This window comes from Leptosomus discolor, chromosome 11, assembly GCF_034619465.1.
Source record: "Leptosomus discolor isolate bLepDis1 chromosome 11, bLepDis1.hap2, whole genome shotgun sequence".
NCBI lineage: Eukaryota > Metazoa > Chordata > Aves > Leptosomiformes > Leptosomidae > Leptosomus > Leptosomus discolor.
The window spans coordinates 13,547,281-13,691,459 of NC_141401.1; the positions used below are offsets into that span (position 1 = coordinate 13,547,281).

Below are 144,179 nucleotides of genomic sequence, written 5' to 3' on the forward strand. Positions count from 1 at the left end.
AACACTGTCCTTCAGGAAAAACATGAATAGCCAGGCCCAGTTTTACCCCAGATAAGATATTTTTACTCCGGAATGACATCAGCTACAAACTACTTTAGATCCTTCTCTTGAAATTCTCAGTACACTGTTAGAACTTCATGGTACCTTACTGACTTTAATAAAGCCCTACACTTGGTTTAGAGACATTGGGCCTCATTAAAAGGTTGGTGCTTGTTGTGCATGATTTCTTGTTAATTATGGGGTACAGTCACAGTTCATTGTCCTTCAAAGTCGTGGGAACCTTAACTCATTTCTCTACCTAATGAAACAGAATGCTTGCTTTAGTACCCTGATGTTCTGCAGCATTTCAGTTTGTAGACTTTGTGATGGCTTTCTGTCAATCTTCAAATTCTTTCATTGTAACACCTGCTGCAGCCTTTGATCTGCCCTTAGGCTTGTGATATCCATGATAAATCTCTGCAGTGACTCAGCTTGCTACTCATTGTGACTGTTCACACAGAGCTGAAAGTGTTGTTATATAACCAACCCATGGACACTACCTGAAATCTGTTGGTTTGCTTTTGTTCTCAGTAATGAACTGGGCTTCTCAGCCATGCACAGAGAAAGAGGGCTTGGATTCTCACATTCTGAAACACATAGTACTGTCTCCTCTTCACATTTTGCTCCTCATGTTGCTGATCAAATCATCCCACACTAGCATCCTTCATATCAGCACTCAGTTCCTATCAGAGTCAAATCCCTTTGTGGTGCTTGGTGCTTCCTGTGAGATGCTGAGCCTCCACTTCTACCTGCTTGCCTGAAAATGGGAAATGCTCTGCTCCTCCTGCAACTGGATCTTTACTTGGCATCCTTTTAAAATCCACTAGACATTGTTAATTTTAATCTGACAAGATTCTTGGTAGAAACAGTAGTTAAGTAATGGCTGGGTCGTCATCTTTGTCTCTAAATTGCCTTGCAGATAACGGATCTGATTCTCCCCTGACTACAATTTCTAGTCTATTTTTTTTTCTTTTATTTTACAGGTGCCTACAAACCAAGCAAGAAGGTGCCCACTGACAAATGTTATATCCTCTGATTTTAACAAAGACAAACCTTTGGCAGAGTTCTGCTTTGAGCAGGATGTTTGATTGGTTAACCTCCTGAGATGCCTTCCCACCTGAATCACCCTATGATCCTAAGTACTTTTCCTATTACAGCCTGTTCAGACTGATTGGAGCCATAAGCATTACGTTAGTTAACTGCAGCATCACTGTATTATGCACTGTACCATCTTGTTTTTTGCAGGTCCTTGTCTTCGTATATCTTTCACAAATAAAGCAGTGGAAGAGTAAAGGTAGTTCATCATGCAATGAAAGCAATTTGAGACTCCAAGCACATCAACGTTAAGTTTCCCCACTGCAGCTCTGTCCTGAAGTACCACACTCTATTCTAGGTCTTTGGCACGGAGCAGTGATGACAGCCAGAATTTCAGCATATTTTTCCTTCCCTTCAGGAAGTACATTAGGATTTCTTTTTCTTGAAGTAGCGGAAACAGTGATCATGATCTCTTCACTTCCCTCATACAAACACTTGTAGCAGCAGAGAAACAAACATTTCTCTTATTTCCCCATCCCACACAGACATCAGTAGGAGAAGACAATTCCCCAAGAAAGATTCAGCAGTCAAGATTTCTCTGTCCAAGTATGTGGTCAACACAGCTGATATTATTCTTCTACTTTCATTAGCAAGTACTAGTCTTACAATACTTGTCCTAGCCCAATACCTGCCTCCCAAGAGCAGTCTCACCTACTGAAGCTGTGAGAACTCATTGAGTTTTAACCAAATACCATTCCCTAGCATGTGCTCTGCCATGGGCATGGCACAGATGAGTTGAGATTAACTCAGTGTCCTGCACTCCCAGCTACACCATTGTGCAAAATGCCCTGGGAGTGTAGTCCAGCAAATTCCACGCGCAGGCAATTCAGTCTGTCTGTTCCTCCAGATGCAGCTGATAACTGCAAAGAAGGGGCCAACGAAAGAAAGTGCAGTGTTTCTCTCAGACTGAGGGCTTTGCAATAAAGTTTTATACTCGAAGGAGCCTTGATACCAAGCAAAGTCCCCACAAGTCTTGTTTTGAGACCTTCCCTATCTCTTCACCCCCACTGTATGACACACAATAACGTGACCCAGCAGACAGTTTCTTCTCAGCTGAGCAGATTAATGAAAACTAAGAGATCATCTCTCCCAGTGCTCCCACAGAATAACGCATCAGTGTGAGGAAAAGAACTTCAGTTGTCCTACCTACAACATGAAGTCATGTCTGTGTCACTTTTGCACTTCTGAAATGAAATGTGGGCCTTACTGAACTCTCAAAATTTGCATCAACTTTAGACACCAGGATTTCACCCATAAAATTATTCACTGTATGCTGAAAGGCTCTAAAGGTTTGCTTTATAGGTTTGACAAGAATGTATATTTTTTTCACATTCAATCCATATTACAGCACAGGCTTTACATTTGTCTTTCAATGTCTTCTACACTTTCAGAATTCATTTTTCTTTAAGAAATAACCTTATCATGATTTCTCACTACAGTTTATGAACAGTGCTATTTTTTTTTTTTTTTACAAGATACACACACATAAAAAAAAAATCCTTCAAAAACCCTAAGTAGTTTCTGCTTGGCTTTTTATATCTTACATAGCAAGGCTTGAAAGTATACTATCAATTGTCATTAGGTAAACATGCCACAGAATATGCCTGTTCATGTAATATTGTCATCCTCTATGATACCTGTGCTAGTTCAAGCTTCGGCTGAATTAATAGTACATTCCCTTGAAAAATCTGACCATCCTCCTTTCTCCTGATCCTCACTTCATTTGTTTCATACACCAGCCAACAACAGGCCCTTCTACGGAACCCAGGAGCCCCAGATGTCTGGTACCACTTTATAAGTCAACTTTCTAACATAAACCAACAGAAAAACCCAAACAAACAAGCAAACAAAAAAAATCAATAATCTCAAAGATCAGACATTTTATTTAGTCACACTTGCCACAATTTTTAGATTGTCTACAGTTTGTACCCTTTTTATCTGCCTTACACTCCAGTTTAATGACTGAAGCATATCACTATTTTATCATTATAACTTTCATCATTATGGATTTCTTCTGTTTTGTTGGATTTTTTTCCAACCAACTGCCTCCTGGTCAGAATAAAAATGGGATGGATCATAGTGGGTCACAACAGTGATTTTCTGTACTAATATAACTGTAATTCCACTTTCAAATATGCTGTTCCACATGCACAGAAATTAACATACCTTCTTTCCTGTAATGTGGATCCTTCAGCACTTAAGTCACTCCTATTTTCTTCCCAGTGCCACAGTAAGTTACAATTTACCTTCCAGAAGGCCTAACACCACAGTGACAGCATGTGATACACTAACTAAATCTGAGTTAATGCGTGACAACTGTCCAGCCAGTTGCTGCCAAACAAACAACAGATGAGTTTTCCCTGCTTTTCCTTCAGCAGGTTCACTAGTTTGGTTGCTGAATGACGACCCAGCTTCCACAGTTTGCAGAAACTGAATAATTTTTGAGGCACGCTTTCCTCTTCTGACTTTTTGAAACTGGCTAGTTGTATTAGAAGTTATTCAGGCAAAGACAGAGACAGACAGCCTCAGCTTGTCTTAACAAAGCTAAAACCAAAGACACATTCATCCAATACTCCCGTTCTGCCTTCCTAAATTTTTTCTCACAATTCTGAAATCTGTACCTTCAAGGACAGAAGCACATCTGCTCTCTGAGCCTTGCCAGGCATAGGTATTTCTATATCAGCATACCAGCACTAACACATTACGCACTTGTCACAAGAGGCATTGCACCAAGGCGTTTTGATTCCAAATCATGTAATACTGGGTGTGTTAATAAGCATTCTTCCTTCTTAGCCCTTTCGTATGCTTTACCTGCTACATTTTTTCCACTTCTCAACGTTACTCTTCCCCTGTGTATGCTGGAAATAGGTAGGATTTACATCAAATCATTGGGCAGACATTATTAGGCAGACACATCCCTCACCAATGTTAAAGGAAGATAGTCTCTGTACTATTTATCAGGAGAACAACTGATTTACATCTGTAGCCCAGCTCGAACAACTCTTGCTAGAACTATTCACTTTGAGTGACTATACAATACATGCAATGAATCAGAACAACTCATAGATACTTCATATGACATAAGATAAATAGATAGGTTTAAGTTTCCATTTTCAATCAGGCAAATGAGGACTGTAAACCTGTGTTTCTCTAGACTGAATAGAGAAGTACTAAAAAGTAGTTTATGACTGCAACTTGCTTGTGTTCTTTTTTCCCAGTCCCAAACTTTAACATCCTTGTGAACCAGATACTGTGTTCCTCCCCACTCCTGCAGAACACTAATTTTAACGCTCAGCGAGACAGTTGTTTATCTACCGTGTTTTTCCCTGAAGGTTGGAGGGGGTGGGTGGAGGAGGGAAGGTGGAATTAGTAAGATTCTTATCTAAGTCTTTCCATAAATTTTTCTTTTGGGGAAAAAAAAACAGGAGTTGCCAGCTGAACAAGGAATCCTGCTTAAAGACACACAGTCATCAAGATTACAGGAGGGGCTTTATTTCAAAAAATCCTGGCTTGAAGGCCACATCTTGTACTGGGATAGGTTTACCTTACTGGTTGCCAATGGCAAGCAGTCTGTAGAGCTTATTGAAAGACAATGGAAACTTATCAGTGTACTTTACAGTTCCGTTTCCTTCAAAATTCCATCAGTATTAAAAAGGGCCTTTATATATATCCTCTAGCAGCTAAGGTAGCTGGAAGGGCAAAGAGTACCCAAGATCTACAATACAAAAATCTCGTCATACAAAAATAAAGACTTCAGATCTACCTATCTACAGACAAATTTGTATTATCCAAGTTGAATTCAAGTCATCCATATATTGTATTTATAGGTACTCCAAGTCCCTCAGTGCGTGCAAGCGAAATAATTCACCTGAAAGTGGTCTGGACAGCAAGTTTCTAAGTAATTTCATTCTCTTTACTAGGACTGTTGTAGGACTACAAGTAATCTAATTGCCTAAGTTGCATGTTCCTAAGACTACCCATAAAATGCAATTTTATGTCTGGGTTGATGATATTTAGTTATTTATAGACAGGTGGGTAGCAGAGTGCCTTTTGCCATGCTCTTAGAAATGGTCATGAAGTAATGCCCACGCACTGTCAGATGAAGATGATGTTTCCATACTGTTCTAAAAATCACATCAAGCTCTACAGAAACCACAAACGAGTATATTAACATTCTGCCATTTGAGTGAAGCCTGTGGACGTTGGCGAATTGCTCCACAAAAAAAAGTTTTCTGTCTCTATGATTGCCTCTCAGAGATTATGATTCCCTTTAGCCCAAAGGGTGCTACAGTTTTTAACAAAAGCTCTATACCATGACTGATCTCAGCTGTTGCATCACTATTTCAGTCACAGGTGCATTACTCCTGAACTGAAATCCACAACATTGATTCAGTCACCTTCCCAATGTGTAGATACATCTTATGGCTGTAAAACAGGAGTCACAGCATGCAGCATAAAGGAGCAACCAGACCTAGTCAGCTGCAAAATACCATATCCTTTAAGACTGTTCCTGATAATATCCGATTTGAAAAATGTTACCAAGTTGCTACATAAGATGTGTTTCTCTGTGGATCTCAACATTTGTCTTTTGTGGGAAAGCATGATCTACCATATCCTAATAATTCAGGATGTCTAGGCAACATTATCATGTGAGTAAATATTAGCCTTCAAGACACAACACAATCTGAAATGTTCGGTGGGTTGTTTTTTGTGTGTTGAAGAATAGAAGAAAGCAATACAGAAATAACCACAGAAAGAATGTACTTTCTAATATACATAAGTGTGTAATATTGTGTCTATAGGAAGAAATGTGGATGTTTGCATAAAGAACAGGATTAGAAAAGTTAATGAAATAACTGATGCTAACTATAAAACATTCTGGAAAGACAGTACAGTATAGGTCTTCCATAGTTTCCTAGCAACAAAATTTTCTCTGCTTTCTCAGAGTATCATGGAGTTGTGGAATCCTCCTACACATAATTTGAAAACAGGGATGAAAACAAGGATGACCCATCTTTCAGACTAGAATCAGAAAACTGCTTCAAAGCTCGCTGAAACACAGCTCAGTAACAAGCAGCATCTGTTGTTGGTTTAACTGCATTTTACTTGCATCTTAGACATGGTCTAAGGCTTAAATGTAGCCACTAGATAATCAACCCTCGTAATGAAGAGCATAACTCCACAACACATGGAAAGTAAGGAATGTGACATATTTTAAAATAACTTCGGTGACCACCACAAGACTTAAAAAAAATTCCCAAAGACAGTGGCAGATAGGAAATGGTTTTGACTGCCAGCTATCCCCTAGATTTCTCTAGACAGCATCAGAATGGGGACAAAACAAAAGACAATGCCCTATTTTATCCTGTACTTTACAGTGATCCCCTCAAGCAAACCTCTTTAAAGTTTATTTTGCCAACCCCAGAACAAAGAAAGCAGAAACAAAATTCATGTTTTGGCTAATCGCTCTTATCCTTTAACATTATTAATATCCCACCTGTAATGAAATTTAAAACTGCATGTAAAATAAGTATCTAATTTATCAGGGCTTTAAAATAATAATGCCTAAATCCCTGCTCATAAGAAGTAGTGAGGGTCACGGCCTAACCAATAAAATTTCCACACAGAATTTTCTCAAAAGAAATCTTCTACCAACAGAATTAACAGGTGCATTTTCAATTCAGGAAGGTAGCTTTCATTTCTTTAATCGCTTAGAATACAAGGTTATGAATGCAAGAGTTCACCAATCAACTGCAAATTGCATATATAACTTGCAAGATAGGCATCCTTCTAAGCACATCCTTCTAAGTCACTGTCCCACAAAAGAATGGAAAACTATCTTTAGAAAAAATAAAAACAAATATCACTAAAGTAATATAAAACTATGAAAATACTAGGCAATTCAAATCACAGTTTCATACAGAAAGCCTTATTCTATGAGCAAAATCATGCTCTAAGTGAACAGAAAAGTAACAACATCCTCATGGCCAAAAAATGGACATGAACATTTATGCCGTTCAGTTCTCATAGGAGTCTTGTTTCTATAAGGTAAGACGAAACAGACCAAGTTCCTGCTTTAGGGGAAAAAACCCCAAACCAACCAAACAAAACACACAAAAAACAACCAACGCCAATGCACAAAAAGCAGGCACTACTCTGGCTGTGCTGTTTTCTTGTGTCCTTAACCAGAGATGTTAGCAAGCTTGCCTCCCAATTTAACTGCCCCTTCTTTAAAAGTTGATAACTTTGTTCAGTGTTGCATCAACTCAAGAGAAAATATATTTATTTTTCCTTCTTCTTTTCTTAGTATAAGCAGCCGGAATTTGGATCAGACCGTTTATTCACTGTTATTAAACTTTTCCTGTGCTAGTTGACCCACAGTCTCAGCCTACTTAAGCAGGTGACAGTATCAATTTCTGACAAAATTATTCTTTCTGATAACTTAACCAAAAGTAATGCAGTTCAGCATGGTATAAGTTGCAGAGGAGTACAATATTGTTCAATTCTACTTTTTTTCATTTGGGATTAAAATCTCCTAAGAGCACTTTAAAAGGCATTGAGGTGATCAAAGCTGAATTTCAGTCCTAGCTTTAAATCTGATATTTCAAAAACATCACAGCATAGGTTAGCAGCAGCAACAGGCTGCAGTCTCAGTCTGTGATTGCTTCCTCAGCTCTTCTTTAAGAAAAGTCAACACCAGACAAAGGCAGAACATAAGTCAGCAAGTCCAATGGCTAAAAATATGTCCATACTATCGTAGGTATTCAGAACTGATGCCCCACATCTCTTACAGCAACTGTAAAAAAAGGGGGCAGGACAGAAAATACTGCACTCTTCCATATTAATCCTCACAACATAGGATGTACATGCACTGCCTAAATCAGATCTTACAAAGGTCTAGATCTTTCAATATCTACTGGTACATGAGTAAGAATTAAAGTAATGCAGACATCTTGTTCAGTATTTGAATTCTAAATTGAATATGAAGAGTGTTTGCAGACCACCAATAGATGCATTATCACAACTAAAAAATGCATGCAAAACATACACATGTGAATGCTGACTAGCTTCCAGGCATCAGTAAGAATCTGAGTTCCTGACACGACGAAGTTGTTGACACAGAATTTACTGATCCTTGATATTGGTTGTTCACACTTTGTCAAAAATGGTGCAGATAGTTTTCTTCATGAAATATATACACATACACTGACTCCACAAAGAAACTGGAAAAAAAAAATCTAAAATCTGCTACAGTACATTTCATGAGTGTATCAGTCTGTGGGAGATAGTTCTATATATTTAATACATTCAGTAACAATAGCACTTGGATATGAAAGATATATCATAAACTGTGAAGCAAAATATTAGGCAACAATACGAGAAACAGTACATCCTAGGACAGACCTTATTCTAATAATATTAAGAAATTATTTGTGAGAAAAAAAATACAAACTTACACTTTCACATTCAGACCCAGAAAGAAGATGTACTCCTACCCGTGTGTCTTTACAGCCTAAAACAAACAGGTCGAACACAAAGATGGTAGTGCAGAGAGGGTTCTGTTAGATTCAATAATGGAAAGAAAAGAGAAACCGCTTTCTGGGATAGGTTTGAAGGCTCAGTTTGAAGGAAGAAAGCTGGAGTAGCAAAGCACAGAGGCAGCTTGCCAATCTTTTATTCAGCAGAAATGGATAACATAAGAGTTCAGGTACGGCTCAAGAGGTACAGGTGAAAGTCTGTGCTCTGTGTCTGACTTTAAATCACAGCTTCTCAGTACCTCATTTCCCTCTCTCTGAAAGATACAAATATTATTATCCTTATTTCACAGTAGTCCTGCAAGGATAAATACACTAGACATAGATGCTATTGCAGCTGGGCTACTTAAGTATTTAGAATCCGACGAAATTGTATTTGTGTGAACATGCAAACATGATTTGCAGATTGAACAGTGGAAAAGCATGAATTCTAAAAGCTCTCACAGGCACATCTCCAGCACTCAGACACAATGAGCAGGCAGAGGAGAATTTCAGATACATTCCATATGGAATGAAGATCAAGACCAGATGCAGCCGAAATGTGAATGGAGGAGCCATACAGCGATGTAGTTGCTACAGGCAGCATCATGTAACTGGGAATAGACAGAGCACATGGGGCAGTTCCCATTGGCTGTGTTACCAGCTTCCCTGGTAAGTCATATTTGTAGGGAGTTGCACGCAAATGTATTAACTGAGCCTCGAGAAAAACATGCCAGTTTCTAAATATCCCAACAATCTTTAGGCCTATCCTACTAATAAAGAAAACAGTCACAAAGCTACAGTCACAGAGCTTTAGCTTGTAACATTGAATATGTAATTGCACTATTTCTACTAAATGCAAAAAATAACTATGTCCCGAAATGTCAACTTTCTCCATGTGGAGTTTGATTCAACATGCATCTAGCTAGTGCATATATTGCTGTTAATAAACCTTTTGTGCTTTTCTCTGCACCAGTATCGTAACGAATGGAAACTATGAAGTTCAGAGCTCTAAGCATATGGAATTTTCCAGGTCACATGTTAAATCAAGTGCTGGACTCTGCTGGGCAGAGAACATTAAGAAAGAAAAAACCTGAATTCTAACCATATGTTTTGAAATGAAACAATATGCTCATTCTGTTACTGAAAATTTTAGTAACTGCTTTTCAGTTAGCAGCAATAAAGAGGGAAAGTAATCTTGAAACAGCATTTACTGTGGAATAGAAAGTCATTCCAGCCTAGTAATGAGAATGCCCAACATATATATCAGAACCCTGATGCAATACAATATTGTTATACCATTTCCATCATAACATTTATTAGTATGTTATATAAGGATTAAAAAACCAACAGGAATTAAAGTAAGTGGGGTTTGGTTTTCATTTTAACTATTCCATGCCAAGACTTTTGTCTTTCAGAGGATCACAAAAAATAATCTGTCCTTTTACCAACTGAACAATGATCAGTGGCAGAGAAGTATGACTATTCAGAGCTTAACGTTTAATTGCAATTATAGCACAGGTTATGCACTCAGAAAAGAAAAAAAAGCCCACACAGAAAAATAGGGTAAGGCCAGTGCCTAGAATACCTTGGAAGCACATACACAGCTGTGTTGTACCAGCTCATTATGTGACCCAGAGCACACTGTACCAGGCAGCCCCCTTTGCCACTGGGGGAGCAGAAAGGGTTCCACTGTACACATGCCCCTGAAAAAAAAAAAACATTTTGGTATTTGCTTGCCTAATTACAGTCATTGTCATTAGAAAGTCAGAATTCATCCAGGTTAAAAATTACCATTAGAGTTTCAAGCAATTAAAGACAGTCCAGAAAACAAATTATTGACACTCAAACACAAACTTATTCTTCCTACTAGACTTAAACAGCTACAGTCTTATTGTGGAGGTTTTTTAGGTTGTACTTATCTCGGTAAAAAGCAACCAACAATAACAAAAAACAGAGAGATTAAACATTTTCCAGCTCTCAGATTCTGTTGTTGGTGTGGTACCTGGGATTATTTTTCGTGACTTATTCTCAGATTTTTCTGTTGCTACGTTGTTTATACCATGCTTGTAGACTCGCCACATCTTCTGCATTCAGATTCTATAGAGGTTCCTCACAATAGAATCCTAGATGTTTTTCTTAAATTTAGATAGTTTTCCTTATATGATACTAATTTATGGGGTTATAATCTGCAGTATTTGGAATGTCATTTAAATTTAATGAAAGCAATTACAAACAAAAGTCAGAACTTGTTTTCATGGAATAAAACGTGTCTTAACACTATAGGCCCAGGATATGACATCAGTGTTACAAATTACTTAACTAACTTTTCACTCCAGAGGTTGAAGATTTTTATGTCTAAATTCAACATATCAGTGTGTGCATTCCAGGGCCAGAAAGCTTGAGGTCTTCTATCTCTTCAGGTTCAACCTGATTTGAAGGCAGGGGAGCACGCCAGGATTCACTCCAGGACCTAAGGCAAACTCTGGCTTCATTTTTACTATTGTAGTTCTAGTTCTTACACTCAGCATTGCACAGGATAAGCCATCACTGAAAAGAATTTGACAGGGCCCTTTTGAGTTTAAAAATAATCCTTTTTTTTTCTTTTTAAATGTCACACTATATGCTAACAGGGAAAGTCTTCAAATTTGTCGAGAGTATTGGGCATAGTCTGATGACAATAGATGACTTCTTATATGCAGCTTCAAAGCAGTGTCCAGGCACTGGTTTTTCCAGCCACAAGGATCTGCATGGTTTTGGGGGACAGAGTTACAGAGTAAAGAAAAAGATACCTATGATCTCCAGCAATTTCCCGGCTGGAAACTGCAGTAATGTGCAGGTAAGTGTTCAAGGCACCATCCGGCTTTTAGGATGTGACATATCTGTGGATCAGTTAGATCTATGAGGTCTGGTTTACGATGACATTTGGTTCCCAGTTAGAAAAGTACTCTTGATACCACTTTCCTGGGATTTTTGTGCTAGAATTCAAGTGATCTTCAGCCTTTAAACAGCAAGAAAAAGTAGAAAGGGAAAGAAAGACCTACTTAAGCTCAGAGCTGAACAAGCGGCCTCAGCCCTCTGAATTAAGGGATGGCTCAGGATCGTAGTAGCCTGTAGGATGCTACAGACCTGCAGAGTTCAAGCTATAAAGTTCTCAGATTCAGGAGTTCAAAACAATCTTCTAACATAGTCTTCATTTACCCAATATTGCACTGTCTTCCTGAGCCTGCGGATAACGTCCAAACAGGCAGCAGCAAAATTCACTCCAATATTCTTCTGGGCACTAACATCCAATAGGAACTGACACTTCCCTGTTGGCCTCCACTGTTCTAATGACTAATTTTTGAGGAAATCTACCAGTACAGAGAGGGAGCTGGTGAAAAGAGCCAAGGCAACGACCGAAGGTCAGGGGAGATGCCCACAAGAAAAAAGGAGGAGGAAAAGGCAAAGTAAGGGGGAGACACCACGGCAGCCAGCGCAAGGACTGCCGTTTCGGGCCTTTTGGGGCTCTAAAGTTCTGCCCCCGGAGCGGCCTCGAGCCCCCGGCGGCGGTCCCGGCCCTCGCCCCGTTCCTCGCCGGGCAGCCCCGCGGAGCCGCTCCCCGCAGCGCCTTCCAGCCGGCGGCCGCGGCCCAACCGGGAGGCTCCGGGAGGCTGGCTGGGGAGCAGAACTTGTGTAACAGGCTCGGCGAAGAAACCGTTCCTCCGCCGCGCCCCCGCTCCCTCCTCCCCTCGCCGGAGCCCGCCCGTCTCCGCTCCTCCTTTGCAGCCAATGGCACTAAGCGAGGTGGCTGCATGGGGTGGCGCGGACCCCGCGCCCGGGCTGGGAGGAGAGGAGGAGGCAGCAGCGCTGCTCGCCGCTCGCTCCCGTCCCCCGCTCCCCGGCTCCGGGCGCTCCTCCTGCCAGCGGCGGTCGGCCGCACGCTGCCCGCCCCGAGCCGCCCCCCGGTCCCTCTCCCCCGCCGGTACCTGCAGCATGGACTCGGACTCCGGGGAGCTCAGCGAAGGCGAGCTGGTCTCACCCGCAGGTAAGGGGGCTGCCGCCTGACGGGCCGGTGCTGCCCGGCCCTGCGAGCGGCCGGGCCGGGGGCGACTGCGAGAAGGGAGGGTCTCGCCCTCGCTGCCGCCGCGGCGGCTGCGGCGGCAGGGCTGCGGGGCTCGGCGCGGAGGAGACATCGCCGCCGTCCCGCGGCCGGCGAGCGGGTCCCCGCCGAGCGCCCCGGGGAGGGCAGGCGGCGGCGGAGGCGCGGAGCGTCCCCTCGCCCGTCCGCCCCGCGGGCGGTGCGAGCCGCGACCGGCTGCTCGGGCAGAGACCGCCCGCGGGGGCGGGAGGGCAGCGGCGGCCCCGGGCTCGGCTCGGCCCCGGGCAGCTGCCCCGAAGAGTTCCGTTCAACCGCGACGTGACAGCCGGTTAAATTAGCGGTGTCGGCGTGAATCTGATGCGTTGTGCTTTGTACCCAGAGGCTGCGAAGTTTCTGGGGTTCGGTTGGGGTTACTCTGCTGCCGCTCGGGGCCCGCAGCAGCCAGCCCGTGTGCCGAAGGGGAGACTCCCCCGCCGAGGCCGGCGCGCAGGGCCCTCGGGCCGCCAGGCTTTGGTTTTCAAGTCCTAACTTGTCACCAAAAACCCTAAGAATGCTGCTGTCTAGCTGCTGCAGCCCGCATAGTTCTTAGATGAGACAGAAGGAAAAAAAAAATAAAAATCTCTCCTGCCAGTTCCAAATCTCCACATTCTTGCGTCCCACACAAAACAAACCCTTGCTGATGTGCCCTAATCAAAGGCTGTCCTGCACAAACAGTAAACGGGGACAGTAAACTTGTATGAAACCCAGCAGAGAGGTAGGTTCGCTCTAGCAGCACAGCGTGCGTCCCAGCGCTGGCCAGCAGAGCACTGCCATCAGCTCCGGGCCACCCCCCTTCCCCACGCACATCTCCGGGTCTCTCACTCTTCTTCAGCCAGCGGTGGGGTGTAACCCTGCCATCAGCAGAGCAGGCTGCAGTGGTACAACACACACGGCCGGCACACGACAGACACTGGGCGATTACGGACAGTAGGTGCAGAAGGGACCTGTTTGACCTCCAGCTTCCCATGGTGGAAGTCACAGGCACCTTCTCTGAAGCAATTTATCTGGCATCGGTGCCAGTCAGCGCACTTGCAGTGATGTCTGAATTTGTCCTAGTGATCATAATGCATCCAAATAGAAAGTTACCATGTTAGATTACAAGACCTTGAGAAAAATCTTTTCACCATGATCTGTCCAGATTAAACATGCCTTTCATCCCAGCTAACACACGCCCCCTGTACCTCCACAAAGACAGGTTTCAACACCAAACAATATTTTGACATGAAAAAAATGCCAGATATTTTGTGAAATATTTTAACTGCCCTATTAATGTAGCAGGGATGAACAACAGTAGGAATTTGTAAGATATTTAGGTATTACTTGCCTAGTGTCCCAGCAGAACAGGATTTTATAGTTTAGTCTCAAATCCAGTTAAGTTTTAAATATTAGGGTTATTTGCTCTTGATATCTTGCTGCCTTTTTTTTTTTTTACCTGAGATCTAAACAATGAAATAAGACTAGCAACAGGTCATAGAGCTTCTTATATTCATAAAGCTCCATTAGGCTGAACTTAACAGAGACCACCAACAGCTATACTTTTTCATCCAAATATTCAAAACAGTGCGTGAAGCGCAAGTTACAAACATTACATTTATAGACAAATTGATGTAATATAGCTCCTGCCAAGAACTTACTCTTGTTCTGAATAGGATTTTCTTTTAAATAAATTAAAAATAACTATGCTTAGAGATTGCCATAAGTGCTTTTTATGTCATCACTTGCTAGCTGCCAAGAGTTGATGTTCATCAGTCTCCTCTCCTCTTTTCTATTCCTTCTTTGTGCTATCTAAGAGAAGAAAAAGCTGGTATTTTGACCATACATGGCAGATGCCTATGCAGTAGAATAAAATTGGAAGAGAGTGAAAACTTGGTGGTTTTGTCTTAACGAGTTGCAATCATTTTTTCTGCACTAAAGAATTACTTGCTGTTTGTATCCCCCATCCTCTTCTGAAAAAATACATTTTTACTAGATTTCATTTGTGGTTTTTTTTTTCCTGTACTCTGCCATATGTACAGTGCAGTATCTCTCTGTATATGGGTGTTCAGTAGTCACGCTGTCAGTCACTGTTGCAGCCACAGAAGCTGAGGGATTATAGTGTGGGATTCAGTCACCACCTTGCTCACCCCCACAGATCCCAGTGACCAGGGGATCCTGCCTGCAGTTTATAGGACAAGCAGAGTGCCTTAGAAAAGTATTTGGGATGAAGTCCTAGTAGTGGTTCAGTTTTAGAACAGCTATGATTTTGTACTGAAAGTGACACCAACTTGAATGTTTAGCTTGCTCTCTTCATTACCAGTCTTCGGGCTTCCAAGTTTGTAAAGCAATGACTTCAGCTTACGCAGTTAGAACTGCTTGTAGCCATTACCCACTTCTTAGGTTGTCTGATTGTTCAAGCCCAGCATGATACAGCTTACTTTATCACTAGGGCTCCATGATGCTAATGCAATACAGATGTTGAAAAACGTATCCCATTTAACGGTTTGTACTACTTGTGCAATAGTCATTCGGCCCTTTGCTCTGTCCCGGTGGAACAGCACCCCTGCCATTCCTGGGACTCGCACGGATGTGCACAGGACAGGAAGCTACCTTGTACGCCCCCACCATCTGCCACACACGCTTGACTTCCAAGAGCCAGCTGGAATCTTACTCTGAGATCCCAGCAGCCTCATTTCCTTTAATAGCCCACTTAAAGCTGAGTCTCCAAGGAGGCAGGAGTATTTTTTCTGTATTTATTCTGAACATATTGGCACGATAGCATCTTCATATTTCTTTGTTGCAAACAAAGAGCTCCTTATATGCAAGTAATGCAAGATGTTAGCTGTACTTCGAAACAAACAACAAAAAGCACAACACCTCAGCACACAAGAACATGCAGCTCCACAGCCTTAGATTCCACAATTCTCCTCACAGCCATCCATTACTGCTTCGCATTTGAGTTGTCTATATAGTCAAAAAGTTTTGTTTCAGGTTTGGGTTTGGTTTTTTTCTTCCTCTTCAAAAAAGTAACTCATGAGACAGGCCTCTACTAACAGCATTAAACAGGTCTTCACTGTTCTGAAAAAACTATATATTGTAATGCAAAAGAAAAGTTACATGCTTGCTAGGCCTACCCTTGGTGAAATTTCTTGAGTTCTACTGTACATGCAACTAGTAACATCTCTTCTCTTGTCCTATAGATAAGCTTTTGAGAACTGAACAGGTAATCTTAAAATAGAACATTGTTCTCACTTTTTAATGTCCAGCTATTGAGAGGTTTTTTTAAAAATCTCTTCAGTAGAGCAATGGGCTACTTTTTCCCCAGTTCTTTCACAGGCAGCCTACTACATGAAAAATATGATCCTCTGTCCCACCTTTCAGAGTAACATTTCGCAAAAATCCAGGTCATCACGAACAGCAATGATTTCACAGTGGATTTGGGGATTCTGCACGCAAGAGAAAGGCGGTGGCAAACCTTCATTTGGCGTGCCTTGTTCCAAGTTCCCTGGCTGAAACAGGCAGGAATTTGGCCATATAGCTTTCATGCGATACCAATTTAAGCCTTTCCACAAGCTACTAAGTCAGAACATAGATTTCCGTGTTTATTTTAATGGAACTATTACGCTACACTATTAACATGATAACTAGAGGCTAAATTGCCTGTATAGTCTTTGAAACAATACAGGTTATTTTTATGAAGTTTAACATATCCTGGAGAGTAAACTGTTGCTGATCTCTTCTCTGGCTTTCCTCCTACTGAAGTCAAAAGATATTTGGCCTAGGGAAGAAAGCAGCTTGCAGTCCAAGTAGAGATCTAAACTGGTGACAGGATTATTTTGTTTGTTTGAAACATTAACACTGTGGAGCCTACAACTTTGTATGGTGCCAAGGATAACCAAATGAAGAGCTTATCACCAGGCTTGCATCCATAAAGGCAGTGGGAGTTGTCTTATTGTCTTCAATAGGGCCAAGATCTTACTCAGTAGCTCCTGACACAAAAATATTAATGCATTTAAAATTATTTGATAAACTATCTGAACTCTACCCTGGACAATAAATATATACTTAGTAAAAACAACAACAGGTTTAAAGATTATTTACTGTTGTTAAACAGCCCTGACAGATATGAGTAATTTTTCTGGAGCTGTAATATTATTTGATTTACAATGCTTAATAAATTTTTTTTTCTGCAATTTATCATGCTACCCAAACTGCCTGTACTTTTGTGATATTAATCTTTTAAGCCTCTTACACACTTGAATCACTGTTTTACAGAGTTAAATGTCATTTAAGAGCTAATATATTCTTGTAAATACAAAATGAATTAGAAAGTGTACTGTAAGATACTTAGCACAATTATTTGAGGCATCAGTAACATGCTTATGTGATATAAGGTGCAAGTAGGCATTTTATAACTCTTCTTGCAGTCTCACACTGGTCATTTGAACAATGTTTATCACAACAAAATGTATACTTTGCCCCAGGGAATATTTGTGTGTTTGAAGAAGGAGGGGGTTGATTTAACAAAGCTTTGTTTTGATTCTACATAGAAAGTTCCAAGTCAGCTATGCAATAATATTTATTGGACTTTAGACAAGCCAGCAGAAGTGGTAGATAACTGCACGTTGTAAGTATGGAAGCTAAAAAAAAAAAAACCAACAAAAAACCCAATAAAACAAGAAACTATTGAGTGGAAGGTGCAGACTGTACTGGATGCTTCTGCTATGAAGTGTTTTGTAGCACCTGTCTAATAAAGGACCCTTCCCTTCCCTTCTGCTGGAAACAAAGCTAGTTGAAGAAAGATGGACAGACAACAGACATGAACCAGCGTGTCACAGGAATCCGTGCTCCAAACTCTCTTACAGGGCTTTTTAGATCACACTACAAACAGGCAAGCATGCATCCAAGGTTCTCTGCCAAGACAGCAGGGGCAAGAGACACTTGAGGATGAGCAGGCAGCAACTGCCTGTAAGAGCAGCAGCTAGGGCAGGCACATGAGCCAACAGCCTGGTTGGGTGAATATTTTTTTGGATCTCTTTACTGTTCCCTCCAGGAAACACCTGGGCTGCTGATTTACATACAGACCCCTCTTTAGCACAGTGTCTGTCAGATTGGGAACCTGGTCCAACTGAAAAAAAAAAATAAAAAACTGAAAAGCAAAAAAAAAAGAAATCTAATCATGCTGTGATGATAGTAAAGGCCATAAATGATCCCGCTTTTGTCAAGTTGAATAGACAACTTGGAAAGCAGAATAGACAGTTTAGTTGAACAGGTCAACTTGTTCAGGCTTCTGGTTTTTAAAGTCAAGTGGAAATACGAACTTCATGAAGCACTAGATTGAAGCCCAAGCTCACCTGCTTGTGCAATAGCAACATCTGTGGATGAGACTGCTAAACAGCAATAGCATAAAAGTTAACACTTTTCAGTAGCTTTGATAGTTTCTTCCTACTTTTGAGAGGACAGCATAAGGAAACATGGCCTCAGACGGACTCATCATCATGGGTGAAGCAGAAACTGACTCCCAGATAGGGGTAGCAGGCACATGAAGGATGCTGTGTTAAGTTATTTTAGTGCATAAATATTTGATAGTCTTGATCAGAGCTACTCACTTCCAGGACAGGGCATGCTAGTGCCACCAAGACACACAAATAGCTTGCAGAAACCAGCCACAACTTTTCCAGGTCAGAGATAGCCTGTTTCTCAGGCAGGGAGGTTCATTTTACACTTATGTGAACGGTGGTCGTAAGGGGCTCTCCAGAGCCCCAAACTGAGCTGTTCCCACCTGGAATTATGATGCTGCTAGCAGTCAGTGAGCAGAAAGCCTCTACTTTTTCTAACAGTGGATATGGACAAGCCTTCGTGCAGGAGTTTATGATGCCAGATGAAGTTCATGGATAGGAATATGAAGCAATATCCTGCCACACAGCAATCATTGACCATTCCTGTCTGCCTTGCCAAAGGCCTGGGGTGAGAGTGGGTTCCATTTGATGTGATATTTTGGCAATAGTGGATGACCTGCACAAGGAAATGAGTGCATCTCCTCAAAAACCTCACACTTCCCATTTGAGGAAATAAGTCTTTTATCCTTTCTTCTCATCTACACCAAAGACTAAGAAGTCATGGTAGGAAAAGCAAGTCACCTGATTTTGTTGGTAACTGAAGAACAAAGCTATAAATCTCAGGTAAAAAGAAAAACAGTAGGCCAGATAGATGAGAAAGAGTACCTGAAGACCTCGCCTGCCTGAGAAGCCTTTGGTATTTGCATTTTACCCACAGCATCAGCCTTATGGTGACAGGACCCTTTCCCAGGTCCCAGGAATATAGGAGAACCCTGTAACTTTCTAAGAGTGCTCACTATGTTTTCTAGAAAACTAAGCAGGACCTGGCTGTGGGCCCAAGCAGTGGTACACATTCCTCTAAATTGTTTATCTATTAATATACTTCCTGGCACTGTTTCAGCTCATGCCAGATAGCCTCCTACAAATGTCCTGGCACAAGACAGAGGGTAACAGTGGCCGGTATGAATTAAACAACATTTGGAGTGTGGGAAAGAACTCAGCTTGCACCCAGATGGCAGTACGATGCATGTAAACAGGTTCTGTCCCAGTTAATTTACAGACATAGACCCTATGGTCAGAGCAGGGTGCAGAGATTCTTCACTATTGTTGTGACTTCTGGGGCGCTACTCAATGCTGTCCAGGCTGTTGGACTGCTTGTGGACCTCTCTCAGGGCAGCTGCCTTGGGCCAAGACCTGGGTTTCGAGCCTTGCCCAATTAAAAGTATGTTATTTGATGTTTGTCTGCAGAAATCTCTCTGGCAGTTAGATTATGGGAGGGCATCTTACAAGCTGACAAGTCTAGCTGAAGGAGACTCATGGGAAGCCAAGACTAATTTGTTGCAATAATTATGACTTTATACCCTAGATTCAAACATCTTCTTGAGAAGCCAAGCTGAGCTCAGACACTAGCTGGTAGCCAGTGATTTTTCTGCTGTTTAAGGCAGCCCTCTTTAATGAAAAAGGCTGAGAAAGAGCAAAAGTCACTTTACTGTCCTTTCCAGTAGTGACTAATCCCTCCTTGGTAGAAGTCTGTTTCAAGTCAAGTTTTTAAGAATTGGTTCTGTCTAGCCTTCCTACAGAGGAACAGAGTGGCCAGTCTCTCTGTACAGATGTAAGGTTTGACTAACATCTGTTGATGTAACAGAAAGTACAGCAGGAAGATTATTTCCATCTGTGACATGAAACAAATGCTTCAGCATGAAGACATTCCCTTTGGTCTTCTTACTGGTGTAATCTTCTGAAACACAAATAGTAACAGCAGTATACCTCACTGCCACCAATGAGCATCTCATTTTTGGCATTAACTTTGTTTATCCAAGCAGCCTACGTTACAGGAAAAAATAGATTTTCTCTCTTTCTCTTTGAAGAAATTTATTTAACACTATTACTGTGTTACTGCTTCCTTTCCAGATAGTTTTCCATTTACTTTTAGAGCACATAGTTTACATGGTCAGCTCACTGATAGATGCAGATCAAATAAATACAAGTTTCTTGGACTTTTCAAAGTGAGGGGTTTTTGAGTTGCTGTTTTGTTGTGGGTTTTTTTTTTTCTCTCAAATCAAGATAACAATCTTTCAGATGATATTTCCATCAAAACCTCTGTGCCACATCGTGTTATGCCAGGTGAGTGTCTGGTTTTTGTTTACTTGGATTTAATTTTAACTTTGTGTATTTGTGCATAGTTTCCCCTTCACTCCCAGAAGTGATGTAACTAAAAGAGGAAGTTTTTCAGCGATTAAACATCATCTCTGTCAGAAACCAGGTCTAGCCTGACCTCAGCTATAATGTCTCTCTGCTTCTGTCTTACCTGTATTTGTTTTTAAGAGTCTGTTTCCATATCTTAAAAGTTGATATCTGATATCATCCTGCCTAAGAAGGAATGACATACTACTTCATATCCTTGGGATAGATATGGCTGAGATTTCATTCTTGCCTGCACCCCTGACCCCCACAAAAAAACAACAGAAAAACACCACCAAAAACCTCAGACTAGTATATTCATCCAAAACAGTCGCCATTGGCATTTGTCCACAAAGCACGTCCCCTTACAGAAATCATACAGAATTGGAAAGCCAAGAACAAATCAACTTAAGGACAAATGAATACTAACATTCTCCATAATTCCATGATTTAACTTTAAAATTTGGATTAAATCAGATGCCTGAGGGCTTAGAGCAGACCCAGTTAATCAGCTGGTATCTGCCTGTCCTAACCAGGATCTCTCCCATTTTTATTTCCAAACTATGAATTAGAGTTCTCTTTACTACTTGGAATCATTCACTTCAACAAGTTCAAGAGAAATTTGTGCTGATTTTACTCAGTGCTAGATATTTAGAAGCAGAGTTATGAAAAGCCAGAAAATAGCCACTTCCAGTGTTGTGTTGCTACATGCAAGAGCATGTGCCAGTAAAAACTAATGTTTTGACTACATCAAGAACAGGGAGTGGAACTGCACACTGGGAGGACACACAGAAATGCCTCATGCTTTAAATAAAAAAAAAAAAAAAAAAAGCCTGGGACACACAGCACACTGTGACACACAGATGGCAAGGAAGGTCAAAAGCCTCTTTGCACCCTTCCTTTGACTACCGTGCTACCAAAGAGGCTAAGTCCCTTGCAGGAATGCAGATACCAAGATTTTGGCTATATTCTCCATTTTCTAACCTGTAGAATCTTTTCCTATTCTTTCTTTTTCCACCCATCCTCACCTTTTATACTAAGAATTTCTTTATGTTCCTTCTCTAGATATGTGCATCTTTCTAGCATATAACTGATCTCTCATTTCCCCTGTGCCTTGGCCAAGATGCTATTCTTTTGCAAGCCTGAACTCTTCCAGTAGTGATCTGATTCTTCTTCCTTAATTCATTTCTTCTCAGATATTCTTGGGTTTATTATTTCTGCCGCTATGAAAGAGAGTAAATGCTGTCAGGTTTTATTTTGTGAAAGGGAAAACTGATGGGAGTAAGATACTGTCTTTGTAATTAGAGGTATTAGAAACACATTTGCCTTGCCAGAGGAACTAACCTGCCTCCTCTGGCAAACAATACAGACAGTGGCCTTGCAAATGAGATTGGTGTCATCTTTATTAGTAAAGCATGCTAGGAACAGGAAAGTTAATTTGAGTTTGAAATACTGAAACAGGTAGATGCAATATTTGCAAGAAAGCAAGAACACAATAGTGTCTCCACAGATAAGAGCTTCCCTTTTACTTCCAGAGTGCATTCATTCCTGAACAAACAACTACTTGGAGAAATAGCATGTCCTCACCCACATAAGAGCAAATCATTGGGCTTGAATAGCAGGTCCAGGGGAGAGCTGAATTTCTTTCCAGACTCAGCAGCCTGTGTCTGTCACTGATCAAATGAGGTCAGAAGGAGGACACTGCTTTGTAGTGACATAGGCTAATGACAAGGAATAAAGGAAAAAAGAGCCTAGCCCTTTTGCAGTGTGTTGTGATGAAACACGGCATTCAGATCTCCCCCACCCAAGTTTATCAATACATTTTGAAAGTTCTAATAATTTTTAATGAAAAGATATTGTAAGAGGATATAGATGTTGCCTCTAGAAAGCAGGCAGAAGCTTTGAACATCTGTGAAGAGGCAGCAAAGGTGAGATATGCTTCTAGAGACCAAAATCATCTTCACTCAGGACAAGAATGCCTCTTTCGATGTTGTTCTGCCAATGAGACAAGAATGAGAGCACAGAAATACACCAAAGGAGGCTTTAAGGAAAGGACTCAAAACAGAGGAATTGCAAAGAAGGTGCAGGTTCACCAGAACACTGACACAGAGCCTGCATCCACCTTTCCGTTCCACCACTGACCTGGCTGAGCTGCATCAAACTTAAATCAGAGATGAGTCTGCCCTTTGAAACACCAACAGCCACCCTGACACCTAGGTTTCATCTTCCATCACCAGGGTGGCTAGAAACAGGGTTCCCATTTTCTACCACAGCATCTCTTTCCTTATCACTAACCCTAAATGTCAGACCCACCTCATTTGTCCTCAGTCAGCAACACGTTGCTGCCAGAACACAAGAGGACACACAGACAGGGAGAGCACAGCTCTGCCCTGGTGCAGACCTTCCCCATTTGCACAGAACAGCACAGCAAGAGAGACATGCTCACATTATGTGATTTTACAGCCAAGATGTCTGTGCAGGTTTCAGATTCCCAAGTTATGTCTACACTTGCCCATCCATGTACAGAAGGTGAGTAACAGTTGCTCTTGCACTGCTTAGAGCTTTGTGTATTTTCTAGAGAAGTTCTGAAAGGTAAAATATTACCTTAGCAACAGCTGAGCAGTATTAAGACAGAGACAAGTGATGTGTAAGGAGAGAATTTAGTGTGACAATGGGGGGAACCATTATTCAATGTTTTCCATATTTTCATAGAACAGAATTTAATTTCCTTGAAGTTACTGCAGTCAATGACAATCAGCTAGAAATGTGCACGTGAAATACCTCTCTGGCTGTGCACTGAAGTAAAGTATGATTAGACATACCAAATAGCCAATGCAGGTAACCACAGACGGTGAGAGGTTTTTTATTATATACTTATTACTGAAACAGCTTTTCTATATATGTAGCGTTCCTTTTTCCTCATAGCTACATTTGCTGGGAAATCAGCATTTGTGCCATTACGCTAAACAACTAATTCTGGAATACTTTGTTTCTTTCCTTAGTTTTACAGACATTAAAGTAGTAGTTACACTTCTTAACAGGGATTACAATTTTGGGGACAGTTGCCTATGCTTAGTCACTTCATTAATGACTGTGATACAAATTCTGTCTGATTTACAGATCATATGTTATTAAACAGATGGAAAAAAAAATCTTTAAATACGTACTTAGCTTGCTTTTAAAGCAATGTGGCTTCTTTACCATGATAAAGTGATAAAAATATACATTACATCATAAAGCTTATAAAACTCACAGCAATTTTGATGCTATCTACTTGAATTTATTTGGTTTGAAACTTGCCTTGTTCTAACATTTTTTTTTTGAGCTGAAAAAAATTATTTTATACAAACAGCATGTGATTAAATATAACTAAGCTTTTTATTACATATGTAAAGCAGACAAAAGTAATTTTCCTTAAGGAAATGCTATATATAGATAAAAAAAAGCTAATTACTTTCAAGTGCTAGACTTCAGGAGGTTTTTTTGGCATCATCTCTAGAGAGGCAGGAATACAACAAACAATATAAAAGAGGTTTCTTTCATAAAAATACACAGAGCATCAGAAACAGCTTAGTAAGTAAAGAGAACAGTGTTCTACAGAATATAAGTAATTATCCTGTTATTTCACGTTTTTCACTCTAGTAACAGTCATGCCCTGTTACCATGAATGGGAGGTGCACACACATCAGTAGGTAAGACTTTAAAAGTCAGTTTTAAATATTGTTAACAAGCGTCAAGACCTAAATAAGTCGTAGAAGGTATAGGCTCTGCAACTCTTGATAGGTACAGTGTGGAATAACAGCACTGGGGAAGAGAAGAATGCTATGGGGCATTTTTATGCCATCAAAACTGCAGACTGTTATTGAGGATAAATCAATCTCTGCCTCCCCATAGTTACCCTTGGGGAACACTATGGCTGGGAAACTGCTTCCCTAGGGAGAACTGCACACAGTGCTGCTGCTGTTATGCTGGAAAAAAGTCTGCATCTTGACCTTTGCTGCTCTCTCAGGCCTTGAGGGCGGCACACCTGGATTGTACCAGGAGTTGGAGTAGGTTCTATTGTTGGGGTAGGTTCTCTTGTTGGAGTTTTCCTGTTTTGTTTTTAGCAGATCTACCAAAAAACCCCATGTATATATGCAAACACAGATAAAAATTGGCATTTGAAGTTACTTTCACTTGGGCTCATATATACACACAAACACCTTTCATAATGGTAAAGGGAAACAGAGGCTAGCTTGCCTAAAACAATTACAGTGAAATAGCAAATAAAAATTAATCTCAGGATGGTACTACCTGAGCCAGTGAAAGCGGGGTGACCAATTCTGCAATAGCACAGTTACTCCGGTAGAGCAGACATCACAGAGGAAATGTTAGATGGCTACAGTTAAAGGGTGTAGGGAGGATACTCTGAGAATATGCCCAGATATGTCAGATTTCAACAGATGGAAAGCTGATTTGGGGTTTATGTAATTCAGAGCTGTTCTGACAATACACAGGGATAGACACATGCAGAGTAATAGAAAATGCCAGCATTTAAGAAGCTTCACCATGTTTCCACATACTCATTTGAAAAAAAAAACTAGAAAGAAAATAGTCAACTAAGGTTTTCCAGGTTTGTTTCTTCCCTTTTCAGTTTTTCCATCATTAACAAAAAAACCCAAACCCTAGAAAACAGTGGCATAACTCCTTTCTCCATATAGCATCCCAGTAGGAGTGTGTATTAGTGACACTGTATTCATATTAAGCCTGGACTTCCATATTAATTGTTTGTCCACCAGTTTAATACATTGTGAAAGGTATCTGTCATTTGTGTATCTTTTATAACAAATTTTGCCACTTTGGATTTCTGTTAAGTAACACCTTCCTGAATTTCAAAGTAAATAGGATTTGAAATTTAAGGACACTGTAAAGATATCAGTCTAATTTCTTTGTGCAACCTCCCATATGATATCCTTTCAGAATCTGTTGGAAGTAGTACTGGACTGACAGCAGGGTCTTAATCACAGCCTTAAGCAAGTATTTCAGTTGTATGTATTTCTCCTCCCATTCCTGGTTTGCTTTGTCTGTTTACTTTTAATATTTTTAGGTCAGGAGTATCCTTCACTATGAGTTTGTGCAGTAAAAACTCCAAGATGTTTTACTAAAAGCTAGTAAATATTAATATCAATGCAGCGCATAGTCACTGCAGGTACTTTTAAAAGGTATATGATAGAGAACTTCCGTCCCTGAAAAAGAAGCTGCACCTCTGCAGTTAACACATCTTCTTATATATGAAAGATAAATCTGCATTCAATATGGTCTTCCATAAAAGGCTGCAGTTTGAGCACTAGTTGATCTTAACCACACTTGACTTTTTGTCATATTAAACAGATGATTGCAATTTTTTGTTTCGATAAGCAGTGCTACTACATTTCATAAGACAATAAAGGAATGTTATAAACAGAAGTAGTAAATTCATATTTTTTAGCAAGTCAACTAAAGAGAACACTTACCCACCCCACCCCACCCCCATTTTTCCATTCGCTTCCGATTCTGACTGTCTAGCTCTGGCAGTGAAAGCATGTTTGGAATAACAATAGAACCCACAATTTGAAGCCACTGTGTTGCTTTTCCCTTTAATACATGAGCCTCTTACTGAAGTGAGGAGAGCCTTTCACCCAAAGAGAATTTACAAAAGAACAAAAGAAGTTTGGCAGAACTAACATGATCATGACTTCTGGCCTATCTTCCGATACAAGTCTTTCAAAATACAGGGTGGGGTCAAGCACAGGGATCCTGATCAAATGATGGAACATAAGCTTTATTCCATGATTATGATACACACACCACGATCTAAGACCAGAGTCTCCATAAAAAACCTACTGTAAGTCACAAAGTGAAAACTATTCCCCGCAGCATGTAGAATCACTATTTTCTTCATAACCTTAGTTTCAGTTCTTCCACATAAAACAGTTTTTGCGGACTTTACATACGTAACCCACCTACACCATAACCTTCTCAAGAGGTTGCTTGCTGCCAAGCTCACTTGCATGCAGGCCAAAGAATATGGACATTTTCTGATCCTGTCTGTTAAGACTTTAAGGTGTGAATTTGTGCTCTAAAAGCATCTGCCCTCTGTTGCTTCATCTCAAGCAATGCCTTAGTGGAAGGAATAACAAAACCTGTTCTAAGGTGACAGAATCTGGTAACCTGGCACTAAACCTCAAATTCTGAAAAGCCAGATGAAACCTGGCCTGAAATACAAGAAACTCCAAGATCTGGTCCATCTGAGGCATAGCCTTTCATTAACAGAGCTCTGACAGTAATCTTACCTATAGAAACACAGGTCAAAGATTCACTAGCAAATAACTGTAGTGGATAATGTTATTTTCCTTCTCTCACTTCTGAAGATTAGTTTATTTAATCTAGAAATGAAATCACTACAGGACAACTTTTCCCCCCCACACGCATACTGGAAGATTGCTGAAGTTGGTTAATGCATTCCTGGATCAACGTCTGCTGGAGTCAGAACAAGAAGTACTCAGCCTATTTGCAGCCAGGGAGATGTAATCTGACATTAGGAAAATTTTTCTAACTGTAAGAATTGCAAGCACAACATTAAGCTATGAAGGGATGTTGGTCTTTAGGAAGAGGTTAGATGAGTGTCTCTTCTAGCCTGCTAGTCTGATCTTAGAGAAGGGAACAGATCAGATGATTGATAAAGAGTTTGTTCCTTCGACCTCATGTTTTCTGCGATACTGAAACAATACACACTAATTCAAAGTTAGTTCAGCAATGAAACTAACAATTTTCTACACCAAACCAAATTGTTATCCTGACTTTGCTTTCCATATGAGCAGACAGAATAACCTTTGCCAAAAATCTATCCTTAAGTCCATCTCATTTTCAACACTAATAGTCTTCCAGGTACAACCACCAGTCTTTCTGGAGAGTGCCATTACTTCAGTTACTATCCGTACAGATAGCCCACCAATCCTAACATTAGCCACACCCTTGCAGGCTGCAACTTTAGAACTTCTGAGCCTTGTTCATTGATCAGTTACCCAATAGCCGAATTTCAGGCGATTTTAAACACAAACATTGATTTCCAAAGTGTAAGTGCAGACAGCTCAGTTGCAGAGGCTCATAAAGACACAGCTGGAAAAAATTAAAGAAAACCACTTGATTTTTCTTATCCCTCCTCTGCAGCAAGCTGAAAAACCATAAATTGTGTTAAACCATCAGATCAGGGTGCACCACTTGTGTCTATCTCATGCTATCAGTTCACATTCACAATCCATTCTCATCTCCCTGGATTCAATTGAGATGGATCCTTCCCAGCATTACCTCAGGTGTTACTGATCCCTAATTGCTACAACAGGCACTGCCCTATAGACTACAGATTGCCCCCACTTCTCTGGCAGCTGATGCTCCTCCAGAAGCCAGGTGCAGCCACCTTCTGTGCCAGCTGGCTTTGAAAGCAGAAAAACAGGCAGTCTAAGTCATCAGCAAACTATAGCTGGAGGTCTGTCAATAATATCTTGTATTTACACATCATATAGCCACTAGCCATTTTTGCCACACTAAATGGCAAACTTCCACCCCTTAAATAATATTAAAATATAACTATCTCCAGTAGATGGTTGTAGGTGCACCTTGCTTAATGCCCACTAGAAGCACTTTGTGGGTGTAAATTACAGCTGGAAAAAAGGAAGGTGGATTTCTGCTCAATTAAAAATACACCATCTACTCCCAGCCTAGACTGCTTACATGTTGTTTGACAGCTGAACAGTGCAGTGAGGCCAGGAGGCAAATTAATACCAAGTGCAGTTGCTGAGGAGCAGACACACTTTCTCGCAAACCTGATAATGCAGTTTTATACATTAAACATCTGGGGGGATGTATTTTAATCTTGTTATAACAAAGCCATATATAGCAGGAAAAAAGAAGTCTTACAAAAGTAGAGCTGTTCTTGAAGTGACCCAAGACTAAACAGACCATCTATCTTTGGAATCTGATTTTTAACCGTAAAAAAAAAAAAAAAAAAAAAAGCTAGGAATGTTAGAACCTATGAATTATAGTTAGCCTTACACCTTTCTTCATTTCCCCTGGAAAGATCTAAGCAGACTGAAGGGGGCGGGGGAGGAAGACTTTTTCACATAAAAGAATGGGGGAAAGAAACAAAGTTTGGTAGGTTTTATGTTACATCCTAACAGATGGAGTATTCCAGCGTCCTGTTGACAATTCCACCCTCATCCAGACTTACAAGGGAAAGGCTCAAGACATGTCAGCCTTCCTCCCACAGACTGGTTTCCATGCAAAGTAAGGGAGGCGAGGTGTCTCCTAGGTGGTCACTCAGATGAGCACTGTGAGGACCAGGTCTTGAGTTGCTCTGCTGAGTCTATAGCCAGGAACACCAAATCTTTCATTCAGTTTTTATGAATTCAAAATATGGCAAGGCTAAGAAAACAGGCACTTTTCAGCTCCAGATGGAGAAAGAGATTCTGGCTGGCTTGTGGGCATAGGTCTCCAAACCAAGTACAGTCTTGCCTTCCATTTACCTGCAAGCCAGCCTTTGGGACGGGCAAGTTTGGAACTTGTGAACACAAAGGTTTTCTTAGGTTTTATCACATGAGGAGACAAGGGTAAAGTAATTTTTCCTCTCAAGGAGTGTTCTACAAAGTCACTGTGGACTACGTAAGGAAAGCACATCAGAGCAAAATGACCAAAATAGAATGCATGATCAAGACTGTTACAGAAAGCAATTGGCATAATGTTCAGCTATTCTCCTGCCCAGAAATAAACTAATCAAGCCTTGATGATACTCATTTGAATATTAAAGGAGGAGTTAAAACATTCATCTGCCTCTTTGATGAAAATAAAATACCTCAACAGAAAGCAGTTAAAATACAATAGAATGGTATTCCCAGGGACCATGGGAGCTTATACTGCAAGAAAACACCATTTCTGTGAACACCACTTGAGTATAGAACATGTACTTGCTTATACTGGTTAACCCAACAGTTTCCTCTCTTTCTTTCAGGCTAGTAAAGGATAGCTCTGCTTCAAAAAACAGACAAGGGAAAAAAAAAAAAGAAAACCACACAACCTAAACAGGCAAAAATTCAAACACTGCCAAGCTAACCTTAATATTAAAGTCACAGAGTAAACAGGAGTCCTTTAAATGCATAGTCAGGCAGACTGGTGGATGTGTTACCACACATGGCGCCAGCAGGGTTAACTCCTTGGTTCGTGCAGGACTTTGCAGAAGTCCCTGCCAGACACCACTATAACTTTATGTCTAAAGAATTACAGCTTTTTACATGTTTAGATTGGCTTCGTTCAGAAAAAAATATCAACAACCTACATGAGCAGTTGGATTCATTCTCAGTTCCATGGGATAATGAAACAAAATGGTAGTGACCACCCAGATGAACGCTGGTTCCACCTGTGCCTGCTGCCAGAGCAACATAGAAGTACCCCAAAATCCCTACCCTATACACACCCTGTGACACTGTGAAAAAGCTACTGTCTCCTGCAGAGATTTTCCATGCAGGCCCCAGTATACTATTGAAGGCTGCACAAAACAGTCACTGAGTTAGACTGAGGCTCCTTCTAGCCCAGTACACAACTTCTCACAGCAACAAACGCCCAGACAAGAACAGAGTACATTGCGATACCAGCAAAAAAATTACTCACAGCCCCTAACGACTAACAGCCCCAAGATCTCCCGAGTTAGAAGAACACACCAGCAGTACCAAGGAGCTGCCCACTCACTTTGAGGTTGTAGATCCTGTGTTTCAGCCTTCTACAACTGCCTTCCTCTCCACTCTCCCCTGCAGTGAATAGCACCCCCTCCCCACTGCCTCTCCTCCATTTCAAGCACCAGGTGCAGCTGGTCAGTGAAGCCCTTGATGTGCTGATGAGGAGCACCTTGTGCTACGGGTGAGGCAGCAGCAACGCACTTTGGCTTGGCCTCTCTCCTAGGAAGGTGCCATTGCAGAAAGGCCAGCAGGTTACCACGTTGCATCCTGGCACTGCTGTTCTTCCCTCATTCTGTGCCAGATGCATTTCCCACAACAGGCTGCAGCTACACACTGGAGATGAAGATGCGGGAGTTTTGCATCCTGGTAGGGATTGTGATCCTCAGGTTAGCCGTGAGACTATCTACTTCCACAGACCTCCATCCTTTCCAGCTAGGGCTTTTTCAGCTGCCAGAAGCTGTAAGAAGCAGCAGTGTTACCATGTGTATCTCCCATGACTGCATATTCTGTGTGTCCTAGATGCATAGACCAAAATCTGACTGCATGGTTTATGTTATTTTGAGCCATTAATTAATTTTTATCCTCACTTTGTACTTTGAAGTCTGCTGTGTGGTTTTCTGGTTCAGACGTTCCCATGCTCAAAAAGGCAAAATATAAATAGGATCGCAGAGACCAATCTTCCATCCCTTCCAGAGTAAAAATTAAATTTGCAGTGTTGACAATGTCGTATGCAAGTAGCAATTGCCAAGTAGGACTACATAGCAAGGCATTAAAAGATTCTGCAAGTATTAAAGGAATTTGATTTTTAGTTGGACTTTCAGCTATCAGACTTTTTAAAATTTTATTAGTATTTCTGAAAATCAGTGGCAGCATTGTTTGTCTTGCAGTATAAAATTGGTTAACGTACAAAATAAGTATCTTCAGAGTACAGTGAAGCAATTTAAATGCTCAAAGTTCTATATTAGCATTATGGGGGAAAACATAATTACTAATTTTGCTATTAATAAATAAATTTTGTTTATTGTGTAACACTGAAGCAAGGCCTAACCTTGCAGCTTTACTTTGGTAAAACTATCAAGTGAGGAGTTAGTACTAGACGTAAGTCCTTATGAGGGAAGGACACAGGAAAATATTTTTCTAATAAAATTTTACAAGTTTTTTTGAGCAGGTATTATCAGCTCTGTGGAAATTAAATGTTTAAGTGCCATCTTGGACTGTGAAAATAACACTGTTAGAGCCTGCAAGGGACACAGCACTAAAGTAGGTAAATGGAAATTACAAATTATTTTACTATCCCACTAGCAGGTTAGTCTAGGTGGAAGATCTCAATCTGGAAATGATGTTATTTGGGTCTCTCTTTCCCATCCTTCACCGTATCTTTCATCGTTGCTAAGAAACAGCAGCATTACAGTAGAGTAATCATTCCTACTCCATTCTAAATTGTCATTAATTACCCCACGTGTGAAGTGGGATTCCTAGCATGAGAAGAAAAAGATAAAGTTTATATTTAAATGCACAAACCAGTACAACTGAAGAACTGAGGATTGATTATAAATCAAAATGTTCAAATGGCAAAAAGCTTTGAAAAGTTTGTATTTCCCAGAATTTTTTACAATACTTGGGTAGAATAAATGAATCATGATTAGCTGTGTCAAAAAATCTGTCCTTTTGCAGGCCTTAATGAAAATTCTCAGCTTGACTGTGAAATCTGATGGCTACAAAGACAAAGATGATGTGATTGGATAAATTAAAAGGGGGATTTGTTCTCTGATATGGATAGCATATACAGTAGGAAGAGGTTTGCAGCTTAGGAGAAGGTGAGAAGTGAAAGATGCTGCCGTCTGGGGGTTTTTTTAGAAAATTTGAAGGTTACTTTTTATATGGAAATAAGAAAAAAATAATCTGGTATAAATTATTTGGTAGTAAAAATGTTCAGGTTACACAAATATGTATAATTACCCTTGTCTTCTGCATTTCTTATTTACCTGAATGAGTTTAAACATCATGATCTCTTGAACAGAATTAAGTCTTGGTTTTGTCATTTGCCAGGGAATTTTCTAATTAGTGCCTTTGTTGTACATAGCTGTAGTCAAAGGATTTTGTCATTTGATTTTGCAACATGACTGAAAATTTGGTATTTCATTATGAAAGAACAATGAACAACCGCCTGCTATTTGAAGCTCAGGACAGATATGTCATTATCTTTCTAGCAAATTTGCAATAGCAGTAAGACTACTTTTTAACTTAGTCAAGTACAGGAATTGTAAATACCTCAGAAACATGATAGTTGTGAAAGCCTTTTTTTCTTTTTCTTTGTACAATTTTATATGGAGAAGATTTTCGTAACTTCTGCTTGGAGAGGAAAAGCAAAAGTTGCTTCAGTATCTTCTCCGTTTTCTGTTCCAGACAGGGGTGTTACAGAAAGACCTTTCTAACACAAATGCAATGGACTTCTCAGTTCTCACTGAGCAGAGACTCTCATACATAAGTGTTAACATTAACAGGCTAGATGTACACTGTCAGACAGCCTTCATGTTAGTGGTTGTTTATAAGAGCCAACATGCCATGTGGTGATGGTTCATTAAGTGGGGTATACTCTGCAACCAAAAACTGAAACATATTTGTGTTCAGTATGCTTTGAGAGCTTTCATATTATAAAAATGTAGAAAATAGGTTTAAAATCCTTATTTGTTAAATATATGTGCATATTTGTGGGGGGAGGTGTTGCTATTTCCAGACTGAGATTCAAAAGTTATTACTCTGTTTATCTCTCAAGCCTCTATTTTCCTTCCTCTCCATAATGATATAATGATTGATACATCTTGTAAGAAATCAATGGTTATTTCATTTTACTACTGATTGGCATGGCAGAGGGCTTTTAAGATGTATTGTAAATAAGCAGTTTGACAGAGGCCCCATTGTCTGTGACCCAAAAGGGAAGCTATGATAATTTTGGAGCAGCTAAGCATTATTTTGGAGTTGAGCTGAACAACTAGCTATATGTTTAAAGTACATAAATATGTATTTTAGTGTGCCATTACCCTTTAAATGTCATTGTGAAAATGTAGTGAGGTGTGGTATAACTCAACTAGATGGTGACTTTTGTTGCCAATTCCCAAATCTAATGCATCATTTGATTCTAAGGAATGTTTCCTGAGGAACTGACAGCCCTACCTGAGCCTAGCACAGTGACTTTAAATTATCAGTTATGAGATTATTCTGTGAATAAACTAACCATGAATTAGAGTAGGTAGACTATAATAATCACAGACTCACCCACTGTCTTGTGAGTGTTCTTTGGCTAATGCCTCACAGACTACCTCTCTTCTGTCTTGCTGCTAAGGACATTTAGAGTAAGAACTGCATTCACCAGGGGTAGCCAGGGTTCTGGCTGCCCATGTGCAACATAAAGGAAAAACAGGGGTATTCCACGTGTGGTCAGAAACTGCCCTTCCCCTGCCCAAGGCACATCATTCACTATCTTAATCTATCAATCTCAGCAAGAACTACCAATATATTGTCTCCCACGCAGAGACAATGGTTGCAATGTCCTAAAAGCATCAATTTAGATGGTAGTTCTGTGCCCAGAAAACTTGAGGTCCTGAAACCGATCTAAAGAAGCCTTTATTGAAAACTGTAGATAGTTCTGTAAGTGCCAATGCCTTAATATATAGTCACACAGAGCAGCATGGCAGGGTGATTCCGCTTTGTAGGAAGGAAAGCTGTTTGTGTCAAGCCGCACTCTGCCTGCAAGTCCGAGTACTGTTGAACATTGTTTCAGGGAAGTTCTCGTAAAGGCCAGCGGAGATGCAGGCAAGTGACAAGTGCATTTGGCTTCATGAGTCCTACGTATGGCATGAGCCACTGTTGCAGCATATGAATTGCCATAGCAGAAAGGGAGGAGCTGGCAGGACGTACAGACCCTAGGCAAGAAGGACTGCCTTCCTGCGCTCCCAGTGGTGCGCTCTGGCAGCTCTCTGTGCTCCAGTGTTTCAGCTTTCAAAAGGAGCTTTTGGAAAAAAAAGCTATGGAATAGCCCTTCCACTTGACAGAAAGCAGCAGTTCAGACCCGCTGACTGTAGATTCTTTTTAGAGAACAACCCTAGAAATGAATCAGTGAAAGGCGTAGCACAAGATAGGCTGCTGTTTCAACTGGCAACTGCAGAACACACTTCTGTTGGGCTATTTCTGTCTCTTCCTTGTACAAGAATAATTTTCATAATTTTAAATCATTTTTCCAAGTAACAATCTGGTTTAATTTTCCAGCACTAATGGAGTAGAAACCTTTATTTAAATCTTGTAAATGATCATTGGTAATGAGAGGAACCTGTAACAGAGATAAATAAATATGCCAGACACCCAAATGAGCTTGCTATCTACTCCAAAGTGCTGGAAAAAATAAATAATTCTGATTAGTTCTTTGAGTGGCAAGCTTCCAACCCCAGCAATAAAGGCAGGCCTTACATACTCTGGAGCAGACGTACTCCTTTAGCATAGAACAAAGTGAACTCTGCGGCAGTGATGACTACAGCCGGCTATGGGAAGGCTGATCTGCCAGTGAATAAGCGCTCAATAGTCTACTGCAGTGGTTTTCAAGGTTTTGTTTTATTTTGCAGATTACTTTTCTTCAGTTAAGAGTGCTTATATAGTAAATGTAAGCTTATAGATAATTGACTAGGTTTTCTTAGTTACCTTTTTCACTGGCATCTTGGAAAAAGTTCATGGGCTGCTCTGGTCTGGGTACGCCCACCCACATCTACAGTCTAGAACTCAGCCTAGATAAGTAACTTTCCATGATATGCTTTTCCTGGGAAATAGAACTCAAACTTCTGTGGAGAGTTGTGAATTTTTTTCTCTACAGAGAGCTGGTACAAGTGCTATATAGCACATGAGCAGTGGTGCATAACCTCTCTGTAAACATCTGAGTTTGATCCAATGAAAGTAGGAAAGGGAATGCTTTATGGTTTAGTGGAATTTTTTTGTGCTTTTTTTTTTTAATAATTAATCTTTCTTTATTCCTCTGATAATTAGGTCATGGAGTTACATCTATCTCCTTGCATAACTTGAACAGCGTGGGCGCTGCCACAGATGTCAATGTTTTCTGTGCTGCACTGTTTTCTGCAGGTTTTTTAACATGGTCATTATCAAAGAATGAACAATGCAAATATAAATGAGCTATCAGAAGTTATAAGCTTTGAAGCTCTGTGTAACAACTGGTCCTAAATAAAAGCAAGAGCTTAAGCACCACCAGCAGCAGTTATGCGGACAAGAAAGAAACCTTTCATGTCGTGAGCACCTACAGAGAGACTTCTACTGATCACCACCACATGAAAGGATACCAAAGAGGAGACGTGCGAGACTTCAGTTGCGCGAGGTTAATACTTAAATCGTGAAAATACAGCAGAAAGAACACAGGACACTGAGAAGTTAAAACAAAAGTCAGCCTGACTTAATTGGAAAGCATCACTTGGCTGGCTTCTTTAGTAATTGTTGGAAGCCATCCCAACTCTTTATATATTTAGAAGTGATATAATTCAACTCATAAATAATTTCTTAATAAGCAACAGTGCTCCCAAAGTATGTGATTTAATCCTGCAGAGCTTATGAGAAATAGGGCTGTTCCCTTCGTGCTTCATACATTTAGAACATTTTATGATATCAATAATTTTTCTATTGCATATTTTAAAAGTAGGGTATCCCAATAAATGCATTTGGTGTCCTATGAAATGACAAAGGCTTTGGACAGTAGGTAATAAAAAACGCTGAAACAATTATTGTTGTCAGTCCTATGGTGTCACAGAGGTGAAATTACAGTATCATTAGGGAAATCTACATAAGTGTATGCAAGATTAGACCTGATTAAAAGGCAGTCTTTACACTGCTGAAAGACCAGCAAAATCTAGTGGTGCTGTGTTGTCATTAAGAATGAAACATTTCCTGAGAAAATTCAAAAATATATGTGTGTATTATACTTATTTATGCGTATATATACACACAGGTTTTTGGTGGGGATTTTTTGTTTTGTTGCTGTTTGTTGTTTTTTTTTGCAAAAGGCCACTGAGTCTACAAGAGCAAGGTCAGTATCAGCTCTGTAAGTTTGAAGAGGAGCAGAGAGCTGGATTCCCTATTGTACAACAGGAGCAACTCCCTTTTTCGGCCAAAATCTATGCGGCAAAGCTACTGCAAATGGCAGACACAGGAAGAATGGGCTGTCTGACAGCCTGGGAGATTGAAAGGAAATCATAACAGAATTTTATTAAAAAATACATGCATTTCCAACAATGTCAACATTTTCCATCAAAATAGCTTAATAATAACATTAATGTTAGGGATAATCCATAATTTATGAATTTCCCTATTCTCAATTGCATAAGTAGATACAGCCATAATATTTGTCCAGTCTTAAGTCTCTTTAGGTCCAGAGTGATTTTTGTTCTTCAGTCAACCTATTAAAAATAAATCTGAGTGGAGTGCTCCCTCACTTGATATAGAACTGTACAGGTTTATTAGTGCAGGTGGAACTAAGCCAGTGTACACCAGAGGGTTTAGCTTCTTATTTTAAAGAAGAACAAATAGATTCAGAGGCTGGATCTGTACTTTGGGACAGAAGATATAGGAAAGACAACAAATTCTTTCTGATTCAGGGGTTGTGTTTTTCTATGACTTTAGTGCAAATTGCAGCAATGCTCTGACTCATCTTTGGGATATTACTCAATATGGGTATTAAACATTAGATTGCATGAAGAGGGTTACCTTAGCAGGGGCAAAAATTCAGGACATAGTTGGAAAGATAGGGGGCATGGGGGGAGTCAAGATTTTTTTAAATTTATTTTCACACCAAGGTCTGTTCATTTTATGTAGAACATAGCCTATAAAATGACAAAGCTATTTGCATGAGTAAGTTTAAGCAGGGCTTGGCTGTGAAATCCCTGGCTGTTAAAGAAGAGTGTTTTGATTAGTTTCAACTTGCTTTGAGTTTAAAAAAAGTAACAAATAGTGCTGAAAATCAGCGAGGTGCCAGGCCTGGCAACCAGGAGTCCCCTGAGCCGCCAGCCATTCTAATCAGGGTACTGCTGAAAAGCACTGTTTTGAGAGCTGTTCTCTGGCAATGGAGAAAGAAACGGCTTTTCATTCATTTTCTTCTCACTTCAGTGGGTTAGTCAGGACTAACCAAGTAGAATAGGCTCATTATTGTAACTGTTCAAAGGATAAGGATTTTATATTTTTATGTGGAGGTGGCTTTGCTGGTGGTACTAACCTCTCGTAGTTAGTTAGGACTTCAAACGCGTTACTTTACTCCACTTACCACTTAGAGTCTTCAGTTCATTTCTGTACATCTCAATTAGGGAAAGCAGACCAAACAGCTTTACTCTCTGGAACTCATTCATGAACTGTGCTGCAATGTAATGTTGCAAATTCTGCAAGGAATCAGAGGAAACCTTTTTCACTCAGTCTTTTAAAAGGTTCCACGTAAACATGTCTGTTACCATAAAATTCAAATAAGTATTTTCCCCTCCCCAAGTAAACATTAAGTCTGAAACATTAAGCCAACACTGGCCATCTTAAGCTGCAAGTCCAAAAATACAGCAAAAGGCAGCAATTAGAACTAACTGACACTTTGGGAATTGCTATAATCACAAAACACTTTTGCTGGAAAATACCACAGTGCATGACAAAGAAAAATGCAGTTGTGAAAGGGAAGCGATGACCCTTCTGAACTCGGTGCTTTACTTCGGTGTTATCCCAAGGGTTGGAGCTATGAGTCTGTTTCCCAGGCTAACATTTCTGTACGGACTACTTACCAGTAAAGCAAATATCTCCTTTGCTGCGTCAGTGCTGTGGAGGTACAAAAGTGCAGAGAGCAGCCCTTTTGTTAGATTTTGTGACATTTTATCTTATCTGAGGAAACCAAGAAAGCAGTGCTTAAAGGACATAAGGAAGTCCTTATGAAAGATACCTTCTTTTATGAAAGATACCTTGTTGAGAAACCTCAGACTGCCCTGTACTTATCTGCTAAACAAGTATTACTCCAAGCAGTCCCTGGCCACATTCATTTTCTTTGGCCCCCCAGAGTGATAGCACAACTCATTCCTGTGGCAAAAGAAGTTGAAGCCCCAGTGTCATAATTGTAGTCCTGTGTTATCCACCACTGCATCACTGGTGCTGGCGTACTGAGCAGCACACAGATAAACCTGTTCTGAAGCACGGAGGAGAGCAGAGGAGTGTTTGTGTGTCTACTGAATGATTACTATAAAACCAGATACCTGAAAGAACATTATTTTGTAGAAATGAGGGAGGAAGGAAGAGCATTTAGCCTGCACCTTTGCCACTGAAGAAAATAAACCAGGTATGTTTTGCAAAAGGGATGAACAAAATAGGAGATGCTGCTATTAATGCAATACAAAATGTCTCTTAAACAACAAAGAGCAAGCTAATGCACCATCTAATCTTTTCTCACCCAAGTATAGATGTGTTTTAGATTTTCCAGTTCAAATGAATATCTACAAACAACTGGGAAAATAAATAAAATCAAAATTGCATAGAAATATACCCTTATTTAGACCATACTAGACATTGTCAGAGGTCTAAACTTGTTTTGCCACAGGTTTTTATTTGAAGATGAAAGTCCATTTTTCTTGTATAACAAAGAAAGGGGAAAAGATCACACAAGCAGGATGTGAAGAACAGAGTGTGATTATAGTTCCCCGTTTTTAACAAAAACACATTAGCAAGCATATGTGATAAGAGTGACAGCCAAGAAATAACATAGAACTAAGAGTTCCAGAGATCTTGTATATCATGAGAGCTTGGTAGAATTAGCCTGCAGTATTTCAAAACTTTGTGTTTTTTTAATCATCCACTGCACACATTTCTCCATTCCTATCTCTAAACCTGTTTTTTCATTTACTGCTTTGGTGACCTATGCCTTTTGTCTCTTCACTGAAAGCTAAAGCAAAGATAATGCTATTAAAAGTCACTCCCAAATCAACACAAGTAATTTATATTCCCATATTCCAGGTGAATTGTATAATTATTTTATACAAAAAAAAAAGGAGGAGGAATGAGGCAAAACCAGACACAGTAAGATTTCAGCTTGTTCTCTGTTTGAGAAGTTGTCATAGTGAAAAATAAACATAACTACAAGAAATCAGAAAATAGTCCTTCTCTGCATTTACTGATAGGTCCCCAGTCTGGAGGATGAGAGCCTGAGGATGAGAAAGACATATTTTTTAAATTCAGGACATTAATTCAGGCGGTAGCCACCATGCAATGCATGGTTATGCTCTGGTAGCTGCAGGAAATTAGAATGCTAACACCAGATATCCTGTACAGAGACAATACAGTCTGAGAAACATGATGTAGGGAATCTCAAAATAAATATGATTGACTGGAATACGTCCCCTTTAAATAGTGAGTTCTCTCTAAAAGAATTATGAAAGAGCACCTGCTGCATATTAAGTCGGTCTTGGATGAGAAATGAGAGTCAAACCTAAGTTCATCATGGAAAGTAGGGAAGGGTCTGGGGAAATATAATCTACCTGTCATAGTACATGACATAATTTTACATGGCCAGTTTAGGCCATTATCACTGATAATCAGTAGAGACCTTCTTTCATGAAACACTGAATATAGCAAAAGAATTCTGATCCATGCAAAAGGAGGTAGAATCATTTCCTAAATCTCCTTGTTCATATGCAATCTTAGGATCTACAGGTATTTCAGAGGCAGATTCTCATACAGCAAATGCTCCTCCACACTTCTTTACTTTTGTAAAGAAGAAAGAGCAAGTATTTTCTTTAAATATTTTGTTTTCTGTAGTTTATCTGAGCAGGTATCTAGATAGTTTTTTCTTACCACAACACCTTGGCCATTTATTTCAAATGTTATAAACTTCTCCTTTGAAAGAAAACAAAGGAGAAAGCTGCCTCGAAATGCATATAGTTTCATTGATTCTTCTGTCAATACATAGGTACTAGATAATGTTTGCTTTTTTAAAATAAAGAGCTTTTATATGTAAATGTAAGATAAGTAATTAAATGACACTAGAAGAAGCCATTACAGGCATATCCAAATTAAGATATTCAAATGTATACTTTTAAAATATTGAAATACGCTACATTGCTTTTATGGTGTTCGTCTGATTTTTAATCTGAAATAAAGCAGATCGCTGAGAATTGTTAAGCATCTTTAGAATTTTATGGACCATAGATCTCATTAATACTGTGATGGGTATCAGCTTCCATTGGACCAGTTTACAAAGCAGTATGATTATTACAACTATCTAGATTAAGAAAATCAGTGCTGCCCTGAATAAATTCTTGTGGTGTATCACCACATTTATAGACTTGTGTTTATAGCATTAATATTCGCACTTAACCAAAACTCCCTGGATACAAATCTCTCTTCAGTTGCCATCTTAGGACGTATTCTTTGTGTGAGTTCCAGGAAGAAAATGCATCAGCCAACCATGAGCGTGAACATGGGACCAAATCCTAGGCAATGACAGCTGACTCCTGGCCCCCCCACCGCATTTGTGAGAAATCTTAGGAGCTTTAACATGCTGCTTCGATTTCTAGGCAGTTTCTCGCTATGTAAGAGACAGGGTTCTGGCATTTGGAGTTTTATTTCTTTGATAAAAGCTTTCCACAAGTGATTTCTGTGTATATTAAAGGCAGTAAGTGTCCACTGATGCAACATTACACTAGCACCACCGGGCTGCACTTAATGAGAGTTCACATAGTGCGAAGCTAGTCTGAGAGGCTCGCTGGGGTGCCCATTTGCTGTAAGAAAATGCTATTTTATCATGAGCATATTTTGCATTGGAGGGATGGTTGTTAAGCGTGCTGGAAGGGTAAAGCTTCTGCATGTGTTTTTCTGTAAGCACGAGAGTATTTAGTATTTGGGGAGAGAATATTGAAAAGCAGCAAGTGGTAAATCATCTTCAGGCTTTAGGCTTGAAGAAAGGACAGACAGCTGACTGATGGGGAGATGCTAGTAGCATCACTCCTACAACAAACCTTGAGAGACCTGTATCTGGGGAGGACCCAATGCTGCCTGAAGCTGAAGAAATGCAGGTGACCAAGTTCACCCCAAAGGCAAAGGCAGGCCTGAATAGTTAGCACTATGCCAGGGGGGCTTCAGCAACACCATCACGCCCAGAGGAGGAGAACAGATTGCTGCAAAAGAAACTATTTGAATAGACTTGGGTGGGAAAAAGGAAGAAAGAAAAAAATAAAAGCACACCAGCTCTTGAGTTTGGCAAAAAAAAAACTCCACTAAGGTGAGATCAGCTGAGTTAAATTTCTGCTCAATTATTTGCTAAGGGAAGCTTCAAGTATATTATAGTGTAGGGCTTAATAGCATAACACTAGCAGCTCAAATTAGCATAATTAAAATAAAATAAGAATAAACAAAAGGGCTCCTCTTCCAAACCTCTCATGTTGAATATGTAATGTGCTATGTCTCTATGGGGAGGACTGCAAACTTTCTCTCTTTTGGTTTAAATCATCCTGGGAAGTTTCATTAAATTAATAATGACTGTTAGTAAAAGTTAGATGATTTATTTTAGAGTATCATTCAACTTGATGATAGAGTTTATTTAAATGTTACTGCTAACAGTTTATTCCCTATGAGCAATATAGCGGTACCTATGTTCGGAGCACAAAGACTGGATTATCATTCTCTAGGCTTTGTGGTGCAAACCCATAGGAAACTTTTGAGATTATTTTGGTATATGAAATAATAGTAGTGAATGACAAGTATACTGTCATTCCTTTTAAAGGCTCCAGTCTCCATTTAAAAGCATACAAATGAATCATTTGATTGAAGGCTCTCTGCAGCAGTGATTGCTTTCTGCTCATTGTTTATGTAATTAGATGTGAATGTTACTGGGTTACATTACAGCAACTGCAGGAGCACGAGCCACAGATAGATGTTGTTCCAGGAAAAGCTGAACCCTACAAAATGCATGAGCATAGTAGTCTTATTTCTCCAGACAAGCACGTGATAGGGATTGTTAGACTCTCCTGCTAAAGGGAATCAGACCAGTTAGCAGAATTGGGGTTCAAGAGATTTGGCCCAACCTTACCTGACAAAGGCCTCTCTGGTGGCTTGCCCATACACAGCAGTACAGACCAGAACTGTTCAAGTCCCTCTTCAAGAAAGGAATTAACATTTTTCTTCATTGTAGAAAAAGTTGAATGGGAAACATGAGACTGGGCAGAACCCAATTTGTTCCTGTGGGACTGGTGAGAGCGGAGCAAGAAGTAGGTTTTGTCATGCTTCTTCAGGCAGAAAGAGCACTGAACCCAGCAGAGCCTTAAAGCAGGGCTAAGAAATGCAAGATTAGGTCTCTAGGAAAGAAGGACTTGCCAAGTCCTGAAAAGCAGTAAGACGAAAGCAAGCAGTATTTTCCCTCAGGTGACTGCTAGACTATCTGAGGGAGCTCCACAAGGTGTTCACTCTGGATACCATGCCAAATCCAGAAGAGGTAAGATGGGTCTAAACTCACCTTGGAAACTTTCTTGATCAGCCTTGAGAAGCTGCTTATGCTTAGAATGGCTCCAGAAGGAAAAGTAGCATGCTGGTGGGTCTGTTTCTTCAGTGTTTACCACAGGCACTCTAAAAATTCATGCTCGAAATTAAGAAATAGCAAAATTGACCAAACTACCTTCAGAAGTAGCAGTTGTTTTGGTGGAATGAATTTTTATCCTTAAACACAGGTTTTTAGCAGAACTGTGGCATTTTCTATTATTCTATTACCATTAACCAGATATAAAGGCAGCAGTTTTGCTGGCATCAGAAACAGCGAGATGGTAACAGCACATGGGCTGTGCTACATTTCTTTCCCTTAATATCAGGCTGGGCCTGATTCAGTTAATGTGGAGTTTCTCTCTAGAGACTTGTTACTGCTGTATTCAGAGGTAATATTTCTGCATTACCCTGGATTCTCAGTGCATATGTACTCAGAGATTTCACAGAATTGAAACATGATAAGGGATGGCACATTCTGCTTATCTGTGTTCATCACTGAGGCTTGTCCTTTCAGGTTTCTTTCTTTAGGTAACAAAGGCAGTGATTTTTTTGATTTTTCCTCTGCAAATTCAATCTTGACTCCATATAGCTGCAATAAAATATAATGAGGATACATACATACATATATATATATATAAAAACCACAACACATTGCTGTTACTCACATGCCTCAGAATAATGAAACAGACCTCCTAAGAACTGTCTTGACCATTTCAGTACTTTTCCATTTCTGCTTTCCTGAAATAAAGAGTTGCACTTCAAGTGAACTTCTACACCATGGGTGGTTACAGCTACTGCTGTTAAACTGTTATTAGAGACTCCCTGGTGACAGAAAAAGCATCCCTGTCATCAGAATATTCCTCCTGGCATGATAGGTTTATATACACACAATGAACAAGATAAAAGTACAAAACCAGATTCTCTTCATTAGCATTTATCCTCTACAGGAGCTTTGCAAGATACTTTATGCTACTTGGGTCAGTTACGTTGCTGTGAAAGTATTGACACCATGCTTCGCACTTTAGTTTAAACCCATAACAAGGAAACCATCATTTGTAGTCTAGTTTCTCCTCCCTTTTTTCCAGTATAACCTCAGGATTTTTTCTTTCATTAGTGTAATACAGCAAGACGTGCTAACTTTTGGTGGATATTATCATGGAGATCTTGAACAAAGGAGGAACAGAATTGACCTGCAAATCCACCTTACTGAGTTTTGTATCCTTGCACAGGAAATAATATTTTGCTCTTACTTACTGTAAGACTCAGCTTATATTTTCATTAGGCTATACTAAGGTTTTCATGGTTTAAAAAATATTCCTTTTTAGTAAAGAAAATGGTGAATAAACAATGGTCATTCTTTATGACAAGATTACAGAGAACAAGTATGAAGAATACAGCAGGTGGTCTAGTTCATGTGGGATGATACATATTAGTCTGTGTCTTTTTTTCATGGGTATGGAAGCCATCACATATTCCATTCTTAGTGTTTTATGCATCTTGATCAAACCTTGACCCAACACTGCAGATGAGCAGTGCAGAGCAGATCACCCAAAGGGTATATTAAAGTCCAAATCAGGCTTCATCTTGAAGGAAAACAGGTTTATAGATCACATCTGAAGCATGAGGCAACATAGGCTTTCTTCCTACCAATAAACCCCCAATCAGATACACAAAAACTCCTAAGAGATGGAGAGCATGATGAATCCCAGCTGCATTGACCAGTGTTAATTTTTCCTTTGGTCAGTTTTCCATTTAGAATCTGAGTTGGCCATCTCCCCAGCAGCTAATCCTTCTCTAGAGGCGGGGGGGGGAGAAAAAGAAAAAGTCATAGAATCCACACAACCTAATATTCTGCAACTGTAAAAAAAATTTTTTTTAATAAGCAGGCAAACAGTAAATCATTGTTTAAAACAATAATTAAATGGAGACTTTTCTAGTTTTGTTGTCCTCTTTTGGGAACAACAGTAAACAGGCATAAGCAGACTCTTTTTCAAATATTCATCTCTTTTTCCCTTTTCACTTTCAGCTTTACTGTTGTTAAGTAACACTTTTCTAGCACTTTCAAACTCCAAACAAGTCATTGATTTCACCTTGGATCAACAGTACAGATGCGTTCAGTTTAGATTTTTCTTGTACAGGTATGCAGAGCACCAGCGTTTGTGCGTGGGCAGCTATTTCAGTGTAGCACGTGCTTAATCTGTTCTCTGCTGAAAAAGGGAAAAAACCCCTAAACTGCAAGGAAAGGGAATTTGCACACTTGCTTGTCAGTCAGGATAAGTAGATGACATTTTTTAATTTTTTTTTTTTTTTTTAACTTCTAACACCATTGGTTCATTTATAACTATACCATTGAACTAAGTCATTGAAGATGAGTTCTACAGTATCAATTCTGGTAGCTATAATCAAACAGCAAACAGATTTTGTTTCAGCAAGGCCATAGTGGGATTGTCTGTTAGAAGTCTCTAAAGAAATCTTTAAACTTTTGCCGGGGGGGGGGGGGGGGGGAAGTACTTCAAATGAGTTTAAAGAAACCAGAGCAGGCACCATTCAGACACTGATATCATCAGCAGCTCTTACTCAGAAAGGGAGGATGCCCTCAGGGTTTTTATGGACTTGCACAAGCAACATTCCCATCTGGTATTGCGCCCGTGTTGTAAAGCTGCAGCACAAAGCATCAGCTAATTCAAGCTGAGCGAAACAGAGCTGTCCGCTTCAAACGGCAACGAAGGTCTCGCTGCCACGTTTGTGCAGGCAGAGCACAGGCCTGTGTCCTGTAACCTGTTACGGTAAGTGAAGTCTGATAGTTTAAAACCTGGGTCAGAAAAGCAGATGCTCTCTCCACCCTGCAGCAGAGCACAGAGCAGAACGCAGTGCGTGGCTACGTGCCGAGGCACCGTGTGCTGGGGCAGAAGGACATGGGGTGAAGAGAGCAAGGGATGCTCTGCAGCCAGGAGGCAGAAGGTGGGTCACTAGTCCAGTGAGCGGCAAATTAATAGTGAGCATTTTATTCACCACAAAAGACTTGACAAGTTGTAGTAACTGTTCCAGATTTTTTTAGTCCTTTTTCCCTCCAAATATTCTCAGACTAGGAATTAAAATTTTGGACTGCACTTAGTGTTACATCAGGCGCATTTACAAATGTATTCCTTTACATTCACGGAAGGAATTAAAACTGTTATAAATACACAGACATAGGTAGCACCCACATACCCGGTAAGTAATGATGCTGTGACATACAAAATATTGTAACTAGGCATGACTCAAGATAAGAGTTCAGAAAACTATTTTTTTAGTAATTGACTTATACACCTGCAGAGCCTCTTTCATCAAGAGTTTTGGTTTGTTTTTTTAGTGGGTTTTTTTGCTTGGTTTTTTGGGGCATTGTTTGGTTGAGAACATTAACTGGGCACAGGATAAGCCACATTTTAAAGTCCCTTAAGCCCCTGTCAAGCCCTCATGGTGCAGCAGGTTTGACGTGCTTTGTTTTCTTTAGTGATAGTCACATCACTGTCCTTCTGTTCCAGCTGTATTATAGCCATAGCTGTGCCTATTTGTCGACTGCCAAACAGCAGGTCCAAACATGTTATAACCTGTAAGCCCTCATCTTCCACAGCCCTGTGACTAGTAGCTGATTTGTAAGCTCTAATCAACATCTTCAAAATACTTTTTCTTTTGACTCTTTCAAAGCACATAAGCAAAGAATAAAAAGGAGACAATAAATAGTCTATGCATAAGTTTATTTAAAACTATTAAGAAAAGAAAGTTTAATTATGTTGTGATCAGTCTAGAATGTCTGCTCCAGATTTGGGAAAGTTAACTGCTGTCAAACACTTGCCACTATTGTTCTCTTCATCTTCCCCTCATTTGACTTTCTTTTCCAGTTTAAACAGTTTGTAAGCATGTCTGGAATTAATTAGGAAAATTAGTAGCTCCCCTGGTATTTTATTTAGGGACCCACAGATGTACCTGATCTCTGGTATCGTTTTATTCCCCTTCTATCCATCACCTTCTTAATTCAAAACCTAGTGGTCAAGCAACCAAATACCAAGGTAGTAAAACAATAGCACACAGCGTTCATAAAAAAAATTACTCCCTCATTTGCCAGATATGCAGATGCCATTAACTTAAATCAATTCCCGTTCAGCGTTACCCCTTCCCATCCAGCACTTGCACTATGTCAGGGTGTTCAAAGCATTTCAAGCAAAGAAGGCCAAGTAATATTGTCAGGTTTTTTGCTTTTTAAAAAAACACACAAGAGTGAATTGCAATTTGGCTTCCAATCACTCCCCCTCTATGGGACAAGGTGGGCTATTTTGGGTGCATCTGAACAGCGTGCTGGAGGCTGGCGAAGAGAACAGTATGCTCTTCAGAGATACTGGTGTAGTTCTGCAGGGGTGCAGTGCTGGAGCTGCCAACCCGCATCCTCTCCCGCTGGATGTGGCAGAGCACAGCTGGGCAGATCACTTGGTCAACAGCAGCTTGACACCTTCTGCAGCTGCAGCCTATTGTGGGCTTTTTGAAAGTTTATTCACCTTGACCTGGTTTAGCAGAAACAATTTTTCCCCCATTTTCTTTCAGCCTCGTATTAAGCTACAGACAAATGCCATCTTGGAGTTTCACAGCACCTTTGGACCAGCTATCCTTGGGGTCCCAGTTTCTTGCTTTACTCATGGAATTTTGTTCATCCCTAGAGCATAGACATGGTTATTTTTCATGCCATTCTTAATATATTAGAGTCAAAAATAGAATTCCTCTATGTAAAAGGCAAGGACATTATATCTCTGGAGAAAGAGCAGTGTACTGCAACAGCAAGCAACTTCAAGGCACAAAAATAAACCCTCAGAATTTTCTTCCTGAGGAAATGAGAGAAAAAAAAAAAATAAAAAAGACGACATTGGTGAACCAGTACCCAATAGCCTGTTTCTTAGCCGCACTTTATCTTTTTAAAGCACTCATTGCATGGACACCTTGTTTAATATTTAGGGCTGATATTGCCAAGCCTTGCTTTACTAACAGCATATTATTATGTTCCTGCTGGAAACTGGCTCCTGCATGCTAAAGGGACTTCTGTGGAAGGAATAGAAAGCATTTGAGCTACAGAAGCACAGGGAAATCTGCATCTCCTGTTAACCAGGAGTGATGACTGTGGCAAATGCCAAGCACCAAGCCCACAAAAGCACAAATGCCTCCATAGCCCTCCTCTTTTCCTCACCCTGCCAGAGAAAAGCTTATACATCCTGATCAAGATTCCAAGTCATTCATGAAATTGGACTCAAATCCCCCAGGATCTGTTGAAAGTGTCCCAGTGTTCAAACATTCAAACATCAGAGAAAGGGCACGGCCGCTCGCAGGCACTGGATCTCCCATCTACACCAGGAAAACCTAGCCAGAGGTTGAACCAGGAGATGCACTTCTGGGCCACTGCAAGTGAATACTAAAACACAGATGTGTTTTAGTGCAGAAAGCACCTGCCATATAGTTGTACACAGGCTGTCCTGGCTCTCTTTTTTCTGTGCATCTGTGGTTTGGGCGGGGGGGGGGGGTGTGTGCGTGTGTTTGTTTTAAAGAGGCAAGGAGAGAGACTGAGTTGTTACTATATTCCTGGAGCAAGAAAGATTGTATGTACTTAAAACAGCTTCAGCAGCTTTAAGTGAGGCAGTTCTAGCTGCTGGGCTTCCAGGATGTGTAGCTGTATCCCCGATGCTTAGATAATACAGGCTGGATTTTCTGTTATTCAGTGCTAGCAATTTTTTTTTTTTTTCCCCTCTTCAAATTTTTGCTCAAAACAGAATCTACCAGTTTGGAAACTGATCATAAAGTAACACTGCAAGCAAGTTCTACAGATCATCTACAAAGATACCTTGCTACAATAATTGCATCTGGATAAAAACAAGAGAGCTGCAAGGTCTTGAAAGGATTCTCATGGCTTATAAGAGTCTTACTGGCAAATAATACTTTGGCAAGAAAATCCTTTCTTTTCTAGATACTTATTACTTTTGTGCGGAAGAATGTGATGGTTGAATCCTTTTAAAGAAGCCTATGAGGCTTTTTTCCTTAACAAGATTGTTGGTTTATCATTCATTATATGCCTGATGTTCCCCCAGAGACTCTGTCCCATCCCAGCAATAAACAGTTCCTTAGCACATATCAAAGAACTCGTTTCTGTCCTGTTGGGAAAATTACATGGCCAGACATTAAAACAAGCATAATTTTCCTATAGAGATAATAATTATTCGTCTAATTAGATATTTTTGCTACATAGTCACCTTATCTTTAAATGCAGTGTCTTCAAAAGGAAGGTGTAAGAAATGTGGTAATTGTGGAGAAGACAAAGGAGATTAAACACAAAACGCTTCAGAGACTGACATTGAACTCTTCAACAGTTACTGCCCAGGACTTGGTATATAGCATATATTGGAAAAAATATAAATAAATGTCACTGACCGTTTGAAGGCCAAAAAGTCCTAATCAATTCAAGATGTCCCCTGTTGCCACCAAAGCGCTATCTGCTGGGTTTTGTGAACTTACCTAATATCCTGCCATAGTGTTTTGGATATGTCGGCATGCCCTCCACTCTAAAAGACCTTTTTTGACCAAAGCCATAATTTCAAGAAAAACCCACTAATCATAAATATCTGTCTCAAAATACAGGATCAATTGGTCATTACAACAGGTAGTAACCAATCCTCCTGCATTCCCATTCCCTAAAGATCAGCCCAGACAAAGCCATGGTCCGTTACAGCTCAATCTATGTCAAATTTCTCCCTTGTCAAACCTTTCCTGTCAGCGTGCAAGCATTCTGGCTTGCAGTGTCAGGCAGAGTTAAAACAGCGTTTTCTGGGGAAGGGATGTTCAGGCATTTCAATGTATTTTGCACTTGCTATCAACACAATGACCTGACATTGAAAGACTTTAAGCCTGTTTATAAAATACGTTGGTCAGTTTATCAAAACCTCTTTTAGATGTATAGTAAGCTTAAAAATCCCCAAACACCACAGTATTTCACTATCACTCCTGGCAGACAGACTTACTCATTTCTGTAGCACCTGAGCACTTTCAGATAAGGGCAAAGCCTTGTTTGTACTCTGTGAGTGTACCTCAGGGCGCTGTGTAAGCAAGCTCTGCATTGTTTACACTCACCACCAATTGCCAAAAGTTAACCAGATGTGTTTGCTGCCTTGGCAGAGCTTCCCTGCTTGCTACAAAACGGGCAGTGCAAAGTTTAAACTGAGCACTTGAAAAACCACCCTTCAAAGACACCATTCCCTGTGCTGCAGCCTGGTTTAGGGTTTGGTTCTGATGCATGTTATTAGATTAAAAAAAAAAAAATTAAGAGCCACAGTGGCCACTTCCAGAGAGGTGACTTTGCTTCTTGCATGTGCCAAACTGGTACTTGGCAGGCTGGGGCATTAGCAGTTGTTGCCTGGTACTGCTGTTTGGTTTGTGGCACAGGGACACAATGCACAGAGATGATCCTCACTGGGCTTTTTTGTCAGGGAACAGTTTCCTCTCTCACAAGCTGGGTGTGAGTTTTTAGGAAACGACTGAGTGTAATGTCCCATTTGTAATGTCAAATAGCAGCCGTACAAAATCACAGCATCGTGGCAGCTGTGCCATATAATCAAGGGAGCTCTTGTGAAGGTTTCCACACCGTGGGCCAGTTTCAGCCACGGGACAGTGCTGTTAGCCAGACATCACTTGCCAGCTACTGCTTTTAGACATGGGAGAAGACTGCAGCGGTGTAGTTCAATTCCCAGCCAGCTACTGGGAGTAGCAGGAGAAAAGCTTAGCCAGCCCCTTTCTTGGCAAATCCAGCAGAGCTGATGGAAACTGCAGCTGAGCTTCTCTCCCCCTGGATATCATCTCTGGAGGCATTACTGAGACAAGGACAACAGTTTAACTGCTTGTTCTGCATTGCTCCTCTTCTCTTTACAGAAGGGACTCCCCAGCCTACCACCACCTCTGCCAGGTATTGAAAGGCACACTCCAGTATGTGGTAACCATATATTATTAGTAAAATAAATGCCAAACATAAGCCAGCTGCTAAAGTAAGACTATCATTAGGAATCTGCAGTCTCTAGACTCCCAGACAGTGCTTTTTTGTAGCATGATTGCTGCTCATATAAAGCACTGAAAGGAAAAATGGTCTTTTTCCATTTAGTCATGGGCCCTCTGTACGGGGCTGTCGCTGCCATTTCCAGCATGTCCAAGTTTTGCCTTCAGATGTTTAGATACCCATACATTCTCAGTCTGTAATCTCCTGTTCCACTATGGAAATGAGCAACCTTTTATGTTCATAGTAATAATTTAGAAGTGTTAAAAGTTTGAGGACCGGGCCTCTGGTGCTTACACGTGTTTAAATTGGCCCTCCCCGAAAGCTGATATATTCCATCTGGTCTATTGGATTTCTTGGCTTAAAGTTACTGGAAACACTGAATGTTTCTTCTGCAGTGGTCCTGTAGCTGTCCAAGAGTAATATGCACACTTACAGCTTGCTCCCTGGCTGCTCAGTACTAAAATACTATGGGAGAAGCACTTTAAGTGCACTTTTTTTCCTGTCTGCTTTTAGAGCTATTTTGAAATCCTAAGTTCTGCAGTTCACTTTTCTAATCAATCTTATAGCATGTAAATGATACTTAAAGGATAAATAAAACACACAAGTTTGCAGCTCATTACCTCTAAGCATTTTCCCCAAATGCTGCAGATTAAGCAACTAGATTTTTTGGTTGTTTTTCTATATTCTCCTTTCCAAATCTGCACCAGCTTTTTCTTGTCCTTGTAGCTTTACATAACAGCTTACTAAAACTCCCTGCTCTTATTTTCAATGGTTATTTATGCTTTCTTAACTATTTATGTCAATAAAAAGAGACATTACAGGTAACTCCAGGCTATAACGAAACAAGCTGCCAGCCCCGTAAATTGTCAACACCAGCATTAGCACTGGATTAACCGTTCAGATATCCACTGCTCATTTAACTCTCTGCAAGAGCTTTACAATACAGCTGCCTCATTCCTTCTCATTGACATTCCCAGACTCTCCAGGCTCAGGGGCAGGTATGTCACTAGGTCAAAATACACAGATGCATTCAAACTGGGTCACACAAATCATTAAAACAGCACATTCCCACAACAATTTTCACAAGCCAGCTATCTCATACTGTAGCAGACTCTGAGAATGTGCCTGTCCCTTGGCTTAGCCCATCTCCCACAAGCCTGAGCAACTGCTAGCAGCTGGAGGGATGCCCACACTTCCAGCAGCATTGCTGACTCCTTAAAGCCTGGTTTTTGCTGCAGAGGCTGCACCACATTTGAAAATTGAGGATTCAGGAGTATTAAAAATATTTCAGCCTCTTCATCATCTTTACTTTCCTATGTATTTCCCTCTTGTTAAGGTTCAGCCTTTTGCTTACTTACAGGGCAGCTGGAGCACAGATGTAGGAGCCTTCTCTGATTCCCATCACCTCCCGTTCCTGCCAGGCTGCAGGACTGCTGTGGGCTTCTGCAGCCTCTTCACATTCTTAGCTCAGTCCTTTAACTCACAACAGCTCAATTCACCTCTCCAGGATGCTCTCAAGCTAACTCAGTACCCCACCCTGCACACCTACTCAGCACCCTTGAAAACACAACCCAGCCACCCCCAGCTGCCGGGAGCTGGGGTTATACTTGCGGCCTAAGTGGGAAATAAGGCACACAGCTCCTAAAGTGTGATTCACTTCAGAGCAGGTGAAGTCAATGGCCGAGGTAATGATTAACTGCAACAAGCTGCAGCAGGCCCCACAGTAGCGACTCCTAGCGTCAACGGTAACTCCACAGGTGTGACAAAACCAAAGACATTGCTTCGTATCCCTTCTCCCCAAGCAAGCCTGCTAATACAATTAAAAATGCACAGGATGAACTCCACAGAAACTCTGCAAATTAACTCCTCCTCTCTCCATTGTTACCTGTGGAGCAGCATTCCCTCCAGAGCTCACTTCAACATGTCTTTCAGCCCTTTGCCAGGAGATAAAATATCCTAGCTGCAAAACTTTATTGAGGCTTTAACTAAGAAGTGGCTAACTGGGAGGGAAATGGATTCATGTGCTCGGGAGGTTTGTTTCCATATCTACATAATTGCTTTCAGAAAATGTCGACCATGCTTTCTCCTGGGCATACTGGGAGCATGTTCTGGTTCACTGGTTCTGCCGTGTGTTTTGTACAGAGTGGCTGAATGGATATTTACATGAAAATAGTATTGCTGAGCATTTAGTTCTAACCATTTTGTACTTGGTACAGCCATCTGGAATCAAAATCTTTCGAGATTATTACAGATGCGCTTGCATTTTAGTCTCAAAAACTCTTAAAATACAAACCTCTTACATCCACTCTCTAGAGTTGCCAAACTTTTTCCACACTTCTGTTATTAAGCAACTCTGTTATTAAGCAATCCTGTTATTTAGTAGATGCGAGACATCTTTGTCATGTTCAGCACCGTGTGCCAGAAGCTGGGCCGTCACTGGTGGGGAGTGGTGTAGCATCCAGACACAGGACTGCCCAGGCATGGGGAGCCTCTCCTCTTCATCCTGCCTGCAGCTGGGCATGTGCCAGTCCCTCTTTGGGGATCACAGCTGTGGAGACACAGGTCTGAAGAGCTGCAGTTTTTGAAGGATGGAAGATTGGTATGGGATCAATCCCATCTCAGGGAGCTTTTTTAATAGCTTTTATCATACACAGCTTTCTAGATGACAGAGAGAGGGAAGAGAGCAGATCTGAAGGCAGAACTGGTCCTTACTTTAGTAAAAAGTAAGATGTCAGACTTCTGTAATGGAAGCTAATCATTACCCAGCAAAGCAGCACACTCAGAGGTTGGTTTTTCATTTTTGGCTTTGGTGTAATGTTCCTGAAAGCTAATAGCATCTATAATGTTGTTGCTGATTTGTTTTGCTGTATGAAAGAAAGCAGAAAATAGAATTGCTGTATGTAGGAGGCAGAGATGATGTATTTTGTGTAACAAGCAACGTGCTGCGGTAAGAAAAGACTGCCACAGTAAACCTGCAGTCCCCATGAAAGCCTGAATTTGATCACGTGGCTAACCACTTGTGATCTTTGAAAGGCAAGGCGTCACCTCAGTGTCTGAGCACTACATGATTTTTGAGGCAGGAATCCAAACAACCAATCCAAACAATCTCTCTTGCTCCTTTCTGCGTACACTGCTGTAAAACTGAGCAGGCCCTGACTTTAAGCAAAGCTGAGCATAGCTTTCTGCAAACAGCCCCCACATGGTTGTCTAGGCTGCACAAATGGGCTGATGACTGTTATCTACCTCCTCCTCATCGCACACACGTTGTCTGACCCCACCAGCAGGCACTTGGGCAGATAGAGACCACAAGCTGAGGCTCTGCAGAGCATCAATCCTGGCGTCCAGGTTGGCAGCTTGCTAGTGCAGCTGGAGTGCACCAGTTGTCCCCCTTCCCAAGCTTCTCAGGGGTTTCCTGAAGGGTGGCGAGACTGTGGCAGCAGGCTGCAGCTTCTGTGTTTAACATAGAGCACCACAGTATGCTGCAGCTGCACAAGCTTGTCCTGTGTCCCCACCAAGCACTGCCCTTCCCCACAGGGACCTTGTCTGCTTGGTCCCCATGAGAGACCAAGAGAGAGGGCATGGCAGTCACAGTGGTGAAATTAATTACCAGCTATTACAGATTTTACAATACACAGAGCAGCACAGATCATGGAAGGAGGCAGGGGCAAGGAGTGTGCACAAAGTGTTTGGATCTGCCTGGTTTCTGAGGGCTCTGAGCGCTCATGGCTGGCACAGCTGAGGTGCTGGAGAGGCTGGAGAGACAGAAGCATGAAGCAGTGACAGGGGCCACAGCAGGAATAGGAAGCATGAGATTAGGGACCTGGTTTGAGCAGATGAGAGCAAGAGATACGAGAGGAGGGGGAGGATATAGCATTAGGGCCTGGTAAAGGAAGTGACAGAAGAAAGGGGAATACAGCTTCTTAAAGAAAAGTTTAGCAGCTCCAATGTAAGAACAGATTTCTTTATTTTATTTTACGTTTAGAGAAATGAGGAGGATCTCAATCTCATGCTGTTAAATAGCAGATCCCACACTTGGGTCTTGGCATGGGAAAAAACTCCAGCCGTAACATTCAGTTAAACTCAGCCTGATGCTCTCTGGCTGCGCTGCCCATTTCATAGCTTGCACCTTTCGCTAAGAGTTGTGTAATTGCCATTTGAGGTACCAAACTGCCCCATTTGAGGTGTCATGGGGCAAGAAACCACTCTTTGAAGATTGCACTCTGTTCAGTTTTGTGGATGAGAGCCAGGACTTTGACTACAGGAACATACCGGGAACCACATTTTTTTTGTGCCAGACAAACCTCACTTCTAATAAGCTTATTAAGAGGCTTTTACATGCTAATTTAGCATCAGATTTTGTCTCTCAAACATCACACAGAGGCCAGCTGCATACGTGTGTGTTTGAGAATGTGCTGGTGGTTGTGCTGGTCCTGGCTCTCCAAAAGGCGTACCAAGGACACAGGGTGTGCGATGGGGGATGCAGGACTTTGCTAGCCACCTCCTTCTGTGTGCCACGCTGCTGGCTTTGCTTCGAGCCCCAAAATTACAATGGCTCTGCAAAGCTCTCCCTGCAACAGAGTTGAGCACAGCAGGGGCCAACTGGGCTCTCACCTGGTGAAAATGACATGGAGGCTAGAGTGTCATGAATGTTAGTAAAATTAATATTCTAAAATTCTAGTGCAATTATATTCAGTTTTTGATCAAAACAGATGCTGAACAACTGCATCCACTTGATTAATAGCAAACTTACTACAGAAACAGACACTAATATTAATATTCCATTTTACTGTGTCAAATGCACATAATTATTCATCACAGGTACTATTTATATACCCACATACTGCTAAGTGAAAGAATGCTTTCATCCTGGTTTTATCATTTCTAGATTAAATCACAGTTTTTCTATTTCCTCCCGTCAGCAGCTCAGCCCCACAATTTTCTCTCCAAATGACAGGCAATTCTTTTAAGCACATTGAATTATTTTTTCCAGGTGGTGGTTCAGTTGAAATTAAATGTTACTTTTTCACATTGCTCAGTAATACAGCTGTAGCACACAAAGAAAGATGACAACTTTCATATTCTAGCTAACATGAAAAATAGGATTTAAAGAGAAGACTGCTTAAATTCAGTGTTACTTATTCAAAGCAAGCACTGGCAATGAGCACCACTTTCTCCTCATGCAAGAACATAGGGAGCATGGGGAGGAAGGAGAGGCTGCAGTGAATTCACAGCAGAGCGAGCAAGGCCACGGGTCAGACTGCACCACAAATACTGACCATGACTACTGCACAGCGAGGGGACAGCATTCATGTGCTGAAGGCTGGAAAGGGCCTCCAGAGCTCACCCAACCAGCCTAAGACCCACTCAGCCTCCACAATCAAATCAGCACTGGAAGCTTTTATTTTTATTGTTAATTTTAAGCTCTTAGTGGTTTGATTTCCCTGCAGGAAGTGAAGGACACTGTTCCTTCCACCCCCCTTGCACCAGCCAAGGCTCTGGTCTCCTGTCGAGCAGAGCAAGGTCCCTAGCTGGCAGGCAAAGACATCCATCTCCTTTGCACCAGCAAATACCAAGAGGAGATATGAGGGGAAGGTGTTTCATACCAAAGAGGCCGCTCTGCCAGCACTCACCTTGCTGGCCGTAACCCTGAGTATACAGACACTCGTCACCATTTGGCTACAACGATAAAATACCCTTTGATCCAACAGAGACTTCGCTACCCTCGTATTAAACTGGATGATTATTTCATACAAAATCTTTCCGTTTCCTTTACTTTAGCTGTATAGGGTCACCTAAAAACTAACTTTAATGTAAAAAGCAGAGGAAGGTCAAATTGATTTCTACCAATAATTACAGTTCATTGGATAAAGTCCAGCAGGAGTAGACACATGCTGAGGTGCTATGCTGAGTGAAACTTGCGCAGATTGGTAAAATACAAAAAATCTAAAATATTTCTTTGATAAACGTAGAGCAAATAGCTCAGGTATTTTCATCTGTCAGGAACCGCATGCACGGAAGCACCAACATTTTACAGAAGTCACATTCTATAATTTTGAAAATTGGTAACAAACAGGAAAGGCATCATTACTAGAGATTAAAGCAAAATAAATCCATGCTTATGAATCTGCTTTATTAGCCCTTATCTGAGATGCTGCTTAGTATAACAGTGGAACAACAGTGCCTCCTAATGACCAAAGTCAGATTCATGTATTTGTCATATCTCATTTTGCTTGTCTGTGATAACTTCTGTATCATTTCGGCCACAACATCTCAACAGATCTCTCTGCCAAGAAAGCTTTAATATTGAACTTCAAAATTAAAAGACTAGCAAAGAACCAGCATAGATATCCCCTGCCAGAATATTCTGTTCTTAATTTGTAAGTAAAAAACCTCAGTGACAGCAAGACCTGGATGTCCGAGAGCCCAAGGACACCCAGAAATAGTGTTGGAAGTATTCCTGTTATCACAGTCATGACTATATGTAATGTCTCAGTTAAGCACATAGGTACTACTTTTCTTAATTGATTGTGAATATTATTCACCAAATAACATTTTCCCCTCTTCTCTGCTATCCCAAAACAGGTCCCGATTGTTTCAGTTCCAAGAATCTCGCACTGCAAGCGCAGAAAAAGATCCTGAGTAAAATGGCAACCAAAACCATGGCTAACATGCTAATCGATGACACAAGTAGTGAAATCTTCGATGAGCTGTACAAAGTAACAAAGGAACACACAAGAAACAAAAAGGAAGCCCATAAAATTATGAAAGACCTGATTAAAGTGGCAATAAAAATCGGGATCCTCTATCGAAACAATCAGTTCAACCAAGAAGAGCTGGAAATTGTAGACAAGTTCAGGAAGAAGCTGAACCAAACTGCCATGACAATTGTCAGTTTCTACGAGGTAGAATACACTTTTGACAGAAATGTTCTTGCAGAACTTCTGAATGAATGTAAAGACCTTGTGCATGAACTAGTAGATCGACACCTGACACCAAGATCCCATGGGCGCATCAACCATGTCTTCAATCACTTTGCGGATGTGGAATTTCTAACTGCCCTGTACAGTCTTGATGGGGATTGTCGGCCATACCTCAAAAAGATCTGCGATGGCATCAACAAACTACTTGATGAGAAGGTCCTTTGAAACTACGCTCAAAACCAAGAAACCAACCAAAAACTTCTCTCTAGAACTGGCCACCCTTCATGAGCCATGATGAGCAAGCAAGGTTCCTTCCCATCGGTCTCTTACTACAGTCTCCAGCAGGAGCCAGAAAGTGCTCACCAGGCTCATGATGAAGTGGAAAATTTAAATCAGAAAGCTATCAATTTTAATGTTTTGTTCAGATAATTCAGTCTTTTCCAAGGAGTGGGGTGAACAAGGCTGCTGATACATATTGTTCAGAAACAGATCGCTATACACCATGATCTTACTAGCTCTGTGTTCAAGGCTGAACATGTGAAAAGTAAACTGAAATGCATGGCTATGTAAAAACAGACAGGTGAAGGCAAAAGAGCAACGCATGGAATTTACCCCCAGGCCCTTGGTGCGTATGTTTCTATTATTTCCACGCTAACTGAAAAAGCTTAGACAGAAAGTAGGGCTGTAACGGATTAAGCTCACTCCTTTCAAAAGATCAGGAATCAGTACAAGAAGGCATCTCTGATTTTGCATGGTATTTAAGTCTAACAGGGGAATAAATAATACAAACTGAGAAGAAGTGGGGAATAATTTAAAGAACTGCTCTGTGAATCAATGTTTTCATTAGAGAGTTTTGTTTTATGCCTGCTAATAACAGAAAGGTTTCGTTTCAGTTTTGAAAAGCAGCTCAGTGGTTCAAGCTCCAAGGTAACCAGAAAACTAGATAAAGTAGTGCATCAGTTTCCCCACTCTTAGGGTTTATGTATTTGGTAACATCAGACAATTATAGGCTGAAGGTTGTGCTGCTCTTTGTGCTTTTACTTTTTTGCCTGACAGAACAAAACATTCTTTGTGAAGATTTTGAAACTGCACTTGTGAAGAGGAGTACGACACCAATGAAGAGACAAAGCGACACTTACATCCCACAACCTCAAAATATTCAGCCTAGATAAAACTTTTGGTTTAATGTGTCCATGATGTTAATTTGTGTCTACAGTAAAACAGAGGTGTGATAAAAAAGGAACCCCATCTACTATGCTTGCAGTGCCACAGTAGTCTTAGTGACTCTGGTAAGCTTCACAAATGACTTTTTGTTCAGAATGTTTTCAGCAAGGGTTGTTTGTTTGTTTCTTTTTTAAACAATATACTGATGTCTTCAAACTGAAAACATATTGCAAAGAGATATTGGTTTCTGTACAGGTTGGTTTTTTTAGGATTGAGGGAGAACACGAGCAGAGCAGATACACCTGCTTGCCACTTCCAGAATCTTGCAGCTGGGTAGGCACTGGCTAATACTAAAGGAAGTATGTTCAGAAATCCCTCCTCTCCTTGCCCTCTACATCTTATCCTCCAGACTGACCTCTATCTACTGCCACTTCAGTATCATGTACCTTCTCCTTTGAGTTGACACAGATAGCAGACAATCCCATTACCTGGAGGTGATACCTTCCATATCACGTATAACACAGAGATGCATGAACTTGAAAACTGACAAAGACAAAAAAATCTATTTGAAAGGCATTCCTTTCTAAGGAAAACTTCGCGCTGATCACTTATTATTTTAGGATGAAGAAAAATTTGTGTTTCTCATTTAAACTCTTAAATACTATGGTGGTAGGAAAAAAACGTTCAAAATTTTATTATTTTTCTTGTCTTTCCTCACCCCAGAATAACTATTTTTATCTCTTGCAACAATTTTGACTATCACACTGCACACACACCTTTACACAGTTGAGAATACACATACCCAGATCACGTATTCACTTGGGTTGTGCTAGGATTTTTACCTGTTCCCAGGAGAACTCGTTTTGGAGCACAGTAAAAATGGCAGCATAAGACAATAGCAGAGCAGTTTGTAACAATGTAAATTTTCTCCACATATTTCCTTTAACCATAAAAAGCATATTTAGTAGCAATGCAGGTGGACAATTCCTTTGCAGCACAGTAATGAAATACTAACATTTGGGGTTGCAAGTTCAGCAATTTGCAGAGCCATATTTACATGCACCATTAGTTGCATTTTTTCCAAGCACGTACTTGTCAGTTGATGCTTTTGAACAGTATTTATTGTATCCAACACTCCTGTCCCAGTGCACACGTCAGATTTTTGCGTGTTTGTTTCACTTGTGGCAACACATTTAAGTTCTTTTCTTAAAGCCAGAAAAAGAGAGATTATTCAACATTCACGATGTCCAAAGGAAAGGGATATCCTGTATCTGTGACTTTGTGTGTTGCAAGTATCAATATTCAGATTCTGGTATTTTAGACACACCAGCTCAACATCTGTTGTTTTATTTATAAATCTGAGTAGCCTTAAGGAAAGAGAATGTTTTCAAGTATTTCTCATACTTGCATATCCTGTATATTCATTGTTTACTTTTGTACTTGTAGCTTGGTATGTAATAACATTGCTAAAATATGGGCAATGTTCAGGTCACCTTAAGTATATGATGTATTATCATATTTGTGGATTAAAAATGTGTGATTACTGCCATTTTTGTTTCCTTTTCATTTATTTATTCTACCATCCCACATAAACTGATCCTAAGCAATAAGAGGAGGGAATTTGTGTAATTTAAGTTTTGCCACCTTCAACTTCTGCTCTTTGACAACCAGATTTTGTGACGGTGGCAGGTAGGACAATTTAAGGGTTTAAAAGAAAACTGAAAAATCCACATTTCTGTTGCATCATGCATATGCCACACAAACATGTCAGCAGCAAACGAAATTTCTGTTTTTCCACAAAGTTCTCAAGCACTTGAGCTAACAAATGATGTTGACTCAATGTGTTTCATAGTGCAGTTCAGTCACCAGACTCAGAAATTCCCTCACAAGCCAGTGGAGAAAATGGCACAAGCTCCTTGCCTCCTACCAGCCTCTCCCCAGGCTCAGCCTGAGCGGTGCCTAGAAGATACGCAGGCAGCCTGTGTCAAGGTCAGAGCAGAGGTAACACGCCATGGTCTAGCTCTCTACCAAGCACCTTCTTGCAAGTTTTCCATGATTTATTTAGCTCAGTTTAGCTAAATGTGATTTAAGTTAGACAGAAGACACACCTCTGACAGATATCAAATCCCTGCCCGAAGCATGGAGATGCTAGAACCTACCAGAACATTTTAACAGCAGCAAGAACATATTCTCCTATCCTTATTCCCAGAAAAAGCAAACTGTTTTGGCTGCAAGAGCCCAGGATTAGCAAACAACTCACATGGCAATTATAATGGAAGCAATCAAAGATTGGCACAAAGGAAAAACTGCCAACTACCTTAAAATAAAAGTTTAAAGCAATCTTCGTAAGTGCTGTTTTGAGCCGCACTGCTGGTAAAACATTGCTGCCAGGTTCGTTTTATGAATCATGTCATGGCAGGACACAATATTCTTTACTTCATCACTGCCAACTTTATTACATTAAGTTAGAGAGAAAAATGTTAATGTTCAAGAAACTCCAAAGGGGGTGACCACTTCTGACACCCTAATGAAATTGTGCACATACCACAGAACAGTACATCGCACTGAACGTGTAATCTTATTTGTGTCAGAGAAGCGTTCTCACGGAAAGGCATATAAATAGCTGACCCTGAAGAGAGCCAAGAGATGAAGCACAATTACCTCTTATCACAGCAACAGAAATGCAAAAGCAAGCTTTACCTGGGTGACTTAAGCAGGTCTACTTCCATTTTTACATACCTCAATGCCAGAAAAAGACAATGCACGGTCTTATCCGCTCAGAAAAGATAATACAGCTTTTGACATTGAAAAACTACTAGTTTTGCAATATTTAGAAATCAGCAGGCAATGTCATTTATGAGCTACTTGCAAGTACAGGAAAACCTCAAGATAGTGCCATCCATTACACAAATTGATTCTCTCAGGTCCTTACAGGATAGGAAGGGGTTGGGAATACCTAGCGGAGAGTAGTATAACACAATGGGAGATTTGATCTAGGTTTAGGAAAACATACTGCATCATACTGCCATGTCGCACGTCCACCGATTTTCCTACCGAAGTTATTTGTTTCATTAAAAATATCTTTATACTTGGGGTAAAAGAGTGGAGAACCTGACAAAACAGTTGAAATATGGATTCAATACAATCACTTATCTGTTGACTCCAAAATGTCCAAACCGACAAGTTGCCCACGGCAAAGCAATACAACAGTGGTGTCTCCTGGTACCTGGGTTTCGGTCCAGAACAGTTAACCTGCCAGTTCAGAAAGGTCAGTACATACTCTGACTGGCCTCTGGTTGCCTCTTGAAAGTAAATCTCTTCATGCTAACTGAATTATGTGCTCTGTTCCTTCTAGCTGACTTCTATGCACCTTATTTCCCTTTCCCTGAAAACAGATTCAAGATGTAGTAAGTCACAAAGAAAAGTAAACAGGAACACCACAGAAGATGAAGATACTCACTAAAGGACTTTTCAGTACAGAACTAGATGCAATAATATTCCTTTTATAGTTATTTATGCAGCTATATTTCATTTTAAAGATGACTGGATGATGGCTTGAGATCAAAGGGATTCCCAGCACCAAACTGCTGAATTTCTCAAGGGCCTAAGCTCCCCACATGAGCCATAACTGCAGTGTAGCGTGCACTCCTGTTACCCACTGACAGCCATGCCATACAAAACAGCCTCATGATTTAGATCAGGGCTGCAACCACCTTCAGTTCAGCAATTATGTCAAACTTCCCAAACTCCCAGCTTCTTCTCAATACTATAGCAAATTGTGTGTTATGTTAGCATTGGACTTACAAAAATGCCATTGCTGTCAACTATGATTAACAAGAGACCCTAAAGTCTCCTGTGACGCCTAAAACCAAATCCTGCAATCTGGCAGTATTCCAAAAAGAGTATTGGATAATGTGAGCTGGCACACAGAACGCTGTTCAAAAGATCTCAAGCGTAATCTTTCACTCTTTTTATACCTCCAGCTGAAACACAGGACATTTAAATCACCCACAGATTCAAGGCTTCTGCAATGTTAATTCTTCATCACTGTGCAGACGCAAAAAGAAACAATGAGAACAGAGCGTAGTTCTTAATAAGCAGAAACACTGATAACATGTGGTAGTAAAGAATATTTAACAGCTATCAAGCTAATTTTTTAAATTTTTTTAATGAAACTGAATTTTATTAAACTACAAGAAATGCAAAAGATGGTGATAGATCAAGAAAAATATCTGCTGGGCAATCCAAAAATAAAGACTGACACAGGTACAATTCCCTACAAACTCCTTTATGTGATGTTACCATAAAGCTCTTCGGATCTGCAGATTGAGCTTAACATACACTGTTTCACTTATGGTGAAAAAGGTTATAAAGAACATTATATGAACAATATAAGGCTTCATTGTCTTTTGCTGTTCTTTTAAACACTGGGACATTGAACATCTCATTGCTGAAACAGTTTAAATGCATAGGCCACAAACAGATACCTCTATTATAGTTCATACAATTACAAAAGTCCAATTGCATAACGCAAGTCTGATTTACCAGCAGGGAAATAGTTTGCTGGAAATTATTCCACTATAAATTGGTTTTCATTTATATAAACTGTCTTGAAGTGCCAAGTAAACACTAAATGCAGAACATTAAGTATATTTACAGGTTCAGTGCACTTTAAATTCCTCAGTAAGAAGGTACTGAAACAGCAATAAAAAGGAGCTTTACTTATATGAGTATACTTGTGATAACACAAGTGGTTTGACAAAAAACAAACAAACAAAAAAAAGAAAATCTAGCAGCACATTAACATTCTTATGATGATTTCATGAACATTTACCAAAACATTAACAAAGTAACGGAACACTTTTTCCTTTGCAACCACTGCTTATCAGGAGAGAAGCAGTAACGCTGAAATACAAAGAATTTCCTTGTTAATATTAAACACACAAAGGAAAGAATTCCACTGTAGAATCCATTTATACCATGTCTGAAGCATGTGTACAATCTTCGATGTTTTTAAATAAAAAACATGACCAGTTATAAATAATATTAAAGTTTTCATATAGCATCTAAATAAAAACTGCTGGATTTTCAAGACTGTGAGGTTATTTCAGAAAGAAAAGGAGACAATCTAGACAGACACATTTATCATGTACGCTGCTCTGATTTGATCTCTTATGCCTTACTGCAGTTCCTAGCCATGCACACACAATACGGCCACATCTGTGCAAGTCAAAGGTTTGAAGAGCCATACTGAGGCTATAAATAATTAGAAGTAAAAATAAATGAAAATTTCCTGATGTGAATTTTCATGGACAGAGATATTGGCCAGATTAAATTTATAGGATTGACTGGAGAGCAATGAACATGTCCACTAGCCAACATGTCCACAGCCAACTACCCCCACTCAGCCATCTCAGACTTGATCTGCATGAAACTTACCCTTAGACACGCACAAATACTCGGTGACTGTCACAGACCCCTAAGAAAAGGGAACGTGGCTGAAACATGAAGAATTGCAGACAGGAACTAGCCTGAAGGGCCTTAGATCATCCCCCAGGAGGTGCTTCCATACAATTTCACATGCCTGGCTCCTATCAAAAACTTATTTAGATCTCACCTCTTAAATGGTAAATATCAAAGATCATGGGAAGTGTGTTGCTCACTAAAATCTTTTAACTATTTTCAAAACACGCATTCATTGCTACATAAGTTACTTTACACAACTACCAATACAGATCTTCTTGCCAGCAGTGCTTAAAAATAGCTTTAGAAAAATTATCAAAATAAAATTAATGATCCTAACTGATCAAGTCTGACCTCATAATGGAAATATGTTTTCTTTAAAATCATATTTAAGTAGTTGCTGTAAGGAATAATTGTTGGCATCTATAAAAGCTGCATAATAAAAATAAATACTTTCAGTCATTTACAACAAAATTAAGAAATATACATTTCACTTACACGGGTAACAATACTTCAACAGATTACTTGTTAGTCACTGTACAGTCCTGAGCATGTTTTTGCAGGCGTAATTTAGGTCATCGTTCTTCTCCCACAAGTCCACATGACATATGCCAGCTGGAAGAAAACTTCTAATACTTCCAAGAAGCAGTATCTTAATTCAGCTTTGGTAAATATCTGTGCAACTGTGTAAGTCTTTGATTTCCTTTTCACACAACAAATAGTTTAAGGCAGGCAATATTGTTATTAAGATTCCTCCATCACCTTTTGACACTGATAAAGCAAACCATCTGGAAGAGCAGAACAAGGTGATCTGAACCACAAAGCCAGCATCCCTGAGTGAGTACGACAGTGCAGCAGACAGGGCACAGATGGAAGTAGCTGGCACGCCAGTATTCCCTCATTACCTTAAAACAACAGATGCCAAAAAAAAAAAATGAAGTAACAATCAGAAGTAACAATAACTAAAACATAGTTCACAAAAAATTATCTTTCTCTCAAACTCCTTTTCTGCTGTTCTCTTCTACTCATGCCCCTACTTCTCTAATACATCACCAAAAATCATGCCTCCTGCGTGCAATCCCAGCTTCATATTTGTCATGTCCAAAACTCTTCACAGTTCAACAGTTTGCTCCCTTACAAAGTTTACTGTTTGCTGTACACTTGTATCTTTACACAGACCCCCGAGTAAAGCAAATAAGGTCTGCAAGACAACGCTCCTGTGTTCACTATGCTCTTACACATTCCCTGCCTTAAAGTGTAAGATACCTCCTTCCATGAACTCACTTTCCTGGGACAAATTACAGGTTGTAAGCAACCTTACAGTAACCTTTCACTCACCTATAATATCAACTATATGGAGCTTTAGCTTCTGTTGCAGTGTATTCAGAGCTGCTGAAAGGGAATCTTGAGAAGATGACATTTTTATATTCTGCTTCACATCATTGGAAAGGGACAACCACAGCTTCCCAAAGTCTTCTGTAGTCATTTCCATTGGCCTAAAAATAAGTTCACCACATATCTTAGCAAAATGAGAAACATTATTCAGAATATATTTGGTCACCCAAAAAATCCTATCTGGAAGTAACTGGACAACAGAGCAAGCTATAAGCAAATACAGATTAGATTAAACAAAGCCCTCCTCATCCCAGTTTAACATTTTAAAAAAGTTTCTATTCCTTGATTTGGATTTCTAAATTTTTGTAAAAAATATATTATTCTATGTAAATGGAAGACTAAAATGAATGGCCTTGACTTATCTGCCCATTGAAAAAGATGGAACAAGTTCAATGAGAGGTATACTTTATTATTATGGAAAACAAGGTGGATTTCACTATAAAACAGAAAAGTTTACTGCAAAAAGAACACTTCCTTTTTCTACTCCTAAAATAAATGCAGTGTTCAAAAATGAAAAGAATGAGCTTTCTTCTTTCCCTGCAAAAGATGACAGCCTATTCATATAATGTATGGGGGTCTGTGCTCAAATCACTTATTTCAGTTTATATCAAGCCGTTATTTTAAAACGGCATGCCCTTCCCTTCACTCTGTTCTGTTAGCCTCCTCAAAAATGCATTCTGTAGTTCAAGACTATTCTAACCTGAAGCTACTGTCAATATTCTCACTGGATTTCTACTTCTTCCTGGAACTTTGCCCCTTTGTTCTAAGTGTATAAATAACCATTTACTATGCTTAACAGTCATCTCGAGTAAAATTAGCTGCCTAACTTGAAGTCTTATATTTTCATAACCAATATCCAAATCATCCCACCCTTGTCTAATACTTATTTGAGTACACACATTTTTTAAAACTGCGGGTTATTTTATTTACCTGATGAAGTCCAACAATGAAAAAGTTATTGAAAATTCAAGGTGAGTTTCCATTTCTGACTGGTAGTTAACAGAGCCAGAAAGAATTCCCTGTGTACAGACTTTGTCCATCCACACACATCTCTGGCAACGTTTCACACTTTGAGCTTCAATTACGGGAAACTGGTAGGTGGGACTCTCCAAAATCTACGTAATTTTTTAAAAGGAATAAAGAAAATAAATCTGGCTGTCAAGTTGTGCAAGTGGCTTTTATTTCAATTGATTTTTCTTGGACTATTTGGCAAGTGAATAGAGCTACCATTTCTCAAGTCTCAGAGGATAAATCAACCATTAACATCTACAAAGTTCTACGAGAATCAAAACATTGGAGCAATTCATCTCTTTCTGCCAATTGGCTTCCCTCCTCCTCCCTGAATGACTGCTCAGAGAGACCAAGAACTTATGACCAAGAACCCAAATTCTGTGGTTCAGTCCCAAAATAAACTAATATACAAGAGAAACACTACAACATAGCCCAAGCTATATGCTAAAAGCAAGTTCCCAAATCATGCCTAATAACAAGGATAATTTCAAGATTACTCAGCAGTCCCTGGCCTCTCCAAACAAACCAGTAACACAGATTCTATCTGCGGTAGTGGTCTGTGTGGAAACTGAAGTGAAATACAAAGAAAAACTAGACATGAGATGCCCACTTTCTATCAATGCCATGGCAGGTTTGATTCAAGCCAGAAATGGGGAGGAAGGAGACTTCATAACCAGTTAGCAGTTCCTTGATTAAGTCAATTCTAGAACAAACATTCTTCTTAATTCTCTTTATCCAGTTATCACTTGCTGAGTGTCTCCAAGGTTTCATAATTCTGTGCTTCTTTCAGCAAAATCCAGGGATAGTCATGCCCACAGGCAACTCCTAAATAGCCTTCCATTTTAAGTGAAGTTTCAATCAAGACTATCACATGCTTTTACCAACCATAGTTAAACCCCAGATGTAGCCGATGACAAAAAATAAACTGACCAATTCCTCGCCACCATCAACTGAATGCATGAGAACAAGAATGAAACGACTGATATCTTGGGGGAAAAAAAGAAAACCAACCTTGAAGCAAGCTTACACAATTTTATGTGAAGGAAGAAACTGCATCATGTCTGCCTGTCAGATAAATACAAACGAATGCACAAGCCCAACAGTCACACCCAGACAAAAAAATTTACGCAGTGATTTCTTGGCAACTCAAGTCATACCATTCTGAGAATGACTGGTTAGGTTTGCATTCAGTCTTAAACACCAGGAAGGAGCTCAATTCAGAACTGAAAAATCATACATATTTGTCATACGGAGGCAAGCAGTAGGAAATGAAAGTAAGGTGAATCAAAAAGTGAGATGCTAACTTCTACACCAAATGACACTAAGTTTAGCACTGAGATTTCCTTCACTACCCTTTAGGACGTATGCAATAGCCATACCACAAGTAAGTAAATGCTTTGGGAAAAAACCGTGGCTATTACTTTAAATCAAATATTGCACACTTAAAAGCAAGCAAAAAGCAGGAAGTTTCAAGTGAATTTGAAATATAATGGAAACAAAGTTTCTTACCTGAAAATGTTCTGTTTCTTCAAACACTAAGTTCAAAGCATTAAGTGCAGAAGTGGTTTTATTTGAAACAAAAACAGTGAGCAACAGAGAGTCATCTGTCCACACCTTACAAAAATACACAGCTAAGGCATCACTCTGACAAAGTTCCACTACTTCAGAGTGAGTGAGCTCTTCTAGCTCTTCTGGTAAAGAAGGGACCAATGGTGGTTTACTGGCACTTTCACACCGAGCACTTGGAGAAGGCTGAAAAATTTCAATATTACTATCAGCAAACAACGACGACTGTGACAGCCTACTACTTGAAAGTCTGTCATCCAGCCCATATTTTTTTAGGGATTGAGGTGTTTCAAATGCTAAATTATCTTCTACAATATCTGAAGAACACATAGAAGCTTTCCTTAACCTTGTGTGTATATTTCCCTCACAGTCTTCCATGTTAATAGGTACTGTGTCAAGTAAGGGACCAAGATCTGAAGCAGCAATATTTTGGAAGTCTGACGCCTCTTCGCTATTTTGAGTTTCATTTATCTTTGACTGTCTTCTGAACTTCTGAGTAGCTGAGTCTGCCTTCCCCATCTGAAAAGGAAGAAGAAAAAAAAAAAACACGGGTGGGGAAGTTTCTAGCAACCAGCTGTGTTACTGTCAACAGCATGAAACAGCGTGAGCAAGGACAAATAACGACCAAGGAATCAATTCAGATGACAAATACAAATAGATTCCAAACACCTTAATGGATTCAGCAAGGGGCTTGTATTGTATTTCTTACAGGGTATTGGCTCAGCTTCGAATGCAAGAATGAGTCTAGGTTCTCTAGAACAAACTAAAAGCTCCTATTGAAAAAGTACAGGTGAACACTCTCTGGTTAAACCAGAGAGAAATGTCAAGATTTGAGCTGGCTAATACGGTAATGTCAGCCTTAGCAAGACTACCTAATGGTGATTTTTTTTTTTTTTTTAACATTCCACATATTACTGTACATAAACTCCAGCCAAACTCTAGCCTTACTGCGAAATGAATGCCAACAGCTCTGCAAAGTTGGGTCAAGGAACAGCTGTCAGGGAAAACCAAGACTGAAGGTTGAAGTGCAACATGTAAAGAGAAGGAAGTTCTAGTTACTGAATCAGATCTGCTCCAAAGGTTGCTTCACCAAGTAATATCCAACCTGTTTCAGGTTCATAACAAATTATCAGATTACAAAAGTAATTTTCAATAAATCGGGGGGTTTTGCCTCATTTTACAACACTAATTTGATATCCATTTGCATATAAAAATCTGTAATTGCAAATAAGGCAATATATAAACTTTCAACTGGTTTCAAAAGAACCACTTACCAGACTGACACTGGCATTTGATCCTAGCCCAATAAACAAAGTTGATGCCAACTGCTGCTTCTCTTTGTCTTCCTCAGAGAGGCTGGTAACTTGATCAGACCGCAATGCAGGAGGATCACCCACCTGTCCTGCTAACAAGGTGCCACAAGAAACAGTTTGTGGCTCATTTTCTTTCCCTACTTTGCTTTCCTTCTTTGGAAGATAGCCTTCTTTTCCCCATAGCTTGCGTACTCCTTCAAGTTTCAGAATATTTGTCCTAAAAAGACAAACAAAACAAAGCAGGATCAACCATGTGAACATCACGCTCATAAATACATGCCAACACTGTACTTTAAACACCATTCACAACTTCGGTACTTTGATATACACAGTGAGCAGTGGAATATAAATGAACACTTTTGCATCCGCATTAAGTTCTGTTAGTAATGTCATTCATTACTTTTAGAACACTCTTCAAATACAAACTTGGACTAGGCTATACAGTCCTAAGTATAGATCTATACTTGCAGTCAGTAGCAGACTCTGTTTGCCAGCTCCATCCACAGTTTCAGATTTATAATGTATTTAAATATTTTTTTTTAAAGTGAATACAAGCAAGAAGGTATCTATCTTTCTCCCCAGGAGAAAGATTCTGGGAATCTCTATGTATATTTAAATAGTTATATTGCTGATTCCTTCAAAAATCATTTAAGTTAATGTAAGAGACTGAAAATCAGAAGAGACATAAGAAATTATTTTTATTTCATATGAAAAGTGTTCACATTCTCAGACACCCTGAACTCTAGCAGAAGTCAATTCAACAGACACAGGCTAAATGCTGCAAGTGCTACAACTAAAAGCCTCACTCAAATTTTCTTACACACACTAGTCAGAGATTCTGAAAAAGCTTCCAAGGTTTCCTGCATACCAATTTACCAGAGTATAAATGAAGTTATTAATTTGTATGAAACTATGGATATGGAATTTATTTGTAGTGTTCTAAAACTTAAGGAGCATCTTACACGGCAAATCTTAGCCTCACTTTTATCTAAACAAGTTTCCTTAGCAGGCACATTATTGTAAGCCCATAAAAGGTAAGCATAGCCTGTAAGAAAACAAAAGAAGCCAGAGGAAAAAAAAAAATACTTAATCATGTAATCATCAGGTAATCCTGACCCAGTTTTACTGCATTAACTATCACTTAATTTGTAGTTTGTGAAGAAAGTGGGAGAAACTGTTTAACTGCATTAACTTTTTTCTAGTTATTTCAAAGAAGACACCATCTGAACTACTTCTTACATGACAGAGGTTTCCATGTCCAACTGTATTCTTTTTAGTTCCATGTAATGAAGAAGCAAAGACACATGATACCGACAAGAACAGAAGCTTAAACGTACCTCATTTCAAACACGAATTTACTTACTCTTTATGCCCTGTCTCTGCACTATTACCAGACGTATCAGAACCAAAAGATAAACCAGTGGGGGACTGTCTGCCGGCGACACCAGATGAAGACACACTTGAAGCAAATGACAATCCATAAGGTTCAAAATTCAGAGCTGCAAGACAGACAGAATCTTAAAATTACAGTGAGACATAAAAAAGTAAGAAATCTGTTTTCTGAAAATAGACATGCTGTACTGCTGCAATTCTCAGGCTTCCCATTCAGGAGCCTATCCTCATTAAAAATGGATGTTTCTGTTCTCAAATAAGCTTTTTAAGAGGATTTATGTAAAACACGTATTCATTTTCTATTTGGTTTTAAATACTGAAATTAAACAGAAATAGTGACTTTACAGCTTATCACTAAAACATCTGCTGATGCTTAGTATCTGTAGTCAGAAGTACTGTATTGGATCTCAATGAGTGAGCTTTTCCATTTGTTCATGAGCTTAAATAACATTTTGAGTCCACACCATTATGTCCAGATATCACTGTCTGCTTTGCAAACATACTTGACACCTTGGGTGATAAATCAATTTTCACTAAGACTTGCAAAGCAGGATTCAGAACCAGATACTTCAGCTATGCTTTACGAATCAAAACGTAGTTTGAATAGCTTCTAAAAATTGTTCTGGACTGTAACCTAACCAGTCGTTGCTAGGTACGAAGCAGAGTGCAGCCCTGGAACTATCAAGGGATACAGTCCCTTTCCCTGACCTCCACCCCAGCCTTACACTTTCTTCTTCCGAGCAACCTGAAGCAGCAAGGCAAAGCTGTTGGGCATCTGGGATGAGAGAAGTCTCTTGACAAAGGAGGCGGTGCTAAGGAAGTGTCCTGTCCCATAAAGATGCAAGAAGGAACAGACATCTAAGGGGCTTTATGACAAACAGCATCCACAAAGATATTCAAACTCTACCAACCCATAAATTTAGTTATCTATAAACAAATGATTTCAATAAAATCAGTAGACTCTCCTTCTAGAATATTTCTGAATATTCTACCTCACCTATATCTTACCTCCTAGAATATTTACAAGCCGGTGGAAGATGCTAACCAATACTTGTGATTACTGAGGAAAAAAAAAAACAAAATTCAAAATCTGGTTCCTACAATTTTACAGGGAAGCTATTGTAAGAACACTGCAAACAACAGAGGGCTAAATGGATGTTCTTCAGCAGTAAAGACCACTAATTTCATTCTCAACTCCTCAGTATGAAGCACTATTATGAGCGCAATCTGACATACAGTAGATTGTATCCCTCACTGGGCTTTACATGCATGGAGAAAACAGTATAGAATACTCAGTTTCAACATACTGGACCTTGTTCAACATTTCTCCACCAAAATTTTGAATTTTCTAGCAGGCTTAAAGTGGAGGCTGTTCAATTTATAATTATCTCAGAAAAGTGTTAAAATTCTGCCAAGCTACACATGCAAGCAAATGGACAATATTTATTGCATGTATTAACCCGCACAGTCAAAATCTTCTTTTAAAAATAATTACTTCATTGTAGATAATGCAGTGTATTAAGAGCCATTTTTCTAATTCCTCAAGAGTAAAGCAAAGCTGAGGAATGTTTTAGAAAAGCTTTCCAACTTCAAAGTGAATCACTCAGAAATGTCTAAAAGAAATCCTTATGTGACTGGCTATAATAAAGTAAACTAGTATTTTTATGGCAAAAAAATAAAAAATAAAAGTTGCACTATAGGTAAAGTTTTGGGGTATTTTTAACTAAATAAAAGCACATACTGCTGTCTCACCTGTTCCTACACTAGATAAGAAATAAGATGTGTGCCATAAAGTAAGTTCACAATGGTTATTATTACAAACTCTAATTCTACAGTCAAGACTAAAGTGCTCAGTATAATAAAGTTAGGAACGCTTTGCTTTCACTTTCATAATCCCCATAGATTTCAAATTTCATAGACCACCAGAGATTATAATAAAACATCCTCATCCGCAGAACAGCAACCTATGATAAATGAACAGTTACATATACCAGCTAGACAGATGGTGGAACTAAAAACTAAGTTGAACTCCACTAAGTCTACAAACAAGAGATGTATTAAGATTAAGATAACATTACTTTAAGAAATAATATTTACACTTAGATTGCTTGTTAATACTTATCAGGTAATTTACCAGCTATTTAATAAATGCAGTAAATGGTCACCTTTTTCCTGAGAAAGTTTCTCCTCTTGTCTCTGGTGATGAGGCTTATACGGTGCTGCACCATCACTAAGTCCCTCAGCGACAAACCCATCCAGAAAAGATAAGGAAGCATCTACCTACACAGAATTAAGAGAAGTGAGAAAGTAATTGAAGTATTTTCTATACATGAGCCTGATGTTACCAGAATAATAGTGTCTTATCAGCAAACCACGATCTTCTGTCCCACGTCTCCCATATCTACCAGTAAAGCTACTGTATTAACGGAAATTGTTAAGCAACTATGCTGAAACAGGCTGAGCTGGAGATTTGTAGCTTAACTCCTCTGATACTGTTTTTTTTTTTTGTCTAAACAAGTAAAGAAGCAGCAGAGTAGAGTTTTCCCAAAATGGCTGAATCCACCATTATTTGAAAATACTGAGCTGAAAAAACCCCCCTCAAAAACCTCAGCAATACTGTTTTCCATCATTTATTGTAGACATTTCAGTGCCAAGATCAGTAGTTTCTCAATAGGAGGCAAACCCTTTGAATTAAAGGCTTAACTTGTCTTTAAAAAGAAAGGGACAAAAAATAAATCAGGGTATGAAATCATAATTCTGTTAACAGCTACTCCAGCTTACTAACTAAACACCATGATTCTTTATCTTTCAGCATAGACCATTATGATTCATTCACATATGCCTGAAAAAGTATGTTTCTAAAAAACTCACTTTAAGCCAACTAAAGACTGGCACCAGTCAGAACTGTCAAATATAGTTCATTCTGAAAACTTTTTTTACTAAAATATTCAATCCCCCAAACTGCTGAGCACACAGCTCTCCATGAAGAACACATGTTGCAGCTGTCTTACCACCATGTCACTGCAACTAGCATCAAAAGGAAGTAAGTTTTTCATCAGTGCTTTGTCTTCACACAGATGCTTCAATTCAAAGGCATATTGTCTCATGCAAGTATCCAGAGAGTTGCTGAATTCTTGGATTAGTTTGTCAACTGTTTTTGAACAGGAGGTACGTGATGCTATCTTTGTGACTGCAGCCATTATCCATACTTTAGTTTCAGAAGTAACAAAAGTCTTCTTCAGCAGGTTGTGTAGCTTTGTCAAAATAACTTCTGGATCAACTTCTGTAACAAGGCTGGAATACTCCCCCAACACCTATTCATAAAGAACAGACAAAATAGACATTTAGTCACACAGAACAGTGCTTTCAGTTTTGAAATTAGAATGTAGTATACTAAACACTATAATAAAATCCACCTCACACTCAAGAAACTTATTTAAATATGTTCTAAACTATTTTTTACCATTTTGTGTCTTAAATGTCAAAGGCTTGAAATGATCTTTGTGTTTGCCTCAGCAGACTCTAACTTTTAGCTTCTCAAAAAACAAATAGCTGTCTCAAAGAAAGCTAAACACAGCAATTAGGCCCTTATAAAACACAATTTGCTCCTACTGCAGTCTCTTCCTTGGGTGGAAGCTGAAGCTTACCCAGGTACCAGACAATACTAGCATAGCACTTGGTCAGTCACCTGCAAGGCTAAAAATGCATTTCACAACAACATCTGGCCTAATTCTGACAAAGACAGAGAGGCTCTCAGCACGCAGTCAGATTCATGTGGCTGCTAAGCCATTCCAATAGTCACCTGCCTTAAAGGGAGCAAGCCAGTTTTTCCACAAACTATGACGAGCTAGTAGTCCTTGGGCACCAAAAGAGGTCACTGAAAATAGATTTCAGCATATTATCTTGACTTCAAGTAAAACCAGAATATTCATGACTAAAAATAAAAGTTAAAAATATTTATTTAAAAACATCACCACCTTTGACAGTTTCCCCATATCTTTATATTCAATTTTGACCATGTGTCTACCTTACCCAACTCATAACTTGAAGGAATTTCTGTGGATACAATGCACCTTCCTCTTCAAGTAATGCTAAATAAGAACGTACTGCATACATCCGTAGCTGATCATCTTCTTTTCCATCACCAAATCCTAGGTAGAAAACAATACATACTTTGCCTGAAACACAAACACCACCCCCCATCAAATACTTCAAAGTGCATTTTAAGAAAAAAAGCCAGATGATTTAGGAACACGTCTAATTCTTCAGAGCATTCGGGGAGTTACTCACCTTCAGCCAACAGCCTCAGAAAGTTGTTTGGGATATCAGGATGCACAACATCACCTCCAACTGAAAACACAGCATTCATTGTTTGGATGAACCACTCATTGTCAGGGGCATACGTGTCCAGATGTTAAGGAATGAAGTGCTAAGGCATAACTTGTTCTTTCTTTTTTAGTGTGTTTCCTAAGGAAACAAATTTTCCACAAATAAGATATCCATCTTGCTCTCCGCAGTAACCTGAGGGCCTGATGGTCAAATATCAGCTCAATCTAACTGAAGAGGAAATATTCCGGTATCTTTTATAAGCATCTCCTGTAAGCTTCATGAAAGCTGGCGATCAGGTAGATAAATCTTAAGCTACTGCCCTGTTGAAAAAGCCTGTGCATGAACTTAACAGCTGCCCATTACGTGCAGTTTGCTGGCTTGCCAATCAACACATGTTAAGTTGTGCATGAATAAATGTTAGAATGAAAAATGAGTTTAAGCAGACTTTACACAGTAGGAACAGATACATTCACACAAGGATTTAGTTCTGAAAACCTGTCCTACTGTTTAAGTTCACACGTGTTCTGTGCTAGCTTTCCAGCATAATCCTTTGAGTTTGTTTACCCAATATCACTTGATTGATAGACTAGCTGATCTTTCCAGCAGTGTTTTGCTGTGGATTTACTGAAAAACAATAAGCATTTTGAAGTACTATATTTATATATAGTTAAAATTTGATCAGCCTTTGCTGACTTTGGAAGTTAGTTTCTGCCTTCCCTCAAATAAATCCTGCAAATGAACACTTTCTGTACTGTTGAAAATTTCCATTCAGTAACATTAGTATTATTGTCTTATTTTTGCATACTATATGACAACACAGCTTTTTTTTGGTACAATACTCTGTGTGAAGCAGTGTACAAATAGGACAGCAAAGTAGCTCTCTATTATAAACAGCTTACAACTCCTATTATCAGACAAGAATACATACAAAAAAATCAGGCAATGGCAATGTCGATCATAATAATTTCTATCTTTTTGGCATAGTTAAAGAATCTTTTCTTCACTTCTACGAAAGTGTGTTATTCTTAAAATCCATACACCAATGAAGAGTTCTCAGATAGAAAGATTATTCTCACAATCGCAGAACAGCACTCAATGTAGCACCAAGGCATCTCTCTCCATGCAGTGGTATAAGACTTCAAAGTTTTAATTTAAAAATAAAATGTTTTAATGCAAAACTCCAAAGCCAAAAAAGTATTTTGAGTGCCATTACTTTCTCTTGGTGAAACAGAAAAACACTGTGGTCATTTTTGAACGCATTTTATTTTACTTTTTTTTTTTTTTTGCATTTGAAAGAGTGGCAAGCGCAGCTTTTCCTACTTGGAAAGATCATGAAAGATGCTTTAGAAAGGACATAAACTGCATTTACTTGAGCTCCGACTCCAAAGTTTCAGAAAAATAAAAGGATATTTCTCAGCTAGTTCTGCTATTTTGCCAACTAAGCTGATGATAGCATATTCTTCTTTGCTTTCTTTTAAGTAGTCGAGCATCTTCTGAACTATGACAATTACATTCTGTCCATTTGTAATTCTATAGAGAAGCTCTAAAGTCTGAAAAAGGAAGCAAAAAAATTATATTTAATTGGCTCCGATGATTCAAAAAAGCAAGCAGGCAAACAGAAACACTTGAGTATAATGCCAAATTGAGCAACTGTCTTCTTTTGGCAAGTCTTAAATGAAATACACTGCTTCTCTACACAGCTTGTCACATTGTAACTGCTCTCTCACAACAACTGAGACATAATATACCTTCTATGCTACTCATTTTAAAAAACTCATCACCCATCTTAAAAATTACCTTCATTTTTTAGGTTAAAAAATTCACTGACCTCCCTTTTAATAATGGGATCTGGATGGTCCAGGCATTCAATTATTGTCATCTGGTGCTGAAGTGCCAGGTTAGGATCCTGCTGGATAACATAGGTCAGAGCCTTTAAACCTAGAATAGAAGCGATCGGAAGCAATAGAACAGAATGTACACTACTATGGCCAAATTAAAAACGTCTTAATGAAATCAGGTATCCTTACCTAAGTATTTCAAATTAATTTTGGGTGACAAAACAAATTTGCCAATGCACTTGGCGGCCTTTTCAAGAAGTTCAGATTTGGGATAAATCGTATAAATTGTTTGGACACATTCAAACAAGATGGCTGTGGGGAGAGAAAAAAGGACACGTAATTAATGTGTATTAAATACCACTACAATGCAAAAATTTTTAACAAGCAAACAAGCTCACTGACTGTATCAAGGAACTGCAGTGTTGCCTCACCTCCACTGAACCTAGCTGCAGAGCACCTACAGACGCAAGTAAAAACAGGATGAGAGACTATCCTCCTTTAGATGATACATATTTTTTATTAGCCTTTGCCATTGCACATACAACTTTCTGTCCTGAAAGTTCTTCCAACCTTGGAGTCTCCTTTAGTTGCTCAAGGGACTGGACTGGGACAGTCTTTAGAAAACTACTGGGCAACTATAATGGATTTGAGACAAAGTATTTCTCAATAATTCATATGATTTCTTAGCTACTATGAACAGCCACAATCAGTCCAAGAACATTCTTATTAAAAAAAGAAAAAACAACAAAACAACTTTGTATGGTTGTTTAAGAAAAAGTTAGAAGTAAACGGAACAACACACAAAAAGTAATTCTTTGTGGCAGCAATTCAGGCAAAGATTCAGATCAATTTAGGAATTAACTGGCATCCAAAATCATGATGTAATTTTCTGTTGTTCCTGTAATTCGGTCTCTAACCGAATTGTCCGATAGACAACCACCTACTCTTCCTAAGCATTACAAAACTAAACCCGAGAAGACTAGCATACTAACAACTCAGTTGCCTACAAGAAGCAAGAAACATGCAATAACCAAGGACTTTGTGTAAGAAAGAGTAATCACTAAAAAAAAAAAATATAACATTTTTCTTTTGTCTGGGATCATCAACTGAAGTTTTACAAAAAGCTCATCGTATGTGAACAAAAACTACATATCTAAGTTCTGTGCCCTTGTATGAATCATAATATACTGCCCACTTTGGCCCCTTAAGTGCTTAAAACAAATCTAATGTTCAACTCTCAGCAACTGCCAAGTGCAAATTGTATTATAAGGCAACACACCTCTCAATACCTTCTATGTTCTTTCCTAAAGAATAGAAGTAATAAACTGAACATACTAAATGTCTGAACGATGCTTCCTCATTTATTATTTACTGAAACAGAGTACTTCCCCAGAGCTCCCTTTAGCGGAAGTGAAGTTCATACAATGCTTACAAAATATGTATCAAGTAGGCAGCAGAACCTAGAGCTTTGGGCCATGATCCTCCTCCCCCCGCCCCATGTTGTTTTAAGGTGGTTATCCCATTATCACGGGTACTTTACTTTAACAATAAAGTAATGGGGGGGTTAGGGTTGGTTTTTTTAATAGTTAAACAGCTCTTAATGTAGCTTCTGGAACATCAGATCTGGGTTTGGGGAGGTATTAAGACCTGGGGAGGGGAAGGCAGAGAAAAATCCAAATAAATCACTCAACTTTTTGTTAGAAAAACAACTTAGTGCAATTATTCTTTTTGCTTTCTTCTAGCAACAAATACAGCTTTCTCTACTGAGAAGATGATTACATTAACACAGCCTTCTACCGTGTTCTAGCAATTTTAAATTGAGATGTGTGCCAAAACATCTTTTCACAGGTATCGCTATCATTGAACTCTGTAAAGGTATAATTTTTATTAACCATGGCTAAAGGAAAAGCCCTACACAGCTATAAAGAACTAATGCTGTCACTCTTGCATTCTTTTTATTGCCTTTCTCAAGGCAGTGAATAGAAAATCCAGGCATTTCTAATAAACAGAGCTGTATCACTAGGATTTTTCTTTTATCGTTTATTTCAACTCAAGCCATGTTCAGTAACAGCTTTCATGAAGAAGCTGACTTTCTGTATTTAAGGGCAAGGACAATGCAAACATAGGATAGAGGCCTTTGAGTCAAGATGAATCCTCAGTAAATAAAAATGTTTTACTTCAATGATAAACAACTGCAATGCACAGCAATGTATCACTTGTTTTACAATGTACTAGAGGGATGCTTAAGAATACCATTGTTATTTATTAAGAATATAATTAGATTTTTCAAAACTACTGCACAAGTATTTTAGCATGATCAACTACTCACATTTTCAATCATCCCAAATATGATAATTACATAAAATACCCTCACCCACCATATGTAATATTATGATTGATCTCTGCTCTTCTTAAAGATTCATCTAGAACATCATACATCAATTCACTTGTCCTGTTTAACAAGAAAAAAAAATATAAAATTATTTGCAGCACTAACAAGCATGTAGTCTTATTTTGCCAAACAGCTCAAACACTAGTACTGCAATCTCTAACACAAATTATTCACATCCACAGATTGGCTTTGACATGGAAGAGCTCTATAACATGTTTCTAAATGGCATCTAACAAGATGTTTGCAGCTTTCAAAAGAAACATTCACCATATCACAAGAATAAAAACACTTCCCTTGCTGCTTGTATAAAAAAATAAAACATCAACACAAAAAGGACCACAGACAACCAGGTCCTCACAAAATGACACCACTTTTAAAAATATCTTTACTCTGGATTTTCACACAGTAGTTTGGTATCCTAGTAACAGAAGTCCCAGCAAAAATGTATTTTGAGCATATTCCACAATAATCAATTGTTTAGCCGATCCAGAAGAAACTAACTTTGCAAGTTAAAAAGTGTCTGCTCACTGTGTTGGTTAACAACAAATATTATTTGTTAATTATTAATGAAGTTCAACACTGAAATCCTCTTATTAAACAAAAAAAAACCCCACAAAACAGAAAGCTGTCTATGAGGTACAGGTCATGACTGTCTTTTTTGTATCTTCAAAATATTAATTACCGAGAAAGATCTACTTACCTCTGATCATCTTTTCCCAACAGCCCCAATATTCTTAAAAGCTGAATTTGTAACCATGGTGCTGGCACACTGTGATAGTTGAAGTCAATAGGAAGCTTTCCTCCCACTACCTGCTTTAGGATGGTTACAAAACTCCCAGTCAAGTCCTTGTATCCAGATGAGTTTTCCTATATAACAAAAAAGAAACACAATTCAAATATTTTCATACAGCACCTCAAAAGTAAAATCATCCACAAGCTGATTAAGATCAAAATACCTACACTGATGGTTTCATTTCTTTAAATCAAATTTCTGCTCTCATCCCTGAACACCTGTAAGCTCTTCACTTTAAACCTATGCTATTTTCTCACACATTTGCAAAGGGAGTGAATGTAACTTGAAGGCAACAGCAAAAAAGATAATTACAAGCAGATTTCAGTAAACCTTTTTAACACACTGTAGAAGTTAGATCCCTTAGTAAGGATGCCAACGATGCCAAGCATTTGGATCACGCAAGTGGATTTGTCAAGCCAAATGGAGAGCTAGCACAAACATAACACAGACATACATGATCATAGAAATTAACTTTTCTAACGACGACAACTAAGTTTTTTCTACAAAACTTCTGTGCCATACGCTGTGTATTTAAAATAATGCATATATACATATACGTGTATATATATAAAAAATAGCTCTCAAGTTCAGCTGTGCTTCTAATTCTTTGCCTACCTTAATCATTTGAAGATAAATATGCAAAGAAGCAGCCATGACTCCAGCATCCCTGTCACATAAGGCTTTCCGGAACTTGTCATGAATGTGTTGAACTTGGTTAGGAGCAATAAGATAGAATTTATATAAAGCTTGAACAGCTTTTCTTCGGATAATTTCCCTGAAGAGAAGGAAGATTTACACAAAACAAAATTAAGTGGCTTATGCATTTTAAGTACTTGACTTAAAAACAACTTGCACTTGTTACTTCCACAGCAGTGTAAAATTTTGTGGCCAGCCATCAGAACATCACAATTTGGAGAGAGATGAGAATCCATGTTTTACATATTTGATAACCAATGACTTTGCAAATACCAAGCAAACTTAAAGGCATAGTATGGCTTGATGTGAGATTGATGATTCAAAAGAGTGGCCACCAAATAAACAATGAAATTGGCCACTGATAATCTGTTGTGGTCACATGTGCAGCTCCAAAAAATACCTGTCTAGAAGTTACTGAGTCAGTTCATTCTGCAATTCCCTTTGTAATCAACACAACACTTACAAATCCTTTGTGTGTGGGATATTAAAGAAGCATACGATTCAAGCGTATTGACATCTGCAAATACACTTTTATCAACAAAGTTTCTGTAAAGAGCTTTATTTAAAAAAAAAAAAAGCACTTCAAGGATCCCAATCTGTTTCTCCACTTTACAAACATGTCTTCATCCACATATTTGTTAAAAGGACTCCAGCAGATAAATTAAATTACATTTCCCTATCAAAACTGGTTATGAAAAAAATGAATACCTATCAAATACTCAGTCAAGACTGCAAATGAGACTCAAAGAAAAACTATGGGAGGAACAATTTCTGAATTTAATGATTAGAAAGACCACCTCAGAGAAAAAAAACACCAGTTTACTAAAACTCCCTACAAAATTAAGTAATTCAACTGTAAGAGGCCACTTGAAATTCTGTAAATGAATACATACTTAGAATGCTGGAGCTTGTCTTCTATTAGGGGAAGGACAGCTGGAATCATCTCCCGTGGAAAGATCTGGCTGACAACGGTTAATGCCATGCACACCTCTACTAGATTAGTGCTCTGTAAGTCCTGTCACAATCATGGAAATAAGACAGTAGTTTTTTATTTAAACTTGTAAATTCTCCACAGACAAACCCTGTACCTTTCACAAGCAGCTGGACCTAGCCTACCAACAGCAAGCATCCTGCTGCCAGCCATCCTGTTGTCTGCTCATGCTGGAGAAGCATCAGCTCTCGCTGAGCTAATCAGGTTCTCTTCTTCTCTTACACAGGAAGAAGGAACAAGCAGCTCCTCACACCCATGTGATAGAACTACATTAATATTTTAAATATATGTGAGTTTAACACACAGAACTATGATCAATGTTTGTTTACTGAAATAGTTTGATGACTGCAAAACTATGCTGAGTCCTCAGCTGGACCAGTGGGATGAGTCACTCGTCATGGAATTCAACAGTATTCTCTCTAGTGCCTTTGGTCTAGCCCAAATAATTAAAAAAAAAAAAAAAGACCAAGCTCGAGAATACTGCCAATTGCATATCTGTACACTAAAATAAGACATTACCTACTCCCTAACAAATGAATGCAAACTACACATAACATTCCATTAAAAAAAGAAAATTCACAGTCTGCCCCAAATACAATTAAAAATAGTACATACAGCTCTCTGTAACCTTAAAACAAAAAAGGACGGATGAATTTATGAAATACAAGACTAGAATTATTCTTCAAAACAAATGAAAGGTGTAAGATTTCCAACTGACATCATTATTTGCTCTGGCCATTTGTCCCAGACAGGTTTTAGTCCTCAGTTTGGTTTAGTTCTTTGTGGACTCTCATTCTTCACTTCTTTCTATATCCTTATTAGTTTTAAGTCAGATTTTAAAAGATTATAAAACAGTTTTCAATCACAATGACAAACTAAGCATCACTTTCGGTCTAATTTATGTGACTTTAGCCTACTGTAACATAAAAAGTAATAATTACGCAGAAAGTTACAGTAAATCACGATTCTCCATGTAAGAGGCAGTAATACAGAAGATGACACCTATGAAATACTATTAGGTAATAGATTTTCAGTGTCATTCCAAAGCATATTTCCATTTTCTACCAAAATTATCCCAAGAACTCAAAGAAGCCAACAGATACTTGCTGTCTGCTAAAAGCAAAAGTTTACATTGAAATACGCATGCATGGCTCCTGTTGGAGTTGAAAATGTATATAATTGGTACATTTTATAAAGGCAATTACCTCCTTTGAAAAAAAATTTTAAAACCAGCTTTAACAGCAGGAATGCCAAGATTAAATTAAAAAGCCAGGGAAAGCCATTTCAAATTTTCATTGCTAACCAAAGAAACAGAAACTTCAAGAGCAAGATAGGACTAACGAGTATATAGCTTTGATGTTGTGCAACAAAACAGGAAGATTTGGTCCAAGTTTAGTTTACCTCCAGACCTCCAAAAACACTGTACCTTCACAACTGTGTTCACAAGTAGAAGTAGCAGTTCATGATTTTCACGTAGAAATAAAGAAACTGCCAAGTAACCTATAAGGGAAAGCAGCCTCCATTACTACTTTCAAGCAATAAGCGACTTCAAGATAGAAAACCGAAGACTAATACCAGAAGAGTTAAACAATTACAAAAACCCAACAAAACAACCCCACTGTTGGATGACAGTTACTCGTTTTTTAAATATAAAGACTTTCTTTTATTTCCAGGCAAACCAGTTATATGTAAGTTGCAGTAAAGCTCAACAAGTAACAGGTTAAGAATTCATAAGCTGTGAGAAATAAGAGACATTACAATACTGTTAGAGCTAAAGAGCAGCCAAGAGCACCATGAGAAATTACTTCCTGGAAAAATAGTACCTTCTCTGTATGCAGAAAAGCGTATTACTTCTAGACTACACAACACAAATGCACTTCCTTATATCTGTTTCTCTTTTTTCAAAAAATAAAATTCCATTTCAAATAAATTTTATATTCAACTTGGAATACAGAAGAGTAAATTCACCACCCTATGCCAAAAACTCTCTTGTCATTTCTTAACAAAGAGGAAACAATTCCAGAACTCCAGAAATCTGCCAGAAACCTTTTTCTTCAAGACATGTCTTCCTTTTAAAGTAAACGACTTAAAGGGAGGGTGGAGGTGGGGAGGGCGTGCCACAGCTCATGACAGTATTTGTATTACAGAGATCGACCTTAAAAAAGTTCTTGGTTCATTCAGGGCCTAGGGATCAAAATGAACAACTTGGATAAAAATAACTGTCTGGGCTATCAGACTGATCTATCTGCTTGTGAAACTACGGACTTGGTCACCTCAGCACACCTGCAAGACTGTAGTTCTCTCTCATTCGCTGAGGCTCACATTGGGTAAAAGAGTAACCCATCTTGATTGGATCAACTGACAATAATTCCTTGACACAAACTTTGGTATATTGCACCAAGAACAGACAATGTCGACCTCATATCACATACAACTGCAGAACACCAACAACAAAAAAAAAAACCACAAACACCCCCCCACACACACACACTCTTGATAACATCCTTTTACCAGATCAAAGCTTAAGGGCACTTTCTGGCCTGAGAATTTTAAGCCACTGACATTTAAAAAAAAAAAAGTAACTGCTGCTTCACCAAAGCCTTCTCAAAAAAAAAAAAAAGCCCTTGTATGGAAACTTCTCAAATGGATTAACAACAAGACACATTGGTTCTTGACACTTACAGAGGTCACAAAGTTTTCTTCAAAACAGCTTGCCACCTGCCCTCCCAGGTTTGGTGAAGACAGACTTTCTTAATCCCTACCAGAGCACCTGCGCACTGGCTTTCATTACTCAGGGGTAAAGCAACTTTAAATCATCACTTGTAACGCATTCTCTCTGAAATTCCAATACTTGAGTGGATGATCCAGATGAAACTCAAACAAAGGATATCAAACAAGCATATCCCGCAAGACACTGCCTTCCTTCTCTGTATGCAGACATAGTATTGCTTGGAGTTAAACCATTTTCTCTGCAAACAAGAAGAAATGTCTTCACTAGGCAGTTGAATCAGCAACTGCAAGGAAATTCTCCAGACGAGACAGACTGACAGCTACTTCAAACTAAATCTACTGGAAACAAGTTAATAGCCACAGCGGCAAGCAAAGAAATCACAACAGCATGAAATTTCAAAGAAATCTGAATTAGCCTTTCAGATTTCCTCAGGAGCTTCTGCACCGATGCTGTAAGAATTGCCTTATTTCTTTCATTTCCTACAACTGTTTCTAAACTAAAAAAATCCTACAAGCACCAGAAAAAAAAAAATTATCTGACAAATGTCTGACACTAACATCTTTGTCTAATCTTGTACTACAGTACTTGAAAAAGAAACTAGATCCTGACTGAAACTCATTTTCAGGTTGATGTGGTTTTTAAACAAAATTTCTAGTAAATTACTTGTTTATTTGGTGCCACAACTCAAAACAATGAAAGAACAACTGATGATTTAAAATAATTTCCTCTGCCTTCTGTTCTACAAGCAGATACAGAGCAGCTCACAAACTAGGGATTTAGTTCTTTTCAAAGTGGAGTGAGAGGCTTTGAAACAAGACCAAGAAACCAGAACATTTTAAGCTGTATTTTTACATTAATTATATATCCTAAGAAGTTTTAACAATACAGTTTGAGAATATTATTAAGGCTACAGCCCCATGCACATACCAACTCTTTTCTCCAAAAGATTTCCTTGCTGTGCAAGCTTGATTGCATGGATATATCCAAAGGAAGACTCGTACCCCAGCATTTCACAATAGATGAGTCTCACCATACATTCTTTCATCAGTCTCTGAAATACCAAAAATAAATTATCAATAATTATAAGTCAGATATGTTTTATACTCTTCTTCACTGCTCTAATGAAGTAGAGGACTTTATCGGACAGAAACATATGTGCATTCACACATTTTTCTAAAATCAGGGTACTCATAATTTTTCCTTTGCTATGAAGCTATTCTGTGAATCAATATTCATATGTCACTGTAAGAGCAGAACTCCCCATATAATACCCTTAAAGATGTTATCTTATTTTGATTAGCATGTACGTGATCAACAGTATATTACAACTAACATAAAAGATATGAATTATCTGAAGTGTCAGATCACATTGATAACGCAAATTATTTTTTACCAATCAGTACACAGACCTAGGATGGGTTTTTGCTATGTGTGAGGTAAAACTTCATCTTTCCCTTGAAAAACTCTCACTCATGGGACTAAGGCATGCATTAACCAACTCAAAACAGACTATAACAACTCCTGCAACTCTGACACTATCAAATGTGTACACGAAAAAAGCACAGCTTCTTATACAGCACAAGTTCATCAAAAGAACAATGTGAGCCCGCAAGAACATTATTTGATGGAAGCAGACAATCACTTAACTTTTTTGCCCGGATTATTTCAGAAACTACAGAACAAGAGACTCTGGGTTACAGTTTATTCACACCAAACAGGATCACAGTGTCCTCACTAGTTTAAACCATGCTGCAAAACCAGACACTGGTACCTTTTAACGCTGATGATTAAATACCTATAATGCAGACAACCTGTACACTGCACCTAGCAAAAAGAGTGAGACCACTGTTTTTCTTCACCTTTAGTCTGCTGTAATCACTAATAAAACTTACAAGTGTTGTAGTGGGGGCTGAAACAGTTGCCTTCAAACTGGCTAGTTCCTGCTGGATTAATTTTTCTTCCTCCTAGAAAAATTCAGTTTATTTTAATCTCGCACGAATTTCGGAGGCAAAACACGAAACAAAAATCAAAGAAGCCATGTTGACAGTATTCCAGGGTCTCCTCAAAAGCAGCGTGTTTACGTTCACTACATTCATGGCAGAAACACCGGCCTGCTCGTTCCCAGCCCCGAGGGCAACACTTTGCGGCCGTGCTTTCCCACGCCACGCCCGCCACAGAACGGCACCACGCGGCACCCACGAACACACACCGCGACGAGCTTTACCGTCGGGCTCCGGAGCTCAGCAAGACCCAGCCCCGCGGCTGAGAGGCCAGGCCAGCGCACCGTCACCGCGCACAGGGCCCACAGCCCGACCCGGCCCGGCTTACCGCCCCGCGCCCTACGGGGCCGCGCCGGCCCCTCAGGGACACCGCGGGGCGGGAAGGGAGCGAGGAGCACTGCCCGGCCCCCGCCTGCTTCGAGGCGGCGAGAGCAGGGCGGCGGGGAGGAGGCGGCCCAGCCCCGCCCGCCCCGGGGCGCCGCCCGCAGCCCGTACATGCTTGGAGGTGAGCGCCGTGATGCTCCGGATGAGGCTGCCGAGCCGGGAGGTGGCCGAAACCCTGCCAGGGCCGCCGGCCCCCGCCGGCCCGGCGCCCGGGTCGTGCTGCCCCAGCAGCCAGGGCAGCACGCTCAGCGTCCGCTCCACCACGTCGCTCATGGCCGCTCCCGCCGCAGCCCGCTGCCCGCTCCCCGCCCGGAAGGGAAAGGCCCGGCCGGACCGCGGCCCCCGCCGGTCTCGCCGCGCACTTCCGGGGCGCGCGCGCCCGGCGGCAGGGGGCGCCGCACCACCTACTGGGGGCGGGGCGGGACGGGGCGGAGCGGGAAGAGCTCGCGGGCCGGCCCGGCCCCGCCCCGCCCCGCCCCGCCCCGCCCCGCCCCGCCTGCTGCAGGCCCGAGCCCTGAGGGAGCCGGGCGCGGCGGGAAGCCGTGTTAACGCCGAGCCGTGAGCCTCGGGGGGGGCCGCGCCGGTGGGCGGCCGTGGCTGTGCGAGAGGCGCTCCCTCAGTCCCCGCCCTTGCCTGCCCGCCGCTGCCCTCCTCCCAGAGCGGGCAGCGGGCCCTGCCGTGCCTGAGATCGTCCCGCCCGCTCACAGCGGCCGGCTGGGCCGGAAGGTGGAGCTGAAACACAGCGTTTAAAGCCGGTCAGTCCGCGGGGGGTGGCGGCAACCCCCTGCCCGGCCTCTAGGGGTTGCTGCCCGCGGGCTGCCGGTCGCAGATCGCATCGAGATGAGAGCAGATGCCCCCCTGAGGGAGCGCTGCCCGGGCGAGGGGTGCGGCAGCAGGAGCGGCCTAACCGTCCTTTTTTTTTTTTGTTAGCACCACAAAACAAAGACACTTAAAAGGTGGGTTTCGAAAGAGCAGTGCGACAGTGTGTAGATGCTTATGAGAAATACTGTTCTTAAAGGGCCTTGGCCGAGAGGAGCTGTTCCTGGGGCAATTCCCGCTCCCCTGGCAGCAGGGGTTTGGCATCTTGGGAAGGTTTTCACCACATAGCTCCTGTGAACCACCTCTGCATTCACTGCTCTTGCAAATGAAATAAAGGATTTCTTAACTGCAAAAAGTACTGTGTGAATTTATAGGGTTAAAGATTACAGCTTTTCCTCTCTCGATACCATTTTTGCCATTTTGTGGTACTATGCCTTTCAGATTGAGGTTAGGTTTATGTCTCCATAGCTGAACAGGAGTAGTTGCAGATGCTAAATGAACAGAAGCCTTGTTACTTTTGGTCATTTGGTATCCAGAGAAGCAATTTCAGTTACAGAAAAAGCTCCTCCTTTGTCAGACACAGCTCTGCTCTGAAACACCATGACATGCCTTCTGGTCCATCCATGGCTGCCGCAGGACTGTGTGGCTGGGATGAAACTGGGCATCCACCAGGAAAGTCAATCAAACGAACACGTGAAAGAAGGGTGACTATAACTTCCACAGATACTTCGCACTGCAAGGGAAAAAATGCATCTAACGCAGTTTACCTGGTCCATCAGGGTATGCCTTTCCAAACATATGCAGATAGTCTTCACTTTATTTTTTTAACATAATTGTTTTTTTCTCACTGTTTTTCCTGTGAACAAGGAATAAGCATAGTGCCACTTAAATATGTCAGTCAGTCATCTCAACAAAGAGCAGACTAAAATAATACTGTATCTATGTAGTTTCAGGTGCTTAATTCCATTTTAGAAACCCACGTATGCCTTTTCCATTTACACATCTTTGTCTGAAACAAAATTACTTGACGTTTTCTGGTTTGTATTTCAGTTCAAGGGTGATTTTTTTCTAGAAAGGGTGGGAAAGAAACTGAAGTTTCTTTATGAGCTATGTGTTTCCAAGGAAAAAGTATCTCTCATCTCCAACATACATCTGGACAGAAAATCGTGCTGAAGTTCAAAGCTATAAATGGATTTATTATCATAAAAAAGCCCAATTAGAACAAACTGAAGTAAGTAGTTCTAAGAGTATTAAAAGTTGGCATTTCCTTGAACCTAAGTTGAAAGATTTGGGCTGGAATTTTTTGAAGTTCATTCTACGAAGTGAATTGGTTAAGAATCTCTCAGTTAAGAATTGCTCATGTAAAGATGTCATATTATGTTGTAGAAGCTAGGAAATCTTGTAAGCTTTGCAGACCAACAATGTGAGTTCAATAAGCACAGGAAAAGCTGCTGGTAAGGCTGATGGAGCTTGAATAAAAGCTCAAATCTCAATAGTTTTGACTTTTACTTTTATTGATTCAGGGGTCTTAGGTCCGTCTCTTCACCTCTTCACTTCTTTACACCAAATAAATGCTGTATGTAGAACGACTTGTAGAGTACAAACCCTCAGGCTTGTGCATGACTAATTTCTCATACTGTTGATGATTGCTGATGAGTAAAATCGAGAGGACTATTTGTAGGGCACACATATGTGCGAGATATGTGACTTACTGTCAGATGATGATAGATGTATCTAATGCCTTGCATAAAGATCACCAGTAACTCTTCCAACTTTTTTTTCCTTTTATGCACTACCATATTAAGTATATCGTGTAGCATAATATGAGATCAAGTAGAAAAAGCAAATCCACAAAAGTAAGGAACATCTGCCGTCTAGGCATAAACTTGGCAAGGTGGGTTGTTGGGTTGTTTGGGCTTTTTCTGCTTTCATCTGCCTTCTGTTTTCATCAGCTAAATGAAAAACCTTGAAGCGTGGTTATAAAACAACTGCAAAAATAGCACTGCATTTCAGTTATTTCTCTAGGCTCCATGTGAACTGCACTCACCACAATAAAAAACACTCTAATTGCCATTCCTGTAAGTTCTCCTTGGCATCTGATAGGCAAGTGGTGTTCTTTCTGGCTCATGAATCATCACTGGAAATAGAAATCTAGAATAGAAAATGGGTTGATTATGTATGAGCCAAAATAGAATCCAAAATAGAAGAGCTTATGCTCCTCACCGTGTTGTCTCTGCTCTGGGGAGAGGAGTGTAGTAGTAGATGATGTAAATCATGCCAAAGGAAAACAGAGATGTAAAGGGAAACAAAGGCGGTGCTTTTACCCAGTCATTTTTCTATGATGATCAAACATATCTGGTCATAGCAGAGATGATGCATTACCTGTCACGTGTCATACAAGCCTACTGGCGCGCTAGCGAGGCGTGATGGGCCAAATGTGCAAAGCCGGAGCATGGCGCTGCAGGTGTGCTCGGTGCTTGGCAGCTGCAGCAACTGGCTGCGAGCGCGTTGCCGCTGTGTGAAGTCTTCGTGAACGGGAGGATGGTTCATGTCTGATGTTTTAGACTTGGCTTTCCTGGCATGCGTTTTTTGCTTGCAGTTTCAAGAACTGGAGTGGCTACTGCAGTCATACTCTCTTTTGGTGATGGCCGGGTTTGAATTCTTTTCTCTCCCCACCATCAGCCCCAGCCCCTACAGCGTCCTTCTGCAGCATTTCTAGTTAGAGAGGCTTGGCAAAGCGGGAGGTAGTTTAGCACTAAGGAAATAAACCGTGTGGAATTGGGAAATAGTATAGGAAAGATTTCACATAAATAGAAACATCTATCACATAAACAGAAGCATATTGTTTAAAATAATAACAATTAGGCATACCATTATACATGAAAAGCTGTATGTAGATGTATCGCATAAATAGGTGTGGTTTTAAGCAGCAACTTCTTTGCACTGTCGTCACCAACTGGAGGTTTTTTTCTGATCTCACTGCTTTACACCGATCTTGGTTCCAGCATCTTTAAAATACACCAACTGCTTTTGTATTGTCTGGTCACTTTTGTCTGAACGACTAAATGGGTAGGGTCCTATAAGTGGACGCATGTTTACGATGCAGTGCGGGAAATGTTCCAGTGCTATAGAAGTAAATAGCAGGAAGGGTAAATGGAGAGAAAGTACACATCTTTTTGAACATTGAGAACATTAAATAGGCAATGAACTGTTGAATTAATACAAAACTGGGATAGAATATCAAGCCGCATTGAAGTAAGAATTGATATTTTCATTTTTCTACATCAGCAATATTCTGTAGCTTTGAGATTCCTGTTGGTGTGTATATATATGCAGGAGAAGAGATTATTCTGTGCTTTCTTGTGGAAGCTGCTCGTCTGCTGTGCTTCTGAAGTGGGGGAATGTTCTGTTTAATGTAATAAGTTTAGTTGTAGGTTACCAGGCAATGTGCAAATAAGGCTATTTTGTTCTTACACACAGCTATGCTTGAAAGGTTTTCATCCAAAGTATCCTGTAATTCCTAACTCTGGTACAGCTACAAGAATAGGGGCCCGACTATAGGTAAGGATTCTGGGGTTATCAGTGCATTTCTGAAAGCTGTGTTCCTTGATCTGCATCTGTGCATCACAGGCAGATTAATTTATAGAAGTGAGTCTGCTGTAAACTAGAGCATCAGATTTTATCAGTATTTCACCTAAATTATATGCAAAGGCTTGATTATTAAATACAGTGGTTGTTAACAGGGAGAAAAGAAATTGCCTTTTTTTTTAGTTTTTGTGTTCAAATTAATTATCATTCTCCTACTTTTTTGTGTTCTTCCCAGCTTATACTATAATAATAGCATACATTGATATGGGATTGAACAGTGTGTCCCTGGTTATCAGCTGTAAAAGCACTGATCCTCTTCATCTCTTCAAATAGAGTTTTTCACCTTTTTTTTAACGGTTAGCAGGTATTGAGATTTCTGATGTTAAAGTGTTCTCAGCTGACCCCTGTGTGTACACATTTACGACTACAGAATGATGAGATATTTTTTGAAGAAAAAACACACTGATTTATCTCCCATTTTGAAAGCAGATCCTTATAGTTCTGAAAGGAGCCACCGCTGTGATCCTTTGTTCTGCCATGAAACGGTGAAAATGTCTTCCTCCGATCCCTGGGGATTTGTTGGTGTTCTGTGTCTGCGAGGGCTAAATTCTGATTTATGAAAATGTTCAGAATCAGATTACATGCTTATTGTCATTTGTGCTACTGCTTTTTTCAGTTCCAAATTTTAAAGAGCGAAATGTGCTGTAATTAAACTTTTGATGTCCTCTCCTGGTAGCAGCAAGAGTCACTGATGGCTCTGCCTTTGCCGTGCAACTCAGCTCCGTGGAAAGGGCTTAAATAGCTGTAGGTGATTCACAGGCCTCCTCCACAGCACCGGATTTCAGTGCGGCGGCTCGAAAAGCGTGTGCCTCCCAGCCTGCCGGAGCCCGCCTCAGACCAGATCTTTCCCCGCAGACGAGCCGCCAGGGGCGGTCGAGCCGGTGGGATCCCCCCGCAGCCTGTTCCCAGCGCTTGTCTGGCCGTTCAGCTGCGGCCTCCAGCCCCGTGCGAGGCGGGAAACCGGCGGGAAGCCGCCCCACGCCGGTGCCTCCCCGGGGCCGGCACAAAGCCTCCTCCCCGCCCGCGGCGCCTCTCCCCGGGGCCCGGAGGGAAGGGGCTGCGGCTGCCGGGGCCGCGGGAGCGGAGCGGGGCGCGCATGCTCCGCCGGCCGCGGCCCTCCCCCGTCTCCTCCCCCTGCCCGGGGCCGGCCGCGGGGACGGTCTCGACCATTTCTGCGGGCGCGGGGACGAGGGGCCGAGCCCGCGCGGCGGCAGCGGCTTTCCCGAGCGCCGCGGCCCGCTCCGCTCGGCGGCTTCAGCACCGCGGCGCCGGACAGCGCCCGCCGGGCAGCGGCTGCGCGGCGCCGGGCGGCCGCCGGGCCGGGGGCGCGCCGGGGCGGCGCGGGGCGGCGCGGGCAGGAACCCCCGCGGGCAGCGGCCCCGTCCCCGGGCCAGGCTCGCCCTCCGCGGGGGCTGGGCGGCAGCAGGATGTTTCTCAGGCTGGCCGTCGTGGTGCAGGTGCTGGCGCTGCTGGCGAGCCGGGTGCACGGCTTCCCGAAACCCGGGGGCAAAGGTAAGCGCCTCCGCTAACACGTTTGCTCCGTTTTCTCCGAGATGGGGAAAGTTTTGCAGGGTATAGGCAGAGGAAAGCTAAAACTTTCCTTCCACTTGGCTAAAAGCAGTTAGATCCTAGAGAAGAGATATTCCTGGCGCAAGGCGCTGGATGGCTGAAGTTGCCATCTAACGTGGAAGTGAAGAGATAGGTGCTGGCAGAGGGAAAAGCTCCCAATTTTTTCAGTCTTTTCCAAGCAATGTCTTCATCTGTTCTACAGCCGTTTCTGCACAAGCCTCTCTCTCTCTTGCTTCCTGTCTCCCCTGGTATTCTGGATGTAAGAGATTTTTAATCTCTTGGTTGTGCCAATCCGATTAGTGCTATTTTAGTCCATCTCTTGCAGCATTTTTTCCCCAATTTGTTTATGAATTTTCTCATCAGAAAGGGGTTACTGAGTTGGTGTCTGTATTTCTATTACACCTTTTGCACAACCTCTCCCTCTGCCTCAAACAATCATGCTTTGTTTAAATGTTTGACTTTTTTATTGTTTTCTCATTCTTCTAGGAACACTGAATTTTTTCACAAGAACTAGTAGTTGGCATTGTATTTAAGACACCATATTTTATGGGAGAAAACTATAAATTGAGAAAAAATGTGCTGTCTTTTTGTAGTCTCATCATATAACTGAGTATGTATGTGGGTGTTTGTTTATTCTAGATAAAGCTATACACAACAGACAATTAAGTGTAGAAAGACCTTTGGAGGAACAGGTAAGTGAAATAAAAAATATTTACAGTGTTTTTTGGTTTTGGTATTCACATAATATTTTGAGACTTCAGGTACCAGATCCATGAATTTCCAAATGGCTTAACAGATGAGTTAAAAATAGATTTGTCAGTAAAGTAAATGTCAATGGGGTTGGGTACAAAATAGGGTTTCAATAATTTTTAAGAACTGGCATGTAGAGTTTTAGTGTCCAGCATTCCAAAAGCAGGTTGTTAGCTCCAACAGCTTGCAGGTGTGTCACCCCTTTGTATTGATGTCCTACGGGAATATAGCCAGAGCTTGGACTGAAGGAGGAATATGTAACTGACATTTACCTTAAAATGGACACTCTATCACAGCTTCTCATAATGTCCATTTCTGATCAGAGGATGCGGTGGTACTGACTAAAAGTGCCAAGCCCTTAATCATGTTCTACTTGTCAAGGCAAACTTCTTACTGAGAGTGAAGAACAGGCAATAAGGCTTCTGCTGATACTGATAAATTAAGAGATCACACATTTTAGTGTATTTATTCCTTCTGCCTGTTTGTTGTTTTGTTTGCTTGTTTATTTTATTTTTGTATATCAGATTGCTGAAGCTGAGGCAGACAAGAATAGGAAAATAGCTCCCACAGGTAAAACATCTTTCCTGGTTTTATAGCAATATTCATAATGGTGTTCAAAGAGGTATAAGATTTTATGTCATGTGTGCCTTGATATATTTTCCAGAAAATAAGCCAGAGTTCAGGAATTATTCCTTTGTTGATGACCTGAACCTGCTAAAATCAGTAGCAGAAAGAGAGAGGAATGAACAGGAGAGGGAGTCAATTAGAAGCTCTTTGTATGAACAGCAACTGGCCATTGATGATGCAGACTCCACCAAGAACCGCAGGCTTGTGGATGACTATGATTCCACTAAAAGTGGGCTGGATTATAAATTCCAAGGTATTCTATAATCATCTTTCAGTGACTTTTAGGTTAGACTTCTCTTGCAAACTGATTGCAATCAGGAATGTTGTACTTGCCACTAAACATGAGCTGTATTTGTTACTGGAGTGCAATTTCAATTATTTCCAGTTGTGGAAGCTTGTCATATTACAATTAGGTTTTGAAACACAATACAAAAGAATTACTGTTGATTTTTGTGGTCTTTTTCCGCGGAGGAAAATCCAGCTGTGTAATTTGCATTATGTTTTTTGGCAACTCAGATTTGATGGAAGGAAAATGGGACATATTTTTAAATGAAAATATGTTTATTCTGGTTTGAAAGGCAGAAACACTTTTATCTAGCACTAAATCACATATATTTGTTCCAAATGTTATATGCAATGTTAGCTAATTCTCCTCATCACAAAACTAAAAGAAGTTACCAAAGGCCAAAGAATACTTGTCTTTACTGCAGGAGTAGTTAATTGACTTGTAGTTTAAGTGAGTCCTCTGAGAGCTGTGAGCAGCATTTAGCTCAGGATATTTTTAATTATATCAAAGTATGCTGATCACAAACCAAAGCTTACTCATCATATTCACTTTCCCGTTGGTCATGATGATATTGTTTGCCATAAGTAATGATTACATAATTAAAACTTCATTCACTGAAATCCAAACAAGAAGATAGTATGCTGTTTGTCATGATCTGTTTTGATCTAAGTGGCCATACAATGAAAGCAGATACCAGGAAGATGCATATAAGTGGGTATGTGAGCAGCGTTCTCTCATTCTTACAATTTTTTCCTATAAACAGGAGACTATGCTCCTGACATTCATCTCTGCTCTTGCAAAAGAGCCAGTCAGAAAAACTTTTTTCAGATGTGGAAAATGGACACAAAGAACTTTCCACTGGGACTGATGTAATGGATTCCAAAATGTGTGTCAAAGTATATTCCTAATGTGTCTAAAAAGTACAGCTTTGTTCTGAAGAGAAAAAGGTGTAGGCAGGTATTTTTGACAAGATCTGATCCAAATGAGTTAAGACAGTCAGCACACAGTTAAACTGTAATCCTTTTAGATGATCCAGATGGCCTCCATCAATTAGATGGCACTCCTTTGACTGCTGAAGACATTGTTCAAAAGATTGCTGCAAGAATTTATGAGGAAAATGATAGAGGAGTGTTTGACAAGATTGTTTCAAAACTTCTGAATCTGGGGCTAGTAAGTATCTTGTTAATACTTCATTTAGCTGTTTTGTGAGTTGGTTTAATGCTCTTTTAAAAAACAATTTGGATGAACACTACGTCCCAATAATAACGCTGACTTGACTGAAAATGGATGGGATTCAGGCTCTAGGCAAGCTTCTGGACTCGTTTGGGCACATTGGTTTAGTTCTGCAATAACATTGCTGTTCCTGGGATGGCTTTGCAACAAAATAGGCCAAACCACAGAATGTTTCTGATGTTGAGAGAGTGTTCGCTGGTTGTATTCCTCCCATGTTTGCCCTTGTTTTTTCTTTAATTTATCTTCTGATTCTAGTTGAGTTCTTTTGTATTACACGTTTCTTTCAGATGTTTATGGGGAAAGGTCTGAGCTCATTCTTATCCACCTGCTTATTATTGTCATCAGCAAATATATAACGATGCTGGTTAGTTGAGGATACGTTTCTCATGGTTACTGATTTTCAGCAAGACTGGGTTTATCTCTGACCTCTGGATGTCTCAGTGGTTTTAGCCATTGCAATATGGGATCCTTATATTTTAAAATATTGACCTTGTCTTTTCCGCACTAGATTTTGCAACTAGCTATTGCGTGCAGAATCCCGCTGATGACAAGGGAGCTGTGGGACAGCTGCATGGTCGAGTTCTCATTCAAGTGACAGCTGTTATGAAGAAAAGAGAAAACATTTTGATAATGCCATAGAAAGCTATTTGCTTTTTCCCTTTCATTGTTACTGTATTCTGTTGTAGTTATTCAATTGCATATAGGTATGTTGCAGAATGTATATGTTTATGTATACACACACACGTATATATGCATTTAGACATACCACACTTGCAGCTCCATCTTTGAAGCTGGACTCCACTATGTTAAGCCCTATGTGGGTTTGTTTTCCTATTGGAGGCTATATGTGTGGGTGGATGTTTTTGATGTATACACACATACTTGATGTATGTTTGTATGTGTGTATATATACATTTATATAAATACAGATGTGTATATGTCTATATGTATACATACACAGCCCCCACATCAGTGAAGATATTGCACCTAATTTGGCTGTGCTCAGCTCTGAAGCAAACTATTTGCAAAGCTCTGGTTTCATATTGATGTTTAATCTTGGAAAAACACAATATTCTCTAAGTACTCTGCACAAACATTTTAACAGATCACCGAGAGTCAGGCCTATACCCTGGAAGATGAAGTGGCAGAGGTTTTACAACAGCTAATTGCAAATGAAGCAAAGGATCGTGAGAAGGAGTCTGAAGATTTTGATTACCCTCCAAGCAGAGCAGACAGTGGTACGAAAGAAAAGCAACAGGAAAGAATGGTAATTTCTCAGCTAATAATTTTGACTCACTTGCTGAATGGTACAAGTAGATCAATACAGTGGTTTGCTTTAGGGAATAATTAGTTCAATCTGGAAACTAAAGGTGTTCTTAAAGATATTCCATCAGATAGAAAAACCATGAGTTACTTTGAAGTTTAAGCCAGATGCCAAATTGAAATCACTTTGAGAAAATAGTATAGTCTTCGCCTCTTAATTAGGAAAATGTCGGCATGAGATTATGACGCTATTTATTGTTCTATTAACTCTAGCACCAAAAGCAATGTGCTTATAGATGTTATTTTTTATGTCTTTTGTGGAGACACCAAGCAAAGCTGATCAGGATAGTTTGATTAATGGAGAAATTGATGATACACTGGATAACACATGGTCATCATCTAATATCTTGGAAAGAAGAAATGAGCTGCCATCCGAAGATAATTTTGAAGACCTGCAATATTTTCCAAACTTTTACGCACTATTAAAAAGTCTTAACTCAGGTGAGCTTGTCATGAGTTTACAGGAATATTTAGGAAAAAAATTAGGATATTAAGATTCTTTCTGTTTTCTCCTGCTCCTTTACCTTCCCTTGCCTTCCCCACAGCTTCCCGAGTTGCAAGAGACCATGTGCTTTAAAAATGTTCTCTAAGATGTATAGCAGAAACTAATTTCGGTAGTGAGTATGGCAAAACATTGGAAGGAACAGCGCTCAGAGCTGCAAACTGTGTGGCCTAGGTAGCCCTTCCCATCTTGTGCTGTATGATTCAGGAGTCCTGAATTCTTTTCATTCCCATAAGGGCGTGATGAAAAACTGGCAAATTGTTTTCTCCAGAGATGTTTCCAGTAATATCCATGTCTCCTAAGCCAACAGAGATACGAGTCAGCCACAGTGGAATCCTCACAGTGATGGTACCAGTAATGAGTCTGAGCCTCTCCCAGCCTTTTCACAAACCACAGGCTTGCTGTTTATTGCAATGAAAGCTCTGCACGTCTCGTCCTATTCCGGTGCTAGACATCATTGCCTTCCAGTTATTGCAGGCAAAATTGTGGCGCCTTGCCACAGCCCCTTTGTCAGCATGCTCCACCGCACACCCACTCTCACTCTCTGCAGCCAGCATATCTTCTGGTCTCTCCAGCACAGTCAGCAACAATTTTTTCTGTAGATTCCTTGTCCTGCAGGAGCTTTAATCTTGTTTCAAACTGTCCACATAAACACCTGAGTGGAGAGCTAGAATGAAAAACCTGAGGGCATATTTTGCTCAAGTCCAATCTACAAACTTAATATTCTTCTTCCTGTTCTTTTCATTTTCCCATGGTGGTTTTCCACGCTAGTTCTTCACCTCTTTCTACTCACAAAGCAGAAAGGCATGCTGGGTTTCAGAGGTTATCAAGCAAATAGAACCGGGTCCCACTGGCTGCACATCTCTGCCTTGCCTCCTGCTTTATGCTGTTTACCTGCCAGCTTGTATCAAGCTGGAGGAGAGGGGATTCAATTGCATCCCACAGATGTGTGTTAAGTTGCAGGCAACAATGAAAAACCTGCCCAGCAGCTCTCCCAAGGGGCTGGCCCTCTGCCAAGGCTGGGAGTTTGTTTCCGACAGCCCCTGACAGTGACCCAGGCTCTGTTGGGTCCTTCAGTGACAACCTAGGGTGCAGGAAAAGCTTTTGTAACTGCGTGATCTGGGAGTTTCATGCTGCTAATGCAGAAATAGCAGTAATATTGTTCAGCAGAGAAACACAGTGGAAAAAGAAAGCTAAGAAGCAGTGATCATGAAGATAGTCAGAGATCCATATGGGCAAGAAAGATGGGGTTTTTAAATAAAAAATCATTGTTTGTATCATATTCTGGAGTCATGATCCTTCCAACCGTGTAATATTATGTTTTCCCAGTACCTGAGTCATGGTCTTGTGCACGGTAACAATCTCGTTTGAGACACTTCATATTTTTGTCGTTAGACCCCTGGATCTTGTAGGAGAAAGGATCTTTGAGCTATCTTCCTTGTACAGAGCCGGACTGAACTGCTAAGGCAAATAAAAGAAAAAGACAGAGACCCTGCCCGTGTCTTCCTTCTGACCAGCAATTTGTCAAGTGACTTCATCTCAGTGTGTTTAGTGTTCTTATCTGTAAAATGGAATTAATACCATTTGCCCTCCCTAACATAAACTTTGAAGACAAAAACCTATGAAGAAGAACCAAACCCTGAAGTTTTACAGTATATTGAGCTGTACTTTGCAGGAGCATTTTAAAGGGAAACATATATAGGAGTTCTCTTTGCTAATCCAGCGCAGCATTTTCTTTTTAGTGAGTAGGTAATTTTTTATGCATGAAGCTTGTGCAGAGTTTGCAGAACTGAGTTTTTCCGAGCTGTCTGAATTCTTTAACTAATTTTGCTTTATCCCCTCACACAGAGACAGAAGCAAAAGAGAAAGAGACCTTGATAACTATAATGAAAACCCTGATTGATTTTGTAAAGATGATGGTGAAATATGGAACAATCACACCAGAAGAAGGAGTTTCCTATCTGGGTGAGGATACATACTTTATGCAACAGTGTTATTAATGCTATATTCCTACTCTACCAACAGTGATAATTATATTCGCATCCTCCTTGTTCTTACGAGGCCTGTTTCAGACTTCTTCCTTCAAAATGTTAAAGCTGTACTTCTAAGTGATTAATCATTTATTATAGCAATGCTGAATTCCATACTGCTTTAATATTTCCATCTAATGAAGGCAAGTTTATTTATCAGATATGTATTTAAAGGATTATTCCACTTTCACACCTGCGAAGCGCACTTGATTTGAATGGCTTTATGTTAGGGGAGGATTAGTGTTTTGCTCCGTTACATTGAGGTGGGTCAGGTACCTGCGCTTCAACACCTTTAATCTGTCATCTGCAAGTAGCTAGAGTAGACGGGACCAGAGGTCTTCTACCAAGTAAAACTGCTTCCATCTGTGGATAGTGTTACATCTTGGCACAGGAGTAGTTTTTGAAGCACTCTTACCTGGATCCATTTTAGAGTCTGTAGCTATGCAGATTTTGTAAAATTGTTATAATTTCCTGAAGAGGGATTTTGGAACAACCTAGGTTTGGTTATTTGTTTTGTTTTGTTTTCTTACACGCCCTTCCTGGCTTTTACAAACTCCTCTATATTGACTTTCAGTAGCCTTTCTAGTTAAACAAGCAGAGCTACAGAAGGGGTTATCTGCATAAGCTCTGCACAACCCTTTGATTTTTCTGAAGTATTCCTGGTCTGGGTTAGCCTGAAAAGTTTTTGTTTACATCAGGGCAATTTCTCAGCTTAATAAATCAGCCTGTCAGAGAAATAGGACTGGCAATGATCTTTCATGACTTCTGCTGACTTGTTTGATATGGGCTGCTGCAGATACACGATTGATTGATGCAACTGTAACTGTTGATGATCAATTACTTGGCTACAACAAATCCAGTGACTCATGATTCACATTCAGTGCATGATTGCACCTGCTCTCTAAGGAATTCATTACATCTCTGACCAAGATTATCCCTTTATTTTCTGTGAGAAGTCCTTGAATTTTGGAATATTTGGATAACTTATGCTACAGTTCAGCTCTTTATATCTCTGGCTGCCTGTACATTTAAAGAAAGGTGCACATAAAGAAACGGTTGATTACAAGCACAGCTGTTTCTGTGTCATTCTACAAATGAAGATAATATGGCTTGAGCAGATATTGCCCTCACTGATAGTGTTGTGCCAAAACTTAACAGGCTAAATTCATCCCTGACGCAAGACCACTCAGATAATGGAATTACACTAGGGATGCATTTTTCCTGCTAAAATTCAGGGCAGTTGTTCACATTGGCTTTACTTTGAGTAAATAAATACTGTAACCCTGGAAACAAATTGCCATGATGACATAGTGCAGAGGGCGGGGATTAAGGTAAGAGTTTCAGAGATCTGATTTAGTCTGGATTTAAAGTAAGACTATCAACTGATGTATCCAGACTCTGCCTTGCAAATGAGTGGTTTATGCAGAGATGGATTTTGTACTCCATTAAAGCAACTTACACCTTACTGTAGTGGAAAAAGCTTTCTTATTGGTCTCAGGTTGCTTCTGTGGTATCCTTTTTTTAGACTTGCTATTGAGAAATGACTTTAAATCTGACCTTCATTTATTGGGCTAATATTCTCAAATATTCAAGAACAGCAAGCACAGGAGAATCTTAGTTTCTTGCAGTATCCATAAGCATGGCAGTTTTATTGGCACCCTTATTCAACTAAAAGTTGCAACTTGATATACCCAGTAATATTTGAATAAGTAGTGTGTTTCGTGGTGCGGTTTGGGTTAGGGGATTGATGCCCGTCTGTGTTTATATATAGCACATAAAGGAATTGGTATGAATGTCTGTCAGAGAGAAGAAACAATTTAAAAAGTTGGCAGCTTTTAGTTGTTCCATCAGTCCAAAATCAGTGAGCAGATCCCATGCTAGTTGATGGAAAATATCTACTGGGTCTGTGCAGATGGATTATATCCTTTCTCTGTTTTATTAGAGTAGGAAACTGCCTAAATTACTTTTCCCCACTCTGTGGTTGAAGCCATGCATAAGCTATGTCCCTGAATTATACATTCAAAATAATAAATCATTTACAGGATCAAGTCACAAGCTTTTGTGCCTCTCACACGGATGCAGAGACAATGAATTTGAATGCATATACTAGTAACAGCTGGTTTGGGATTTGGAAACCACAGCATTATGTCATCATCACTGTATCCTACTCCGGGGGAAAGTATGTTGCTGCTGCAGTGAATGATGTTAGAATTAGCTTTAAGTTACAAAGGATCTAGCTGCAGTGTGGTGCAAGAAAAACACACATGCACACACAGACAAATGCAAGGAAGAGGAAGTTCATATTCAATATTATGAAATACATATTTAAAAGCTTTCCATATGCCAAGTATAGTCTGTAACACAGGACACAGAAAGCCACAAACAACATATTAATATATATGAAAGAGGAGAAAAAGTACTGCCTTCCTTTTAGAGCATTGTATTCAGAAAGTATAGCTCTGGAAGCATTGAAGAGAGGCTGTAACAAACATATAAAATGTGCATTCAGTTGAAATGCATCATATTTGGTAATTGCCCTGTTGATGGCAAAATGCCGCTATCTTCTGTCACTCTTTACTTTCTTAACTGTGAATGCTGTATGTTGATGTACTGGGAGCAAATTCTTCTGTGGAGTGAAGGCCTTACGGTACTTTTCCAGCCTGTTCAAAGGCATTCAGAAATCTTTCTAGAAAGCCTGTCTGCCCTTTGAAGGTTGAAAGCTGCTTTAAAATCATTTTTGCAATTAAAAGAATGGACAAACGATGTTGGTACAGAAAGCATAAAGTAATTAAACATATGACACAGGATCACAGCTACACAGGTGGCTTGTGAATTAGATCCAACTGTGGTATCAACTTATCCAGCTATGGGTTGGTTGTCAGCATCCAGTAAATGCTGCCCAAACAGCTGAACTCTTCTTGCTTGCCCCAACCTGCTAGAGGCACAGGCTGTCATCACTCAACAGGCTGAGTATCGGGAGGGACTTAAGACAGTTATTGAAACAATGATTGCTGTTGGCAAGGGTGCAGTGACAGAGTGGAATGAAAGAGCTGGAATCTCTCCATGTAATGACCAGCAGAAAGCAGCAAGAAGCTTTCAGAGAAGTTATGACTGATTCAGCATAAAATATTTCATTGTTCATGGTATTCATACTGTTTCTGTAGCATAAATAGCTGATACTGAATTTTCCATGCAGAGCTGAAAGGACTATATCCTTCATGGTGCCAAGTGCTTCAAGAGAAATAGCGCTGTTCAAGCCAATAGCAAAACTCAGTTTTTGATTTCACCAGAGCAGAATAAGGAAAGCATTGCATAGATACTTGTACTGTTTGAACATTAGTTTCTGAATAGTATCATACTTTCCTTCATTTTCCTTCGGTCTGTTGAGTAGTTTCATGGTGGAGATTCACTCTGATAGCTTTTCTATCAGCCATCCATCACAGAGTAGATAAATATTAAGGAAAAGCTTCATCTACACCACACAAAGAAGAGGAACTTTTTGTGTGCTGAGTGACTTTTTCTGCCGGGCTATCTGGCTAATTTTAAAATTAAAGCATATCAGTCCACTACCATCCTGGTAAAAGTTCTATTTGTAGTAATTATATAAAGTAAACTAGTGTTTCGTAATACATTTATTTTATTAATGTTGTGATCAGTTTAGAAGCAGGAACAAATGGTTTTTGCCAGTTTGTTCAGACACATTTGTAAATCATCTCCCACTAATAGGACCAAAATAATGAGTGATTTGTAGAACCATTCTAGGAAATATTTGTAATTAGAGCCTAGTGGTCCATAACAAAAACGGAGCTTTCAGATATGATAGACAGATTCTTAAGAGGCACCAGTGTGTATATATGGATTCTTTTTACACAGTACATTGAATATATTCTCCTGCTGTACACTGCTTACAAGAGTAGATTTGTAGCAGATTTATCTGTTGCCACCCCCACCACATGAAAGTTGTGTTATTACCCCAGAAATGTAAATTAGTTATGTGCACATTGTATTCTTGTGTAGAGTTCTCATTTATTGTCTAGTACATGTAGCACAAACTTTTGCCATCAGTACTTCTCTCTCACAGATACATAGAAGCTTCACCGTGATACTGCATATAAAGCGTATTTTATCGCATCTTATGATCGAGGTTGGCCATTTTGTTATCAGTTTCTAAATCAGGGCTTCTGTATCTGCCACAACGGAACAACATTGGAGAAGAGAAAGAGGCAAAGGAGTGGGAAGAAAATTAAGTTTAAGCACTCTAGATTTTTTCTTTCTGAAGGGGATCCCACTTTTCACCTCCCTGTAGTACAGCATTTAGCTTACTGGAGCCACAGTGTACAACACACAGCCACAGCAGACTGGTTGGGGAGCAAAACCCCCTTTAATTAGGAGGGAAATAGAGAAATTGCTCCAGCTCATCAGTATGTAGTGTTTGAGTCACAGCTGCTTCCCTCCATAGACCAAACCAAAGCCACCTCTCACACCGCCTCCCTTCGGCTCTGACTCACTGTCAGAATCCACACTCTCCCCCGTGACAGAGTAGGAGATTGTGTTGGTTAGAAATGGACGTGAACAGATGTCTCTGTTTACCTCTTCTACCCCCTCATCATTTGTTCCCCATGGACAACTGGAAAGAAGATCAAACTGCAGGACACGCTAGCAACAGGGAGATGGATGGTTCATTGGTGAACTATTGCCGAGGTATACATACACTCATGAGTTTGGTCCTTTTCTAAAGTTACTGTTAGGATATTGTTTTACTATAATACTCTCTTTTAGACAGACTGAGGCTGCATGAAAAAAAAAAAAATCCAGGGGCAACAGAAGAGGCAGAAAGTCCCCCATGTTGATTTTTAACGTGTCCCTGCCTCTCCACGCTGAGCATGGAATAGCTGTTCTGTCTCTCGCATTCATGCTTGGTGCCCTCCACAGCTCCACTTCTGATGGAGACAAAGCTCTGCAATTTCCCTGGCATAGGCCACTGCATAGTAGACACAATCTGGCCTTTTCTTGGGAGAGGAGGACACGTTTGAACACTCTGACTAATCCCTGAAGTTCTCATCAGCACAGATGCTGCAGGCCAAAGGTCTGATCCTGGTTGTTTAGCTAGGCAAGAACAGGCACAGAGCCAAGTGCAAGGCAAAGAGCAGATCACAGCACAGACTGGCATCATCTTTCCCCTACTCACTGTCTCCAGAAGCAGATGCTCCCTGATGCAGACTGTGATTTCAAAGGGGTGAGGGAGTGTGTGGCTAAACCAGTGCCAGAGGCTGCAAGTGATATATGGACAGTGTCATGTGGACCTTTTGTTCTTTCCTTCATTTTGACCTGGGAGATGAAGGGCACTGACAGTGTTTTATACAGGGAACTGTTAATGTATAATACCTTCTTTTTCTTTTCTAACGTCCTTTTTCTCAAAGGGTTCTTTGTTGCTACTGTAGGTTTTCTTCATAAGCATTAAAATCTTTAATCAATTTTCCCTATCTGAATTTCCCTTCGGTGATTTTCCTTGCCCAGTATTACTTTATCATATGACTGATACAGCTGCCAGTGGGAGTTATTTAATTTCAGGCAGCTGTCTTTTCTTTGCTATTTATTTTGTATCTGATGAACTGAGGTGACACAGATGCCAGTATACTGTACTGTTCTTAGGAAGATCAAGGACTCTACATATCTGAAAAACAGAAATCAGGGGCACCTCAGATGGGGGCAGTGGGCCAAATACTGGGAACCAGCAAAGGTGGTGTAACTTGTATGTGAATAGTTAAACCCAAGACAAATTGCAGGAAGGTAAGATAAAAGGACGTGTGTACAGAGAATGTGCAGAGGTCCCAGGTAAGACTGCAATCTAGGAAGTATGTTGATCGCAGACTCCACTGCAATTTTATAGCTTTTCTTTCTGTAGCCTCAGCCGATGCCACATCCATCTCTGTCCCATGCTGCTTCTGCATTTGCACAAACACAGGAATGTTTTTTGACCTCACTGCTTAGACCTTATCTCCTATTTTCCCTATTCTCCTATTCAGACTCTTACTGCATGCATAGAAAAAAAAAAGGTATCTATAGTGTGAAAAGTCTGTGACAGCTAGCCTCACAGTTCTTAAAAAACAGGACCACTACACTCTACAGTAAAATGGGCGTCACCTGAGGGTGACAATATGTGTAAGAGCATAGTATTTCCAGTATCCATAGGATCTAAATTTCCCCAGATATCTTTTTGTGAGAGATCCAATAGTTTTAGTATTACTAATTCTTTTTCCCACCACATTACATGACTACCAAATCATGTGTACAAGAACAAAAATGAATATATCACAGTTCCTTCCTTTGCTTATGACTATCTACCCTTTAAATTTGCAGCTGTTTCTTGCAAATATATTGCCTGTTCTTCCATTTCCCTTTACTGCCTCTCTGTGCTTTCCCAACTGGATACTTCATAAGAAATCTCAATCTCCTCCCAGCATCTCTTTTGACAAGTATATTGTGTAGTTCCTGAAAATCTAAGGTTTGCATCTACCAAGTGGTTTGTGTTTCTAAAGAAAGGAGGGCAATGCTTTTATTTTTTCTCACTGCATTTAATAGCTGCATAAAACCCCCTTACTTTCTGAATTCAGTATCTCTCTTTTGACAGCTGAGCACTGAGACCATAAGTTATGATTTGAGGTGATGGTGTGGGTGAGGGGTAAAGAGGGCGTCACTGAACTTTCAAAACTAAGCTCCATCCCATTCCTGTAGTAGAGGCGGCTGTGTGCTTCTTCAGTCCCAGACCACCGTGCTTGTAAAGTGCGTGCTATCAAAATACTTAACATGTTCGCACAGGCCGTGTAGCAGCCTCAGGATGGGAAAGGATTAGCAAAGAACTGCACCACACAGCTCTAGGAGACCTGGAGTAACGCAGAGGAAATGCCTGTAGAATATTGAAAGGATAAATCTGAGAAATAGTCCATAAGGTAGGGAATTTAATAAGGACAATAAGGGAGACCTGGTCGGAGCTTTGTTCACCTCAAAACACATCTATTTAATTGTGGTTTACTCTTTCAGTTGCTTTTAATCTGGTTGCCAAGCGATACTGCTGCAGGTTTTTATTTCAAATCACGCTGACCATCTTGCTTGTAATCCATTTACAAGTGATGCCCCTACCTGGGGTTTGTCACCTGACATGTCATTCCTCATGGCAGCATTAGGCTTCAGAAGCAGCATCATGACAAATCAGTCAAACAGGAAGATTCAAAAAGAAAATGCCCTATCTTGACATGTAAGGCAGGGAGTTAGCAAGGAACAGGAGATTTGCAAGGCTGAGACCCATCTGTAATACCACCGTGGAGGAATTTCTCTTGTTCATCACAGTTTAAGCAGGTTACGTGACATATGCATAATACATATATGAGCTGACTAAAGGTCAAATTCTGCTTTTGGCTGCGTTGGTGAAAATCCAGTGGGTCTTGACAGTTCTTGGACCTGCAGTCATGCAAACTGAAAGGAGGATTTGGCCAAAGAATTAATCAGTTACACTATTCCCCACAGAACAGTCACAAGCAAATGCTGGTATGTCCTGAGTTTTGTCACAGATGGAAAAAGGCCTTTCAAACTCCTACGGATCATCTACTGCAGGAGACAAGAGCCCTGGGAGAACTGTGCTTTTTTAGTGCCTGAAATATGTGCATCTCATACAAGCAGTCATCAGCACAAAGCTTTCTGGCTGAAGCTGCTGTAGTGTATGAACTCATTAAGTAAACTAATTTTTTAGCTATCATTAAGATTGATTTCAGGTACCATGATCATCCCTTTTTGTCTTTTAATAAACACAGCTTTCTATGCTGTTTGAAAACAGAACAGCAAAGCAGGTCTTTCTGCAGAAGTTTAATGACATGGAATCTCGGTTTCAGTCAATTTGACAAGGATAGAATGTGAAACTGCCTCCTGGGTGCAGGGCAATTACGCAGATGAAAAAACCCTTTGCAGGAAAATTTGCAAGAGTCTGGAAAACACCGTGAATCTGTCTATAAAGGAGGGTCCCTTTCAGGCTTCCATTACCAATTCCATTAAATACTCATATGGGTGTGTTAGTTTCTGCCTCTCTAATAAGAACAAAGTAATTTAATTTGTAATACTTTTTCATGTAGTATCTTCTTCCACAGATTTAAAGGGTGTTACCACAATGCATTTTCTCAAAATAAAAATAGGCATTCTGCTTTTATGCAATTCAGATTTTTGGATGCCCAAATCGAAGGACTTCAGAGTTTCAAAAGTGCTGGGAGTTTGCATTTTCAGATGCAATTAATAGGATCTATCGGTGTGTAGCGCCTGTAGAAACTGGGCCTAGGATGTTTCAGAATGCCTACGCAAAATAGGAGCCCTCCTGCAGCATGAATGCTTCAGTGAGTCATTCCAGATCAAAGAGCAAGTTAGAAAGTGAGGCAAGGCAGAAACCAGGTCTTCTGACTCCCGGTGTCTGGTTTGAGTGATGAGATTATACTGCTCTGCGGAAAGCCGGCCGCCAGAGGAGTGACCTATTTTACCAACGTAGGTCACTTCCATTAGCTCAGTAGTCATTGTTCTGTTGTTTTAATTAGTGCCATTTCAAATAAGTGGCCAGCTCTGTGGAAAGGTCAGTACCTTTCTAAACTCTTCCTCTGTAAAAATTACATTGCTAGGGAGACGATACCAGAAAAGTAACCCATTTGTGTTAGATCTCCAGATACGACATGCAGTTGCTTAGCTGCTGGCCAGGCACATCTCAGTTCAGGAGATGACTCACTCCATCAGTGTAACTCAGAGCAAACATTGTTCAGCCCTGGCCTAGCCACATATGACAAGTACAAACATGTTTTGAAACAATACCAGCTGTTGAAGACGTTAATTCTGAAGGGGAAAAGAGGGCAATAAATCCTGTTCTAGAAGAACTGGGATGCACTGGTAACAGTCTCTCTGTGATATATATGTAGGTACACCAGATGATCCCCATAAACATGAACCGGCTTACATAGTTAACTTCTGTCTGTCACACAGAAAATACGGCTGCTTCTGGCATCCTGAGATTCATGTTGATGTGCCATCCAGCTAGCAAGATAGCTTCAATGTTTCTGTTGTGAAATGCAGTCCTTATTAAAAGTCCTGTCATATAAACTTGTCCATGTCTTTACTGACAAAATAAAGCTTTGAAAATGGAATATAGTTGTTATTATATTCAGTCTTGCTTTAGTGGCAAAGCTTGGATCATTAATGGTCAACGTTGCCATATTATTATTCATATACAGATGTAGCTGTTCAATGCATAGGACTGGGAAACAATGCATATTACCATGTTACTGTACTTGACAGAGTAGTAATAAATATTGTTTATTACTCACGTATTAAATCAAATTGTTAGCCAAATCAAAAGATTCAGAGAAACTGTAGAATTCCTGATGGGTTTTATAGAAGTAGCTGAGTAATGGAGGAGTATAAATCCTATTGCCTTCAGCAGCACGTGCTGTATGTGCGCATGTGTGCAACTCTTAAACAGTACAGTTGGAAATATTATCAGTATGCAGACATTTAAATCTAAAGATGTCTGAGTGGTTTATAAATCCATCTTGTGGTGGAGTCTTTTTGGGTTTTGATAATACAAGCTTACTGCAGCAGTGCCTAAATGCAGACACTTTTAAGACAGAACGTGAAAGGCACTTATGAATCAATGCACTTACGTATGTGTGGCATTTTAAACATTTAAATACTCCTATTTATTTTAAAATACTATGTTTACACTTAAAATTAAGCCTAATTGAATAGAGTTTGCTGGATTAAGGTCTAAAATCAGCGACATTTTTACATTTGCATGAACTAGTGAAGAAGAATAAACTATTCACTTGAATGTATAAAGGGTTTTTAAGTTCTCAGCTGTATAATCTTATCCTAAAAACTGTGCCTCCACAATGGGGAAATCCTTGTATTCCCGCTGGAATACTAGTATGGTCCTGATTCGGGATAAAAAATAGTATCTTAAGCTCAGCTGCAAGGAATGTTTATGGTCCTCTCAATAAGCTTTGGATCAAGCGATTACTGAGGCATCAGTACCACCACTATAATTCTAGCTTGTTTTTTTCTTCATCAGTATGTCTGATCCAGCTTGTAACCCAGCCCAGACCTGTTTAGTTTAGGGCATATGGCAAGGTCAGAAATCACATTAAAAGGATATATACAAATGAAAATAGTTTTCACAGAAAAACCCTAATGTGCTGTTGAACTGACAGGGTGCAATCAGGCGGGGAGCCAACAAAAACTGCTTACATTTTAATTTTATGTAAATAACAAAGTACAGAGGACTCGGGCAGACAGGATTACGTGATTTCTCATCAGATGGCAGGCAGAATTGCTTATGGTGATCTGCCATGAAGAGAGATGTGCTTGCTAAAAAACTAATCTTTAGGTTTCAGTGCTGAGTATATTTCTGACAGAAAAAGATGCTCCCGGCTGACGGATAAAATGCTAGCCTTACACAGAAGATAGAATCTAAAATCGTATAGCCCTATAGTATCTACTCTGCCACAGTTGCCACATCTCATACTGAGTATTTTAGCTGCCTATATAAAGGGAATATTGACAATTCAAAATCAAGTCTCTCAAAAATACCCCACCAACTAGCTAACTTCTATCAAATTTTGGATCCATGTTTAGCTGAACCTTTAAAAAGAGCTGATAAAGGGAAGGAAAATTCTACACTATGTCCTTAATATGACTGAGGAAAAATGGCAGATTGTATGATGATCTGTATTTGCGAATATCTATTAAGTGTTGTATCAAAAGAACTTTTTTCCCCAAATAAGCATACAATGTTCATAACTGAAAAGTCCATCTTGATGAAAAGGTGCTTTTATTTCCAAATTAGATGAGTTCAACCCTGAAATTTGCATAGAAAAAACATTTTCTAGACTTCTAGAGCTGTGTACATGGCCATGGCTGTCTACTGGGTTTCGGGTAAATACTTGACTTCAGCAACTTTAAAAAATATTTGTTTTAATCCATTCAATTTACATATTTATTTCATCTAAATATAATTTAAAACCTTTTATTATACTTCTTTTCCAATGAAACCATATAAAATCCAGACAGATAAGCAGTTTGGGATAATATTTCCCCACCAGGATGAAGCATCGCTTTCTAGTCCTGTGTACTTTGTGAAGTTAATGAAACCTTTTCACTGCTTTCATCAGAATAAATTGCAACAGATACCATTATCTATTATTTATATTTTGTGACTTATGTGACTTAAATAATTAGAATACATATGCACACATTTACTGTCTTTTTGGATATTTGCTCTATTTGGTAATTTGTTACTTTTTTTTTATAAGATTGATCAAAGTTCCATATAGTTATTTGTTTGTTCTTTTAGTGTTGGCTCTGCATTAATTCTTCAGAGGCAAGGATAAGACTGTTCTTTTAGATTTCTCCTTACCATTCAAATTGATGTTGTGGAGAATACAGTATAGATTCTGCACCATGTCTGTTGAAGAATAACTGGGGTTTGGTTTTGTTTTGCCTTGATTTCTAGAAAACTTAGATACAATGATAGCTGAGCAGACAAAGAAGAAGCTTGAGAACCCTTCTACTAAAACCAGAACAAAGCTACCAACAGGTACTTATTCTACAATTTTCTCTCCTGGAATAACACATATTTTTTAACCTAGTCAGTTAAAAGCATGCTAATTGCTTTAGCACCCAGACTGTTAGGTAAAGATACAGTCCCTCAAGGGCCAGTAGCCACAGCTTGGATGTCTAAACACACAGCAAGAGAGGAATTTTTACTCAATTGTCCAGTCTTTGAGAAGTATATTGACTGTCCTTTTCTTCAGTGGAGTCCACAGAATCACAGAATCACAGAATGGTAGGGGTTGGAAGGGACCTCTGGAGTTCATCTAGTCCAACCCCCCCGCCAAAGCAGGTTAGCCTAGAGCAGGTCACACAGGATCACCTCCAGAGAGGTTTTGAATGTCTCCAGAGAAGGAGACTCCACAGCCTCTCTGGGCAGCCTGTTCCAGGGCTCTGCCACCCTCAGAGTAAAGAAGTTCCTCCTCATGGTCAAGCGGAACTTCCTGTGCCCCAGTTTGTGCCCGTTGCCCCTCGTCCTGCCGACAGACATTACACATATACAAAAGCAAGCAGTATCAACGCTTTTTAAGACTTAAATAATAAAAAAATCATTCTTTTTCAACTTCAGATCTAGTGAATGCAAATTTCCAATCGTTTTTCTCTGCACAAATGAACGTGCCCTCATGAACTGCATACTACTGCGTTTTGGTCACCTGTATTCAGCTACTGTTTGTAAGAGCTGAAACAGGCATTCCCGTTCCCAGAGGTCTAGGGTAGAGGTGACCTTTAGGAACCTCTTTGAGCCAGACTCCACTGAAGTTCTTCCTCAATCATCAGTCAGAATGTTTTACTTCCTAAAGATGATATTGATGTGATTTAGAAGTGCTTCTGCTACATTTGATACAAAATTGCTCTTATTGTTATTTCTTTAGCCCAGAGTAGTGAAGAAGCAGACAGTACGAAGGAAGAAGCAGCTAAAATGGAAAAGGAATATGAAATTTCAAAGGATTCTACAAAAAATGAAGAAAAAAATGCAGCAGGAAACAGTGAAGAGCCCAGAGGTACAAAATAGCCATTGCTTTTGCTACATATATATGCTCCAAGTGATTGGAATCTTTTTCTGTCTTTGGTGTTGTTTTTCCACTGTGTTAGCATAAGTATCTTCAGTTTATAGTTACTGGGAGTCAGCACACAACAGCTTGATTTGCATACTTGCTTACTTTTAAATATATGAAACTATATCCCTTGCTGAGTAAGGCTGTAATCTTTCACAGAATTCATAGCCCCTTTTTAGAGCAATATGAAATGCATCTTGACACAGTAGTGCAGAGAGATTTTGCTTCTTTGCATTTGTGGCTTTTCAGTGAAATCAAATCATCAGGATATTCAATATTCAGAGTGAGCCCATTGGTTTCTCTAGTTTGTGTTAGAACAAGCTGGTACTGAATGGTACTGAAAAGTTCTGCAAAGTGAAACAATTTGCATTACTCACTGCCAGAGGTTAAGGGTCATCAGCAATCAACCTGTTTTACATAACTCTGAAAACCTATTACAGTAAGTTAGTGACTCAGTAAGCAAACTTAGCACAGTAGTACTTTTATTATCCTAGTTGCCTCAGCATGACACATAATGCCACTGTGCCGTGCTCGATTAGACTGGATGAGCTGAAGTTGCTCTGTCCATGGGGTGCAAATCAGCTGCTATATCTCAAAACAAATCTGCAGAGGACAGTGTGCCTCCTTACAGTGCTGAACTTTTGAAGAAAGATGTTTGTTGGTGCAGAAACCTTTCAGTGGGTTCTTATTGCTAAGGATCCAGCATAAGCATCTATGTTTTGCAGTCAGTTGGTTAAAAAAAATGGCTTATAATCTATTTTGCACTGATGCTGGTTTATGCTTATACTTTTTTGGATGCATGTGTTTTCGCTGCAACATGCTCAGTAATGAACTGCAGTAATCACGGCTACGGTAGATCGTAGTTCATCGGTCACCTGGTTCAGTCCTGTGGGCAGTGCAGACATACCAGTTACTAGCCACTCACAGATAGAAGGTGGCATTTTTCCAGCAGTGGTTATTTGGGCATAGAAGAGGAAAATAGCTCAAGATGACTGTCTAATTTCGTGGTAAAGAAAAACTGTCTCAATACCCATGGGAAGTAAATGATAAATGACATGTTTCACTTGTCTGTTGAAGATTCGTCTGTTCAGTTTGGTTTGGGTTATTTTCCTTTACCCTCAGAAAAATGTTCAGCCCAATAGCTTTTTAGAAATTTAAATTGGATCAATATTTTGTTCTTTGTCTCATCGTGCAATCCCCTTTGCTCTTTCACAGAGTAACCTACTATAAAGCTAATTCTGCACTCCCAGCTCAAAAATTATGGTATATCTAGTACTGTATCCCCTTACTAATGGGACCAGACATGCATAGTTGGCAGTAGTAGCCTTCTACATGCTAATCACATCAGTTTTTTTTTTTTCCTGACAAATGTAAGAACATTACAACAATAAAGCTCCAGCCACGTTAAGAATTCAAAATCCATTAGCTGGAATATTTCCTTAGGGGCCTTATTAGGTAATCCTTGAACTAATTCTGTCCTGTGTGCTTTCTGGTCCAAAAATAGCCACCATATTAAAATTTCAGCTATAACAAGGAGTTATCATGGTAACTTGAATACATCCTTTTTCTCAGTAAATATAAGTAGCTGTATTTCAACTTGTCTTTCCAAAATATCACAATTTAGATTTGCTGTAAGCTGTTAGCACTACTGTATGGAGGAGTTTTCTGGCACTTGGTATATGAGCAGATACGCAAAGCTCTCAGTCTTATTTAAGTCATTCCTTACTGCCTTAACAGCTTCATCTTTGCTGAACAATTATTATGATCAAAAAGCTACAAGTTGCCTTTAATCCACATATGCAGTTTCTGTGGATACCACCAAAAGTTATGTATACAGATCAAAAAAAGCCATGATCCTAAGTTTGTGGATGACTAATCTTGCACAGATGAAACCTGCTAGCCATCTGTGGGAATTTTGCCTGACTGAGGTTGACAGGACTCAGCTTTTAAAAGAAACTAAGAATAGTTTTAATCTGCCTCCACTGCGACCAACTTCACCCAGTTAAGCAAGCTGCATCAATCACTGATGTAAATACCTGATTTCTCTCTCATCTTTTCCTCTAGGGAAAGCTGACGCGTATTTGGAAGCCATCAGGAAGAACATAGAATGGCTAAAAAAGCACAACAAACAAGGTAACGAAGAAGGTATGAAGTAAAAAGCCTTGTCATTGGGGTGGGCACCATATACATTACAAAGCATGTAGTTTAAATTGTGTTGTATAACTTCGCATTATGTTATGAGTTAAATAATAGCAATGTGAAACTGTGCTTGTCTAGATTCTAGTGATAATTAGTGGTGTTAGAGTTAAATAATACAGGTCATGTAAAAGTTAAATCAGTGAATGAAAATAGCAAACTAAGGCAAATTCATATAAACTGGCTTGAACAGCCGTTGGCCACAAAACACAGTGACTAACCATCATGTGCTGTCCAGATAGTCATGATGGTCTGCCTGTCGCCAGGTCACAGTACGTCATTTTTGTCTAGTGCTTTAGTTCATCATAGCTTTTAAGTGTTATTTTATACATGACATAAATGTATTTTAGATGTCTGTATGTGTCTAGAAAAGCTCAGTGCATCTGGCTAGCACTGTGCCTGCCAGCACAAACAGCAGTGAGTTTTGTTCCATAACCATAAATAGTTAAGATACAAACTTATGTCACTAGCACGGTAATATATTGGATTACAGCCCAAATCAACTGTAATGACTCGTAGCTCTCTCATGCAAAGCTGTGTAGAAGGGGAGCCGTGACTGAAGCAGCTGCACAGGGTGTGCTCACCAGCTGCCCCACCGTTTGTCTCTTCCTCGGAGGCAGGGCTGTATGACAGCTGGAGAGAGGGAGCCAACAGCAGCAGGATTTCTGGCTTGTTTTTCACAGATCTTTATTTATCCATATCATTGTTGCCCTCAAGTTCTTCCTTAAAACCAGCCTCCTACCCCTTCTGTCTGCCTTTGCTGGGCCTTCTGCTGTCACCCGCTCTGTAAGTGAAGGTTCCTAGCCAAGGGATCCATCCCTGGGGTACGACTGGCGCCTGGCGAGAAGGATCCTTCTCGCACTAGCCAAGCAGAGGGGGATCCGAGATGGGATTAGCCCTGGGTAATCTAGCCACCCTCTCTGTGAGTTGAAATGCACATGAATTACATTTCAGAGATGAGTGCATGCCTACAGCCCAACACTTTCATTTTCCTACACAAAACCTCCATAATAGGAAGGATTTTTAAAAAAATTTTTCCACCTCTCAAATCATTTCCACACAATGGCAGCGATGGCAATCAGCAGCAGGCATACATATTTGCTCAAGAGTTTTCCTGCCAATTCTAATAAATATTTCTGTTTATCAGTGTACTCATTATAGTAATTAGATCTCAGTCATGTGTGATTATTTCTCTGTACCACACATACTGACTGGGCAGCCCCTCACTCCTCTTCACAGTAACTAACCCTTCCCCTGTGCAGCTGCAGTCTGAAAATGGCTGTGACTGCAGATCAATAGCATTTTATCTGCCTGTGCGTGCATTAAGATGTACGCTTTCTGCATAGATGGATTTTCATTCGCACTAAAATACCTTTATTGTCCTCTGGCAATGGAAATGGGCTTTAACATGAGTGTAAGTTATGACAAAATTAGAACAGTGTTCTTACTCTTCTGAGACATTATTGTGCCTTTCCATACTTTTCGCTTTTGTGAAATGCTAATTCAGTCCTCCTGGGATGATGTTAAAGGAAGCGCAGTCAGGGTAAGCTTACCTAACCGTGGATGCATTGAGCTGAGTTTCTTCAGTACAAGATTAGGTGCTATTGATGTGCTCATCAATCACTGCTCCACTTCCAGCTAGCACCTGGGAGCTAGTGGAAAAGTGATTCACAAAGTAATTTGTGTATTAAAATGGCCAGTCTTTTCCACCCCTATTCATGGATTGTTTTACTCACTGAATATAGTTGAAGAAGTTTAGGTTTTCTTCAGGCAAATATTTGTAGACTTAAATTTGTATGAATTTCAGTAGAAATTATTATTCATTCAATGACGAACGACCCTGGAAATGTTAATTTGCATTTTCCCAGTTTAAAAATATCAATTGACTATTAAGGAGTGAAGTAAACTTGAGTGGTCTGGGTGATTTAAAGAGAAACATGTCAAAAGCCTAGATTTTGGCCTGATTGGCTTTTGTGTCCAAATTTGTTTTGCATGTGTACAATCTATAGGCTCTGTGGGCCTGTCCTTAGTATCTCCCAGACCTGGCTTGATCTTTGGAACCAGTGCTCTTTGAGACCAGCTCCTCTCCTGTGTAAACTACCATCACGCCCACCAGCAGGCGCCGGCTGCTGGGTATTCTATTGCTTTTAGTCCCCAAAGAACGTAACCCTGGGTCATTTAACTAATACATGCAAATAGCATGTTCAGATTTTTCACAAAATACTTAGGTAGTTTATAGTTTCATAACACTAACACTAGCCATTTAGGAATGAAAGTAAATTCTATACTTAACTGCAATGGCAAATGGCCTGATTTGAATATGCAAATAAGACCTTACTGCATTTACTGTAGCAGTTTCATAGCTCAATGTAATGATGCAGCTGTTGTGGTGAATATAAGCCAAAGCTGATTTTTCTAATTACTTGTCCAAATTAATAAACTATAAATAAGTATTAGAAATTAACAGTTATCAATTTCTAGGGAAAAAAAAAAAACCCACAACAAATTAAATTGCCGTGAGAGATACAAATTAGCCAGAATTGGATAGTATCTTAATGGTTGTAACCTCATACAGAATGTATTGTAATTAAACCTTCCTATCTCCACATAATGATCCTAGAGTTGTAAGCAATATTCTAGAAGAAAAATAAACGCAGGAATTTTAATGTGAATAATGTGGATACCATATTAATTCAGTATTTGTTCCTCCATTCAGTTCTATTCCATGGTATCTTTCACTCACTGGAGACTCATTCTGTCAACATGAATGAAATCTCACAACCTTATTATTAAATTGCTAGATGCTATTTGTCCCTATTACCCAGAAAGGATGGAGAGACAAACAGGTTACATGCTCTTAAGTAACGCTGGTAGCAGAGCAGATGTGAAATCCCGGCCTCAGTGCAGCAAATGACAAAATTCCTGTTAACTCAGGTATGGAGAGGACATCTCTACAGGAGCAGGGAGTTTTGAATATCAATTTTCTGTATTATTCACTTGAAATTGCCTTATACTGTTATAAAAATTATCACAAGCATTAATTTGCTTCTTAATGTCTTTCTATTTCTATCTAATTTTGGTCACTCAAACCATAAAAAGACTGAAAGCCACTATTGTCTGCTTCATTAAGAATGTACAGTTTGAAAGAAGGTCCTTCCTCTTATTGCTGTATGAGGATATACATTGGACTCTATTACAAAATCAGTATTAATATATTCTGAAGGTTCTGTCTGTGGAATAAGTAATTTACACTGAAAAATTCAAGATGTATCTGTTTTTGTGAAAGATACTAATTCACTTAACTTAGTATGAACCCTTAAGACATTGATGTTTTCCAGACTACTAACTTGTGATTCTACCAAATTAAGCTTTACATTTTATGCAGTCAATTATTTAACCGAAACTTGTGTTTATGTGTGAATATACTGGATCTGTTGCCAGAGTTACAACTACACAATAGGTTACCTTTTTATGTTATTTGAAAGATTGCTCTACAGAAGAATTCTTTTCATAGAAAATAGCGATGTTTTCCGGCATAAAAAAAGTCTGTTTAATGCATATGGTGCGAATCATGCTGCATAGATGCAATCATCTATCAGAAAAGGAGAAAGGGTCTTTCAGCACTATACTGCAGAGAGACATACGAAGGCTGTCAAAGACTGCTGTGGCACTAACACTGTCATAAAGACTACTCACTGCAGTATTTTTCAAGTCAGGATATCATGTTCTGCATCAAGGTAAATAATTACATTATTCAGATTTATGTTCAGGAAGTTGCTTTCTTGAAATTTCACTACAGGTGAATTACAGTAAGTGGGAATTTTACTGGATTTCAATAGGAAACAGTCAATTTAATACTTGCTTTTGAATCCATTACAGTTGTGAAAATAATAGGGTTTTCACAGAATCACAGAATGGCAGGGGTTGGAAGGGACCTCTGGAGATCACCTAGTCCAACCCCTCCTGCTAAAGCAGGGTCACCTACAGCAGGTCGCACAGGATCATGTCCAGACGGGTTTTGAATATCTCCAGGGAAGGAGACTCCACAGCCTCCCTGAGCAGCCTGTTCCAGGGCTCTGCCACCCTCAAAGCGAAGAAGTTCCTCCTCATGTTCAAGCAGAACTTCCTGTGCCCCAGTTTGTGCCCGTTGCCCCTTGTCCTGTCGCTGGGCACCAGTGAGAAGAGCCTGGCCCCATCCTCTTGACACCCGCCCATTAGGTATTTATAAGCATTGATAAGGTCCCCTCTCAGTCTTCTCTTCTCCAGGCTAAACAGACCTAGGCCTCTCAGCCTTTCCTCACAGCAGAGATGCTCCATTCCCTCATCATCTTTGCAGCCCCCTGCTGGACTCTGTCCAGTAGTTCCCTGTTCCTCTTGGACTTGGGGCCCCAGAACTGGACACAGCACTCCAGATGTGGCCTCACCAGGGCAGAGTAGAGGGGGAGGAGAACCTCCCTCTTTCTGCTGGCCACGCTCTTCTTAATGCACCCCAGGATACCACTGGCCTTCTTGTCCACACTGCTGGGTCATGGCCAGCTTGTTGCCTACCACGACTCCCAGGTCCTTCTCCACAGAGCTGCTCTCCAGCAGTTTTTTTGCACTGCAGTTTTACCAAGAGCTTTTGCCATGCAGACTAGAACACAAAATCTCTGGACCAGAAAATACTCTTACTTTGGCATTTGCCAACAATCAATCAAAAGCAAGAGATGATTATTCCTCTTGAACACTAAAAGCACCATGATATGTAAAAAGACACACGTGTGCAGGTGTTTTGGGTTTTTTAAATTTTTTTCACAAGTTGTGTTTGTAGTGAATTCTCTTCGTGTTGGATAAAGTGTGTTTGTTGGATAAACTTTACAATGAGATTGTTTCTTAGGGGAAGCAGCATAATGGCAATGACTCATTGTGCAAATGAATTCTTATTTTTCAGACTATGATCTTTCAAAGCTGAGAGATTTCATTGATCAGCAAGCTGATGCTTACGTGGACAAGGGCATCCTGGACAAGGAAGAGGCTGATGTAATTAAACGCATCTATGGCAGCCTGTAAAAAGGTAGTGGCTGCCAAACATGTAGAAAACTAGTATAGCTTCCCCCACTCCCGGCTCAATGACTTATGATCTGTTAATTTGAGGATATCATTAGAAATGCTCTGTTTACACTGTACTGACAACTTTCTAGACAGAAATGAAGAGCTGTAGTGCTCCATACACTGACTGCATACTGTATTTTCCTACACTCACAAATCAGCCCTAAACACCAAATTCTGACACTGAATTTCTATTTGATAGGGTAAATATTTATGTAATGTTCTCTTTGATTTATTATTTGTGTTTGGTTTACTTTTGTAGACAAACCAATCATTTCTGAAGGAAAGTTCTTTTAATGCTACATCTTTTTGCTCTCACTCCACTAGCTTTCTATAGATGCAACTATGTAAAGGGCATTATTAGAAAATAGCTCTTAGTTCTCTAAATAAAATATTTGAAAATAATTTACCTATTAAAGTTTTCATTAATCTTAATATTATTTTATATCCATAAATATTTTTTTTTAAATCCTAATACCTTTTTTTCCTTCACCCTTTTTTATTTCTTTATGTAGTATTCTATAACTTGGACTACAGTGTCCTTAGCTAACTGAGAGATCTCTGACACTACAGCTGCCTTTCATATTACAGAGCTGTATTCTCCCAATGGTTGCTTCATTCAGCATGTATAAACGTTCTCTTCTGATTGTGCATGCATAATTAGTTGAATTCCTGGTGTGAGTAGCCTGATAACAAATGTAAATAGCCATCACTTTCTTTAAAGGAAAAAAAAAAAAAAAAGGAAAGCAATTCAAGTCATTTGGCATGGGAAGGGGAGTTTGCAACCAGAGATGTTTTTAGGAACGTGGGCCCTGCTTTTCAGAAAGACTTAAAGAACGTATTGTGTCTCAGCATCTCGGAATGTCAAGGCTGTGGTGTGTTTACTGACTTCTGATCTGTGTTGAGCAGTATCATTGTGGAACACTTTTTTGGGCACACATATGCTATCATTAGGCAAGGATTTGGTACCTTCTAAAGAATGAAGAAGGAAAACAATACTGTCGCCCTCATTCTTCTTCCTCAACTCACAGTTTTTGAAGAACGGTTTATGAGATCTTTTGTATTTCAGTGAGTGGATAATTTTATGTCTGAAGAACTCAAGAAGTAAGATCAAAGGGAAAGATGTTTTTAAACTGAGTTCCAGAAGATGTTAAGTCCTGAGACTTATCCCCTGCAGCAGTCATTTGTCTAAATGAACTCCAGGAAAGCCCTGTTCTCTTTAGTTACAAGTTCTTCATTGATAATTGAAGTTATCCCTGTTCTAATTTAAAAAAACCCCAAACCTCATGATACTTCTGAGCTTGATATAGTCAAAAAATGTTAGCTGCTGCAGAGGTCAGTACCTGCCTGCAATGAAGGGAGGTGCTGACTTCCAGCACTGCCTGCCCAACACAAAGTTCTGGAAATGTTAAATACGCAGATCGTTTCCTTCCTCATTTTCTCAGCACAGTTGGAGATTAAGGAGGAGGAGGAGATCTGAGCAATGTTTCTTATCCAACCAAAGAAACTTTGGAAACGCTGCAAAACACAAATTATCAACTGAACATTATTGGTAACAAATATTAAATTACTGTGATAGCAATGAGGTGTAACAGTGTCTATTTGAAAACTGATGATACATAAGCCAATGAATGCTTTCTATCATAAAAAAAAAGTACATCACTGCCTGCTCATACACCTCCTGGTATGGATCACTGAATTGCAGTGCCAGTCACTAGGGGTGGTATTTATTTTAAGATAAAAACTGTATCCAGAACTGTAAGCTTCCTGTTTGAAAATAGTCCCTTAGAAACACTGCAGAAAATACTTAAGAAAAAAGACTTCCTGTAATTTTGAATCAGTTTATTTGTTCTCATCTAAACCCTCTAATTTTTTTTACTATTATTATTATTTGCTAATGTTCCCAAAGAACAGAATTTCTTCTTGTCCCTATAGGTCTCAGTCGTTTTCTGTAACAGTTTGTGACTTACTTTATGTGACTATCACACTGGAAAAACGGATTTTTTCATTTATGAAAGAAATCAGGAGAAAGATAACTAACCATAGACCTTTGCAGTTGGGGAAGTGGTAATGATGTAGGATCTGCACTTAAAAAACCAAAAAAGGACAAACTTTCCTTCCCCAACGGCTACTTTAAAACAACAACCAAAGCCCAAAGTTTCTTCTCCTGTCAATATAATGAGTAGTATAATAATATTTTTAATTTTCATTGGAAGTTAGGTTCTTACTTCGGCCTCTCAGGAGTCTATGCAGGAGTCTGGTACTAATGGAAAGGTGTCATCAACTAGTGACCTGTGATGATGGACAGTTTGTGTCCACAGAAAGGCTAGTACAATAATTTTAACCTCTCAGTTTTGCAAATTTTATAACTTCAACAAAACATAGGTGACATCATTTAGGAAAAAAAGTCCAAACAATGGGTATGACCCGATTCTATTTCAGAGTATGCATGTTCTTGGACCTGTGCTTACCCTGCCGCTGTGCATCATTTGGGGTACAGACGTAGACCAATCAGACCAACCTGATGACTAGCTGAGAGCACAGCAAGCCCTCTGACGGACAGATGAGCAATCTCAGCTACGTCCTTCACACTAGATTCACCTCCTACCCTGCCCAAGCCCATTAAACTTGTTATTTGAATGCTCCAAATACTGGTTTCATTGCTGGTACATCAAATGAACATCTATTGGTAAATCACACCTTTCAGAGCCAGACAGTAAAAACACAGCCAGCCTGATGAATCACTCTGCGCTTCTAAAAGGCTATGACTTACGCTAAGTAAAATCAAACCGAGTGACGCAAGTTTCAGCCTGCACTACAGATGAGTCCTTATTTTGCAGGGAACACTTCGAGCACATTAGCACTGGACAGCTGCTGCTAGTGTGTTTAGTACATAATCAGTAAATCATATTCTGCCAGTGCTTTCCTTTTTCCTGGTGAGAAAGGCATTTGCAACACCTGCACATCTCTGGTTCTAATTTGACAACAATCAGTTTCTTGTTGTTTGTATCTCTGCTGGATCCTTCAGAAATCCTTCACTCCCTAAACTACCACTGAAAATGTAACGAGTACATCATACATGGTATGCACCTTTTGAGCTTTTCTATTAGATTCTTGTTTCTGATACTGTACTTTATTAAACACTTTACTACAAGCTACAGTAGTGCAAGGCTGCTTTTGTGTGTTCAAAGAGAATGCATCTTTTCTATCCACTGCCCAGCATTTTGAGGACGTCCTGCATCATGGAGCAATAGGAGTTCATTGCGATGTCTGCAGGAAGGGGGATGCCCCACTCTCAGAATGTTAGATGCAACTACAGCACCTGATGGCTGAGTTAACTGGACTTACAGGGGTTAGTAGCCTCCAGCCACATTACAAATGAGTCCCAAATGAAAACATTTTATCAGGTATGTCCCACATTTTATTTAAAAAGATCCTAGTCCAAGCCTGCCCAGGTTTTGATCTTTCAAGTTTTGACTGAAGAAATATGTAAAAACAAAACTACAAACATGCAGGTTTCTCACCACAGAATAGGTGCAAAACATGGAATTTTATCTGCACTGTGTGCTTCACTTTTGCCTGAAATTGCCCCGTTCCAGCCCTAAACCACACCTTGTAGGACTGGTATAAAAGAATGAAGTTACAAGCACAGGAAGAGTAAAGGCAGAGGGAGAGGCAAAGTATACAGGATAATGTATAAACAATATATAAAATGTACATGAAAAACTGTCACTTTATAAGAATAATATGACAATGTGGATTAAGATATTAAAACATTAGTTATTTCAGAGTCTTAAGAACCCCTTTTTTACAGAGTAGGAAAACTCCATCTTGAATTACTCTGAATATATTACAGATACGCTACTTCCAGGCACCATTTTCTCTCATCTGCTGTTTTCCTTGGGGCTGAGCAGACCCGGGGTGCATCAGGCGCCTGCTGGGAGGGGTGCATGACCAGCCGCCCTGCTCAGGGGGTGCAGCCCGGCTGCGGGGTGCAGCACCTCACGCCACTGAAGGGGTGCAAGAAACTTGCAGGGGCACAACAAAGCAATTCCTAAAAATACTTTATCCTTACATAAAAAGCAGGCATTCGGTCCCTGTATTTGCCCTAGAGATGACGAAACACCACATCTATTGACCCAGAAACCAGGAACATGCATTATCAAACACAACAAAATCTTAACTTTTTGCCCACGCGGCGATAGGCTGCCAGCACAACGAGAATCCCGTTTAACGAGCACCGAGGCAAAAGCCAGGCTGCCCGCAGCTGCTGCCCGGCTGAGGAGACCCCGCCACCCCGAGGGCTCGCCAGGGCCCAGCTGTGCCCGGGGGCTGGTCAGGCCCACAGCCTGCTGGGAGGCCCTGCGGCCATAAAGAGCAGCCTCCCCCAGGGCAGGGGGGATGTGGCTGCTGAGGGTTCTGCTAAGCAGGGCTGGAGTGCCAAAGAAGGCAGAGTAGAAGCAAAAGCCAAGGGCCCCTCTGTCCTGGTGCTGAGCAGTGTGCCCTCGGGGCACTGTGAAGAGCGTCTGCCTCGCGGGTGAGGAGCGGGGACCTGCTCCAGGGCCACGGCCATCAAGGTAGGGCCTCTTGCAGGCAGCCTTTGCTGTGATTAATGGTGGTATCGGAATCCCCTCTGCAGGAAAATGCTTGCGTGGAACAGAGGGTTAGGTGTCTCTGCTGGGTTATGCTGATGGTTTGGCAATGGATGCCATGCCGAGTGCCGGTGCGGTGGGGTTTCCGGAGGCGCTGTGGGTTATCAGCGTGCTCCTGGCCCGAGCTGCGGGTCTGGGCCGAAATCTGCCTGCACCCGAGGGGAAGGCTGTGCAGCAGCGGGTCTCTGCCCAACCACGTCTCCAGGGTGGCAAAGCTGCTTATTCCCTTGTGCTTCTGTATGGTTTTCTCAGTCAGGAAAAGTAGATGTAATGGTGTCACCAGTCTTCCATCGCTTGTCCTCAAGGTCTTCTAGCCCACAAGCACAGAAGCGCTCTTGGGAAGATGGAGCGAAATGTGGCTCTGCCAGGAGCTTGGTCAGCCTTGTGTGGCTGCCAGGAGGTGTGCGCAGTGGGCAAGGAAAGCTGTGCTTCTGACCTGCTCAGCAAAGCACCCTGGTCCTGTGTGTGCTGGATAGGTGAGGGTATGACAATAGCAGATCTTTGGTAGAAAAGAATTACGTTTTTCTGTAGGATTACAAAATATAACTGGGCTTGAAGCTAGGGTTGCCTTTGGAAAAGTAGTTTATCCTACCTCTGGTCATGTCCTACTGAAATTAACTGACAACAATATAAATTAATGTCCTGTAAGGAATAGATACAAATCCCAATTTAAGAAAGACCTAATACTAATTCACCTGTCTCTTCAAGAAAAATCAATGCTTCCCTTTATTCACTCCAAGCTTTCCCTGTTCTTGTTAATTTGTGTGCCACTGCAGACCTCCTCTTTAGGGACTAGAGCTAGAGATGATTTGAATGAGCCTGCAGGTCTGAGTTCCTGCAAGCTCTAGGGAAATACCAATTCCTGTCTAGCTTTGAACTTTTATTTCTAGTTTTAGTAAATTAATGTAACTTTCTATATTGCTCCCATCTTAACATACTGCAGAAAGCTTTTGCTTAGAGGGAGCAATAAACTATATAAATGAGTTGATATACAGGAAACAGCATCTGTCACAGTGGGGATCCAGCAATTCTTTACTGACAAGAGTTTTGTGAAGCTTATTGAATACTTGAGGAAGAATTGTAGGATGCTTAACAAGAACTTGCTAATACATTAACTTGAAGGCAATGAGTGAATGCAGTCTGCACTCTGCCTTCCTGAGCTTCAGGTGGGGTCTGCTTGTAGACTTGAATACAGGCATCTCTTCTCAGCACAGCAAAGGCTTACCAGTGTGGTGCTTACTAATACAGTGTCCTTGACTGCACAACTACATCAAAGAGTTCTTACAGGTCTCATTTAGGAGGGTGAGCTATATGGTAAAGGACATTATTTGCCCTGAAATTAGCATCTAGTTGCTCGTGTAACTAGACAAACCATTCTTCACAAAAACCAGACTAGAACCAAGCTGACTTCATTATGAACACACACATTGGTATTTTTGTATTTATTAAATTAAAACCACACAAAATATAACTGCACACAAGAACATCTGATATTCCAATGTCGTATCTCACAAAAGAAAAATCTCCTGCTGTAACTCTTCCCTTTTATTAGCAGAAATCCAATTTGCAAATAGTTGTTCAACCATAAAGGCTTTAACTAATTCCCATTTCTAGGAATACATCATAACCACACACAGACACACACAAAGAGTTCAGAGGCAAGTTCTTGCAGCCCTGAAGTAGACAAAACTTCCACAGCAAACTTGCCTATGTTTGTAGATAAGTAAACTTCTATTATTTTCATAGTTTCAGTTACAACTTATTAAATATTTTTAAATACTTAAAACAAATTTCACTTTAACAAGTATTTACAAAAATCTTTACTAAAGATCAACATCCTGCATAAAGGTGACCTCAAGGATATATTGTTGCTACCATGCTACAGTTTGCACAGAAGGGGTATAAAGGCCATTGCTAGTTCGGAAGGCTTAAACCCTTTGTTGATATAGAGCAAGGACATTAACCTACAGAAGGCAGAAGAGGTCATAATTTCAGTGCAATTACCCATTCATGACTTGGTTTAAGTACATCAAGATGAGTCCAAAAGACTTGGGTTTTGAATTATTGACCATTTAGTTCTTTAAGAACTGATTTCATGGAAAGTTTTCAGGCCATCACATCTGTCTTCTACTGGTGATATGAAGAAGTTGCATAGGGACCTTCCTCATTCTCCTCCTCTCTAAAAAGAAAATCATCATCAGATCAGCAACATACCATGTCTCAGCAGTAAAACTGTAAGGTACATGCAGATAACCAGTTTTCCTAATGGACCAAAATACACTGGCATTGCCCAACAGGAATACGACTCACAGTAGACTACTGTTCATCATACTTCTCTGGAGTTCTTGTTATGTTGTTTCAGGAACAGAACGCTGAAAACAAATAAAGCTATACAAGTTCAGCAACATCAGAACGTATTTAGTTTAACGAATTTTCTTGACATAACTGTTCCAAATCAATAAGAAATACTGTTGAGGATAAACAAGCGAGGGTGTGTTGGAGCTCCAGTACTGTTGCTTTCAATCTCTTTTTTTCAAAAAAGCAAGCTTAGTTGTAGGTTTGTTTCAACCTTTTGAATGGCAGGAGGTGTCCATCATAGTTATAGCTGGATCTGTGTCTTGATGCTGCAAGGATATTCCTTGAGCGTGGTTCCTTCCTCTGCATCAATCAATATTGAGACTGATCACTTGGATGTTCCTAGGAGAAAATAGCTGCCCACAAATGCTATTGCTAATGCAATAACTGGATAAACCAAAGTAGTGTTGCTATTAAAACAATCAGGAAAAATCAGTCTGCCTACTGTTTACTTGGTAATATTGCCTTTAAAGAAAAAAGTGGTTATGTAAACCTATTGCAGTGCAGCATCCGGTACTAATTCAAGCATGCTAAGTTCTCCAAAGATCACTGTTTTCTACTACTGTAGCTTTAAAATTCTGTTCCTGAGAGCCTACTCTTAAAGCTGCTGCCAACTTTAGTGGTTTAGTGAGAACAGAAAGACTTAACAGTTGCTACACAGTGAGCTTCAAAGCATTTCCAGTTACTTTTCACACTGTATGTGCCTTCATTCAAAGGTACAGTTAGTCAAATAGTCTAATGGTATAAAGTAAAACCTGTATGTTTCAATAGTATTCCAAACCCAAATCATGGAGACTTTTCCCTACTAACTTTTAAATGTGACTATTTATCTACAACTTAAATTTCATATAACCCCCTGAATAGAATTAGAGGAAAGAACCCTACAAATTAGCCAAGCAGCTGAGCTGAGTAACTTGCACTCATTTTCCAGCCCTTCCCTGTTCTTGGGTAGTCCAGCAAAATTATCATCTTAAGCCAAAGACATGATATTGCTTTTGCCTTGAAAAAAATCTTGTCAAAAAATTAAAACTTAAAAATATCAGGGTTTGGATGAAACTGGTAGTTATTGCAGGAATGTGTGGTTACAGCAGTATAGAAAACAGACATATTTGTAAGAAAGGCTAAAATCTATTTAGATTAGTGATGCTACAGACACAGTACCCAGCATGATTCGTAACATACAGCTGATCTGTGTATATTTAAGTAGTATCTTCCCTTATATCGTAAGGAAGCAAACAATTCATTTTTAGCTGAATAAGCACTAAAACCCTCTTGATCTATAAATTGTCCCAAGATAATACATTTTAAAACTTCTTTCAGAATTGAAACTATCAACATACCAAGCTTGTAAGACTGGACTGCAGGACTGTAAGATTGGCTGAAGCTAAATATTTCAAAAAGTATATTCTGAAGTTCTGATATATGCGCTTCTGGGGCAATGGGTTTTGAGCCACATATGCCCAGAACACAGCTGCAAAGAGCAATCTCCTGCTAGTTTCTGAGGATGGAGAGCTGCTACAGTTTCAGGGCTTAGACTGTCTACTAGGGGAGAAGCTTACTGTGTGCTGCACACTGAAAATTACTTTGTACTTCTTAGTTCTATGTTTTCCCCTTTTAGGACAACAAAATGTGGCAGAGCTACAGCAACAAGGCCTTCCTTCTAAGCAGAGGCTGTCAGAATTGGCCTTTCAGTCTTTTTTCTTCTTGAAAGCCTTAATACAGGAATAACATCCAAACCCTGGACTGAAATTAGCTGCAGTTGATTACGGTGGATAGCAGGGATGAACATGGAGAACTGAAGAGCTGAAACAGTAATGTTGTATTAGCAGGTCCTCGGACATCAAAGTCACTAAACAGCTAGCCCAAGCTGTTTGCCTCCACTTGCCTTGTGCAATACGCACGTGGACTGTGGGCTTTTCCTCAGCAGTTGTCAGCAGAGGGCAGAAGACTGGCACTTGAGCCACAGCCAGCTTTGAGGGTTTCTGCATGTGGCAGGGACTTAAGAACCATGTAGTAGGTCATTATGCTTGGACCCAAGCAAAGCAGTGACTGGCTGTAATGTGCAAAACAGCTTTCTGACCAAGGCTCAGGCATGCTGTAGCTGGCAGTTAGGGTTGGCAAGAACAGCTTCTAACCTTCTGTCCCAGGCTGCAGTACCAGGCTGTTGTCAGGAGGTCTACAACACATTACTGTTGTAGTAATACTGTAACTGCTGCGTACCAAGGTAATGGCCAGGGATTATTACTACTGTAGATCTTCAGAAGTGTACACAGCAAGTACAAGTCTGTTCTGATGGCTTAAAAACAAGACAAGCTTTATGTGAAGTAAAATTACACAGTAGTAGCTCCAGCCCATGGCCCACAATTAACAACGCGGCACTGTGTATATGTTTAATGACCAAAGAATTTTCTTCACTTTTAAGCTGCTTGAAATACAAAGTGGTAAGTCACTGCAGCATTCTCCTTCAGGCAAAGGGAAAGGAGCAGCACAGCATCACAATGCTTTGTAGTGCTGTCTCTTCCTGTCTGCTGTGGCCACTTCACCCAGTAGGTTACAGGAGCTGAAAGACATCTACTGCAAGCTATTGTATGCATCAGGCCACAATAAGAAATGCTAATAACCACTTCTGTGAGAGCAGGCGCATCTGAGGGGGAACAAACAAACTCTAATCCAATGCTTGGATACTTCTAGGATTCACCATGAAACAAGGCAGCAATGTGAGTTTGTAAGTTAACAGCTTTTGGAAGTCTGAAAATAGGATTCTTGACAGGCAGCCTCCTTTATTGAGTTATCTGTTTTCTCAGCTGATAGCCACTGATGGTGAACAATTACTGGGCAAATTAATTCAATTATCAGTGCCAAATTCTTCAACACCCTACTCATTCCTAGGTTCAGGTCAAGACAACCAAGCAGATGACAATATATGGTTCTGTTCCAGTGCTGCACACCAGTTACAGTGGCTTGTACAAGCAATAGTGATTAGTGGCTCTACTCAGCTACAAGGTTTTCAAAATAAGTCACTAAAAGGTAAATGCAGATATGTGACCTGTTCCAGAAGCACAGTATACAGCCCTAGTGTTCTAGCCTACCACAGTACCACCCTAAAATATTAAGGACTCTATAAAGACCTTGCATTAGACCTCTGGAGTTCAACTATTTGATACAAAAAGCATCACTAAACTAACTTTCAGTTTTGGCATCCTGAAAGATGTGTAACAGCATTTGGGGCAACATGAAGCTCTACCATATTTTCTCAAACTATCACAAGTTGCTTTTCTTCCATGTGTGGATCAAACTAATAATGGGTATTCTTCCCTCATGCAAATATGTGAGTTAGCACCATATGCTACAAACACTGAATTTCTTTTGGCCTACTGCAGAAACATCACTCAAAGCAAAAACAGGTCTTACTGCCTTAAGCTGCTCACCTAGAGCTGCAGCTTGAGAAATGTACCTGCTTGGGGGAGTCATTAACCAATAAGTTATTGCCCAATGAAACTCTCTAGTAGTGTCACGTACAGATCTAGCCATATGTTTACATAAACTCTAACAGTGAAAGGTAGCTGGCACAAACCGAGTGGATCACATCCTATAATCTTCAATGTTCATCTACTTGCATGGCTATTAAGGACTGAATCCACACCTCTGTGCTCCTCAGTTTTTCTACCTAACAGCAAGAGGCTTTAGCTGGGAAGAAGCTGACTTTTGAGATTAATATACTTATTCCTTTGAGAGCACTTAAAGGGGTGACTTCAAGAGTTATGATTAAACAATGTAATTCACCTTAAGCTGTCTTTATAGCACAGGGCAATTTCTTACTACAAAACTGCCTGTACAGTTTGAGAATCAGTGCGTGTATGTGCATGCATTCTTGGCAACTTTAAGGGAGACTGAAGTAAAGAGCAGTTTGAGATGTGATTCTCTCCATCTGTCGAACCAGGCTCATGGGTACGGTGAGAAGTTATGACTCTTCAAGTTCTGGAACTGATAGTCTGTTTCTGCTTGCAGTTTTCTTAGTTCCAGTGTCCCTTTTGTTGGTAGTATATGTAACTCCAAGTGCTCCTTTCTTACTCTCAAACAAGCACTGAACTACACTGCAGCATCCTGCATGCCACATCTTAAACAGGCCTTGGCAAGGCAATCTGAATACAGAAGGCCAGAGTAGCTGGAAACAGCACTCTTAATTTCATAAATGGCTTTCACTCTAAGAATTGACAATTCATGAATTCATAAGGCTAGTTTACTACCACGATGGCTGTCCAATTTTCAAGCCTCCTGCTCCAAGCAAGGGACAAGAAAAGTACAGGCAGGAGGGAGAACAGATGCCTCCTGTGGAGCTGCTGGAGCAAGAGAAAGCAATGTTGCCACCTTTCAGTGTGGGCCCAGAAATACCATTGATGGTAGGTAGCTGAAAAGTACCTCCAGGGCTTTCAGCAATGGTCTTCCTCTGTGTAAGGAGTAAACATTCTGCAAACGCTCTGTAAAGGTTCAGTTTGGTCCTTTGGCACTTCCTGTCACACTGTGAAGGGGTGAACGCAGTTAGAGAAGATAAGGCAAGGATGGCTTTTGTGAGCCATGACTGAAAGCCAGAGGTGGTGGGGCGGAAGGTGACATTATGAAGACTTTATCAGACAGAGGAAGCTTTTCTCTTCAGAAGCTTTGGATAACATCCTGCTCAGCAGACAGCCTGCAGCTCTGTACTTCGTGCTTCCTGAACAATAAAAATCTGTGCTCTGTGTAATTAACAAAATTACCTGCTAAATCTGAACAGGAGGTGGGAAAGTAACTCATCCTCCTGTATCTTGGGAGGAAATCTGGTACCAAGCCCTCACTTTGCAAGTTGTAACTTAATATAGGAAATGGATATTATGAGTAGCAGTATACTACTTGAGGGATGTCACTTTGGCCCCACCCAAGGTGCAGCAAGGTCTAAGTGAATTTCCTTCTGTAAATTAACATGTTATTTTGTTCAAGGGGTGTTGAAATAATTACATTCCTCGGGCAGGGACTGTGGTTTCCTGTCACCCAGTTTAACTGCTGGGTCAACACCTACTCTAATCTGTGTTAGATACCCATGTCTGATGATCTGTGAGTCAGCAGCAGCACACTTTGATAGATGCTCTACATTGTTTCAAATACAATGCAGGCGAATGAGTTTGAATAGAGAAGGATCTGAGTTCCAACACCTCTTTTTCCTCTTTCATGTAATCAATTCAAAATAAAAATAATTGACAAGTGTGTTAAAAAGATGTGGAAGCGTTCCAGCCTTCCCTAAGACTAACTATAAACCAGTCTTGCTCTGGCAATGGAGAGTTTTATGTGGAATGCACCAGGTAATGAATTGCCTTAAGCTGTCTTATGGGATACTCTTCCAAACAAGGCTTGTCCAATTGCTAAATGCAATATACTGTTCCCCCTTAATTTTTTGTCTACTGAACAAAGTTTAAGTTGCTGAAATAATCCCTTAATATCTTAAAGAAATGATGGGGCTCTATGCTCAATAGATTTGGTCCTGAAAGGTTACTTTCCTCTTAACATGAAAAGTATGTTGCTTGTACTCAAAATCAGAGTGTGTGAAGTGAACTAGGATGATGGAAGAAGTTTTGCATTAAACAAATTTGCAAAGGCAAAGTACATATCTGCAGGCATAACCTCTCTTCAGCTCTCTGGTAAATCCCCTGCAGTCACACCTTTTTTTGTCATGAGAAAGGCCACCCACTGCTTGTGAACGTGCTGAGGAAGCTTTCCCAAGGACATGGGGAAACAAACACTAGTTAAGTCTGCTCTTGCTCTAAGTCTTTCTGTACTTTCCGTACATATGTGAGGGGGTAATCACTGTGGCAGAGAGGTCAAAAGGTACTGCTTTTGTAAGAGTAAAGTGTGTGGGAGCTCCTGGCTGTAGGAGAAATACTGAAGAAAAGACTGACTTCTATGTAGGTGGATCCACAAAGGGAGAGACTGCACAGGGAAAGGAGAGGGGATAGCTTTACTGAAACTGCAACGTGGAGAATATTTACACAATTGTGAGGCAATCTGAGACTAAGAAAAATGCAACCATGCCTTGCTGTACGCAATTAGCTTCCACACAGGCCTTGGCTTAGTACTCTACTGAAAACTATGAGTTTGCTTAAATAGTTGCCCACTTACACAGCAAGACATCTCTGCCTTCTGGCTTTCATGGAATACTACTGCTAGTCTGTAAACAATGTATTGTGAGGCAGCCTTTATTACTGCCATATCAAGGCATCTGCTAATGATGTGAATGTATCTGGTGCATGATAATAGCATAGACTTGCTGTTTACAAATTAAAACTATGCATGCTTTGATATGTTTGAGATGCCCTACAAAGAGGGTTCAGCTCAGACTAAAAAGCCTTCAGGATGAGATTAAGAAGCTTAATACTGAAAGTGCCACTTACCTGACATTGTCATCTTTTAGTTTTCTGGCTGCTTGTTTGGATAACTTAATCTGCAAGTCCAACCTCTGTAGGAAATCTTTGGCAGACAGTTCTTCTGGGGCAGTGGGCTGATTGTCAGGCTCTTGAGGACTGGGAGAAGAACTACTTTCTTCCTGAACTGTCACTAGTCCTTCATCACAAGAAGGGGAGCTGTCAACAGTTTCATTCTCAGGAGATTCCAGTGAATTAAGTCCATTGAACAGTAATGGTTTCTCTGATACAACAGGAATATTCAGGGTTTTCCTCAGAAATATACAGTCATTGGTGAACAGTTTATTTGCCCTCTTTATTTGTTCCATCTGAAAAAAATAGGAAAAATAAGTTATTAGGTTTGGCAAAGTATGAAGTACCAACCTTCTGCAGTAGTACAGTAACCTTTAGTTACAATAAATCTATACTTTCTTTGCAGCAGCAGTGACTTCAGGACAGGATCTGTTTGCATCCAAAGTGATTTCAGAGTGTATGTTCTGTCTTAGCCTTGTTAACTCGACTTCCTAGCTTCTTCCTCTTATGGAGACTTGACTCCAAAATATTGGTCTTTCTAAAGTCTTGCACTACCTAAAGATGCTTTTCTTGAACAGTCTTCCAATCTCTATACAGGCTCACATGAACAACTTGCCAAAGTACAGAAACTCTATTGCAAAAGTGCTGCTGATTTGGATTTACAGTAGAGTAAGGCTCAGAACTGCTAGCAGCTGTTGTTGGGTGAACTCTCTGGTAAAAAGCATGCATAATACCAACAAGGGGTGATAAAGTTACCTTGAGTATTCTAGGACATGCTAGTTATGAACAGTGAGCACCACAAGTCTTGGAAGACCAGTATATGGCTCATCCATAGCATTTCCCCCCCAGCTGACGTAACAAATCAAGACTTCATGTAAGTCCTGATTTTCAGTGAGAAGTTGGGCAGTGAAAAGAATGGGGGACTCTTAAACGCTCTGTGATGGATCTGCATAGACTAGTGGCTGCATTTGTCCAGTAAACTGAATCTACAGCATGATCAACAGCAACCTCACGTATGTAATGACGCATGGTAACAGCCACCACGTAACTGCTAAACACATTTTATGCAACTTTTACTCAATATACTTCTTACAACCTTCTCATCCATACAGATGGTCTCACGACAGAAGCTAGAAGACCCCATCTTTCTTTATGTACTAATGCATAAAGTCCCACTTGTTCTATACTTAAGCTGAGAAGCTATTATAAACTCCACTGTTTTACAGGCAAACAAAAGCTCCCAGTAAATGTTTATACTATCTCCCTACCAAGAATGTTGTTTAAGTTCTTAGGCATCAAAATTTCCCTTCTAAGCCAATAACAGTTAAACTAGCTTCCTATTTCTCAATCACAATCACTAGCTTCCTATTTCTCAATCGCAAGCTTTAAAAACAGCACAGCAATCAGAATCTATGATTATGTGACCTTAACCTTTAGTTATAACCTGAATTCATGAATTCATTAGGAAAAGTCCTAAGTGAAAGAAACAAATGACCATTCTGGTCCCCTGGTGACTGCAATAAGCCCAAGTCCCTAATTGCTACATTAGTGCAACGATACATGCACTCTAAAACCTGCTTGAAAACAAGTATAGAGAGAACTGAAAATACCTCTTGCCTGCGTTAGAAGTGTTATTTATTTTCATTAAAGTAAATGGAGCTAAACTGAGTAAGAACAAAGACTGTGAGTCTTGTAATAATAGGAGTCTTACTGCTAGTATAATTGCCCAGAAAAAGCTGAGCGCTCTAAGCACTAGCCACTGACTACTTCAAAGTCTGAAGTACCTTCAGTTCAGCACTCATGATGAAAAAATTGCTCTACCATCTTATGCTTGTCAGTCTTAAACTCTTTAAACTTCGCTCTGATACCACCTGGAGTCCTTCCCAATTGCAAAAGACAAGACTGCTGTTAACAGATAACTGGGTTGATGTGCCTGTGCATTTCTTAAACTTAACATACTAAAACTACTACTTCAAGCAAGAGAAACTCACTACTCTTCCAGTACCTGAAGCCTGGAAATAATTTTTAGTTAGCCTTACACAGCATAGAGTGTACCTCAAAGTTCTCTCCCAAGCTGAGTACCATCTGAAGTGCATAAAGGAAGCTTCACCTGACTTGATAATGAGACCTATAAGAGCCAGCAGATGCTAGCTTAAATGTCATTGTCAAAATGTCTAAACGTTGTCTGTCTTGATGGGTATCAAAAATGAAAAGCTGAAAACAGATCTGTACTACAGTGGAGCTGAAAGGTGATGATGCTTCAATAGCTGATAAATAATGCACTGTACTGCTGTTCTCTACCCTACTTCACTGTAACTCTACCTCTGGTTATTTCTTCCTAAAATACCTTTTAAATACAGTCTTGTGGCATTTAGAAGACTGTGCGCCTCTGCACTGAGTAACAATGAAATGGGAAATCCTTGGTTCTAAAAGGAACATCCCTCAGCCTTGAGCAGGTTATTTGGTATGTGCAATACACACTGCTCCTTCTACAACTAAATACAACTCCTCATGTTCAGAGGTGTACGGAGAGCAGGGTTTAACACTTGTTTTCTTAGTACTAGGAAAACAGAACTAATTTCTGTTAGCTACAGACCTATAGTAACGAAAGCATGTGCTGAAGTCTTTGCTGTTACTACTTTAACTAAAGCTGCACTAATGCACAAACTGGTGCTGAACTAATTAATCAAAATTGCTTCTACTGACAAGGAAACAAATGGTCCTTTTCCTTCTCCCCTCAAAAGGGATACCCTTGCATGATGGAAAACGGCACTCCAACTGAACCACCAACATGACACTAATTCCCAGTGTTAATTTACCTGACTGCGTTCAAAGCAAGATCTAATAAATACAACCCATCCAAGATTAATAGACAGTACCTGGGGGAGGGGGGTGAAGGGCAGAGGATGAGGCCAAACAAAGCACAGTGATCTCTCTCCCCCAGTATTTTCATCCATCTTAAACTGTCCATGCTATGTCATGCCAAGGCAGGACTGGACAGGATGTCTCTTGCTGCAAAGTAACTCCCAATGAGGAAAACCACAGGGGGAAACTTCTAAAAACAGTAATAGTGGAGGCAATGGCAGCCAAAGATAATTCTGATGTTCCCTTTACAGTAACTCTCCCTTCTAGCCAAGTATACAGGAAGCAAATGTAATGACTCTTTAGAGGAAGTCAGTCCTTGTCATTCTATGAAAGTGTAAGATTCTTCTTTTTGCTAAAACAAAACATGTTTGCATACATTCCTACCCTGGTCTGAAACCCATTAAAGCAGAAACACAATGGCTGTTTTCGGTTAGCTTGTCACTGCTCTTAGGGATACGTCATGTCAGTTTAACTTTTCCCATTTGAGGTCTATAATGATGCAGCTCTGATTTCTTAAGCAGAATACCAGCAACATTATATCAAAAAACAAATGAGGTATTTAAAAAAACCAACCCCAACATTTGTACTTTAAATGCACCATTAGCCCAGCAAAAGCTTATTAAACTCACACTATGAACAAAGTTTATGGTTCATAAGTTAAACCTTTTTTTTTCCAGACTGTACAGGTTTGATCCACAACTTCACTTTAGCCAAAAGGGAGTTGTAAAGTGTTTAGAAATGCGCTTTTTTTTTCCAGAAAACTATTTTTGTAATCTGTTTGTATTTGTCACTTATTGCAGTGAGCACTTCTGAATAAAGAACAACATAGCTACATCATTTATGCCGGAGACTTTACTGATTATGGAAAGTGCTGTCAAAAATAAAAATTCACACAAATCTGATGAGCAGCTCAGGGCACTTTGCTTTGCCCCTGTAGTGAGCAAAACTTTGGGCCAAAAATGTGGGCCAATGTAAATCCAAAATGCAATTAGAAATGTCAACAAGATTTGGTAAAAAGTGGCTTAATCTTTCTTAAAGGAAGACAAACAGACTTTTAACCCTTTCCACAACATAGGCTGAATGCTGCTGGAAGGCTTTATTAGATCTTTCAGAACCAGAGAAGGAAAGGAAACTCATTCCTGTCAGATCCTATTAATTTGGGACTGCTTTTACTTCTTCTAGAAAGAGCCCAACTGGAAGGTGCTCTTTGCAGCTGATGTGAAAGTGACATTGGCTGTGTACTAGTACCATGCTGTTAGCTATGCTCCTCGGCTGCTTGGCCCCAAGCAATTTTGCATGTTGGGACTACTGAAACAGCATATAGGTATTTCAGGTGGTGGCTCACTGGGCCCCAAAGAAGCTGGAATGAAGGCAGAATAGGTGAGCTCTGCTCTGTGGGGAACGGGGTGCGTTAAAGCCTACTGGTAGACCCTACTGGACTTTGCACATCTTAGGCTGGCATAAACCTTTCAACTTTTTCCACAGAAGTAAACTTGCTTCTCTATAGGAAGAGAGCAAAAAAGCAGCAACGCTTTCAAACCAGTTGTAAATCACTGCTAGGATGGTAGATAGATGACAATAGAAGAATTTTTAGCCCTGAAGCTACTGGAAGAAAACCTTTCTTCTTATCACAGCCTATGTGTCAACATCAAAATAATGATTCCTTTCAAGATAAGCTTAATTACACTGGGTTTTTTTTTAATTTGAAGTGACTGTAGGGGTGAATTGTCATGTGAGCACTGGCTCACTGGGTGGGAACAAGTGCATCTCCCTTCCTGGAGGCCACTGGCCAGGCCCGTGAACTCAGCACCCATCAGGTTCAAGCCTGTGCTGCAAAAGTCCCTGTGTCCTGTCTGGGGCAAGGCGAGCTCCAGCCATTTACCACCAGAACTGGGCGCTGACCCCTCCAAGCAGGTCACGAGGCTCAGATGTCAGCATTTTAAATACCAAAACTAAAACTAGCAGCATATCCACGGTAAGAACTGAATCTTCTGCCCACTATGGGTACGGAAACGCTCATGGGACAAGTCCATCCTGTGACCTCTCCGCTGTTTCCCATTCCAGCGCCTATTCCCCGTTGGCTCCGTCACTTGCTGGGCCCAACAAGTAAGCGCCGCTGTAACGGGAGCCAATCACCGCCACGGGCCCTGCAGCTCACGGGGCTGAGCCCCTCCCCGGCTCGCCCTGCCGCTCTTTTGGCTCCCCGGGCCGGCAGGCCGCCCCGGCGGCACTCGCCTTACCGTGACGCCGTACTTGAGGGCGATGCCCTGCAGCGTGTCCCCGGCGCTAAGCCGGTGCTCCACGTAGCGCTCGGCCAGCGGCGCCGCCACGCTCGCCGTGCTGCCGTACGAGCGGGCCTTGGTGTGGGCCAGCCGCTGCGACAGCTCGGCCTCCGACTCCGGCCCGCTCGGCGGCTCCTCCCGCAGCGACTCAGCCATGCTCCCGCCGCGCCTCAGCGACCGCGGCTCCGCGCCGGCTCAGCAGCCGCAGCAGCCGCCGCCGCCCCCCCGGGCATGGCGCGCCGCCCCCCCGCCTCAGGCGCCGCCCGACCGCCCGGCGGCGGCAACCGCCGAGGCTCGGCCCCGCTTGCAGCAGGCCCGCTGCGCATGCGCCGCGCCGGCCGCGGGAGAGGTCGCATGCGCGGGGGAAGGGGGGGGGGGGCAGTGCGCATGCCCACTGGCGCCCCGATGCCGCGGCTGCGCAGTGGCGGGCGGTGCGCGCCCGGGGGGACAATGGCGGTGGGGTCTCGGGGCTTTCGGCGCGGTTGGCGAATACACAGGCTGGCAGGGAGTTGGCGTCGTCCTTGGGAGGGTTACGGAGCGGTGCTGCTCTCTCTGCACGCGCCTCGCTTTGTGACGTGGCGTCCTGCAGGCCGTGGGCCCCTGCCCGGTTCTGCAGCAGCTGCCCCCGCCTCGGCGGGGCCCCCGGGGCCCCGAGGCCCTCTGCGGGCTTGCGAGGACCGGGCAGGGGGCAGGCCGTAAACGCTGGAGTATCGTCTGTCCGTGGGACTTGATAGTCCCTTGCCAGGGTTGCCAAAAAGAAGGGATATGTCTCCTTGTGCTGGGTTCTGAAATCTGCATCACTCCAGTAGAAACTTAGAATTTCTCTTTTACCAGTTAGGAAGGAGCGAGCACAGAGTACTGCTGGCTGTTGAGACTTTAACCAATTTGACAGGTGGAGTCTCAGTAGTGCAGAGTTTGTCATTGAGAGTGAGAAGCAGAGGGAGTGTAAAAAGGAATGACTTTGGGCATAAGTACACAGAAATGAAGGTGTAGTAATTATGCCAGTTTTATTAGAACAGTAAGAAGTGGGAAAATTCATTTTGGGGGAAAAACTATATTTCCTCACTAATAACTTATGTCTTAGAATATCCATATATTTTAAAATTAGTGTAATAACTGGTTTAAATGAGTACATACTGCAAAGAAAGCTGTGTATATAGGCTTTCTTTGAGAGCTGAACCATTATTGCTGAACTGGAGCTTTCTAGCATGGTGCACACGTGTGCATCCCGTGCAGGCACAATATGTGCCAAAATACCAAGAAGTGTCCAGGGCAGCCTGCTCCAGGTGACTGTGCTTGAGCTGGGGTATTGAGCAAGGTGCCCCCCAAAGGTCACTTCCAACCTCAGCTGTGCTGGGATTCTGGGCAGTGGTGTGTGTGTAACAAACACTGCATGGTATAACTTTTTTATTCTGGGAAGTCCTAGAAAGATAGACCTGTAGCTTAAACTTCAGCAAAAAAGACATGCATGTGATAACCTCAGCGTTCCTCAGCCCAGTATGTATTCGCACAATTATTCGGAAAAATAAAATGCATCAACTGGCATAATATCTAGTTGTGGGGTTTGGATTAACTATGTTCAGTGAGTGGCTGATGGAGTCTCTTTGAAGAACACAGTACAAAAATAAAGGCAGATCTGACAAATGTTGCTAATCTGGCTCCAAGTTTCCAGGCATAGCTTAGGAAAATAGAAAAACTGCCCTGCAAGGTGCACGAGTTACTGATAAGGCATGACACATCAGCACCCCAGCCTCCCGTGAGAGAAGCCAATGTGACAGTCATAGTGTCCGAACAGGGGAACTGTAGAAAACGCAGTACAAGAGGTTGTATAAATTGATGGCAAGAAAAGATCTGCTTTAATTTTCTGCAGTCTACAATGTATTTGGGAAGTTGGAGGCTCCCTTGGGGATGTCCAATGGAGTTGATACCAGCTATAGAAAGAGCACCAAATTGTGATGTCTCTGTGCTTTCTTGTGAAACAACTTGATCTGCCGAGCTGCATCAGCAGTTCAGCCGTGACCCATCTAGCAGGAGAGCTGAGCTGCAGGTCATTAAAAACGCCTGCTGCGTGTGCAGTGTGGAGTGTGGCTCAGCTTCAGCCTCTTAAGGTCGATCAATGGAAGTTACAGACGTCTGGATGCCTGCCTACAGCTGGAATTACTCAGACCAGTTACTTCAGCTGAAGTGGCTTTTAGTAAAGGGGAGCTGCAGTTCAGTAAAATGGAGATGTTGCTTAACATTACTGATACAGTGAGCTGAACGTGCAGTATCAGTTAGTTTGAAGGTGTTTGACAGGTGCACTAATATTAGACAGTATTATTCACTCTAATGTTATCTTAAACTCTCTTTATATGTGAAGTGTGTGCAGTACACTTTAAACCAGCTGTCACAACTGAGAACAGCAGAAGCATCCTTTGCATTAGTATAAAGATACCACAGGTATTTTAATGTTGAAAGCTTTATTGTAGTAATAAACCTTTTCAAGGATATGTATGAGTTGTTTCTTCTGGAGTTGATGGATTGTCTTTTCTTTGCATCAGCAATTTGTGATGTTTGTTTCTTACCCCAAAATCCCTACTACAGCCAGAGGAATGTTTGGGCCTGCGATGTTGCTAAGATACTTGATCTGATCAGCTGTCTGCCTTTTCTCTCCACAAAGTAAATACCCTCTAAACCCAAAATTGAGTTACAGATTTGAGCCAGAGCTTAAACTAGGTAACTAATTTTTAGCCGTATTTTTAATATGCATTCATAATGAGTTACAGAAGAACCTACAAGTGTCTTGCTAATGAGACCTCATTTTTAAGGAAGAGTATTGTGTTAGCAATTAGTGTGGTGTCCGTGCTACTGAAATGTCTTCGTGGAGTGGTCTTGTGAAAGCTAAGGCAAATACTAGCTTGCCTAGGGCTTCTTGGCTTTAAGACATTAGGCCCTGAGAGATTGTGAGGGTCAGAGCCCTCTCTGGCCTTGGTAGAAGTTGGAGCTCACATGCTTCACAGTGTCCTACTAACCGGAGCTCACGTCGGCCTGTAGTGCAAATTAGCGTGTGCCTGCGCTGCCTTCTTGCTGGGCTGCCCCGGGTCTGACTGCAGCCCAGCGAACAGGCTCCTCTGGCAGGCTGCAGGAAAGAACGGTTGGCACTGGTTGCCCACCCCTCCAGGGGCAAGCGTTCAATGTAGGGATGTCAAACTTGCCGCATTAGGAAGAGTCCCTGCTAGAGCTTTGGGGCTCTCGCTGCCCCACAGTGATCTTCTCCCGCCTGATCTCTGAACCGGCAACTGATTGACATGCACGGGTATTCCCTGATGGGCAAGGGCTATATGGCAATTAGGTTTTATTTATTGGTTTGCTGCCTGATCATGACGTTCTCCGTTCAGCAAGGGAGTCTCTTGGCACTACTGACTCCACTTCCTCCCTGTTCTCTTCTGTCTTTCCTGTTTCCTCATTACTGCTGCTGTGATTCCTTTCCCCACAGTAGCTTCCAGTTCCAAGGAGCTGTACTTGCCCAAACCTGTTTCTTGCATTAAGATCAGTAATTGTTTAGGTAGTGCTAGCATGGACGTTGCGTAACAGGATTGAATGTGACACTGATCAGACTTACATGGGACAGAGGAGTTCACTCCTCTGAGTCATTGTTCCAAGGCTGGCCGCAGACATTGTTACATCTGTTACCTCACGTTTGGGAGTTATTGCTCTAACTATAGCAGTTAGAGACATACTTTTAAAAATGAAAGCTTTCGTTTCAGAGACCTCAACTAAGCATTGTGGAGTGCCTGCCTGACCTAGGGGTTCCTTAGAGCTGAGTCTGAAGAAGGGGAAACCCCTTTCTGCATTTTTGTTTCCTCAGGGACATGTTCAGACCTAGGTAATACTAGCTTTGGATTCTTATATAAAATCCTTGTCCAGGAATTGGATGACAGAAAAGATATATGAGAGGTAGTATTACAATATTTACTGAAGCAGCAGCAGTTAAAGGTAATGCTAATGAATCATTCAGTTTAGGAGCTCTCACTGCCTCTTCTGTCTTTCTGAATTTGTTCTGAGGGTGTTTTCTTTTCAGTAGACTTCATGATGAATTTTCCAAATAAGCAACAATATTTAAGTCTATAGAGTTCATTGACTTCCAGTTAGTATTGGATATTTAGCTGCCATTTTATCATTGAAATTGTCTGTATCTAGATCAGTAAGTGCACAGTGGTCTTGATTATTTTAAATATTATATAGGTCAACAGACTAAAGTCATCAATCTTCTAAAACAGAGATCAGTATCAACTGAGTCCAGTTAAGGTGGCCCAAATGACTTAATGGCAAAGTAAGTAGAGAAGAGGATGCCTTCTAGCTAGGTAGTAATTCTGTTAATGATCAAATATTCATCAGCTACTTTGTCATTAAAGAAACCCAAATTTGCTTAGTAAAGGATTAAATGAAACAGTGAGCATTTCCTAACTTTGATGTTTATGACGATGCAAGCCAGGGACATTACCATTTATAATAGTTGTACTGATGTAGGACAGGGATATTTTAATTTCAGGAACAATAAAAAACTATCCTTGTGGGCTGTATGTGTGGGCAAATTCACAGTAATTAGGACAAAATAGACAAAAAGAAGGCTACCCCCTGGTAGTGAGTGGTGTATCAAGCTATGCTGTCCACTTCTGCTCATGTTACAACCTCTGACAAAAAAAAAGACGTAATGTAGGACAAAGATCAGAGACAAATCTGCCTTTTAAGAATAATAGCCTTAGGTTCTGCAATTAATTGCAGCAAGGAGAGAGGGTCTTGCATGAATTTCAAAAGGAAAGTAGGTTCATCTGAACTGATGCTCATTACTTAAGCTGTGCTGATCAAAACAAGCCCATTATGTATCAGTAGCAGCTGTGAGCCGTTATTAATATTTAATGGTCTTAGCAGGGGTTACTATGGGTTTCTGTAATAAGGTTACAAGGCAGTTTTGCAATATCCTGTGCTGTGAATCTTAGAGCCTTTTTGGCTTTGTATAAAGTGCCAGTGAAGTTTTATTTCTCCCCCTTGCCTTTGCAGAGGCTGAATATCTTTCTAAGCTGCATTGTAATGCATGGTTATCCATTCTTCATTGCCTCTAGTTTTACTTATGTATCTCCTGCTACTTAGTAATGGGAGTGTTACAAGTCTCATGCTGGTAGGAGCAATTCTGCACAGGAAAGGTTGCAAGTGGTTTGGGTCCCACGGTGAGGGCTGGCTTGTGCTATCGCAGATGTGTTCCGTTTCCTCCAGCTGTGTGGGTTTTGGTGTGATCCGCTGGAGAATGATGACACCAGTCAGCCTCTTCTTCCTAACTACATCTTTTGACTGATACTTGTTTTCTACCTGTGCCTCCTGAAAGGGCAGGCAGTTCTTGGGCAATTCATAATTGCTTCCGCTGAAAATAGGTGAGCTGAACATGCAGGGTGGAATCACCATGTGTTGCACATCTGCGTCTAAGAGGGGACCATCCACAGCTGTACTAGACCTTGGGTCATGGGGCCAGCAGGCAGCACCCAGTGTGCTAAGGCACAGAGGCCTTAGCAGGCAGGGAGCTGCTGCTGACACTGCTTTGGAGCAGTGTGGGACAAGCCATCCAGGGGCTCTTCAGGG

At 40.5% G+C, this 144,179-nt stretch overlaps 4 protein-coding genes across 5 annotated transcripts; 2 read left to right on the forward strand and 2 right to left on the reverse strand.

Annotated features, from left to right (window-relative positions):
* Nucleotides 1-12,419: 12,419 nt before the first annotated feature.
* Nucleotides 12,420-57,961, forward strand: TIPE3 (TNF alpha induced protein 8 like 3). The gene is made up of 2 exons (XM_086471690.1): nucleotides 12,420-12,675; nucleotides 57,399-57,961. Exons 1-2 carry the CDS (start codon nucleotides 12,420-12,422, stop codon nucleotides 57,959-57,961), a joined length of 819 nt encoding a protein of 272 aa, XP_086327816.1.
* Nucleotides 57,962-64,705: 6,744 nt separating this feature from the next.
* AP4E1 (adaptor related protein complex 4 subunit epsilon 1) lies at nucleotides 64,706-87,467 on the reverse strand. Its single transcript, XM_086471904.1, has 21 exons — nucleotides 87,306-87,467; nucleotides 86,703-86,774; nucleotides 85,738-85,861; nucleotides 83,506-83,579; nucleotides 81,982-82,103; nucleotides 81,008-81,167; nucleotides 80,300-80,466; nucleotides 79,586-79,659; nucleotides 77,397-77,519; nucleotides 77,198-77,307; nucleotides 76,780-76,919; nucleotides 75,331-75,443; nucleotides 75,073-75,191; nucleotides 74,052-74,354; nucleotides 73,206-73,320; nucleotides 71,012-71,147; nucleotides 69,610-69,865; nucleotides 68,279-68,854; nucleotides 66,689-66,873; nucleotides 65,702-65,859; nucleotides 64,706-65,268 (listed from the first exon to the last, which is right to left on the reverse strand). The coding sequence occupies exons 1-21, from the start codon at nucleotides 87,465-87,467 to the stop codon at nucleotides 65,108-65,110; spliced, it is 3,450 nt and encodes a 1,149-aa protein (XP_086328030.1). The 3' UTR covers nucleotides 64,706-65,107.
* A 5,621-nt stretch (nucleotides 87,468-93,088) lies between these two features.
* SCG3 (secretogranin III) lies at nucleotides 93,089-119,912 on the forward strand. Its single transcript, XM_009953176.2, has 12 exons — nucleotides 93,089-93,173; nucleotides 93,870-93,922; nucleotides 94,505-94,550; nucleotides 94,645-94,860; nucleotides 95,921-96,063; nucleotides 97,232-97,393; nucleotides 97,713-97,890; nucleotides 99,800-99,916; nucleotides 111,515-111,598; nucleotides 112,485-112,613; nucleotides 114,732-114,812; nucleotides 119,794-119,912. Exons 1-12 carry the CDS (start codon nucleotides 93,089-93,091, stop codon nucleotides 119,910-119,912), a joined length of 1,413 nt encoding a protein of 470 aa, XP_009951478.2.
* Nucleotides 119,913-126,011: 6,099 nt separating this feature from the next.
* On the reverse strand, nucleotides 126,012-138,722 carry LYSMD2 (LysM domain containing 2). Of its 2 annotated transcripts, none has more exons than XM_086471617.1 (3): nucleotides 138,525-138,722; nucleotides 133,378-133,715; nucleotides 126,012-126,778 (listed from the first exon to the last, which is right to left on the reverse strand). In XM_086471617.1, exons 1-3 carry the CDS (start codon nucleotides 138,720-138,722, stop codon nucleotides 126,718-126,720), a joined length of 597 nt encoding a protein of 198 aa, XP_086327743.1. In that variant the 3' UTR covers nucleotides 126,012-126,717. The 2 variants fall into 2 exon arrangements, with proteins under 2 accessions (XP_086327743.1, XP_086327742.1); XM_086471616.1 differs by having other exon boundaries at nucleotides 126,012-126,782.
* Nucleotides 138,723-144,179: the final 5,457 nt, after the last annotated feature.

What these genes read in the sequence shown, in the direction of transcription:
- SCG3 (XM_009953176.2), top strand. Translation starts at nt 93,089, where the DNA reads ATGTTTCTCAGGCTGGCCGTCGTGGTGCAGGTGCTGGCGCTGCTGGCG. An exon ending in AAAAGCAACAGGAAAGAATG is followed by an intron (nt 97,394 to 97,712) that starts GTAATTTCTCAG and finishes TCTTTTGTGGAG; the next exon opens with ACACCAAGCAAAGCTGATCA. An exon ending in ATTAAAAAGTCTTAACTCAG is followed by an intron (nt 97,891 to 99,799) that starts GTGAGCTTGTCA and finishes CCCCTCACACAG; the next exon opens with AGACAGAAGCAAAAGAGAAA.
- LYSMD2 (XM_086471617.1), bottom strand. Translation starts at nt 138,722, where the DNA reads ATGGCTGAGTCGCTGCGGGAGGAGCCGCCGAGCGGGCCGGAGTCGGAG. An exon ending in CCCTCAAGTACGGCGTCACG is followed by an intron (nt 133,716 to 138,524) that starts GTAAGGCGAGTG and finishes TATTTTTTTCAG; the next exon opens with ATGGAACAAATAAAGAGGGC. An exon ending in CTAAAAGATGACAATGTCAG is followed by an intron (nt 126,779 to 133,377) that starts GTAAGTGGCACT and finishes CTTTTTAGAGAG; the next exon opens with GAGGAGAATGAGGAAGGTCC.
- AP4E1 (XM_086471904.1), bottom strand. Translation starts at nt 87,467, where the DNA reads ATGAGCGACGTGGTGGAGCGGACGCTGAGCGTGCTGCCCTGGCTGCTG. An exon ending in CAGCCCCCACTACAACACTT is followed by an intron (nt 85,862 to 86,702) that starts GTAAGTTTTATT and finishes TTGGTATTTCAG; the next exon opens with AGACTGATGAAAGAATGTAT. An exon ending in ATCCCATTATTAAAAGGGAG is followed by an intron (nt 76,920 to 77,197) that starts GTCAGTGAATTT and finishes TTCCTTTTTCAG; the next exon opens with ACTTTAGAGCTTCTCTATAG.
- TIPE3 (XM_086471690.1), top strand. Translation starts at nt 12,420, where the DNA reads ATGGCACTAAGCGAGGTGGCTGCATGGGGTGGCGCGGACCCCGCGCCC. An exon ending in CGAGCTGGTCTCACCCGCAG is followed by an intron (nt 12,676 to 57,398) that starts GTAAGGGGGCTG and finishes ATCCCAAAACAG; the next exon opens with GTCCCGATTGTTTCAGTTCC.